At 40.4% G+C, this 140,893-nt stretch overlaps 10 protein-coding genes across 20 annotated transcripts in view; 4 read left to right on the top strand and 6 right to left on the bottom strand.

Moving 5' to 3' along the window:
- Window positions 1-1,355, top strand: part of LOC109628388 (APC membrane recruitment protein 2-like) — a 4,427-nt gene extending 3,072 nt beyond the window's left edge. Inside the window, exon 1 of the mRNA XM_069539617.1 lies at window positions 1-1,355. This exon is cut by the window's left edge and continues 3,072 nt beyond it. Coding sequence (XP_069395718.1) covers window positions 1-383 — 383 coding nt within the window. The 3' untranslated portion in view covers window positions 384-1,355.
- A 2,931-nt stretch (window positions 1,356-4,286) lies between these two features.
- phldb2a (pleckstrin homology-like domain, family B, member 2a) lies at window positions 4,287-19,238 on the bottom strand. Of its 2 annotated transcripts, XM_069539618.1 has the most exons (18): window positions 19,089-19,222; window positions 16,762-16,880; window positions 14,446-15,410; window positions 13,991-14,323; window positions 11,664-11,798; window positions 11,298-11,435; window positions 10,125-10,271; window positions 9,759-9,869; window positions 9,586-9,675; window positions 9,294-9,431; window positions 8,825-8,924; window positions 7,864-8,059; window positions 7,091-7,181; window positions 6,834-6,980; window positions 6,496-6,715; window positions 6,327-6,412; window positions 6,001-6,109; window positions 4,287-4,423 (listed from the first exon to the last, which is right to left on the bottom strand). In XM_069539618.1, exons 2-18 carry the CDS (start codon window positions 16,814-16,816, stop codon window positions 4,419-4,421), a joined length of 3,066 nt encoding a protein of 1,021 aa, XP_069395719.1. In that variant the 5' UTR covers window positions 16,817-16,880; window positions 19,089-19,222; the 3' UTR covers window positions 4,287-4,418. The 2 variants fall into 2 exon arrangements, with proteins under 2 accessions (XP_069395719.1, XP_019940852.1); XM_020085293.2 differs by lacking the exon at window positions 4,287-4,423 and having other exon boundaries at window positions 5,587-6,109; window positions 19,089-19,238.
- A 9,904-nt stretch (window positions 19,239-29,142) lies between these two features.
- Window positions 29,143-38,813, top strand: gabrr3a (gamma-aminobutyric acid type A receptor subunit rho3a). 3 transcript variants are annotated; one of them, XM_069510158.1, is made up of 10 exons: window positions 29,532-29,652; window positions 29,808-29,844; window positions 30,181-30,293; window positions 32,875-32,942; window positions 33,036-33,259; window positions 33,925-34,007; window positions 34,963-35,100; window positions 36,478-36,630; window positions 37,851-38,044; window positions 38,184-38,813. In XM_069510158.1, exons 3-10 carry the CDS (start codon window positions 30,197-30,199, stop codon window positions 38,484-38,486), a joined length of 1,260 nt encoding a protein of 419 aa, XP_069366259.1. In that variant the 5' UTR covers window positions 29,532-29,652; window positions 29,808-29,844; window positions 30,181-30,196; the 3' UTR covers window positions 38,487-38,813. The 3 variants fall into 3 exon arrangements, with proteins under 3 accessions (XP_019941308.1, XP_069366258.1, XP_069366259.1); XM_020085749.2 differs by lacking the exon at window positions 29,808-29,844 and having other exon boundaries at window positions 29,143-29,652; XM_069510157.1 differs by lacking the exons at window positions 29,808-29,844; window positions 34,963-35,100 and having other exon boundaries at window positions 29,143-29,652.
- Window positions 38,814-40,881: 2,068 nt separating this feature from the next.
- Window positions 40,882-57,775, top strand: LOC109628386 (adhesion G-protein coupled receptor G2). 4 transcript variants are annotated; one of them, XM_069539965.1, is made up of 31 exons: window positions 40,882-41,039; window positions 41,211-41,326; window positions 42,415-42,485; window positions 43,422-43,499; window positions 44,076-44,146; window positions 44,251-44,945; window positions 46,029-46,059; window positions 46,145-46,182; window positions 46,267-46,397; window positions 46,478-46,550; window positions 47,160-47,218; window positions 48,766-48,804; window positions 48,902-48,969; window positions 49,075-49,118; window positions 49,210-49,249; window positions 49,538-49,572; window positions 49,659-49,786; window positions 49,909-50,020; window positions 50,135-50,421; window positions 50,510-50,711; window positions 51,316-51,472; window positions 52,009-52,173; window positions 53,280-53,405; window positions 53,500-53,545; window positions 53,633-53,736; window positions 53,833-53,957; window positions 54,363-54,734; window positions 54,837-55,120; window positions 55,998-56,099; window positions 56,501-56,647; window positions 57,088-57,775. In XM_069539965.1, exons 2-31 carry the CDS (start codon window positions 41,235-41,237, stop codon window positions 57,189-57,191), a joined length of 4,026 nt encoding a protein of 1,341 aa, XP_069396066.1. In that variant the 5' UTR covers window positions 40,882-41,039; window positions 41,211-41,234; the 3' UTR covers window positions 57,192-57,775. The 4 variants fall into 4 exon arrangements, with proteins under 4 accessions (XP_069396066.1, XP_069396068.1, XP_069396067.1 ...); XM_069539966.1 differs by having other exon boundaries at window positions 40,902-41,150; window positions 41,227-41,326; XM_069539968.1 differs by having other exon boundaries at window positions 40,902-41,326; window positions 44,251-44,525; window positions 44,613-44,945.
- On the bottom strand, window positions 57,663-65,717 carry sms (spermine synthase). The gene is made up of 11 exons (XM_020085750.2): window positions 65,557-65,717; window positions 64,012-64,132; window positions 62,586-62,673; window positions 62,115-62,179; window positions 61,833-62,008; window positions 61,491-61,645; window positions 61,260-61,349; window positions 60,310-60,424; window positions 59,816-59,895; window positions 59,536-59,651; window positions 57,663-58,856 (listed from the first exon to the last, which is right to left on the bottom strand). Exons 1-11 carry the CDS (start codon window positions 65,600-65,602, stop codon window positions 58,826-58,828), a joined length of 1,083 nt encoding a protein of 360 aa, XP_019941309.1. The 5' UTR covers window positions 65,603-65,717; the 3' UTR covers window positions 57,663-58,825.
- Window positions 65,718-71,096: 5,379 nt separating this feature from the next.
- LOC109628531 (uncharacterized) lies at window positions 71,097-75,825 on the bottom strand. Its single transcript, XM_020085643.2, has 5 exons — window positions 75,575-75,825; window positions 74,368-74,626; window positions 73,194-73,227; window positions 72,928-73,099; window positions 71,097-72,836 (listed from the first exon to the last, which is right to left on the bottom strand). Exons 1-5 carry the CDS (start codon window positions 75,621-75,623, stop codon window positions 72,493-72,495), a joined length of 858 nt encoding a protein of 285 aa, XP_019941202.1. The 5' UTR covers window positions 75,624-75,825; the 3' UTR covers window positions 71,097-72,492.
- A 213-nt stretch (window positions 75,826-76,038) lies between these two features.
- Window positions 76,039-122,692, bottom strand: LOC109628722 (ryanodine receptor 1-like). Of its 4 annotated transcripts, XM_069539913.1 has the most exons (107): window positions 122,464-122,692; window positions 118,145-118,264; window positions 117,954-118,052; window positions 117,818-117,838; window positions 117,575-117,649; window positions 117,363-117,441; window positions 117,180-117,292; window positions 116,996-117,095; window positions 116,809-116,905; window positions 116,071-116,145; window positions 115,817-115,973; window positions 115,576-115,740; window positions 115,337-115,458; window positions 115,059-115,245; window positions 114,829-114,964; window positions 114,613-114,708; window positions 114,099-114,217; window positions 113,833-113,966; window positions 113,466-113,707; window positions 113,114-113,306; window positions 112,784-113,000; window positions 112,611-112,715; window positions 112,397-112,500; window positions 112,230-112,313; window positions 111,946-112,105; window positions 111,681-111,828; window positions 111,343-111,545; window positions 111,082-111,256; window positions 110,777-110,985; window positions 110,330-110,682; window positions 110,113-110,242; window positions 109,841-110,001; window positions 109,597-109,759; window positions 109,425-109,511; window positions 109,101-109,327; window positions 108,584-109,022; window positions 107,930-108,511; window positions 107,642-107,842; window positions 107,361-107,472; window positions 107,105-107,248; window positions 106,508-106,781; window positions 106,309-106,423; window positions 106,080-106,212; window positions 105,895-105,989; window positions 105,682-105,817; window positions 105,418-105,604; window positions 105,185-105,296; window positions 104,948-105,068; window positions 104,636-104,805; window positions 104,321-104,541; window positions 104,140-104,230; window positions 103,915-104,055; window positions 103,666-103,829; window positions 103,503-103,581; window positions 103,229-103,318; window positions 102,993-103,133; window positions 102,822-102,899; window positions 102,667-102,742; window positions 102,463-102,586; window positions 102,002-102,117; window positions 101,834-101,901; window positions 101,617-101,738; window positions 101,435-101,484; window positions 101,190-101,250; window positions 100,964-101,090; window positions 100,467-100,578; window positions 100,286-100,367; window positions 100,076-100,206; window positions 99,659-99,979; window positions 99,323-99,563; window positions 98,866-98,953; window positions 98,684-98,776; window positions 98,237-98,251; window positions 95,742-95,912; window positions 95,571-95,630; window positions 95,326-95,460; window positions 94,459-94,571; window positions 94,259-94,355; window positions 94,062-94,171; window positions 93,929-93,980; window positions 93,750-93,839; window positions 91,133-91,232; window positions 90,964-91,043; window positions 90,344-90,420; window positions 90,168-90,241; window positions 89,011-89,028; window positions 87,643-87,723; window positions 87,466-87,554; window positions 86,908-87,036; window positions 86,724-86,828; window positions 82,582-82,663; window positions 81,160-82,481; window positions 80,962-81,044; window positions 80,527-80,686; window positions 80,348-80,434; window positions 79,964-80,236; window positions 79,739-79,869; window positions 79,572-79,614; window positions 79,354-79,487; window positions 79,187-79,247; window positions 78,731-78,877; window positions 78,517-78,651; window positions 78,257-78,413; window positions 77,309-77,373; window positions 77,123-77,223; window positions 76,981-77,032; window positions 76,039-76,824 (listed from the first exon to the last, which is right to left on the bottom strand). In XM_069539913.1, exons 1-107 carry the CDS (start codon window positions 122,509-122,511, stop codon window positions 76,729-76,731), a joined length of 15,267 nt encoding a protein of 5,088 aa, XP_069396014.1. In that variant the 5' UTR covers window positions 122,512-122,692; the 3' UTR covers window positions 76,039-76,728. The 4 variants fall into 4 exon arrangements, with proteins under 4 accessions (XP_069396014.1, XP_069396015.1, XP_069396017.1 ...); XM_069539914.1 differs by lacking the exon at window positions 89,011-89,028; XM_069539916.1 differs by lacking the exon at window positions 89,011-89,028 and having other exon boundaries at window positions 93,768-93,839.
- A 1,099-nt stretch (window positions 122,693-123,791) lies between these two features.
- On the top strand, window positions 123,792-132,581 carry nfrkb (nuclear factor related to kappaB binding protein). Its single transcript, XM_020085841.2, has 26 exons — window positions 123,792-123,908; window positions 124,281-124,418; window positions 124,511-124,712; window positions 124,829-124,956; window positions 125,032-125,203; window positions 125,426-125,524; window positions 125,612-125,685; window positions 125,763-125,847; window positions 125,946-126,141; window positions 126,345-126,456; window positions 126,552-126,678; window positions 126,772-126,849; window positions 126,932-127,008; window positions 127,102-127,148; window positions 127,376-127,436; window positions 127,535-127,709; window positions 127,805-127,911; window positions 128,086-128,209; window positions 128,383-128,462; window positions 128,591-128,787; window positions 128,910-129,180; window positions 129,269-129,448; window positions 129,558-130,274; window positions 131,116-131,222; window positions 131,536-131,671; window positions 131,801-132,581. The coding sequence occupies exons 2-26, from the start codon at window positions 124,293-124,295 to the stop codon at window positions 131,939-131,941; spliced, it is 3,819 nt and encodes a 1,272-aa protein (XP_019941400.2). The 5' UTR covers window positions 123,792-123,908; window positions 124,281-124,292; the 3' UTR covers window positions 131,942-132,581.
- Window positions 130,913-137,568, bottom strand: tmem45b (transmembrane protein 45B). Of its 2 annotated transcripts, none has more exons than XM_020085843.2 (6): window positions 137,456-137,568; window positions 134,770-134,968; window positions 134,471-134,683; window positions 134,188-134,372; window positions 133,876-134,018; window positions 130,913-132,580 (listed from the first exon to the last, which is right to left on the bottom strand). In XM_020085843.2, the coding sequence occupies exons 2-6, from the start codon at window positions 134,957-134,959 to the stop codon at window positions 132,469-132,471; spliced, it is 843 nt and encodes a 280-aa protein (XP_019941402.2). In that variant the 5' UTR covers window positions 134,960-134,968; window positions 137,456-137,568; the 3' UTR covers window positions 130,913-132,468. The 2 variants fall into 2 exon arrangements, with proteins under 2 accessions (XP_019941402.2, XP_019941401.2); XM_020085842.2 differs by having other exon boundaries at window positions 137,334-137,458.
- A 185-nt stretch (window positions 137,569-137,753) lies between these two features.
- gng8 (guanine nucleotide binding protein (G protein), gamma 8) lies at window positions 137,754-140,202 on the bottom strand. The gene is made up of 3 exons (XM_020086074.2): window positions 139,696-140,202; window positions 138,592-138,705; window positions 137,754-138,245 (listed from the first exon to the last, which is right to left on the bottom strand). The coding sequence occupies exons 2-3, from the start codon at window positions 138,673-138,675 to the stop codon at window positions 138,117-138,119; spliced, it is 213 nt and encodes a 70-aa protein (XP_019941633.1). The 5' UTR covers window positions 138,676-138,705; window positions 139,696-140,202; the 3' UTR covers window positions 137,754-138,116.
- Window positions 140,203-140,893: the final 691 nt, after the last annotated feature.

Raw genomic sequence — 140,893 nt, 5'->3', positions numbered from 1 at the left:
CAGGCAAGCTACCTGTGCGGGACAGCCAACAGTTTGATGATGAAGCAAGCAGAGACCCACCTACTCCAGAATATGAGAGACCCCACTTCAACTCACATGATACAGCAAGGAGCAAAGATAAAATCAGTGATATTGAGGCGAATGTGCCAGCTTTTAAACACACCCTGGAGGAGAATCAGCATCCTCCCCAGCAAAAGGTCCTCATCAGTTTACAACGTGACTCGAAGATCCCTGTGAAGCATGGTGCACAGTCTCACACTGCCTCCCAAATCCCTCAAGCTAAAGAACCCCCTCGCTCCAAGATACCAACATCCAAAGTTCCTGTCCGCAGGGTTGGCAATAAACCTGCAGCTGCAGGAGGCAGCACCCACGCAAGAAAATAAACAATGGACTGAACCAACCAAGGATACCGATTAAGGCTTTGACTGCAAATTTTTTCCAATCAAACTACATGACCACCCTTTTTTTAATTTCATATTTCTATACTGTAATTCTTGGCTTGCCATCTCTTGGCGTCACAATACCATAAGCAACAATAACATAATCAAGGACGCTGACAGCACTCAAGCACAAAACATCTCCACATGGCGCTCAGGCAAATAGCCTGGCTCATTGGTGCTGAGCCAAATGGACATGCACTCAGGAAAGGTTCAGGGTCACACCTGGACACACAGCAGCATTGGCAAATAAGGAGAAGCAGGATTAAAGATCCTCTGGGAACAGTCACACATTCATAACATGGGCTAGTGCCTTTCTATGGGTGCTTTTCCTACAGACTCTCAGAATTGATCCAGTCTTTTCTACAGTACTTTTAACTTTTGTTACTCCCACTTTTTGTAGGAACTTTCAAATGTTTTTTGTCTTTTCTTTCCAGCAAGTCTCTTTGATAACAACCAGACCCTTTAGCTTTTATTTATGTCAGGGGAATAACAGCAGGAGCTCTATAAATAAATGCAGCGACCAAATTTACATTCCACACTTATCCCTGGATGTTATGTAGCAGAAAACGTGCCATTCATTTTTGCACAAGATGTTGAAATGTACAGTGCTTTTGTGTCAGCCGGCTCATATGTAACTTGGATTAGATCTCACTGTGAACTATGGGAGAGACTGTGGTTGGAGGGAGGAGAGGTGGATAACTCCTTCCAGTAAAACGGACAGGAGCCATTATGAATGGCACTGCTGAAAGAGACAGAGAGGATGCTGGGATGAGATCTCCAGCTCATACACTGACACATCCATATCCTTATCCACTTATACTATAAGATGAGAACAATATCTGTGTGTATAGTCTCATCTATGTTGTTCTGTTTCCTATTTAATCAATAAAACAATATGAGTACTTCGCAAGATGAGATCTGTTTAAGTTGTGAATGATATTCTGTATTTTATAATGTGCAAGTTTGCAGACAGATAAGAGATTGGGACAATTTATTGGTTCTGGTAGAAAGTTACATAACTATGTCGTCTAGAGAAAGGTTAAGGATCAGAAAGAATGCATATTAAAAAAAAAATGTTTATATTTCGCAGACAAATTCCCACAGAGGCTCAGCATCTTACTACAGCCTGGGCTCAGAGTGCCCTCATAGGAACATCACTGCAGCATCATTCGCACTCCAAGCTCACTGACCTGAATAGAGAGCACATGAATGTCAGCAGAGCACAGCCAATCAGCTGCGAGGGAAAACGCTTAACATGCATACCTTATTATCAGGAAAATGGTTAGGGAATGTGTGTCATTGCTATTCTTAGTGTGAAACGCACCCATTGGATGTGATGAATAATTCCCCTCGGACTGAGTGGATCGTTTGATTTGGACATTTAGAACGAGCTTGATATCACTGCAGTCCAGGATAAAATGTGAAACATAGAGACTATTGATTATGTTGCAAAAAGATAGAACAAGTAGAAGACATTTAAAAGCAACACTTAAAGCTACTAGAGTGGAGCTGAAGACCTCATATTGAGCATGAGAAGCTGGTCTCGGTCATGGGGTTAGAAGAATCTGGGAAGAAGTTAAGGACAAAAGGTGATTTTTTTTTCTTTTTACAAAAAAAAAAGCATTGCGGAGGTGACACAAAAAGACCTCTGTATACTTCAGGAAGCCAGAGGCTGTGAGCTGAGAAGAGAAGACCATAATTTACCCGAGAAAAACACGAGGATTTCACCACATCAGGTGCTGATAAAGCCCACAGAGGGCCAAACCATCTCCCTGAGAAAAGAACAGTTTAGCCCTGAGGCTCCGACAACAGCAACACATGGTTGCTTTTTGGTAACACCTGTGATTCAGGGTTAAAAAGCGGCCTTAAGAGCATGCAGATTTATAATCATGCCTGTAAGGGCAGAGATCAGGCTACTTATGGGGGCTCCAATTGTGTCACAGTGTGATAAATTACATTATGCTGTGGTTTCAGTAAACCATTGCTATAAATGATTCCTGCAGTTTTAAAAAGGGAAATGAAACAAGCACAATCTGTGAATGCTGCCTTTTGTCAACGTTCACATTCACATGATATTCCAGCGATGTGGCTTTCATGCTTGTAAGTGATAGTGACAACAGCCTTAAGTGAAGTTAAACCAAGGAACATGTGGAATTAAACTTCAGAGATATATTGCATAAGCAGTCTCAGTCTGTTTAGAGGTTGTTTGTGAGTTTCCCTGCAAACACTGTGGCTCTGTGTTGAAGACAAGGCCCCTCGCTCCAAAACATAGTTGCACATTATGGTTATCACAGCACCCATAATGCACTGAGGCCACCCCAGCTTTCTGTGATCTGTACGTGTTTATGTCTGCTTCAGCCTCTGGAGAGACGTGCCTCTTTAGAACCTAATTTAGCATGCTTCATTCTAGTGTTTCCATGCCAACCCCACTAGGTCAACCAATCAAAGGCTGCCAGTTTGTAGAGGAGGAGTTTTGGAGCATGAGTGCCCTAATGAGCACAAGCACGGTATACATGCTAATAAGACACCCAGTCATTAGTTCACACAGTTTTAATGTGAATTACTGAGTTGCAGCATTTTCATGTATTATTATTATGCGTTACTTTAATTTTGAGGCATTTTTTGCATGTTATTATATTTATATAAAATATTTTTCTGGTTAGATGATGAACCACCCTCCCCCTGAGCCACAGCCGCCTTAACTCCACCCTAACTGATAACTTAACAGTTCCAAGTCATTTTCCATGAGGAAACATTTCAACATCTCAATATGAAAAATTGTTGTTGCTGCATTTATCTCAGGCTACATTTCATATAGAACAGGTGACTTATTTCTCAGAGAATAATTCACAGATCTTGATGTGTGGGAAATTTGGTGCAGATCCAAATAAAAATCCAGTGATCTAGTGAATTTAAATTTGGTTTCTTACTGTTAGGCCTTGACGGTGGCAGTAATAATATTCTTATAATATAATATATAATAATATAATATTTTCAGAGAAACTGTTTATCAAATCTTTTTATCAGAAGATATGATAACAATTACAATTACAGAGAGATATGAGGGGTTAAAAAGAGATAATATGCTCAAAAAGCTCTAAAATGTGGAAAACTGGAGATTTACACCTCATGATTATTTTTGAATAAGGCCTCAGCCACAGTTGATAGCATCACATTCAAAGAAAATATTGTTTCGCGTTTCTGCGAGATTGCAGGTTGTGTTTAAATATACTGAGAGGAACTCCCAGTAAAGCTGGTATTGACTCTTATAAACTACATCAATAGGTTTCATGAAATAGTCAAGTTATACTGCATGACAGGGGCACTGTGTCGTCCAATGTAATAAGGCCATGGATCCCTGTGGTGACACAGTACAAGAACAGTGCAGAAATAATGGTGCACAATATCACTGTAACACCATATTCTGACATTCTGACATTTATAAAGCAGTTTTTTGGTGCTACAGTAAAAATTGAGCTCACTTATCCCTCAAAGTTTAAACCCATTAGGTTTTTACAGCTAAGTGAAATATAATGTTCACATTCAAAATACCAAACAAGTGACCATGACATCTCAGAGATACAATTCATAATCCAAATGATTTATTCATGACACAGGTTGAGTATAAAAACCAGTAGCACAGTGTCAAAAAATTGTTCATATACAAAATATAAAACATTAAATGTTCTAAAAAATTTAAAATTGAAATGTGAGTCATTGGCTTTGGTTTTAAGGCTTGTGTGTCATATGGCGGATGACAGTTTGGTGGTGCAATGTTTACCCGGGAGACACGCGTGTTCACAGAGACACTTCTGGCAGAGGCAGCGACTCATCTGCAACACAGTGGGCTCAGCAGCCTGACTTGCACTCTGCAGGACGGAGTAAACTGACACTTAGGCTGCACGAGAGGAGCAGTGAGCCCTGACGTCTGTGAACCAAAAGCTGGTCACTCTGGTGATCCGTCAGTTTCAGATTCAGTCACACTGTTGCAAATAACAACAAATATACAGGTCAAATGTGTGGATTCTATAGTAAAATTTGAAAAAATAAATTCAGTTTATTAATTGACCCAGGGTTTGCTTTCAAAAAGCAAATCTCACACTTGATTTACTGTACATGTGCTAATAAATGCACATATCTGATATATAAACATTAGAAAATATGGATGACTGAGGCTGTATTTTCTAAGTCAATTATTTAGGTGTGGACCAACCAGGCAGAGCATTACATCATCCCAGTGCAACCACTCTACATTGAGGACCTCTGCTGGTGGAAAAACATAGTGAATTAAATGTAAAACACATGCGGGTGATGCAGTACATTCAGCATCACTGCTGCGCAACATGGCCTCATTTTTTTAGACCATTCTGCTACACTGCAGACAGAGGGAGCTAGTTGCACGGTTTTAAATATGAAACAGTACCACTGTAATTTGGGAAAACACTCTACTGCAATGAGTAGAGCATTTGTGAGCATTTAATAATAAAATATAATTAAAAAACGTAAAAAAGTGCCAATAATAATCTCTCAAAGCTTGCTGGAATCAAAGTGATGCATAGACATATCTATATAGTCTTTAGGTATTGCTAATGGCAAACATTCAGCTCTGCTTTAAAGAGGCAGACAAGACCAGCTTATGTTTGCAGTCTGGCAGCAGCAATCAAAATGCTTGAGTTTAAAATATGAAATAATACCCACAGTAGCTACATTTGAATATTAGTCACAATATAGAAATAAAAAAATCAGAGTTAATATGAAAATGTGGATATTCCCGCTCTAATGTGACACCCAGACTAAAATTATGACTTTATTTTAATAAAATTACAACTTTATTCTCGAAATCTCAAGATTTGTTTCCCTTGAAGTGCCCCTGATACTCCATTGTATGATGTTAACACTGATTTTCGAAGAAATTAATTTCTGATTTAGATACAGAAATACTGAGAAGTTATTGGGTAATAGGGAATAGAAATAAAAGTAAGTTAAAGAAACAGAGTTGGACCTGCAACATGAACTTTGGTTTGAAAAAATATGGAATAAGTAAAATCGGAGAAGGCTACAGTTTCTCGAAAGCTTTTTTACAGACATGCATCTGTTACTGAGAAGCAGCATCAATGTGTAACACAGTTTGAAGGAGAAGCAGATGTTGAGTTCACGACCTTTTAAAAGTTTCCCTGATAAAGATTGGATTGGAAAAAAGAAAACGCTAAAGAGACATGCAGAGACTTTGTGACCAGACGGAGAAAGCTAGATAAAGATTTAGTGCTGCCTCAGCCACTCATGGAACATAAACAAATAAAAAAATTACTGCGTAGCTTAATTACGAAACCTGGTTAACAATTGCTTTCATTTGTTACATATGATTACATTATAAAGTGTGCATCTGAGCATGAGTCGTAAACAGAGGTTTGTCTTTGGTCCGTGTTTGCTGATACGTTGATGTGAGCAGAGACCTGGGCATCTTCTCATGTGACACAATGTTTGCCAAAGAAATTTAGAGGCCGCAGACCCTGATCTGTTGATATCGGTTACACCATGAAATGCATGTGTCCTTCAGCACCTGTAACAATAACATCCATCCAGATACGCATGGCCTCGGGGGACGGAGCCACCATGTAGTACACCCGATCGTGGGTCTTCACACTGAACGTCAGCGAGGGGTTGGGGCTCTTGGGTGTGGACGTGAATGTCATTTTGAGGAAAGAAATAAGTGAAATGATGAAGAATAAAGGGGAGAGGGATGAGGTGATGTGTGTGGGGGCGGGAGAAAAGCAGAAGACACGCAGACGTCAACGGTTTTCAAGGAAATTTGTGCATGTGTGGACGATGCCACATGTTAAAAAAAATCACAGACATGCACACACACATGCACATAAATTGACTTACCTTGTGTGCATTCTTTAAATGGTCGTAGTACACCTCTTCTATGGCTTGGAAGTAAATGACACCTTTCATCTTGGTCTCATGTTTGTCTGCAGCAGGGAATATAAACACAATTTAAATGGGATCAAAGGATCCAGGCCTAACCACGTGGTTGAAAGGAGGAGATGCTCACCTGCATAGTAGGTGAGTGTCCTGCGATTCTGGTCGAAGACAAACCAGCGTTTCTTCCAGGTCTTTATCTTGCCGCCCATTTTGACCAAGAAGCCTCGACAGGTTTTATCAGTGATGGCCAGATGGAAGCAGGCGTCTGGGTTATGTCCAGCTGCCTCGATGTGGCCGTGAAGATCAAAGTCGTCTTTCCGCACAGGGAGGTAGCGCGTCAACAGCCGGGACTGTGGGAACAAGCAGTAAAATTAGATAACACATGCAAACATTGTGCACTGCTCAGTTTTAAGAGTATTTACACGAAGCCAAGAGTAAAACTATCAGATCTGAATGTCTTCTGAATACCTGTGATCGTTGTTTCTCTCTGTACTTCACTTCTCTCTCCACAAGTTTCTGTCTCCTGCTCGTCTCCTCCTGCAGTCGCTTCTCCAGTTCCTCCCTCCTTCGTCGCTCCTCATCCAGAGCCTGCCTGCGCATCTCCATCTCACGCTCCTGCACATGCCACATAGGAATAAAACTATGTCCATATTTAAACAAACATACACATCTACATAAATAAATATATCTATATACAGGACGTTTTGGTTATTTTGAAACATTACCCGATGCTCGAGGAGTCTCAGCTTCTCAGACTGGGCCTCTCGCAGTAAACGCTCCATCTCCTCAATCTTGGCCATGTTGTTGGTACTCGCACTGACAGGAAATGGAAAATACAAATCATCAAGTGCAAAGAAGATTTCTGAAACGTAAAGTATATCATAAGTTAAAACAAATGAAAAGTGGGTGACAAAAACCATTGTGATAAACAAGCAAAAATAAAAATGAGACTATGTAAATAAACTCAACTGATACTAGAATGTGTCACTAGGTGGAGCGCAAACCACTCAACAGTGTGGCCCAACAGTTCCCTGCACTACATTTCACCAATCCAGGGTTTCCCTGCACCCTTCCACCAAGTTTTGTGGTAGTTTTTCTATAATCTCACTAACTAAGACGAACACAAACTAACCAAAAACATCACCTCCATGGCTGAGGAAAAAATAAAATGGATATAAAGATATTTCAGATCATTGTGTAAATTTGAAGGAAAAAAGCTGATGAGGTAAAACTTCTTAAACATGTGTTAGCATTTCCACCTTCATGAACCGCTTTCACAAAGGTAGTGACAGATTTTTCGTATGTGTATGTAACTGTCTCCTCTTTCTATTTGCTCCTCTGAACATCTCTCCTAAATGATCTCTTCAGCCTTTATTCTCTCTCTCCTTTAGACTGACTTCTTCTGTGATGGTAAAACTCCTCTACATCTGATTAACACATATCTGCTTTGTCCAAAGAAAATGTCCTCCGTACGTTACTGTGGTTCGTCGCCTCTAACCTGGAGATGTTGTCCGGGGAGCAGGCAGAGAAGCTGGTCTCTAAGCTGTCGGAGCTGTCCACGCTGACCGTATCTGAGGCCTGGCTGTGGTCAGGGTAAGAGAAGGAGTCCAGGAACACGTTGGGCTCACACATCATCCTGCTGCAAAAATCACTTCTCTTCTGTCTGTCTTCATTCATGTGTGCATGGCTGTTGCCTGCTGACAGAAGAAAATATCACTGCCACAAAGTGGAAATACCCTCAGCGTGCAAGATCTTATTAAATCACAGCAACAGAGCTGCAGTTCATTAACTAGTTGGCCAAGCGAGATGACGTCTCTTCATTATAATTTCATTATTATAATCAGTCTGCAGGAACTAGAGCAAGTAACAGTGATGCAACAAGCTGAATAAAGACAAAGACATTTCATTTGAATCAACATGATGTTAACAGAGCAGGTTAGAGAAAGACAGAATGTAGTTTCTCAATATTAACTGTTATTAGAATTGTTCCATTCAAATAAAAAAAGAAAAAAGAAATAAACTAAGGCACCCTTGATGTGAAAGACAAAAAAGCATTTTCTTCACCCCAATGAAGACCAGTGTGCTGCAACATATAGAATTTTTTTTACGTCCACCAAGGAAGTTATGTTTCCATGTCTGTTGGTTTGTTCATAAGAACATATTCTTCTCAAATATAGTATTTATCAAAATGATTTTTGTGGGTGATCACTTCTGATCACATTATTTACGATTATTTCATTCAGCTGCAACATGCTAGATGTCACTAAATTCTACACACTGAACCTTTAACACAAACATTTAGTCCTTGATGCTGTAGATTCAAACTAAACGCATCTTGTTCTGTGCCCCAGATTAATGCATCAGAAAAGTATTTCCTGTGATTCATGCATATAGCCTGAAGCATAAAGCTGTAAAGATTTGATTCAGACGAGATTCGACAGTCTGGTGCTCTGACTCACTCTTGGGAAGGCGGCGGGTAATCAGGTCGCGGGTGGAGAAAGTGAAGCCTGGAGCGATCACACTGCCGCAGCTGGAGCTCTGGGCCAGGGGCAGGTGAACCTGGAGGAGGAAACGGCAGCAGACATTACGATCTGAAGCAGGCTCTGCAAAAATCACACATCTGCAAACTTGTCTCATAGTACGTCATGTCATGAGCTGGATGGGTGTTTACTAAGACTAACTGAGGAGAGTTTGGGTGGATCATCCTCTGGGGACACAACCCAGCTTTAAAATCTGTAATATAATTCTTAGTGTAAGGCCTCAGACATAGTATTACAGTGTAGGCTTTAAATTAGACAAAAATACTAATAGTTTTTCAAATTGTTAAAAGATAAAATGCATTTAATCACACTTGAAACACTCAGTTCAAAACCTACAGAAACTAATCTTCCACGTCTGCTCACATTACTTTTGGAAAAAAGTAATAACCTTGGGAGGAAGTGTGCGTCCCAGTGATCTGCCATAAGGCGTGGGGAGCTGCTGGCTCCTCTTGTGAGGTAGGCTGTCACTCGGGTGGGAAGAGTTTCCATTGCTGCTTCTCCTCCTTTCCTTCAGAGACTGCAAGTGCTGCAGAAATCACAAAATAAAAACAACAGGGTTTCTCCTCAGAGACTTAAAAATGTGATAATCCTCTCTGTGAGGAACTTCATTTCAAGAGAAAGAGGAGAGGAGCTCTCTGCTGGTGGATTTATTAAGTATGGTAACTGTAACTGACTCCTACCTCTTTGATGGCTACCGGGACGTTAGTGAAGCTCTGCCCCTCAGACAACTCTGCATACTTTCCTTCCAAAGACACCAGTTTGTCTCTCTCCTGCAGACGTCGGGATATGGTCTTTAAATTATTATTATTATCATTGAATATTGATCGTTTCAGCAGGCAAAGACTTTTCTTACCTTCTGCAGCATGATGAGCAAATTGTTTTTCTCTCTCTGGAAGTTCTCTCTTTCTTGCTGAGCCTGTAAGGTGATCTGTGACGACTGTTTCTTCAGGGTCATGAGCCGCTCCTATGAGTAAAAAACCCATAGCAACACAGTAAAAAATAAAGCTACCCTCAAAAAGTACAGTATGCTATGCAGAGGTGTTTTATTTTGAGGCATCAGCAGCATGTCTCAGTAAATGATCATATTGTGACGTGAAAATTCAGCTCTGATGAGATTTTACTTTTCCAAAAACTACATTGTTTTTACACGGAATCATAAAGTCTTTACCATTTCTGCCCTCTCTCTACCCTGTGGTTTTACCCTCCATCGAAAATGTACCTTGCGTGTGACAGTAAGACGCTGACACTCAGCAATCTCTCGCAGCAGCTCTTGGCTCCGATTCTCTTTTTCCTCGTCTTGATTGATTTCACTCTCCAACTTCTGAAACTCCAGATCCTCCAAACTTTTTATCTGCTCCTTAGCTTCCTGAGAAAGCCACAGACACACACAAACACACGATACTTCAAATACAAAGTAAAAGTACATAATTAGATGAGCATATTCTGTTTAAAAATTACATGTTGCACTAACGGAAGATCCATTCATGTAAAATAGTGTTTTCAAGATTTAATGCTGATGAATGCAGGATTTAAACATTTGACCATCTGCTATCAGAGCGATGTTAACTAGATTATTTATTATGGACAATGTTACAGGTGTTAAAATTGTTAGACTTTTTAAAATGTGAGTGATGTGAGGTTTCAGGGGATTTCAGGTTTTCCAAATTGGAGTCAGATGTGCTAATATAATATATATTATTTTTTACACATGGTAATTATCTGGGCCCCTTCCTAAATGTGGGTCTGAGGGACACGAGGGCCGAAACAGAAGCTGTGAATGAGAAGAACGACATGTGAGACGAGAAGTAACGCGATCCAGGATTACAGAGAACAAGGTCAGGGAGGATAATAGATGTGCAAAAAGAAACAAATAAGAAAGAAGAAAAAAAAAACATTGCAGATGAGAAAAACTGAACAGAGATGTTTTTATATCTCTGTTTATTATGTTATATAAATCCTTTTAATACATTATACAACAACAATGTACATGGAAAAGCTTTTTTTTTTTTAAACAAAAAGTTATTGCTTAATATTATAGTATGTGAATGGTGTTAAATATGGATTGAAGGTCATGGTGCTGCAATCTACATTTTGAAATCTACATTCTTTGTTTATAGTGTTAAAATACAAGTTCAAATGCATGGTATTCATTTTAATTTGGCATGTTGAGGGGACAGGAATGGGGGCCGGAGGCTGGGGGGGTTGTGGTGCGCCTGTCCCACAGTTAGAAACCCTATACTTTCCTCGTGTTCACAGTAATCTCCTTACTCACCTCTGACCACAGTTTGCTGATGAACAAACTAGTGAAGGGGTGAGGAGTGTTCACTTCATCTAAACCTCGTCCCCAGACTTTACCCGTGACTTGTACTTTTGTACCATTTTACAGTCTTACCTGTGACTTCTGAGTGTGGCTCGTCTTCTCAACACTATGGATCTTTTCCTTCAGCTGGTCCAGAAGCTCTTTTTCCCTCTGAAGCTGACACATCTCCGACTCCTGCTCCCCTTCCAGCAGAGCACACTCCACCTCCATCTGCAGGAAACATCAGCGAAACGTCTGGATTCATTTCATTCTGAGCCTTTAGTGCATTTCTGATGACTGCCTCCATCAGTAACTCCACAGTGAATATAAGCTGCTCTTAAGCTTAACTTTTATTTACTTCAGTGATAAACTATCAATAAATCATTGGTTCATCTCACAATACATTTGAAAAAACACTTAACAGATGTTAGGTGTTTATGACTGCTCGGTGATGTTTACCTCTCGGACAGACTCCTCCATCTGGTTGTCCAGGTCCTTGATCTTCTGCTCCAGCTCCTCAATGTTGTTCAGAACCTGAATCCTCTCTTCCTCTATTTGCGTCACTTCCTGTTTCAGTTGCACACTCTCCAAGGCCTGCAGCGACATCAGGAATGCATATAAACGCTTGGCCCTTTAACAGGCTACACATTTTGCAATATAAGCAAACCTAGAAATGCAAAAATCCCTGTCGCAAAGTTGGCAGGAGCATCTTTTGGTGATTTTATGTTTAAAATGTATAGTTTTTATTGCAAGAAAAAAAATCTACTCTCTAAAATACTGTATGTTGTTAATTATTCGCCAGCTAGTAGGATCAGTTTTTCTTGAATGAGACAACAGCTGCTGCAGTTCCGTCTCATCAGAAGTTGGATCCCTGACAACAGGATTCTTTTCTACTTGCTGTAATGGAAATCTCTATCATAGCACTACAGTGACTGCCAGTCATGCCACAGCACTCCCACGTTTTGCTGCATCTTTCAGTGTTCCTCATTCATACTCATCCATTTGTATACCTAATACAGCCTGTGTATCAGGTAATAGTCCTTAAAAAAGCCAAGAGGATTTTTCAGAGGCTCATGTGGTCGGCAGGTCGAGGATTTACAGTTTCCCAGACGGGCTCTGAACTCTTTCTTCCTGTGCAAATGGCTCTGAGGAATGCAAGAGATGCATGGTGCATATCTGGAGCCTGTAAACCTCTGTCACAACTGCCACACTGCAGAAAGTGGGTCTTAACAACGATCTAATTTTCAAAAACTATAAGAGTGTTCGGCAATTCTATCTTTCACATAAAGACTTGTTAGAAACCTGTGTCGATACATTACATTTTCACAAGGTCTTGTATCATTTTACCTCAGAATAAAGCTCTAGACATCTGGAAAAACACATCTTTGCCCTGCATATACACTTTTACCCACACAGACACTCCCGCACACAGACATGCATGCGCACACACACGCACGCACACTAATTCTCCGTGGGATAAAGTCATTTCCTGCCCCCCCTCCTTTAAGAGTCTGGATGGTTGAGTGCTGAAACAAAACGAGGACTTCTTCATTAAAACCAGACGCACCATTAGGTTGTTACTGCTCTAGAGGGGGAAAAAAAGATAAAGGCACTAGGACTCAGACAGCGGAGGAGGCGTCCTGGTTGGAACCTCGACACAGTATTCAATACAGTTTTAGTATATTTATGTTTGTAAACGAAACATGTCCATTCATTTCTCTGGGGAAGAAAAGCTAAGGTCAATCCTTGTAACGTCAAAGCTGTGAGGAGGTCTTGTGAAACTGATTTCTCTGTTTGTGTGTCTGAACAATCCACATAAACAGGAAATATACTAATTGCAGACTGCACACACTTGACAGAGCATCAAAAGAACCTGGTGATTTCTAACAATCTACCACATTCAAGTTTTTGTGTGATGAAGAATACAGAGGAAGGCAAACCTCATGCCATAGACGTGCAGTCATTATGACTCAGAACATGCAACACATGTTTCCACTTTTCATCACAACAAAACCATTTTAAAAGACCAAATTCATTATTGTGCAAGGGAGGATTATTTTAAATTTCATCATTTGAATCACATTAAACCATTTAACCCTAAAATTTAATGGGAAAATGTTTGCACTAACTAAAAAATGCAACATTCTACACCCCTTCAACCTAATTTTGTTCCTATATAGTTACACATTCTAAAAACAATCTCCACTAGATTGTAAGATTGAGTTCGGTGGAGAGGAAGATTCAAATTAACCTGGACATGGAAAGAATTTACCCTGGCCAAAAGGTAAACAACAAGATGAACAAGCAATCAGCAGTCTGATAAACTGCATTCCAGAGCAGGGGTGTGACTCCTTAGTCTTCAACACATCCGGGTCCTCTCTTCATTTAATGTGATACTGACGGAGGAGTCGAGGAAATGAATTTTTAAAAGAACATGACGTGGACAGAGAGGAGATCTTTAAAAAGTTCAGACCATTGACTTAAAATAAAGATGAATGACATAACAGCCCCCCAGAAGTGATGCAAAATCATTTTGATCACCCCCTAGTGGATGGTTCAGGTGTATATCATGATTAACAGTTGAGACTGACTCAGGATTGGTTGAGTGTGTGTATTGACAGGATCTCCATCACCTCCATCATCAGTTTCACCTGCAGTTTCTGGCTCCAAATGAAGCACAAGATGGCGGCGCCCATGTCTGTGATGTTTTAGCTATATTTTTGAACAACAGGAGGTGTCTGGAATGCGTCGGCCATCTTTCTAGACGGGCAATGATGAGGACTTACTTTGACTCTATGGTTGGTGGAGGGTGAAGGGGCACTGCTGTTCAGACTGACGGCCGGTGAGTGGGATCTGGCCTCTTTGTAGCCGCTCTGCTGACGCTGGGTAACCTGCTGCTCATCAGAGAACTGGAAATCTCTGGTTTTGGCCCCAAAGCAGCTGTCGGGAGCCGTGCTGCCGGGAGAGTCCGAGAACACCGACTCCTCATCCGACACCTGCAGCTTCTCCAACTCCTTGTTGATCTTCTGCAGGTCAGACACAGCTGAACCTGCTGGCTCCCTCTCCACCTGACCCATATCAGTGCACAGGTTCAAAATGGTCTCTAGACGCTGGCATTCCTGCAGAGAAGAGATTCATTATTACATATTTAGCTTATTTTACTCTTAACTTTCACACAAGGTGGTAATAGACTGATAAAGTAAGATAAAAGTGTACAGACCATGGTCAAAAAGAAGCTTACCAATCTCTGCACTTTCTGCTCCCTGAGGCGCTCATCTCTCTGGTGCTGGTGATAATCTCTCAGCTCCTCTTTGCCATTCAAAGAGCTGATGCTGCCCACCCTCTGTCCTGGACCCAGCCCGCCCTTCCCAAAGGACAACCTCCTCTCTCCAAAGCTTAGATCTAAACCTGTGCCATCGATCTCTACACCCAGAGAGCTCAGAGAGGCTAGACTGGCCCTCCTGGGAGTGCTGGGCATGCTGGCTGGGACAGTCACATCTGGTGGCTGCTCCAGGGAGGAGAGACTGCGTCGAGCCCCAGCTGAGCCCACTCCTCTGTGGGAACCCACTGAGTGACGTGATGGAAGTGACAGAGCTGGGGGCTCCGCACTGTGAAGCCGTGGCAGAGAACGACTGTGCATCCCCAGGCTGTTGAGGGAGCCAGTGGAGTATTTTCTCTGCCGGGAGTCTCCTCCAGCCTTGCCCTGAGAATAGGGCCTGCGGCCCATGCGAGGGCTGGACGGCATACTGGCTGCTCCACTTTTGACCCTGGGAGAACGAAGAAGGGGCTCCCCATAAGAGGAGAGAAGAGAGCTTCCTTCTGTTGCATTAGAGAGGAGCAGGCTGTCTTGAGACTGGTGGCGAGGGTGGGAATGACGGATGAAGCCGTTAGAGCTAAGCTGGCGATCGCCCTGACGAGGTGATGGAGGCACACTGCTGCTGGTCATGTAGGAGAAGTTTCTAGAGGCAGACGGAGGGCGATCGGTATTACTGAGGATGGAAAGTGTCCTTGTGGATTGGGGTCCAACAGGTGAGGGTACACTAAGGTACTTGCGGCTGCACTCTGCTGCTCTCAGACTGGCCTCCAGAGCACTTTTCCTGCGCTGCAGGGTCTCCATCAGTTCCTGTAGCTCTGCCTTAGAACGAGAGCCCCTCAGCAACGTCCCACCCACAGAGCCATTACTGCTGTGTTCAATCTTCACACAGTCTGTAGAAATGAGAAAGTTTGACACAGCATGACATCCAGTCTGTTTTTGGACTATATAATACACCTAGGTTTAATGTAACTTCTCTAATAAGCAGCAGCTCAGCCAGGAGAAGTGCTAACACACTTGTGCTGAGTAAGGGGGGGAAACCAGGGAAGAATGTAGGCTCGTACAGTTCTGAGCCCAATACAAACACAGGCTCAATCAGCGGTTAGGCTTCTTCTAAAAATGGAAGAATACTCGTCGACCAAGACAGCCCAGAATGCATCATAGTCTCGACTGTGAGAGAAAGCCAGGGGACACCCATATATCTTGCCCCGAGTCATGGGTGGCTGAACACCTGAACAAATGTAAATACAGAGGTCATGTGATATTACAGAATGCACCTCCTTTGTCATTTAAACCTCTATCACTTATTTGGGTTTTATGAATTAATTCTAGGCCAGAGCTAAATATATAAAATTTACATTTTTGATTATAAACTTCAGATCTCAATTTCTGTTGATGAAAACAAAGGGATAAAGCTTGTGTCCTCCTTTGTCTACACACAAATACCTTTAGTGACTGTGTTCTTCATTTAAAGCTAAACTTCTCAGCATTCCAACATACAGAACAGAAACCTGTTTCAAGTGTCAAATTTGCAGACCTACAAGTCTTGAATGAAAGAACAGCTGAAGAAAGAGCTGTTCTGACTCCCAGGTTAGAGACAGTTATCCAGATGAACCTGCTTCACAGAGCACCTACTGTACGTAACTAATTCTGGCTTTCATAATGTGAGACAGCTAAAAGGATCTTGTTTACTGTCATTCAGTCGAACAAAGGTTCAGGATAGATTTGATTTAAAGCCAAAGGGACATGGAAACATATGCTAGATGTGGAATATCAAATGTTTTATTGCAGATTTTATCATGAGATTCACATTTTAAGTGAACAGTATCAAAAATGAATCTCAATATCAAAATTAGAATGGTACTCAATAGAGCACACTCCTCTATCACGGCCCAAGAATCCCTCAAATTTAATCAAGCACCCCGAACTTTCAGACAATGTAGATATCAGTTCCCTAAATGTGCCAGATTTTTGTCATTAAGATCCATAAATCATTTCCTGGGAAATCAGTGCACGTATTGAAAAGTGCCCAGTCTCACAATGTCTGACATTAAGAAATATTCCTGGATCTGCACCAAAGTTGAATGGGTTCTTCTCTGACCCATACCACATCCTTCAGTTTTGTGGAAATTTTTTGTGTGTAATCTTGCTCACAAACATACAAATCATCCAAAAACAAATGATCAGGGGTGATTACATAACTTCCATGACAGATGTAATAACACCAACAAAAACCTTTCTTACCCGAGCTGTAGCCCAGCGTGGCGACGGCGCTCCTCTGAGGGAGCATGCTGTTCATCACACTGACCTCCTCATTCACTCTGAAGAAGCAGGATTCAGCTGGGACCTGTGAGCTTAGTTCTCTGAGGAGGAGAAAGGGGAGAGAATCTGTTTAAATACTGTGTGTAAAAATCAGTTTTCCTCCTTACTACCCTGCACTAGTATTCCTGTAAACTCCTCTTCCAATCTAGAACTCAAAGTTGTGACGAGGACATTACAGGAAGTTGAATCCATGACTTGTGGTCCCTCGACTTATCCTTCCAACTCTCTGCACAACAATGCCTCAATTCAAGCAGATATTTCAGATGTGCATATTTAAGTGCAAATGAAAAAAAAAAAAGTTTCCAAAAAACTGAGTAGGAAAACAGATCCAGAGAAAGGTTTTTAATGTCTGGCTCAGTGTTACCAATAAAAACGGAGTCTGTAAAGCAGAACTCAAGCTCTTGGTCCAGAAATCCTGACCAGTCCTCCAAAGTATCCCTCAGAGACCCAGACTCACTGAGGCAGCAGCTACAGTTAGAGGCTGAGGACCTGAGATGTCGAGCACCTCATGTAAGAATCATCAGTGCTTTGACAATCATTAGTAAACAGTAAAATACCGAATTATTTTTGCAGGTTGCAGTTTTTTGCAGCTTCAGTTGCTTCCTTTCCACCGTCATTTTACATTAAATATGACTTGTGACTAAGGAAGCGGTTTTAAGAAAAAAGGTTTTAATTTTTAATTGATCAACACATCAGAAAGATAATAAATAAATAAAATGACTTATTATATATTAAATAGCTTTTCCCAGTGAAGATGTTGAGCGGCAAGCATAAGAAAAAGTCTCTCCTCTAAAAAAAGAGAGGAAGGCTAAAAGAAATAAATACATCAAATAAAACTCAATAAAAATACATCTTTGGGTCGCCACACCAGGGGATATAACAGAAAAATCACAAGGAGTGATGGTGTGATTAGTTCCAGTGATACAGTAGATGGATTTTAAAAGTCAGATGTTACAGTTTACTGAATCCAGAGAACACACACACACACACACACACACACACACACACACACACACAGACGGCTGATCCAAGATTTTCTGCTGCTGCTGTCTAGAGATAGAGAGGGCCTACAGGAAGTAAGGTATCCTTTTACATAGTCACACAATCAATCAGCATGAGTTCATTCTCCAGACCTGCTGAAAAAAAGGGTCGTGGGGGGGGGGGGGGGCCCCAGCTCATGTCAGGAGAACACAGTTTTTACTGCATCACCCAGACTACAGACCAGCAGGGACATGTAGATTATAAACACTCAGGGAGATGTAAACTGTTTGAGGAGTGGATGCTGATGATTGGGCTTTCATCTAATGTGTGGTAAGGCTGTGCAGATAAATATTTTTCACATTGCATAAGGCATAAGTGTATTTCCACGAAAAGAAAAAAATCTGAATCACAGATGTACTCACTGTATGAATCATTTGGTCTAGAAACTGCCAGCACATGGGGAAAAAGGCCTGTCCCAAGTTAAGACCCAGAGGTTAATAGTTAATGGTCTGTTTTTTAAAAGTGCTTTTCTAGTTCTGAGGACCACTCAAAGTGCTCTACAGTACCGTTTTGCCATTCACCCATTTATACGCATTCATACAGTGCATCTATGTGTGCACACACACTGCTGGCACAGCCGTCAGGGGAAATTTACAGTTCAGTATCTTGCCAAAGGACACTGGATGTGGGATGAGGCAGACCAGGATCGAACCACCGCCCTCCTGGTGGTTAGTGGACGATACACTCTTCCTCCTGAGCCACAGCGGCACGTGAGGTCACAATACATAAAAATACATAAAAACTAAGAAATGCTTCACTTATTTAAGTTTCTAAAATCGTCATACAACTTCCACAAGATTCAACAACTCGTACACATTCTCAACACACCAACATGAGCGGGGGGCTGTAATTAGCAGTCTGAAAGACTAGCTGATGACCACTGTTGGCTGTCATCCACTTTAGGGGCTGGGGATTCCAGAAATGTTAAGTCAGTGCAAATAAACACCATGTGTGAAAAATCCCCACACTTTAGTTTCTGAGAAAACCCACAATGACAGATCAATAATTCACTCACTTGTGCAACAAGTTGACAGATTTACAAAATTGCCTAACAATGTGAATCGCCTAAACTTTCCTGCTGTCGTTAACAGTTGTGGAAGTCACAAGAACTGAACACATGTGCATTATCCCAGAGCATCACTGTCTGGAACCAAGGAAATTCAGGAACAGAATGAATCAACTTCAGTGTTAAGATAAAAGTGACTCACCTTTGATTTAGTGTCTCGGTCACATAGTTGTTCCAGAGGTTTGTGGCATCTGTGTGTTGCTGAGGCTGAAGTCCGCTCCTCCTGCATGAAGAAACTGACTGCAGAGTAAAGTCTTCCCATGACAAAGGATCAGGCAGCGGGAGACCCCCACCCCGCCCCCCTTAGACCATCCTCCTCCTCCTCCCTTAGAGAGAGAGAGAGGCTGCTGCCCCTCTCTGGTCGAGTAGACAACTGCTGTTACGTAATGGAGCAAAAAGAGCAAAGAAATCAAAAAGGAAAGATGAAGGAGAAGCATTATCAGTGTGTGTTTGTTTGTGTGTGTGTGTGTGTGTGTGTGTGTGTGTGTGTGTGTGTGTAACTTACGGAGGGAGGACATTTTGGTCAGTTCTCACTTTCTGACCCACTTTTAAAAGGCTGTTTGAGAGTGTCCTTGCTAAGATATAAGCAGAAGGTTTGTTTTCCTGTGTTCCTCTGTGTTCCTCTGTGTGTGTGCGTGTAATCAATTCTAGCTCCAAAGATCTGTTTTCCCCCTGCAGTTGATTCTGACCTCTGACCTCACAGGGATCAATAGAGAAACATGTCATCATTATATCATATTCCAGCAACTTACTGCAAATCTGTGCCCAACATGTGACCCAGTCTTTACTTTCTAACTCATGTCAACAACTTTCTGGCTGACCTATGAATTTGTTCACAAAAAAAACTAAAACAAAGAAAAGGCTGGAGTAGGCTCTGGTGCTCCAAGTTGTAAAAATGTTGACTCTCAGATTGTTGTTTTAGCAGTATGTGGAGGCGGGAGGAGGCCCCATCCATCCCTGTGTTGGAAACTGATCCAACCTCACTCCCCCTCTTAACTGTGAAGAGTAAAAACCCCTCACAGTCAGAGACGTCCCACACACACTGCGACACGGAGCGAATCATTTCATCCAATCAGGATTGATCTTAAACTGACAATACCACATGTATCATGGTAGATCGTCAGTAAATAAAATGTAAAAGCTGAGGTGAGTTCATCGAGAAGAATCAATGAAAAGTTACTCTGGAAAAATCCCTTGATTTCCCAGAGAAGAAAACCTGAACCTCCATGCAAAAAAGCTGCGGTTACGTCATGGGGAGGGGGCTGTGGATTGCAGCCTGGACGGGATGATTACTTCCAGACACAGAGCAAGGGTCTTTATTATAAACACACACACACAAACACACACAGACACGCACACGCACACCTTTGCTTTTTACAATTTCAGAAAAGGAAAACGACACCTATAAATCTCAGGAGGGTCTTGTTTGAAAGCTGGGGCACTTTAAATTTACTGCCAACACAAAAATGTAATTGTCATAGAGCGCTGGAATGTTTCTCCACTTCCTGTCCAAAGACAGTAAAAAAAAAAAAAGGTACGATTTTAAAGTCACCACAGCCACATTCACAGCAAACTGCTGCGTGTGTGTGCATTTTTTAAAACTATAGACTGAAACCATGTGGCTCTGAACTGAGACTGTGGAAAAAAGTAGGGGAGAGGGGAGAACCACGGAGGAACATTTGGTGTCGGGTTGTGGGAGTGGGTGAATGATCTACTCTGGTAATCATCGGGAGGTCTGAGTCACAGCGTGAAAACTCTCAAGTGTCTCCCCCAATCACAAGGATAAGGATAAGCAGGCGAGTTTTGGTGTTAAATGAAGATTCTTTGTTTGTTTTCTTCAAACTGGACTTTGGCCTTGTTGACTCATCTTTCACTTCGTTCCCTTTTAATGAACCGACAGTGAACACCTCACCATGTTATCATCTGCTGTTTCTCACCTGCTCCTGCACCACCCCTGCTTCTGATCTCTCTTGCCCCGGTGACACAATTAAAAAAATATATCACCTTCAAGCACCTGAACCGCTGAACTGAACAATGTGTGTTTACTCTGAACAGTGCCTGTGACCACTAATGAGCCATTTTGTGAAGTTACCCCGCAGCTCACCACAACAAAGAAAACGTAATGAGCAGGATGTAGATCTTAATATGAATCTAAATGAGAAACGCATTTTAATTAGAAAATTGTCTAAAGTTTCAGTAAAAACCACAGAACAAGGTGTTTCTTCTTTGTTTTGCTGTTGCCGAGCCTGTAGTTATACGGCTGTGGTGTAATGTAGGCAGTCGTCCGCACATGTTTGGGCAAGGTCATATTTGTACGCAAACCTGTTGTGGTTTTCTCATCGGTTATTTAAGAAACAATAAAAATGTATGGCTCGTGTTTCCTGTGACGCTTTGGTAAAAAGCAATAGACTCTCCCATACAGGTGCATGCTGGTCTTATGTCTGCCTATATCATAAAAACCTGAGGTGTCTTTTCTGCCTATTATTTATCGCTTACAAAAATACATCTAGGAACAACAATAAAGAGAAGAAACTTGACTTTGTTAGTTTTTTATTCTAAAGGCGGGGAAACAATCATGTGCTTAGAGTCAAAGGTCCAGTCAGTGTGTAGCATTTAGGAGGCTCTATCACCTGAAACAAAGAATCGTTGTTGTCATGACTTTACAATCAGCCCTTTATGTGTTAAAGGGGTCATTGTTGCACCATCATGTTTCTACAGTAACCCAGAAGAGACTAAAAACAAACACTGGCTCTAGAAGTGTGAGGGTGAGATGAGGGGTTTTTGTTTTCGGCAATATTCAACGTCGCCACTAGTTGCCACTAAATTTTACACACTGAACCTTTAATGACAGCTTTTACAGCATATGACACAAGTACTAATCTTGAAGACGTGGCTACTCACATTTACTCCAAATGAATTTGACCAAATTAAACCTGTTTGTTATGTGTGTGGCTCTCTGTTGGATTTGGCTGTTTACTGTGTGTGATCCTGCTCTGGTTGTTGCTCATTTATGGCCAAATACTTTCATTACTGGCTGCGTAAGTTCATGCCTATAAAGGCCAGGCTCACCGCTTCCAAATCCATCCGTCTCCAGACTGCTGGACTGCAGCCCGTCATTTTCTTTCGCAGGTGGTCCTTCTGGTTTCTCTTCTCGTTCAATATTAATATCTGGAAGTAAAGCCACGGTAAAGTTCTCTGCTGTTTTTGGCAAATCGCCTGCCAGTTCATCCTGTACATCAAACTGCAGTTGGAGTCTGTTGCACTCAACGCCATTTTGTACGATTATGTATGAAGCTGTGGTGTTCAGAGCCTTATGAGGTCCACCATCAACAAGTCCTAGTCCTGCACCATTGCATCTATGTGAAGCAGTCCTGGTTTCCTCCATTGCTGTAAAAGTAACACACACATGCACGCGCAGACAAAAAATAATTATTTTGAAGTATTTTACAGAGAGTTAGCTTTGATTTCATTTATTTATTAATTTCTCAACACTGAAGCAAATTTGTGAGATTAGGTTGAGATTATCTTTGCCTCCATTAATTTTTAGGAGTTTCAGTGACATTCGGAAGAATGTTTGCCACCCTCAACTATTCCTCTTTGGATTTATAAATAGTCTATCCCTTAAAAAAATGTTTTTGCCGCAGCAACATAACCAATACAAATGTTCATGAGTCTTAGTTCAAAAGATACACAATTGTCTCTTAGATAACACCACGTCCTATCCTCCTGAATCAGCATAATTCTCACTAATGCGTGTTTTGATGCACATCTTGATCCAGACGCTGATCCAGACACTGTCTCAACATGTAAACACATTTTGTACCATCAAAAATGCTAACTGATTATAGAGCAGCTTTTGGCGGGTGATGGGGATATGTGCTCTATAAATGCTTTCTAATTCATGTTAACATAAAATAACAGCAGGCTTTGAACCGTGGGATTATGTCTCTCGGGTGCAACACATTCATGACACTTCTACGTGCGCTCCAAAGGTTTGAACACCTCACACACACAGTATCTCACATACCTCTTTGTCTTACACACTGAGGGAGGGCCACAATGATGGTGAACAACACAAAGGCTGCCGAAGCTGCAGTGCTCCACCACGATCTCTGCACTCTCTGCTCATCCACACCTGCAGAGTAAACAATGCACAGCTTCTATTTCACTTCCTGCATTGGTTTATTGAGATTACACCTCTCCAGAAACAGAACAATTTAATACTCACTTATTGGCGCGACAGTGATGTTTACTCTGGTCTGAACCACGTGTCTGCTATGCAGGCTGGAGAAGGTGCAGGTGTAAGTCCCGGAGTGATCCTCGCTGTCTGGTTTGTGCAGCAGAAGAGATCCGTCTCCCAGCAGGAGCAGTTCCTGGTCCAGGTCACCTTGGCCCTCCCACTGGTTCATGGTGATTCTGGTTCTGCTGTCATATCTCAAGATAACAGTGGGCTCGGTGAACACGGTGAAGGTCCAGGTGAGGGAGAAATTCTGGAGAGTGTGTGGAGCCACACATGGGATGGACAGAGCATGACCCTCTTCCTGGGTCATGTCCTCTGAAGGAGAGTTCACACACACACATTTACATTTCTTTTTGTCAGAAATTATCTTCTTTATTAAAACTTTATAACTCTACAATCTTAATGCACCTTGGTTTTTCCGAGACGCGGTCCACACCTGGGTCTTGTCCGCTGATGTGAACGTGCAGAAGTAGGTGTGGTTTGAGTGATCACCCAGAATCCTCAGGGTGCTCTCCACTGTGAACAGACCCTTGTGGTCAGTGGTTTTAAGGGTTGAATTTCCCAGAGCTCCCTGGGCATAGGCGGGGTCCGTGGCCCATGTCACCTGAGGGACGGGGTATATGTTATGAGAGGAGCAGGTGGCCACCTCATCAGTCATCTCCATCATCACTGACTGGATGAGGGCTGAGAGGAAAAAGACAACAGAGCATTTAATGAGAATATTAAAATCTGTGTGGCACTGACAACCAGAATGAAACTATTTAACTTGACGTGACTCTTGCATCTCATAAACGAGGAGCCAGAAGCAGTTCTGGTGAAGTGGGATTTGAACTTCTGTGATACCATATGTACCCTGTCATTTAATGTACTGTGAGCTCCATTCTGCTCCTTCTCTGTAGCAGTGCTGCCCTTTAGCACCCCCGCTCGTTCAAATCTCCCGCAGATGGAGCTTTTCTGCTGCACTAATGCCCCGGCCCGCTGGCTACACTGTAGGGGTTAGTAGGGCAGAGAGCTAGCATGAGCTAAGCTAGCGTATCCAGAGGCTTCTTCTCAGCACATGATTGATGAAATAAGATTTCTAAATTTAAAAACTGGACATTTAGACTTTGCAGCAGAGACGTTTCTGTGCGTAGCATTTTTATGTTGGAGGTTTTGGCGTCTGTCTCCTCTAGGGATTTGTTAGACATTCTGCCAAAATACAAATCTCATATTTAATGAATCAGTGGCCTTCTTGTGGAGATTGTTTATCCCCTCCTCATGCCAGAGCATTTCTGTAATCAACAAAATGTCCTTCCTGTCCTTAAAAATACACGCAGGTTGTATGGAAGCCCACCAGTGAATGAAAACACATAAATCACATGAGATTAAAAAGTCATGATTAGGAGTTAGTGAGTAATCTTATTACTTAGTCATCATATGACATCAAAACATTATAATTATGAGAAAATAAATACATTGTCATGAATATGAGATAATAAGTCATAATTATGAGATATTTAAAATATGAGGTATCTAATGATTTCAACTGTTTTATCTCCTAATCAATTTTGAATCCCATATTTATGATTTTTGAATCCCATTCTTATGGAATTAATCTTAATCTGATCATTTTGTTTTATCTTGAAATGGGTTTCCATACAGTTGCGATACAATGACATGAAAAACAACAAAGTGGAATGACTGCTTCAGTGCCTCTCTGTTTCACCAGCATAACCTTCAGAGAATTTGAAGGTAGTTAGGTGTACCTACTAAACTGGAAACAGAACATATAACAAATACATTTCTATATTACATGACAAATAACCATTAACAGTTTAGGTGTTAGCTGTTTGCTTTTCAAATTCTTTGCTATTAAAACACAAACAAAAGCCAGTCTCTCCGGGCAGGAGTGGAAAAAAAGAGTGCCACTTGTTCCACCCTGTAGTTACAACCTTGACGATAATTTATGAATGGAGACACTTCTACTACTCACAACTTCATCATAGCAGAATTAACCAATTTTAGACCAAAGAAGAAAGCTTAAAACAAAATGAGTGAAATACACAACATTTCTGATATACTGAAGGTAATACTGTAACATTTTACTGACCTTTGACCTCCAGGTTGATAAAGATCTCCTGGTTGCCCTTCCGTGTGCTCGTGTAACATTTGTACCTGCCCCTGTCTTGAACTTTGACCCTCCTGAGCAGCAGGGAGGCATTGCCATGAGGGATGTGCGAGTTGAACAAGCAGGTCCTTCCGCTGAAGTGTTTGTTCTGGAGTCCAAACTGGTCCTTGTTGTAGTAGTAGCTGTGCACAGGGATTTGCTGCTTGTACCAGTGGATCACCACGGTGCTGGTGGGTTGGAAGCTGCAGGGCAGGATGCAGTCGTCTTGGATGATACAGGTGACGTTGGTATCTGGTATAACTTTGAAATGGAAGAGCAATCATCAAGATAAATACATCCAGTTTCATTTCTTTTCTAACTTTGCAGCCACATCAGTGCTGTCTTCTTCAGGCTTGATTAAACTTTAATAGTACCAACAAAACTTTAATATGACTCTAATAAAAATGCAAAATTTGATTAACAAGTTCAACAGATTTCATTGCCTCTTAAACATCGGAGCTGTTTGTTTAGCTAAAATAAAGTTGCTGTTGTCAGACTTCACCCCTGATGGTGGCTGAATATTTTCTCCAGATGTGCTCAGCTTTCACAGCTGAGGACGCAACGCAGCTGTGTTTGCTCCTCGTGTGGAAAAATGAAGGCAAACTAATGTTGTTTGTGACAGCTCTCATTTTTTAATGCTGTGTCATCCTTCAAAACACACGACTGCTCAATGAAACTTGGCATCATATGAACTACTGTTAAATCATTTTCAAATGAAATGGGGAAGATTAAGTGAATTTCCTTGTTGCTCAGTGGATGAATGAAACTTAAAAAGTGGAAGTGACAAAGAGCAGCTATTTTTTCTTATCTACTGTTTTCCTCGTTTTGCCTTCTCCTTACAAGCATGCGTAAGCAAATAGATTATCATCAGTATATTGATAGTTCCACAGTTTCTACCATAAAAATACTGTCTTTTAACATATTCTCAAGGTACTTTAGGTAGTTTACCAAAACTAAGATGGCGTTCGGAGAGTGCCCCCTAAAGAAACCACATTTAAATTCACTATGTCCGGCTTTTTATTTTGATCTGCACCACATTGCACACACTTATCAATATCAGTCCCTTAAACGTGGCTTGTTTTTACCAAGATCCAAGAATTCAAAATCAATGAAAATGTTCAAAAACACAACATTAAAGAAAGTGAAAAAGAATTCTTGGATCTGCATCTTCCCTGAAACAAACTGCATCCTTCCACTAAATTTCATGGTAATCTGTTTTTGCATAATCCTGCTAACAAACAAACAGACAAAGAAACTTTCAGATGATAACAAAACCTTAGCAGACGTAATGAGCTCTCTTTAAGCTGCATTTTCAACGAGACAAAACTTCAATCACTCTCAGGTCTTTGCAAATAATTCCTTGTAATATAATAATATCCCCCATGTTGGTATTCAGGTGTTGAGAAGACTAATCATCATGTGAACTCATATCACAGCACAGACAATTTACTATATCAGATCATCCTACTATTAGAGGATAACTCAATAGTAATCTGTCATCTTGAGTCAGAACAAGCTGCTCATCGATAAACACGAGGAGAAGAGGTCATGTTACGATACCTTTTGAGTCTGTCAATAACAATTTCTCCAAGAAAATCAGAAGCACAGTCATGAGTCCCTGAGAGTCTGCCATGTCAGACGGCCTCTGCTCTGAGGTGTTGCTCCTGCAACAGATTTGGCACGCATGTGTGTGAAAGCACACGGCTGTGCAGTGAGCTGTGTCTGTGCGATTCCACTTTACATCCTTCCTAACACTAATGAAACACTGACTAATTAACCAGGCGGGTGAACGTTTAACCACACTGCTTCTGTGTGCTGCATCACTCACACTCACACACACACTGAACTAACACTGTGCATTTGTTTAAATATTCATAATAAGTAGACATATTGACTGATTTTATCTTGAAAGGACAAGCTCAAACCACTCACACCCACATAATGTCAAATAAAACAAATAAAAACCAGATCTAAAATTATAGGAGACAACAACTCTTTTAAATCTCTCTTAAAGACACATTTTCTATACGAGTGCTTTCTCTGGACTTGGAGTCTAAATTCTCTTTTACCTTTTTTAAACTTCTCAGCCTGTTACTGTACAACGTTTTTTTAAAAATCCTGGCTCTGATTCTACTGACCAGTTTAAGCATTTTTAGTTGAACTATTTTTGTTTAATCATGTTTTATTTTACTTAGTTTTTTTACTCTTTGCTCATCTTATTTTACCCTCATACATCTACTATAATTTAGTCTAATGTTGTGTGATCTTCAAACTGCTTTTAATTGTTTATTGCTCCCAAAGGGTAAGCCCTATATAGGATGGATGGTTGGATGGGTGGATGGATGGAGAGATAAATGAAGAGATAAATGGAGAAATAAATGATGGATCATTATAATCATTGTTATTGTTATTACTATTTGTCAGAAAATTAGGCCTTTGTCTCTTCCTAATGCACTAAAGTGATAATCCTGTATACCCTTAAGAGTTATTCTATTATCTGCACTTTTTCTGAATAATCTGCTTTTATCAAATTCTACAAGCATTTATTTAAGTTCAAAATTGTAATGCTTTGTCAGAAACAACACAACAATGAAACGCCCTCTTTCACAGATGTTTACTTTTTTATAGAAAAAACGGATGATGGGATATTACTGATTTAGAGCACAAATAAAATAGATAAATAAAAGCTTCATAATTAGTTGCAAGCAATATGGAATGCAAATCATCTGTCTGTGATAATGCTCTTATTTTTTCTAAATTTTGGCAAAAACAGAAGATGCCCTCTACATGACCTGTAGAGGGCACAGATGAGATGTCCCTGGTGCATGTGAATAGCTGCCTGCTGTCCAGCAGCTGTGGGGTCACATGTACGAGTGAAACAAGGTCCACGTGCATGATTCTTTAAGATGCCATTGCTCATGTCTGCCCTCAATCAACTTAAATCCCAGATTAAGGGGATGGTGCGACTGGAGAAGAGTCATTCTGCTCATGCTCTGATGTTACTATTGATACTGATCAAGTTTCCTCTTGCGTGTGGGAGGTTTTCAATCTTTCCTTGATGAAATACAGTCTCATTGAATACATTTGTTTTAATAAACTTTTGTATTTCCATGTCATTTCTTTATTTCAAAGTTGCAACAGGCTTGAATTACTCATGTCTAATGGGCACTATCGTGCATAGACCACAAGCACAAAACATCATCTGTACTAAAATGCATTATGTTGTATATGTAGAGTGCTTGATAGTGATGCCGTAGCAAAGCAGTTAAAAAGTATTCATTTCTAAATATTAAGAAAAAACAAAGAGTCTTTTAACCAGGATCTAAAATGGGCTGAAAAACATAAGGGTTTTGAAGGTTAAACCAAAGAAAGGTGCAGTTCTGTGACTTCATGTTGTGAATAATGTTGTTAGGGATTGGACCATAGGTACATTTGCAAAAACCCTAACCCCATGCTCCTGTGTTCTTATATTTGATGAGTGTAAACCAGTTCAAATCCTCAGTTAGGAGTCATATCTTCTGCTATGAATGACATCTGCTCAGGGGCCACAAGTGCAACGTTTGCAGATGTGGCCCAGACATAGGCTTGCATCTGTTTCCTCTGGATGGGATCATTCGCATCCTCCCACCACTGCAGTGTGCAACTCTATGGAAAATCCTGTACAAAGTAGGCTACAGGCTTTTTATTTTTATCTGGCCAGAATGATGATGAAACTGCTGGTCGTATTACCCCCCGCCCCCTCTCCCCGCCCCTCTGCCGCCGCCAGTTTGTAGGTTACTGAAAGATTTCACCAACCACAGATAAGAAGATTAGAGAGGAATTAATGGTATTCCTTTGTCATTATAGGAATAAATTGATATTTGGTTTTAAATCAGGGGGTGGGGGAGTCGGAGGAACATGTTGTGTCAGGAGACATAAGCAGAGGGATGGCACAGTGACAAGCAAACTTAGCCAGGGGGATGCCTGTGCACCGGAGCTAAGTGCTGGATCATGTTACAGGAGATGAGAGAGCAGGATAACGCACAAGTAGCTGGGGGTGTGCGTGGCGGAATGAGTGCTGCTGGGACATGGACGGACAAGTAGGGGACGGGGGCAGCTGTGGCATTCCCTGGGTGAGACGCTGACGCAGTGGGAGGAACGTGCGGGTTCCTCTCGTCTTTCCAGCCCCAGCTTAACCATGAGAGTGGCCCTCCTGGCCTTCAGACTGATGTGGTTGGCCTGGTTGTGGCCCATCACCCAGCTCCACGGCAGCCACTTCCCGAACAAGAGGAGACACAAGGATGTGTATGTCGGAGAGAACACCAAACAGAAGCATGGAGGGTGAGGACAAGTGGGACTTGTTGCTTTGTTCAGTTGATTTTTGCTGTTAGAAATTGTCCTTTTGATGTCTGGCATCCATTTTATTTTTGTGATGATATTCAACTGAATGCACGTATGGTTGTGTAATATGGTTTTCGTTTTTTGTTTGACGTCAGAGATTCGAGGTAGGAGCAGGTCATAGGATCTTTTGAGGTGAGAGATAAAGAAGATATAACTCGGTGATGTAATGTTGATGTTGCTTAATGAAAACAAAAAGAGTTAGATCATCAATAAAGCTTGCGATAAAGATGCAATTCATGAGACAGATACAAGACAGACCCGTCGGTATCTTAAAATCTGTTGATTCACCGACAGTAAAAGAACTCTCATTAGACTGAGGTCTCTGGATTTAATCATCGTGCTAAAAGTCCAATTAACCATCACTAACACCCTGGACCAGATGTCAGCTCTGTTTCCAGTATGCATTAGAAAGAGAAAGCTGGAGACGGAGATTTTAATGCAAGCTGTTATCTGTTCTTTGCTCGTCAGGCGGGTGGATCTTAAGATGAAAAAGCTGGACAGCACCAAGTCTCTGCTTATTAAATCTGAGCAGCTGCTTCGGATTGAAGACCATGACTTTGCGATGCGGCCGGGCTTTGGAGGTAAGACACGCAGATATCCATCTTTTTTAAAAATCGATTTAGTTTCCCTCTTCATATTTAATTTTTTCTTGTTATTTTTAATAACCATGCACCTTCCTGGCAACTCAGTGAGGTCAATGTAGGTTACTGTGCTGTCTTTGGTAATAGGCCTCCAAAAAAAAAAAAACAGTGACCTAGATTGTCTGCAGTGTGAGACAATGACTGCAGACAGTAGTACAGATAAAATAATCTCAACTGTGAACCTAATTCTGCAGAGGGAAAAAAGAAAAGCCTGGCATTAGAGGACATTTAACAAACTGTTGTCAGAGCTTTTTTGGCACAAATCTACAAATTTGTAGGTTTAAGCTTGGTATAGATGACCACATTTTTAAAAACAGAGCAAATACAAAAGCTATTGCACAAAGTTTTGGAGTGCTGCTCAGTGACTTGTTGTCTGCTTCCTGAGTGGTTGTGTCACATCCAATTTTTTTGAAATTCAGTAAAAGGGTAGACCAAGGACCAAGGAAGAAGCCATTAACTCATTGGCCAGATCCAGGAGTAGTTTAGGTTGAGAATAAATCATGGCTCATCAATCAGGCATATTTAGGGGAACCAAATCTTTGAGTGTGTGCAGCTTGAATGAATGTAAGGCATGCTGGGCCTTGACAGAGGTATGTGCGCTATTGAGTTTCATTATAGTTTAATTTATGAACAATAAAGTTCTTGTGTACCGCTATGTTATTAATAATTAATGTTATTAATCCTTTACTTTGTGAATACTGTTTCACTCTCTTGTCAAATTGACATTATGATTTGAATAATGGATTTTATACCTTTGACATTTTGCATCACTGCATTTGCTTCTTGTTGCGTGACTTTTACGCCCAAATGAAAAAAATGATGAGGACTTTTGGTCCGGGACCCTAGCTGCCGTATATAATCCCTCCCACCTCACTAACCTATTCTAATCGTAGACTGATGGTTTTGAGAGCTTACCTTCATTAGATAATGGCAGTGGATTGTTTTTAGTTCACATACATTTACAGTAGTGGACAATGACATAGAAAGCATTCAATATGTTCCTGGATAAATGGGGGCATTGCTTCTTCTGCAACAATGAAGTTACAACACTGCGTTGTTTCATATTCTGAGGGAAAAACGTTATCTCCTGTTTTTTAAACAGACACACACATGCAGGACTCCTGCATGTGTGTGTCTGTCTCAGTTGGTCTTCACACAAACTGACAATCACATTTATTTAGTTATTAATAGATGGCTTTAAAAGACAACAATAATAAGTGACAAAATATTTTGCACGCAGGTTGTGGTGCAGGTTGAACCTTTTTGTTGAAAGGCCTCAGTGAAGGGCTGATGCTTCAGTTTCAGACAACAAAACCACAAATGGCAAGAGAACCACTGATTTAGATCCTGGCTCACATGCTCACAAAACTCACATGACCAAAAAAGTCAATTGACAGGATGGTTGGCATCAGTGTTTGTCTTGGTGCCTTTGAGGTGTGTTTCATAGAACCTAAATTCATAAATGAATTAGTGCTTTTTAAATCTGTAAGATGTTAACTACATAACTTAAGGGATATTATATCCATGGAAGTCACTGTACTGCACCCGTTATTCCAAAAGGCCAGATTTCATAAATAGTACAAACCTGCTTTGGATATCTTGTTTGTCTACAAATGTCTAGTTTTGAAAAGATCATATGTTTACATTTTTCCAAAATTGTAGCAGTGCCCTTAAGTTAGCTGTCTATAAATTAAATGTATGTAGTCTCATAAGGTGATATAGTTATTAGGGTGATGTACTTAGTATTTAGTGTAGTTGATAATACTGTTTCAGTACTTCTAATGTGGAAGTCCTGAGAGAAAATTCTGGCTATCCATTTTCTAAGTCTGACCTACGTTACATTCTCCTCTGTGTTAATGACTTAAGAACAAATGATAAAAAAACTCTAATCATTTTCGATGCAGGTGGGATATATAGGTTTTTAAAAGTGGAAACAGATTTAGCTTGGTTATTTTCTTAATCTGAGAAAACTATTTGGAAAGTTTTGGAAGATGAAACAAATTAATTACTCACATAGAAAAAACACAAATGCTCTCAAGGCTGTTTAGACACGGGGAAAGGTGCACCTGAACCTCTAGTGGATAAAATGAGTATAACAACAACAAATATTAAAAACTAAAAATTATCACTGCAAAGACTTTTTTCACTTGTTCTTGAGACATAAAGAAAACAATGGATCAAATAGTTTCCTTTGTCTCTTGCCTCTCAAGGATTTTCTAGCATCTTGTGTTTCCTGTGTGAGTAGGAGACTTGACAGTGCTGTGTATCTATCACTTCTGAGTAAATCTCTTTTAAAGTATTTATTTTGATCACAATTCTGAGCTGAGTCGTGTTTACGAAGCTGAATGATGTCAGGGTCATCGCTCTTATCCAACCTTTAGTCTCTGTCACCTGTACGCTGTGGTCCATGTCATGTAACTCAGTGGTGGGATTTGTACACATATAATCTCTGGTAGATTCTCAGAGGATGTGATTTAACTTCTGCTTAAAGCTGATCCATTAAACGTTTGACCCTCTGCAGGTTCAGCTATTCCAGTCGGCATCGACGTCCAGGTAGAGAGCATTGATAGCATATCGGAAGTAAACATGGTACGTGCTTCTAGTATTTGCTGAAATACAATACCTAAATTTCACTGTTGGGCTTGATCAACTGTTTTTGTTTTTATTTTACTTTATTTCTAGGACTTTACTATGACTTTGTACTTGAGGCATTATTGGCAGGACGATCGACTGGCTTTTCCTTCCAGCAGCAACAAGAGTCGTACCTTTGACGCACGTCTTGTGAAGAAAATTTGGGTTCCTGATGTTTTCTTTGTTCACTCTAAACGCTCGTTCATCCATGATACAACCATGGAGAATATCATGCTGAGGGTTTTTCCTGATGGCAACATCCTCTACAGTGTCAGGTGAGAAAAAACCTTTTTATTCATTGCTCATAAAGAGATTAGGTTAAAGTAGGAACAGTTAAAGTCAGACTATTTGATCTGGATGAATAGCTGCTACTGTTGCTACTATTACAAAACAAGTCTCCTATTCTCAAGTTGATGCCAGAAAGGTGCAATACAAACATCAGACAGAAGTGGATGGAACAACATTATTGTTGCATTCAGCTACATCACTTCTACTATCAAAGGTTATGTGGTCCTGCTTTAAGCTTAAACGTCATTATAAATGTAATTCAGTGAGTATAATAATTCAAAAATCATTTAAGATTTTAAAGGTTTAAAAGGGACATCAGTCAGGAAATAAATCTCCCAGCCAGGTTGAGCAATTAGAGCCTGAAAGCAATATGAAGAGCTTTAAGACCACAGTCACAATATCCATTTCAACCACAGATGTATGACGTCATCCCTTACAGCACTCTATGACCACAGGCCCTGTCACAAAGGCAATCACTAAATGAACTGATCAGCTCACTTACAAATTGGTCCAGTTTAATACCACATTTCACACACAAGTTGACTGGTTAAGGTTATTCTATGCATCTAAACTCTGAAAGTCATCCATCAGTGTGAATATAACATTTTCTATGATTATGTTGGGGTTTCTTTAACCCTGAGCTATGTTTCAGGATCACTGTGACGGCACTTTGCTCAATGGACTTCAGTAGTTTCCCCCTGGACACACAGAATTGCTCTCTGGAGCTGGAGAGCTGTGAGTATCAAACTGCAGCAGGGGCACTGCTGCTCATAACATATTCAGTGCTATGCCTGCAGAAATACAATGTTACAATTACTGCATTAAATATAAACAAAAGTCTACTGCAAATAATTGGCTTGCTTGATGTATTTTACTGATAGTAAACAACTTAAATAGAATTTAAAGGTGTTAACTAAAGAAATCTTTTAGCCTGTTAAATAATTAAACAAAACAAAATTTTTGATTCCCTTAACCTGAATTAAGTCATGCACAGAATAAGGAATATTTCGACAAGCAGAATTAAGACGTGGAGTATTCTGATTTTAGTCGCATTATGTAAACATAATCTAATTATATCGTCCTAATACACTTTACAACTCAACCTGCATGTCTTTGTACTGTGGGAGGAAGACAGAGAAACCTGAGAAAACCCACACAGACGAGACCTTCTTGCTGTGAGGTGACAGCACTAGCCACTGCACTTCCCTCATGTAAACATCATCATCAAGTTAATGTCTTGTATTGCTGTCCATGTAAACATAATCATTGCATATTACAGCTCAGGGTGGATTACTATACTCCATAACCACACAGTAACCCTCACTGTCTTCTTATTACATGGAATAAAGAGTCATAATCCTCAATCAGGTCAATCTCTGTGCATTAAATATACGTCTGTCTCACTGATGCAGAATTACAAGGGATTATTGAAGATGCTCATGACTGACGATAGAGTCGGGATTTCTTTATAGCATTTGTGGGGGTTCTTTTATCTGTCTGCTTCTTTCTCTTCATCTCTCTGTCTCTCTCTCTCATTATTAACTGGATAAAGCATGGATCCTGATCTCAGAGGAGAGTCAGTAGTGTCCCGTTTCCACTCACTCTCTCCTCTCCTCTGAGAAAAACATCCACTCTTCTAAGATAGGCAACATGTGAAGGTGACACCCCCTCCTTCTCTCCTCTCTTGAAGATGCTTACAATGAGAATGATCTCATGCTCTACTGGAAGAACGGGAACGATTCATTAAGGACTGATGAGATTGTGCTCTCTCAGTTTTTTATTGAAGACTTCCAGCCTTCCTTTGGACTTGCCTTCTACAGCAGTACTGGTATGTGAGGTTGGAGCCACGGGGGCCCTCTGAGCTGTGCGTGGCTTTTGCGTACAACCAAAGGGCTCCTGTTTTTTATCTTATCACACACGCCAGACAATAAAACACTAGCGTTCATCCACATACAATCTGAATGGCTCTATACTCTGTTAAGAAGTCGGGTTAGGATTAGGATGTAGGTCTAAACATCCTGTCCTTTCACTTCACTGCCATTTTGGGAAATAAGCTTATTTACTTTCTTGATGAGAGTTGAGAGAAAAAAATAATACAATGTTCATGACACTCTCATCAATTAGATGATCTTTATAAACAGATTCTGCAAATAGTTCTGCAGAATCTATTGGCGAGGTATAAGGTTTTATAGTCTGACCAATCATGTTTGAGCTGGCTTTGGTTGCAAAAGAGACAGAACACATTGACTGGAATACATCGGCTATCTGCTTTTTACTTAATGGAGAATCTTTTGACTGGTGCTAAGAAAAGGATAGTATACAGTGTACAGCTAACAGAAGACTGAGTCTTGGCCCAGGTATCTACACCAGAAGCAACAAAATATTGGCCGTCTCACCCAGAGGCCAATTTGTTCTCAGACGATAGTTGACAAGCTCCGAGATGGGAAAGTTGAAGCTGGGGGAAAAAACTTTCCTGGGTTTGTTTGAAGACTAGTTCCCCGTGTTCTACTCATAATGCTAAGCTAAGTTCATCCACTGCACCTGGTCAAGACATATTTAACAAATAACACCCCTGTAAAAAATGTAATTAGCTATTGCACTGAATAAAACAACTCATTGTGTTAACATGTAGCCTACTGGTATTTGGATTTGTTGCTTTCTGGCAGAGCCAAGCTAGCTGTTGTTATGCTAAGCTAAGCTTTGCAGTGGTAGGCAGTGTAACTCTTGGCAAGAAAGCAAATATGCAGCGTTCCCAAAATGTTGAACTTTTCCTTTAAATACTTTGTAGAAGACTGAAGCATTGATTCACTAAAGTGTAATGGCATGTTGACATCTTCTATTTCAAATTTCATACATAAGAAAGTCATCATGTGCCTTTCTTTTTGCATTATTAAAACGTAATATGTCAGATTTAGTTTCAGGGTTATATGACTGATGGCAAAACCCAGCCTGCCACTGCCACTGTCATTATCAGTGTGACAGACAGAAAGGGGCCAGGGAGATTTTCTTCTCAGTGTGAAATAATCTTGAGTGGACCAGTTACATAACTACAGTTCTACGCCAGAAAGCCATTTCTTTTACATCTAAGTAAAAGTAGTTAGTTTGTTGCTGCAGGTCCACCTTGTACTTGATTTATACTTTTGTTCTTGTCATTAAACCCTGCTGCTCCCCACTGCCAGTTTTTGTGTATTTATCTCTTTCTCAGGTTGGTACAATCGGCTCTACATAAACTTCATTCTCAGGAGGCATATCTTCTTCTTCATGCTTCAAACGTACTTTCCCACCATGCTGATGGTGATGCTGTCCTGGGTGTCCTTCTGGATAGACAGGAGGGCAGTACCTGCTCGTGTCTCTCTGGGTACTGAGATCTCGCGTCAACACAGACATCAACACATTAATTGAACATGGAGCCTCTTACGAAAGACACAAACTTCATAATATACGCAGTTGATGAAGAAAATAGGCCCCGTTCAGACACGTCCTGAGACATCCATCACAAGCGGACAGTGTTAAGTTCATCTGTTCACAACTGGCATGTCCTGAATGTGTATTCAGTGAACACTTGTGATTGGAACTAACTTCGAAAGATCTGCAAATTAACATGTACGCCATTTCTGTTTGCGAGGACCAAATCATGTTGTTTTTAGCCAGTCTGACTTTTGACGTTTGTGTCAATGCGATCAAGAGAGAAAGGGATCAAGGGGAGTCACGGCGGGCTGAATGAAGGAATGTGCAGTAAGCAGCTGTACTAAGTAAGATTTTACCCATTGGGTATCATTATGTGGCGATCAGTGTTGATATGAGGTGGTGGCAATAAACACATCAACATTTAAACACTGAGAAGAGTTAAAAAATACATTTGCTTCATTTCGAAACTGCAGCGGGTATTTAAGAAACAAGCGCAGGGTCATCTTGGTCGATTTGCTCTGTCTTGTATGCGTTATTTTGGTTTCTTCTTCTTCTCCTTGCTGCCATGCATTAAATCTTTGCTAGTGTAAATGATATACAAGTTTATTTACATATAGGGTGGGGAGGTGAGATCCAATCACGAGACCCATCTGGGGCTGTATTTTAATGCCAGGTGTGAATGCACGTACTAAGAGCTGTCTACTTGTGACCAGATCACTCAGGACAGATGTTAATACCAGGCCTGAACAGGGTCATATTCACCATAACAACATTTTTAGTTTTATTTAAGAGGATGGTCCAACATTTGAAGAAGTGCGCTTTCTACAGATATCAACATTCCCACCTAACCTTTGGCAAAAGAGAAAAAAAAGCATATTTTCCAAAATATCAAACTATTCCTTTAACATTTTTGGTGCTAAGGTTCATTAAAATGATTTTGAAGGTAGGATGAAAGCCAGCAAAGTAATATTTTGGTCACTTTACAGTAATTGTGGATAATGTTTTGCTGTTTTGGAGTGAAAGTCATACACAAAAGAATTATCACCACAAAAATATTAACTGGAATTAATTTGGTTATGATGTTTACTGTATTTAGTGATGTTTTCATGACTTGACCAACTGTTCACCAGAACCCTATTGAGCGGAGATGTTTCTGATGTTTGGTTCCAGGCATCACCACGGTTCTGACCATGTCCACCATCATCACTGGTGTCTCAGCCTCTATGCCACAGGTGTCTTACGTCAAAGCCGTGGACATCTACTTGTGGGCAAGCTTCCTGTTCGTCTTCCTGTCTGTCATTGAGTACGCTGCTGTCAACTATTTCACCACAGTCGAGGAAATGAAGAAGCTCAGAGGGGCAAAGGTCATTCACATTTAGTTTACTTGCGGCCTCTAATGGCTTCTTTTATAACATGTGACTTTTGTCTTACAGAAAATAATTCCCTATCTAGAGCTTTCTGTCCTCAAAGCCTAACACCCCTCTCCTCCCTCTGTCGCTGCAGATCCCCTCCTCTTTCAACGCTACACAGGCTATGGCGTTTGACGGCTGTTTCCATGACAACGACATTGACCTGACTCCTTTCTCGGAGGTTCCTAGCACGCCGAACACGGAGAGGAACACCCAGTCACGAAACTCCACCGTCTCTGCACCCACAGAGGGGACCAGGCTACGCCGCAAGCACCCTTTAATACAAAATCTCAGCTTCATCATGAGCAACAGCTACATGATAGACTCTTACTCCAGAGTCATATTTCCCCTGGCTTACCTGCTCTTCAACATCATTTACTGGAGTTTATATGCATAGAGCATAAACTATGCTGAATAAACACTACTTTTCTTCACCATTAAATCACCAACAGGCTGCAATAAACTAATATATACAATAACTTGTTCTGCTGTGGGATACGACCTCTTGCATGAAGTCTTCAGTTGTAAATTGAGGTCGGCTGTTGCTTTATTTTTGCTGATGTTTCTGTGTATTTTTAGCATGCCTGTTTTATATGAGATAAAGTTTTAATCAAACAAATGTATTTACATTTATAGTGATTTGTTCTATTGTGGGATTAGACACAAAATATCAAACTGTATATTTACAGTACAATTTCTTGAATAATATACCAATACTCTCAAAGATGTGTCAAGCTTGATTTTTTTTTTTTTATCTATGACAGGAGACGCATTTAAGTATAAGAAATAAAACCACTTTTAGGGCTTTTTGTGCATGTTGGTTTAAAGCTGAGGATTTAAAGTTCATCACTGCCCTTGTAAACAGAAACTTAAGAAAATATTTTGGCATTATACAACACTCGCAACGCTACAGCAGACAAAACATAAATGCAGCATGACTTAAACTATGACCCTACAAACAATGAAGCTAAAGACACACACACACACACTGCAATATAAAATACACAACTACAATAATAATGATACATAGATATATATCATGTGACTCAGGATGTAATCTTTCATGTGCTGGTTGTGGTGAGGGGCTTGTATTTCTACATTACGCCTTGATTAATTGATATTGGTATTTCTTATTCTATAGATGCTTCAGTCAGAAAATAGTGACTGTGTTTTAATATCCCAATCAGATTTGTCATTACAATTTTAATTTATACAATACATGAATTGACAATGTTTTGTATAACAGACATGAATGGATGAGGATTGGAAAGTAGGAGAAAACATGGAGAGAGGGGATTACATACCGTGACGTCACTTATACTCAGTTGTATAACGTTTGTGCAGTGGCACATGAGGCCAGCAGGATGTCAGAGTCATCAGCGGTGTTATGCTGATAATGCTACAGTGCAAATAATCCCCACAATGTGGTGCCAGAGCTCCACTAACAGGAATAAAGGGTCATGTATTTATTTGGGTCATAATGACACCACTAACAATGTCTGCGAACATGTGGCTCATTTTAGATCCATAAAAACACTGACGTACAGGATGTGACTAGACAACATGCACAAGGATCATTAAAGGTCCAGTGTGTAGGATTTGGAGGAAATTTTATAAAACATTCATCACTATGAAAAAGAAATTCAGCCTGGCAGCAACATTTCAAAAGTAACCCAAAGACCTGGCAACCCTGACAGTAGGTCCGTTTCCACAGAACACACCAAATTGTACCTCCGTATTTCTACAGCAGCCCAGAATGGACAAACCAAACACAGGCTTTAAAGCGGCCTTTTGCATTGTAGCTTCTCTTGTAGGAGTGTGGTGAGGTGGGGTATTCATTTAGTTGTAATGCACAACTTTACCACTAAATGTCCCTAAATCCAACAAACTGGTCTTTTTAACAGATAAAGACTGTCGACCTCCCACATCTAATTTACAACAGATAAGAGAGGCCACTCAGACGCTGTTGGTCTTTAAAGAAAATATTTTGATCTGCTCTTCTGTCATTTGTCTCCGAACGCTCTGAATTAAATAGTAAAACATTCAAATCAACGTCTCTTGGTATCTCTGCCCTCTGGACTCCCCCTGGTGTACAGACAGAGAACAGCAGCGTTGGATACTCTTGATTTTCAAATCAAAAGGAAACTGAAATCATCAAATGTATTTGTATTTAGAAGATATAAGATAAACTGCAATTATAAAGATTTAAAATGTACAAATTACTATTTTAATGTTCATAAATTAGGTTTAATGATTTACAGATGGAAAAAATCTGCTTTAGTTCATAAAAAACAAAGCTTTCAAGGATGACACTCTGTATTCCTTTCCTCCATCCACCAGCATTTTCTTTTTATCCATTTTTGACCTCTGGCGGAAGGCTATGGATTTATATTCGGATACAAATCTATTTTCCAATTATCTCAATATTGTCTTTAATCATCATCTTCTTATTGTGCCATAAACAACTGCGATCTTCCATTTGCAATGCACTCGCTGTTCAGGGTGCAGCTGTGTTTAATCTGGTCATATACAAGTTTGAGCACCACAACAATGACAGATAAATGAGGCGGTGAGCGATGGAACAAGCTCCTCCCCATTCACAGTCCTGAAAAGCCGGTGCAGAACCCTACCTAGACACAATGCTTTGCTTCTTCTGACGTAACAGTGAATGTGTCAATGCCAGGACTCTTTTTTTAACCCTGCAGAGTTACCCAGGGAACTCTTGTTTACAGTCATTTCAATCAGTGACAACACTCACCAGGTTAGGACACACCCTGAGGCGTAACTTTACTGCCAAACAAAAAAGAAATCTCAAAATACCTCGTCCACAGGGACAATAGTAGTGTGTGCTCATCAGTAGACAGTAGAGGACAGTACACCTTCCTGATCTGGTACTTATCTAAATAACTTCCTGTACAGAGGCTGGAACTTTGATAGAGACTTGCTGAAGGTAAAGTGGATTTAGGCGACGAGTGACTTGTCAGGCTGGCACTTCAAAAGCAAATGTCAGCTGTATATCCGGCTTGAACGCACACAGCAGCCAGCCAGGTTCAATAACCAGGTCTGTGTCTATTGACAGAAGAAATTATCTCATTTTTGTTGGTCTTACTTTGTTTTCAAGTTTGGATTTTACCCAGGAGATGTTATGCTACATGGAAATGAAGAAAAAGTCATGAAAGTTCCTGGGATTTACTCTGGTGGATCTTCATGCTGGAAAACATTTGCCGCCTCTGTCAGGTAAAGCTGTGAACAGTGTGTGTGTGTGTGTGTGTGTGTGTTTGTGTGTGTGTGTGTGTGTGTATGTGTATGTCACTTTTTTGTCTTCATTCGGGAAGTAGTTGAATTCAGAATAATTCACCAAGATAGATTATTTAAATACAGAAATAAGTCTTAATTCCATTGAACATTATATTTACCCTTTAACCTAGTTTCAAATCACATTTAGATTTTTTCTTACCGCAAGATTACACAAAAACAATAGAACAGATTTCCACCAAACTTGGCAGAAGGACGTGCTGTGGGTCAGAGAAGAACCCATTAAATGTTGGTGTGTTGGGGGTTTATACAGGATTTTTTTTCTTTAACATTGCAAGATTTTTTAATCTTTAATTTCTTCAGGTCACATTTAAAACTTTTGAATGTTTTTGTCTTATCTTGTTCTTTGACTCTTTTATTATTGATAATATGTTGAGGAACAGAGAAGAGGATGCACCTGCTACAATGTGGTGGTACAGTGATGCTCAGACTTATAGAGAACTTTACCATCAAGGCTAAATGATATGTAATGTAAAAATGGATACATTTGTTTGATTTCACATTTTGAAGAGCTTGTTTAGTTTTTGAGTTATTATTTTATTAAATGGAGTGTTTGATTTTTTACATAAAAATAAATCTGAGCTGATGGAAACTCAGCCTGTATTATTTCTATTGGCAGTTCGCCACAGTTGAGATAAAGGTTATTTGTTTTCTTTTACCTAAAGGTGTGTCTGGACAGGAATGCATTCAAGTGTTTAATTTGGTGTTACGTACGTCTTCAGGGCCATACGAGATAAGGTTAATGGCCACAATGACGTGAAAAGAAAACTTACAGACGTATATAATCACGGATGTACAGCGTTTATTAGCATGGGCGTGATAAGGCGAAGGTGTTCCTCAAGTTTTTCATATGACTCATTGTGACGCTTTTCTTTGACTGTCATGAAACAATAGGTGTGGAAATCACAACATGTCACTACAATGAAGCTTAAACTGTACATTTTCATTGTGGGCCAGGAAAAAAAAATTTGAAAAATGTTTTAATGTATTATAATTGCTACTTGCTACAGAATGAAGAATCCTGGTTCACGTGTCAGGCACCTACACTGGTTGCAGATACTACTGGTTGTCCTACTTACAGGTAAGGACTGACATCAGTTAGGTTTAAAAAAAAAAGGTCTGCAGACAATGGAGCATTGACATTCATCAAGAACTCAATTGTTTAACTGTAACTGTGTGACACAGGTGATATGCTCATCAAACACACACACACACAAATATTTACATTTCATTCTAATTTGTTGTAGTAACCTGTTATTCTAGTTCGATTGTTATCTCTTTCCTAATCAGAGAAAACTTCACAAAGCCTCTTCCTTCAACAAAGTGGAAAATATGATGAAAGTGTGTTTCAACAACTTTGCGCAACTGTCACATAATGTCTACCTGAGCCTCTCAACCATGTTAGGCAACTTACATTTGAACTTTCAAGTTACAAAATGGAACAAATGGAAATGGTCCTATATTCTGGGACTATTTATTTATCTATTTAATGTATAAATTGATTTGTATTTTTGTCTATTTTTCATTGTTGTCCATCCATCCTGTTCTTTTGACCACAATATCTTAAGAACAACTTGAGGGAATTTTTCGATTGGAATTTGACTGTCAAAGGTCCTCATGTTCTTGTGAATGTGATATATCAGGGACAAACCTTCACCTTTGCTCAAAGATGACCTGATTAACAGTGGATGGTCACTTCAGTGGTCAACTTCACTGGATGGTGGATGTATACAACCGTAGAACAGTAGTTCTAGTATTATCTCAGTAATTAATAATTACAATAATGATGTACATGTCTTTAAAATCTCCCACAAATCAACAGTACATACAGATCCGTCACAGGATTTCGAAATTTGAATGTGTTGAATCTGATACATAAAACATTGTGTGGATGTCCAGTGTCTTCCATCTGTGGGTCACATTCATCACCATGAAACTGAAGTCATGTCACTGAAGTTTGAATAGAATCTGTCATGTGTTTCTATGCAGACTGATGATACTCCTTTTCTCCCATCAGGTGACACTTCCTGTAATTCCACCTCCACTGCTCCATTTTCTCCTCTGACCCTCTCTACAGCAGCTACACCGACCTACGGTAAATTTACTGAAGCTGTCACTGCCCCTCACTTCTACTCCAGTTCAAACATCTGGCGTCAGAAAAGGCCAATCGTCTAATTCAACCTCTGACAAACTACTACTGTTCGTCAAAATTTCTGATCACTGCTGGTCACACTGCACACATGGTGCACTGTCACTTTTTATATTTTAGACATTAGTAGTTTCATGCTATAGTTTTAGAACAATAAATGAGAGTTGCAAATTTTTACATCAGATACTGACATATGGCCGATTCATTCTTTCATTCAGTGAAAAGGTTAACTCCTTGTTCTGTGTAAAAACCATGAAGCTAATGTGAGGTTTGAAAAAACCTGACACTGCCCTATGAGATCAACTTTAGTCATGAAGACTATAACTTGGTCTATGTAACAAATGTGTGTTCTGTGGGTTTTGGGTGTGGATGATGTTTGGGCTAAGTGGTGACAATTTATTCTAAAAATGTTGTGTTGGCTGTTAAATTCTTGGATTCAAGAATATCCAATGCTGCATTGACTTTGATAATTTTTTAATTATGTCTCCCCAAACTATGTTCTGTCCTTGCTTATTATGACAGCATACTATACTCTTGACGTCACTGTGGATGTCAGTGGACAGAAGAAGGAGGAATCAGAAATCCAGACCTGGGTATGTTGGGGAACTGGTTTTTGACAAGTTGCTTATTAAAGTTTTATGATGTCTATATGTATCCTATGATCAAATGTAATGAACATCATGTTCTTTTTCTACAGCTTGACCAAGTGTTCACAAACAACCTGGAGAGCTGCGTGTCTCTAAGCCACACAGCAACAACAACTGTCTCTACGCGAACTACATCTACAAGCACGTCAAATGAGACGACACCCACAACGACAGAAGCAACATCACAAAACAACACAACGACAACCGCCTCTACACAAACTACATCTAAGAGCACGTCAAATGAGACAACACCCACAACGACAGCAGCAGCATCACAAAACAACACAACGACAACTGTCTCTACACAAACTACATCTACAAGCAGGTCAAATGAGACGACACCCACAATGACAGCAGCAGCATCACAAAACAACACAACAACTGCCTCTACACAAACTACATCTACAAGCAGGTCAAATGAGACGGCACACACAACGACAGCAGTAACATCACAAAACTACACAACAGCTGCCCCTACACAAACTACATCTAAGAGCACGTCAAATGAGGCGACACCCACGACAACAGAAGCAACATCACAAAGCTACACTGTAACAACTGCTACAGCTTCAAACACGCTCAAGAGCACCAACAAAGCTACAACAACTCAATCCACCACAGCAGATCCAACGCTGAGCAGCAACCTGACAACTTCTTCAACCATCATCACACGGAAGCCAAATCCATCGAATAAAAACAAGGAGCGGGTAGCTCGTCAAATCAGTAACCGCCTGACAGCAGCCAGGTATCACAACACTGATTTCTTTAAGGAAAACAAACCATTTCATGAATAAATGAATGAATTATTTAATACATAAATTACTTTGAATCATTAATTAATTAATTAATTAATTATTTTGTCCATAAATTTGTCTCGCCAGAGAGAGCTCTGGCTCAAAATGTTTCATGTTTTCATGAAAGATGCTGAAAAATGTTGGATCATTATGAGACCGTGGCAGGACAAATTAAATGGCAGGCTGCCACAGCCGCAGGAAACACTGATTATAAATGGAGCTAACACTACAAAACCTGTTTGCACATGGTGGAGAATCTAATTGTGCTGCTGTTGATCAGGAAGTAGACAAGCACTAGAAACAATGCATGTTCAAAACATCTGAAATGAGCTCCTAAGGTCAAAACTTGGCTTAAAGGTACAGTGTGCAAAATGTAGTGATATCTAGTGCATGTTGCATGTTGCAGCTGAATTTCCTCACCCTCCCCTTCCAAACATGACTAAGAACCTGTGTTGAACTTCAGTTCAAACTCAAAAGTTGTTTAGTTTGTCCAGTCTGGACTACTGTAAAGAACATGGCGGCCTCTGTAGAGAGGACCCCCTTAATGCAAATATTTAAGTATTTAAATATAAAGGGCCTTTTCTACAGTAAAGAAAACTACAATTCATACAATTTAGATGAAACAAACTAGTGAGAACATCATGAGGATTATTCTACATTCAATTTCTGCCAATAGTTTCCTTTCACCTAAATCTTACACACTGACCTTTAAGATGAAGCAGACACTGTGTGTTAACCTGAACTGTGCCCACAAAATGGTGACACATGTACCTAATTCCCTCAAGTTAAACCTTGAGATGCAGGATTCTTTGATTTATATATGTCATAAAATTATTGACATGTTTATCTGTGACAGGCAGAAATGTATCAGCAGCAGAAGTAGAGACAGTTAAACTAGACAGATTAGATCAAGTAAGGCTGTAGCAACCAAACCTACGAATTTCATTTCCAAGAGAAAACTCATTAAAAACTTCTTCACTGCAGACTTAACTCAAACTTGCTCTTCATTAATATTGCCTCAATTTATGTTTCAGAAGGCTCAGAAGATCAACTGGTCTTTTTCAAGTAAGTTAACTTTCAAATGTACATGTAGTTCATAGTGTGTGAAGAGAACCATCATGTTAATGAAGATTAATTTCTGTTTTCTCAGGGAAGTGAGGTTTCATGCAGCAAAAAGACAGCAATAAAGTAAGTGACACAACACACTGTTTTCAATTGAGCAAAGTGAGTGCAAACACTGTATTTGTTGCTAACACTGACCTTATACCTCAGAAACACAAAGTGTATTGTGACGCTGCGGCTGAGCCAGGCCGTGTCTCCATGCTGTATCCTCAGTACTCTCTGTGCGGCCAGTAGAAGGTCCCCTGATGTCCGGGTAGTAGGAAAAATAGCAGATAGAATCAGTGAGGAACCAAATAATCTTCAGTTACACAATTACCAACCTAAAAAGTAAATGCAACTAACCCTCTGTTTCATTGAACAGGTTTGATACCAAATAGCTGCAACCCACTGGAGAAAAACCGGTGCATTTACAATGGTCCAGGCAGTGCATCGTGGTAAGACTTTAAAGTATTCATAAAGTTTGTGTTTTCATTACGTCTAAACTTATTCAAAAAAGACAAGAAACACTAGAGTACAATGACGCTTGGATATATTTTCTTTATTAGTGTTTTTCTTTCAAGCAGTATTCATACATTAATCTTAAGGTTAATTTACACTACTGCCAGTGCATTTTTTAAAAATGTTATGAGGTTTTTGGGGGCTATCATAGACTGTGTATAAAAGGCAGACAACATGTTTCCACAACACGAAGATACGAGCACTGCCAGAGTCAAAGCTAGACCAATCGCGAGTCAGTCTCAGCTGTCAATCATGATGTTTCACCATCAAAACCAGACTTCACAGACAATGAGCACATCAAATCAGTGTGAAAATGACAGACACCATCATTCCAAAATATTTGCTACATGTTTTGATTTGCTACATATCCCATCAGCTGACATGCAGGAGGAAGGATTTATGACCTGTACTGTAGCCAGCCACTAGATGGCAATCGAGACACTTTGGCTTCACTTTTGGGGAGCTGCCATGGTGTCCATCTTTCTTTACAGTCTATGGGTCTAACAGGCACACTTCACATGAACTATGGTTTCATCTCTCACCAGTGAGGAGTCCGGTGCTGCATATGTGGAAGATCAAGGCAACTTAACTAACTGTCAACCAAGTGAGTAAAGGAAGTGTTCAACCACCTCCTGAATTCAAAATGTACCAAATTTGGATTTTTGTCAATGATCTACACACAATAACACATTTTAACTTTTCTTCAACTAATCAATAATTACTAATTTTGTTTTTTCCTTTGTGGCCCACTCTAAAATAATGAACACATACATCACATTAACCAACTGCTTCTCTTTGATGACGCGTCTGTTGTCAGATGATGATGATGATGCTCAGTGCTGGTTTTAGCTAATAACAACTTTTTGAAAAAAGTCCTCACGTTTGTATGAAATCCTGGATTTTGCACAGACAGTGATTCCTCCCGCATAAAAAGAGCACTCTCCCAAACAAAATGTCCTGGTGGGTTGAATGTGTTATATCAGCTCCTCCACACAATCTCACACGACTTTGTTCACAAAAAGCAGCAACAAGGCTCCTTCACAAACCTCGACGAACTTACCTGTAAAACTCTGCTTCTTGTGAAAGCTGCTTGTTGCCCGAACAAACTCGACCAGCCAGCCTCGAGGCTTTGAAATGACCGGTTTGTATTTTACTTGAACATTAAATACTCGCGTCCACTTGTTGTAGGAGGCGCAGCACCGTCCGGACAGGTTCTTCACACTCTATGGTTCTTCCGTCAGCCATGATAGTAACAGCTGCCCGTGGGTTTCCTTCTCCCTGTGCGGGGCCTGACAGGCATCGTAGACCGTAAAGGTAGTAGTCATGACTGCCAGTTCAGCTCCACCGCCTCCTGGTGGCTGGCATCAGTACAGATCACGAATACCGGCTCCTCCATGTTAGTAGATAGGACATGGACCAAACAAAGAAAAAACAAAATTCAAAGTAAACATCAAATTAAATTTTCCTCAAGATTGTTTGTGTCATTTTAAAGGGATAGTTCACCCAAAAATGATAGTTCACTCATAATCTATTCACCGCTATGCTGATGGAGGGGTGGGTCAAGTGTTAACATTTGGAGTTTAAGGGCTAAGCAGCAGCCAAATCCAAACAACTGAAGTATTTGGGGATTGATTTTTCAAATTAAAAAAAGAAAAGAACAGAAAAAAACATAAAGTGCCTCCATAGTGCTCTAGTGGTGTTATCGAAGTGTCCCAACTAGAAAAAAACATGTTTTTAGCCTAAATGTCCACGGTTTTCCTCAGCCTGGAGCCATGTTCACGTTCATGCGCAATCGCGAGTATCAGGATAAACAGACTATTTTAAGCCCTCAAAGAAACAGTGCAACATTTTGGGAAATACACTTTGTCACATTCTTGGTGGAAGTTGGAGGAGGAGCTTGATACCACATATGTCTACATGGTCAATATGAAGCTACAGCTAAGTCAGATTGGAAACTGGGAGATGTTGTGACACAATCTCCAACCGAAAGTGTTTGTGTCTCTTGAATCAAATTTAAAATCATGTTTGAAAAAAAGAAATCAATAACATTGGTTAAATACTGATGATGAACTTAAAATCAATGTTTTGCTGTTGTGCTGTTCACACTGACTCAGTAAACTAATATGATTTTTACTTCATTTTCTGAAAAAGAGAAGAACTGCAGCTGCTCTACGTATTGCAGCAAAATTGGTTAGTGTTTTATCAGCAAACTAAACTACCAGATTATTATCAAGATCTATTTTATCTGAAAGCTTTTTAGAAGTTACCTTTTCTTCTTTGTTTTTAGATGCATACTACACTTTTCAAATATCAATACAGAGTCCAGAGGTGGACTTTCCATATGTCTTGTCTAAGGTAAGTTTCCCTGACACACACAGAGCATACATACATGCATGAGTTTAGGTTTCAGTATTTGACTTTAATTTCTATTTTGCATCAAAATGTGATATTTTTTTACAGGTTTCTAACATAAAGGAAGCACCAATCTGTTCTCCAGCTACAGAGTAAGTTTTCCCATTCTTCAAGCCTATACAAAACAAACTATATAACAATAAATTGAAAATAATTCCCAATATTTATAATGTTCCTTTGCAGGTTTCAATGTCCTTTTTCCACCTTTCTATTGGAATACAAGGTAATCAGCCAGCAACACATCATCATTCTGAGTTTTATGATTATTATTAGAGTGTTTATAATTGAGTGTTTGCAAAACCATAGACTGTAAATAAAGATGGATGACACATATCCACTTCCTCCTACTATGTAAAATTAAGCTAGAATATCCTGATACTGTATTTTGTCCATATAAATACAACTTGAGACACTATGGTCGCACGTTTTGCTTAAGCACACAAAACAAATCATAATCTATATAAAGTATATATAAACACTTGAGATGGCTAAAATGGATATTTCTACACAGGATGTGAATGTGTTCTGTGAAAGCACAGGAGCAATGTGAGTACTCATTAAAAAACACAACACAACATATTTTAACTGTGACTGAAAATCTGTGCCCCTCTGACTTTTTCTTTTTATTCCAGTCTTCAAAGCTGCAAAGTGATCGTAAACTTAGCTTACGAGGTTCCTATCTGCAACGTGTCGGCAGCGGTGACGAATCTGTTTCAGTTCAATGAAAAAATCAGTTTTAATGGACTGGTGACTCAAGCAGGTGTGTATATTATAAAATCATAGGGCAACAAGTCCATTCAAAATCACTTCATACAGTCAAGAAAAAAATCTGATGTATCATGTAAAAGTCCTAATTTATGTGTTATCTGACATGTCTTGCAGCAATATGTGGGAATTCAAATGCTAGTGACAATCCACAGTTCACATGGGAGAAGAGTAACCTGACGCCTCATATGTTTTGTACGACAGCAGAAGAGCCTCTCACCTTCTCCTGGTTTGTACGATTTCTATACCATCTGGATTTTGTAGATCAAAATGTCACAGATGATTCTAAACTTTTACAAATATTTCCAATGTAAGATTTCAATTTGTCCTTTTTTCTTGATAGTCAAGATGGGAAAAATGTGGTTGTAGAGCTGGACAACCAGTGTGTTCACATGCCGTCCACGACAGTCGGCCCAAACGTGACGACCGTGCAACCAAACACCACCACGACTGTGAACGGAACCTCATCCCCACTGAACACGACAGCTGAACCCCTCAACACCACCACCATCGCTGCTAATGTCACAGTGACAACAACACTCAATGCAACCACCACCGCTGCTAATGTCACAGTGACAACAACACTCAATGCAACCACAACCCCAGCAAATGTAACCACAACTGAGTCAGGTTTGTTATCACCTCAGCACTGTGAACCACTTTCAACATGTAAGTTTCCATTATCAACAGTATCCGGTCTGTATTTTATAACCTGCAGCTGAAAGCCAAGCAGACGCGCTGCTGGAGATGACCAGAGACGTGTCCAGGCTGAACTCCAGCCAGGTGGATCAGCTTGTGTCTCAGCTGGAGGATCTTTTGTCAGGGCCGACCATCAGCCTGGCTCTGGGAAACACATCCGTCCACATTGTCAGCAATCTGCTGGGTGCTTCTGCTGAGACGCTGGCGGACTCCTCCAGGAGGTGCATTTATTAACATTCTCCGACACATTTTACATTGCTGTAGAAATGAGATGACGTGACTGTGATTCCCAACCATTGACACATTTGTGGCAGACCACGGAGCCTCTAAAGTGCCAACAGGTGATTCTTTTTTAATCTTGTGAGCCCAAGATAATAACTTGTTCCCACACAAAAATATCTTGAGCACACAAGACTGATAACTTTTACCCACAAGATAATTAACCTTAAGTTAAATTGCCAACATGGTCTATATAATTTATGGAAAATAAACAACAAGATATTTATCATGAACAAACAAATTATAATCTTTTCCCATCCGTCAGCCCAGCTAAGGGGAACAGAGTAGCTGTAAGTGGAGATGAATTGTTCTCCACATTCCATTACTGTCTCCTCACAACATTAACATACTTCTACCATAGAAATACCTCATCAAAAACTGCAGGAGTTTGCGGCTTTATTCACCAGATCACTTTTTCCTCATAGTGTGGCCTGTAGCAGGTCTGTGGCCCCGGGGGTTGGAGACCACCAGTGTAACTGAACTGGCTCACTGAATAGTAGGTTAATTGCTGCTGTGGACAATAACATTTCATCTCTGTTCCATCAGGATTATAGGGATCATTGACACAGTGGGGTTGAAGCTGGTCCTCAACGATCAGGCTGAGTCGCTCTTGGCCTCGGCAGTGGCTTTGTCTGTGAAACCAGCAGATGGCAGCAACTTTGAGGAAACGTTTTTTTCCATCTCAGACCCCACTAATGTACTGGTATGGCACCATTAACATTTCACTTTATAATATACAATCTGAATGTGGTGATTTATTACTCTTACATCACCAGCAGAATACACAGACTTACTGAGATTTTTAAATGGAATAAAGTCCTGGTTATGTTTTTTTAAATAAAATAGTGTGTTGTCTATTACCCTGGTAGTTTCATAGTGCTGTTAATGATTAGAAATTGTTCTCCAATATAAAGTGTACATACTTAATACATACTTAAGTACGTGTTCCCTAAAACTCATGTAAATCATTGAGATTTCACCCACATTCAGTATTTTATACACATGTGGAAAGGTTGTTTCTGCCTGCAAACGTTCACAAGGTGATCTAGGTCAGAAATTCTGACTGCCAACCTATACTTCTTTTAATCTCAAACATGATTTCTAATGTGTTGTCTATGAGTACCTTCCTGGATTACACTTGTTTTGGTGCCCGTAATTGCCCCAAATAAAAAGTGGTGAAAAAACATCCATGGTGATAAAAATCTGTTTGTTTAACCTGTGTTTCTCTGTGTTTTGCAGGTCCGTGGGGATCCCAGGCCAAAGAGGAGCGTGAGAGCGGACTCCTCCATCCCTCAGGGCTCCATCAGGCTGCCCCCCACCCTCACACAGGACCTGACCACAGAGCAACAGCAGCTGGCCTCTCGACTGCAGTTCAATTTCTACCAGAAGAGCACAGTGTTCCAGGTCTATATGGTCAACCAATGTTCCATTTACACATAGGTGTTGATTATCAATGGCTGAGGAGAAACAGGAAGCTGAGACTTTTGGGTTTTGATTCCTACAGATATTTATTACTCTTATCACCTTTGTTTTGCATGTGTCCCTGCTGGTGACAGCCATTGGCTTGAGGCATTATGTTTGTCTTTGAACACCATATCTCAGGAATGCCTCAGGGGATTTTCCTCAAATTTGGTAAAAAAATAATGTTGTATTAGATTCATAGATCACCTGATTAGATTTTGATGGTCACTTCAAGGTCGCTGTGACCTCACAAAACACATGCTTGGTATCGTGAAGGCAATATCACAAGAAATACTTGAGGGAATTTCAAATTTGGTACAAATGTTCACTTGGAATCAAGTATGAACTGATTAGATTTGGGTGGTCAAATATCAAAGTCACTTTCGTCTCAGATCTTTTTGGCCTCTTAAAGGTCCAGTGTGTAAGATTTAGGTGAAAAGGAACTATTGGCAGAAATCTTATGTAGAATAATCCACATGATGTTTTCACTTGTTCGTTTCATCTAAACTGTTTGAATTGTAGTTTTCTTTATTCTAGAAAATGCCCTTTATATTTAAATACTTTATATTAACATCGAGGAGACCTTCTCTATGGAGGCTGCCATGTTTTTTACATTAGTCCAGACTGGACAAACCAAACACCTTTTGAGTTTTTATGACAATTAAAGGCTACCACAGGTTCTTTTTCATGTTTGAAGGAAAGGGTGAGGTGAGGGGGTGTTCAGTTGCAACATGCAATTTCAACACTAGATATCACAGAATTCTACACACTGTACCAAACTCAAGTCTGCCTTTTGTAAAATTCTTTAAATTTTAACTAGTTGTAAGATTAACTGATTAGATTTCAGTGGTCAAAGGTCACGGTGACCTCATATGAGTCTGGAAAATGAATGTCAGCTGAAACTGCATTGGTTAATGGAAACACACAACCACTGAGTTCTTTCAGGTTTAGTGCTTTAAACTGAAGTGGTGCATTTACTTTTGAATTTCACATTAAAACAATTGTCTGTACAGAGTGTTAATTTGTGTTGTCTTTAAACGGCCTCACAGGACAAATCTTTGGGTGAACAACGCAAACTAAACAGTGGCATCCTGGGAGCGAGTGTGGCCAACCTGTCAATCACAGGACTGAAGGACGATGTTGTGATTCGCTTGAGGAACAAAGAACCAATTCCTGTGAGTCTGTTTTCAAACACTGTCCCTCCCAACATCAGGTCCAATTAGAGGCTGTAAACTGAGAAAAGCTCTTGTGCCTTTTCCCAAACTACAGAAGGATTTCAAGGCCATGTGTGTTTTCTGGGATTTTACATTTAATAGTAAGTTTCTCTAATATTTTTTAACAATTAGAAAAGGATGTGAATATAAACAAATTAAAATGAAAATCTCTTTTTTTCACCCAACAGATGGGTCAGGTGGTTGGAACCCTGACAACTGCTCTGTCCTGAACAGCACAGACAACATGACAACTTGTGGCTGCAACCATTTAACCAGTTTTGCAATCCTGCTGGTGAGAAGATGATCCTTTTTCATTTATTCTCATGCATCTTTTTGTTTGCTAATAAAACTTAAACCCTACTGTAACTTCTCTGTGTTTTTCAAACAGGACCTCTCAAGACAACCTGTAACCGATGCTCTCCAGGCCACCATCCTCACCTTCATCACATACATCGGTTGCGGAATCTCTGCCATCTTCTTGTCTATCACCCTCCTTACCTACTTGGCGTTTGGGTGTGTATTAAGAGCCAAAACATAGATAACACACATCCACTTTGATAATTGCTGTTGAAGCAATTGGCTTGTATGCCTCTGCGCCGACAACAGACAGTGGCTGAAGGCATTTGTTTATGGCTTGTCCGTCTGTGCCATTCTCGTGAACATGATTTCTCAATGATTTCAGAAACCTTTTCAAATTTGGTAAAAATACTGTGTTGGACTTGAACTGATTAGTTTTGGGAGGTTAAAGGTCAAAGGTCAAGGTCACTGTGGCCTCACAAGTCATATTACCTTAAAGTTGTACTATTTTTTAAAAACTAATTTATGGTTTAAAGTGAAAGAATGTGCTACTTCACAAATAGTCGAGATATTTATGATAAATGCATATTTCAAATTGTCTTCACCATTTAATCCCTGTAGGAAATTGCGTAAGGACATTCCATCCAAAATCCTGATCCAGCTGTGTCTGGCTCTGCTGCTGCTGAACCTCGTCTTCCTGGTTGATGCTTGGCTGGCGCTCTACCCAGACGCCTTGGGCCTCTGCATCTCCACTGCCTGGTTCCTTCACTACTTCCTGCTGGTTTCCTTCACCTGGATGGGACTTGAGGCTGTCCACATGTACCTGGCCCTCGTCAAGGTCTTCAACAACTACGTATCACACTACATGCTGAGGTTCTCGTTTGCCGGCTGGGGTATCCCAATGATCGTGGTCATCATCGTCATTGCTATTGACAAAGATAACTATGGCCTTGTCTCCTATGGAAAGTTTTCTGATGGCACTACTGATGGCTTGTGAGTTTTTCGAAACTAAGTGAAAAATACTCAACAAACATGTCAAATTAAAACAGCAAAAACATATCAAACCCCATGACTCTCTCTTGTCTTCCCCCACAGCTGCTGGCTGAAAAACGACATCGCCTTCTATGTCGCCGTGGTGGCTTATTTCTGCGTCATTTTCCTCTTCAATGCTATCATGTTTGTTGTGGTGTTGGTGCAGCTGTGTCGCATAAAGAGGCAGAACCCACACAACGCACAGCACCGCACCACGCTGCAGGATGTGCGCAGTGTACTGGGGATAACCATCCTCCTGGGCCTCACTTGGGGCTTCGCCTTTTTCGCCTGGGGGCCCGTGAACCTGGCGTTCATGTACCTCTTTGCCATCTTCAACTCCTTGCAAGGTGAGGGTTCACACCACAGTTGATCCAATAAAACCTGAATTTGTAATCATGGGGCCTCCACAGCAACAAGAGGAACATTTTAGTTTTTTATACTTTTTAGGATCAATGTACCAAAGCACCAATTTTCTCTGTGAACCATTGCTATCTACCCAAATGAGTTGCATGGAGATGAGCTATTATACTCCATCTCTAATTCATACATCATCACTTGCACCAAACCTGCAGGATCTACTCTGACACTTTCTCTCTGCCTGGAGTCCAGCTCTGAACTCAACAAACACCTTTTTCTGAGTGTGTGTTTTGCCTTTGAGGCTTTTAAAGTCAATCTTACAACAGTCGTTTAAACCCTTCGCAAAAACTCTTTTCTTATCGACCACTCAAAGCTTTACACAGATTAACACTCACCAATTCATACCCACATTCATTCAGGGCCTTTAAAGTGCTTTTACTATCACACACAATTCAAACACTACCAGCAGTTGTCGTGGGAAATTGAGGGTTCAGTTTCTTGCCCAGAGACTCTTTATAATGCTGACTGGAGGAGCCAGGAATCAAACATTCAAACTCCTGGTTAATGATCAACAATCTTTTCTTTAGTAAGGCTTTAGTCTTATAGCACTCTCCTTGTGAATTGTATAAATAGAGCAGTATCTAGTAACAATGGACATTATGCACACTGGCAGTTTTCAGTTAAACCTAAATAAATATCCAACAGACCCCTAAAGGAAAAGACAAAGACTCAAACAGACTTTGCATGTCGCATACAGGGGGAGCAGGAAAATTCTAGCTCTCAAGTATTGTTTCATTTGACATGACATTATGCTCCACATTGTAAAAGGTTTGCTGTGGCCTTTAAAAAATGCTTCTGTTTTTGCAGGTTTCTTTATATTTGTGTTGCACTGCGCAGTGAAGGAAAACGTGAGGAGGCAGTGGAGGATCTACCTGTGCTGCGGCAAAATGAGACTGGCAGAGAACTCAGGTTAGAGTGACATTTCACAAATCCACCATTCTGGCTGTAATCTAACCTTTACGTTTTCAGTGCTCATGTACGATGTCTGATTCCTGATGCCGTCATATATCAACATCTGCTCTTTCAAAGTCAAGGCCATTAGATGCATGCTTGCAGGGAGAAATGAAACACTGAACTCTGAATGATGTCACATTTCATCTCAAATCAAAATCTAATCAATTTGTATTTGTATTGCTCATATTCACAAATCAATTAATCTGTACATACTCTGTCATTAACCATTGACATCGGTGAGGAGAAACTCCCAAACCAACACTAAAACCTCAGGGAGAGACACAAAAGGAAGATCCTGCGTCACAGAGCAACAACATAACAATATTTACAACATCTTGTGAAATTTCTCTTCCCAGAATGGAGTCGTACTGCAACACAGAAGAATACAAAGAAGTCGTCAGTTACCAGACTGACGTCCCTTAACTCGTCTCAGTCGTCCCAGTCCAACAACTCATCCAGCTCCTCCTCTTTTCTCGCCACTTCAGAGCAGACTCGTGGCATCGGTAAGTGAGGACAGTCGATGATTTTACGTCAGAGCTGTTTGACTACGACAGGTTTAGTCATTAAAACACTCAGTGTGCTTTGGTTGGTTTTCACAGCAGGACTTTACTCCACCATATTATATGTCTAAATAAGTTTTGTCTATTGCTGTAGCTTATTAAATATTTCTACTGTAACAATGATTTGACATGTGTTTGGCCCAAAGTGCAGTATGAGAGCTCACTAGTTTATAATTTTAAACAAGATACCAAACATCACAATTAATACATTATTGTGTATGAAAATGTGGATATCAGTAAAAGTTAAATGTTGCTTTTCCAACATATTTTGTGTTGACACCTTTTATTTTTTCTGTCAAACAGCTCCTCATTGGGGATATAGTTACTATTTAGTTAGACATGTTGTATTTAATAGAGGTAACGACAGCAGTGCTGTGTTACAGGTAGCCCATTGGAAGACAGAGCAATCACAGCGGATGAAGAGCCCGGCATGGACGTGGTCCTCAATGAGATCAACAGACAGTACAGAACCCAAAATGCCTCCTGATCCACAAAGGACTGAACACACCATCTAAGAATGCCTCTTATTTTGAAGGACATGTATATAATGTCAATTAAGCAGAGTGATTTATGTATTTTATGACAAAATGTAAATAATGCATTATGGTTATTGGTTTTTATACATTTTTCATACAATAGCCTTTATTCCTTTGTACAGTGATGTTATCAGTATAGAATATTCAGATGGTACAAGGCCAGAACACATGTTGGATTAAATGATTGAATAGTCCAAAAAACTAAATATCTCAGATTTGATGCATCTGCATTTCTAATACTATAGAGAAAAGGTAATATGAAGTATTTATAAGGATAGGGTGTTGAATCTTTCATCCATCCATCATCCGTACTACTTTTCCTTTTGAGGGCTGTGAAAGGACTGTTGGGCCTTGGTGGAGGTATGAACTCTACACAGTGTTATTCTAGTTATTCATTTCTTTAAAAAACCAAGGCAAGGCACTTTTCCCCCCAAAACATTTTAATTGTAAATGGTCACAAAAATGTCTCATCTCAAGTAGGACAGAAAAGCATTTGGTGAAATCATATATAATAAATAAATGTAACTGAGTCCCACAGGGTTGCTCACGTGTAGATTCGCTGTGTACTGTATATGCAAGCTACATTCACTGTCCTTCACATGCACGTTATACAGTCTTAAAAAAAACTTTAAATATATCAGGAGAAACCAAGGTGCTAATAAAACATGACATAAAAACAGCACAAGCACAAAGGTGGCATTAAAGTGGTGGAAATGTTTCCCTTTTAAAACACATTTGGACTTCAACACTACAGTCATCACTGGGCGTGATCACATCACCTTGAATCAACCTGAAAGAATCAAATCACATTAGAGTGGCAGTAACAAAACTAGAGCTTAAAAGCGACTCCCTTGAGCTGCGCTTAGTCTATAGATTGGCCTATCACACAATTTGAGCTCATAACTCAAGAAAAAAAAAATCTAAAGAAAATAAGAGAACTCACACTTGTTTGTGAGGTGAGTTACACCACGTTATCAGTGTATCAATCAGTGTTTAAACATCTAACAGTTTTTTTTCAGCGTACATGCAAATGGACATTCCAAATCAAATAACACAAATGAAATACAACTCGTGAGTTGTAGTAAACAATGGTGAAAGACAACCAAAAAGGAAGGAGAAGGAAGAACAGGGTAAAATGGTGTTGATAGATAGGGGATAATAAAACTGTCATTGTGCCCTTTGAGATGTGTTCAGACTGAGTGTTTTGCGGCCAATTACAGTCCAGGTGTGGTTACAGCTGCACCGATGTTAAAGTAACAGGCTGCCCTTAGCGATGAATTTCAGATTTAGGATCAGTTTGTCCAACCTTGGACACAATCTGTGTCTCAAAAACAGATTTGTGGGTAAGAGGTTGAAGTTATTTGTAAGTATAAACTACTCAGACTTATAACCATCACAGGAACTCCAGGAATTTTTGTTTTGCTTCTCCGGATCCAGTCTTAAATCTTTTAAAGTTCACAAAACGACACACTTCTCTCGGCTTTGAGATGTGTGTAATTTACATGTTAAATTCAGTCTGAGCACAACCTGAAGGTGACAGCAGAGAGAGAGGAGTACAGCATTCACACTCCAGAAATCCAGAGCTTTACTTTTTCCATATGGTGTAGAAAACCCATCTGACACAGTAGATTAAGGATCATACTAAACACAATGACAACAAAAAAGTGCAATATTCCTGTTCCAGAATGAATATATGAACAAGTGTTTCGTAAAGTTGAGTTTCTGTAGTTTTGTAAAAACTAACTGGGACAAAAAAAACCTGAAGGGTTCAGGCTATTTAAAAAAAAAGCTGTTTGTGAGAACATGGTTATCAATAAGGGCCAAATCTACAAGAATAATATAAATATCACACTATCATGACTGTAAAATATTATTTAAATATATTTGTAAATTGTATCTATTCAATAACTCACCTGCAACCATCTATTTAAATCTAATAGTTCCAGGAGTCTCGGACAGTGACTCATATATTTTGAGAACCGTTCATCTTATAGGCTTCACACTTATCGTTACCCAGGATTTGGGTTAGCAGTGGCTGAGACTCATCAACATATGTGATGCTGTTGGTCACGAAAACAACATGACACATCATGACAACAGCAACAACTGATAGTTTGGGGCTCTGCACTGAGACGAGCTTCACAGAGACCAAATCCCCCAACCAATCTTTATTTGCTGCAGGTAATTTGAACAGTTTCGGAAAAAAAGCTGCAAGGCCAAGTATCAAAATCACCCCAAACAGACACTGCACTAATTAAAACAATATCTAAAACAATAGAACTAATGAAAGGATACAGCTCCAAGTATGAGGGCACACACACCACCTCTTTGGAGAAGTCCACGGGACACGAGAGCTTCCCCAGCTGTTCCTCATACAGACTCAGTGCCTCTGACATGTTTGCGCTGTTGCCCTGATGATGAGAATACAAATACATACATATATACCATAACTGAAAGTGGTGTTCCAATATTCAGTCATAAGAAAAATGGAAAGAATCTTTTCCCTTTGTTGATTTTCAGAAAATATCCCTGTTTGATAATTCAAGACTAAATGTTATATTAAACACTGACTTACCTGTGTGAAATATTTTCCAGTCGGGTGCAGGACTTTTATTGACAGATCTAAGATGAGACGCAGGAACTCCCATGTTGAGTCTACAAACAAATCCAGTTGAGACAGTTTCAGACAGCTTCAGACATTTCTCTGCATTTTGTAATAAATTATTACATAATGCAGTAGTTATCACAATTTTTTTTTTTTACAGAAATGTTATAATATGGACCATTATGTAATAAAGGGTTAAAATCAATCTGGCTGTTAGAGTACAGCAGCCGTAAACCTTTTTGAGGGGATCTGACATCGAGAACAACTGTTAAGAATTCAGGTTTGCCATGCTTGTAAAAACTCATCTAAGAAGATTCCCGGTGAACGAAGCACCACAGACGAACATTTTTGGAGTGACATTTCTAAAAACATGCTTCCACCTTGTCATTAAGTGATATTAGATGAAGAGTTATGGGGAAAAATATAAACAACGTGCACATATTAAATATGTAAAATACAGAGACCTTCTTCCGGCTCCGTGGATATCGGGACTGCAGTAAGGTCATTTATTACGTAATCAAACATCTGTCCTTCCTGGACATACTTCTTCAGCACAGGGACACAGTCCTCAACCAGTATCTGTAATGTACAAGACAAGGAGAGTCCACTTATTAAAACTCCTTTCATTTGGAAAACATGGTCAATCCCTAACTGTGCACACTTGCTCGATCAATTTGCATTTATCTTGCTCTTGTCTTAAATTTAAATTTCTTTCAATTAGTTGAGACGCAATTTCCAGAGTCATGAAACTTGCTCCCTTTTAACAGGGGTAAATCACCATGGTTACTAATGCTGACTCTACTCTGGAGCAGGACACTATAGAAGACCAGGTCAACAGCTCCACCTCTGACCAATCAGATCACTGGAAATACTGAGTCGTCATTCCTACCGGCTCCAGACACAGACAAAAGGGTTAATGATAGTGACGAATAATAAAGAGCAGTGGATATTACTTTGGTAGTTTACAATATTCTTTCATTCCCAGTTATGATGTTTATGATTATGTTTTACACTCTCATGAGAAGACTTGGTGTTGATGATGATTGGAAATAAAAACAATGTCTTGTTATCTTTGATGAGGAAAAGAATCCACAGCATCAATTAAATCTAATTCACTTCTATCTGCTTTGGCAAAACAGAAACAGTCTCACATTAGTTTTATCTTACTCATTCAATACTGAAGATATACATACAAAATAATTATTTATAGCCTTAGCCTTACTGTTTATATCTGGGAATAACTTCCAGTGTTTGCAAAGCTTCTTATTTTAAAACAAGATATTCATCAGGTTTAACCTTGTTGCAAATGCAGCTCTGAGCATAACAGCTGTCTTCAGGTAACAAAGGCAGTTACTAACCAGCTTCATGTTCCAATTACCCAGGATTACCCAGTGAATATTTATGCAGCACTCACTTGGTAACAGTCTCCCTTCAGGTTGTCCAGGATATTGCCGCAGGTTTTTCTCATGTGCACCTTGCACCCGTCGATCACCTTCTGGTCAATGTGCACACTTAGTTAAGAACCAATCAGGTGCATTGTTGTAGTTGTTGGTAAAAAGGCTGCAAGGTAAAAACTACACTGCCTGAGTCACTCCACAGGAATTTCATAAGACAGTTTCAGTATTAAAGAACCCATAAAGGATATCTCCACCATGGTGATCATCTTTGGCTTCTGTTTGACCACCTCGGCGAGGATGCCTCCATCGCCTCCTCCTAATATCAGCACCTCTTTTCCAGCATAGTTCTCTTTTCCGTTACCTATGATGGCTTGGGTGTAGGCCAGGTCGCTCTCTGCCAGATCTGCAGGGTAAATGATTCATTTACACACACACATTCATACAGTACATCCAGCATACAACCGGTATAATCAAGAACATTAATCTTGAATAATTATAAGTGTACTCTATTCTGTTGGTGGGACCAAACTGAGTATTTTCTGTCTCAAAATGACTAATGAGCCATGTACCGTGGGACTGTATGCACTTACTAACATCTCCGTTGAGTATTAGGATATTTCCAAACTGCTTTGAGTGCAATATTCTTATGTTTTGGTATGCAGAGTCTTCCTCGTACAACACCCGGTCAAAGTCATACTCAATCAGTCTGCCATCAGTTGTTGGCCAGTATCGGTCAACTTCTCCCCCTCGTACGAGAGCTGGGAGCCTGAGGGGGTTAATGGTGAACAATACAGTTAATCAATATCACTGCAACATGCAAGCTGCATGAAATACAGCCATCAACTTTCCACAACACTGGCAAAGCTACAAACCTTTTAATCCTTGTAATATTGCCTTTTAGGAGATCCTTTAGCTTCTTTTCCAGTGCATTTAAAAGCTGTAAGACAAACAGTTGAGTCTTAGACACCATAATAAGCTTGAGTGAAGAAACATTTTCATCAACTAAAGAGATATGAAATAAGAAACACTCCAATGGCAAAACACACTGACAGTGAAGAAAGCAGCAGCTATTTCATTTATTGTTCACTGTGTATATACTTGGGATTCCAACCTAATTGGTGGCACAACCAGAGGATGACTAGATGTGCAGTTTGTGGGAAAGAGTGTTTGGACCGTGAAGGCAAGTCGACAACATGTGCAGGCAGGAATGCTGCACTGTGTCCTTTAACAGAAAGAATACTTCTACACTGTTACTCTCAACACATGCTTTTTACATTTATTAGCATGAAGAAGGCTTTTAGGTAAAAGTTAACGTATCATATGTTATTTTATGAATCACCTACATTGTCTAGTTGTGCAATGTTGTCCTCTTGGTAACACTGCAGATCAATGGTGACCAACCCATGGGAGTGCACACGCAGAACAACAAGCCTGAGAAATTCAAAGATAAAGAAAAGCAAAAAAAGTTAGTTTAGTACATTTATTTTGACAAAATGTACAATTCACCCCAGAATCGACCATTTCAAAAACTCACTCCCTGCCTTAAAAAAAATCTCTGTTTAAGGTTTGCTGTTTGAATATTTGAAAGTTTTCAAAGTTCAATACATCCTCCACCTCGCTCCTTATGCTCTGTATGGATGTACCAAACATCGCTTCTCTGTCACACGATTCAACTTCAATTTCGCTGAATGGAACATACTGAGCATGTTGACAAACAGCATACTGCACCAAGACCACAACCACCCAGCCAGGTCTCCACTAAGGAGCTAGAAGCATCAATGAGTCCAAAATGCACAAAATATACCTCCGCACACATACCTCTATGCTGAGATTTTACTTTATTTTAATGCAAATCATCGGCAGTATGCACTACACCTGCTGGTAGGAAATACAACTTTTGGGAATTTTACTTTTAAAGAACTGTAATGCATACAAATGGAAGCCCTACATGTAAAATACAAAAAAGGGGTGGAACACATGGAATATAGAAAAACATTTTAATTTAATAAGCACCTTGTACTGTAATTATCCCGTCTTTGTCTGGATTTGCAAAACAAGGAGTGACAGGCCAACGTAAAAGAAACAGAGAGCTTAAGCCACTTAAAATGATGAGAATTATCGGTGTGGCAACTGTGCCCGGTGTCACAGCACATCTAAAGATCCTGTCTTTAGACATCTAAGAGCAGGCAAAGGTTTTCCTTTTATGAGTTTTATCACAAGCAGCCCAGAACATTTTACTTATTCATAAAATGCCCACATAATAGGGCTCATATGGGTAAAATTACATGCATGCTTAAACATAACGAGAGCTCCACCCAACATCCTGAGGTGAACTATCCTGTTGTGCATCATTCCAATGAGTTCTCACACTCTTCCTCTGCCATCACCTGACAGTTTAATGGACTGGATACATTCTGATTATCAGCAGTGTTAATGTCCAACCCTGAAGTCTTAGTTCTATCATTCACCCCACTACTACTAAAGCAACAAAAACACTTCTAAGAGCACTATTCTAACAAGGAAAAGGGAACCCTAAAGATTTTAAGTGATTTAAAATTGATTGATTTCAAAATGGTAGGCTAATTAATGAAAACACTAGTGTGGCCTCATACAGCAGAATTCAAATGGAATGTGCATTTTTATTCAAAATGATAAACTAATATTATGGATAAACTACACTAAGTGGGAAATCCCTAAATCAGTGCTGTACCACCAAATAAAACACAAAGTGTATAAAAATTGTGGGACACATAGAGCAGTTGGTCTTACCTGCCATGTTTGCCTACAAAAGTAGCAAGATATCCATGTCCATTTGTGTCATGGACAGTCTCTGTCATTTCCTGCTCCTGAAGTATGGACAGTAGGTCAGGAACTGTCGACGCAGGGTCAACTGGGAAGCACAGAGAACGCAACAATGAGAAAATAATCTACACTTATAAATGATCTGCATCAGTGAAGAAATACAAAATGTAGTTGAATATTGGTGTTGAGTAGCAATAAAATAAAATAGTCACCAACTATATAGAACTTGAATTAACAATATAAACATTCTCTTTGTTTGAACAATTTGAACATAGATGCACACATTTTCTGCATCGATTCTTCTGTTAAATTTCCGCAGCAAAAATCTGCATCAATGTGTACACACATGTCTGTGAAAGAATATAAAATAAAACTCCAACTCACTCTGTTCATTACTATGCACCACATAACCCTTCCTTCAGTGCGTTAGTGCATGACTTCCAACTACAATATGTGAGTGGAAGATAAGAAGATAAAACTTTATTGTGCTCTCTCTTTTTTTTTTGTAAATCTTGCTCTGCAGTTTTCATTATTGGTACCTCATTAATTAAACAATAATTTTTTATATCGAGTGGAATAGATTCTGTTCATTTCGTTTCCTTACTTCCAATCTTGTTTCTGTAAATGTTGGATAATCAAGTTTATTTTTAAATACTATGCACTACTGCTTTCCGAACAACAATGTAGCACTCTTGGTATAAATATTTAATGACACCATATGCTCTATAAGTAAGTTTACATTTGTACTCAGGATGAGTATTTCCATCGTTGGCAGCTTTACACTCCATTTAGGAGGGAAACGTTATGTTATTTTAGACTCTACTATATTAATGTAACAGATATATTTACATAATGTTTTTCAGATTCCTATTAAACACATGATCAATTTTAAACAGCCCAACACGATATGAAGCTGTGTCACTATATTAACACACCGTGTAGATAACAGATACGTCTTTGATTATTAACACAAAATAGATCAGAGCTCAAACAGTATGCTGTGTTAGCACACAGTCGCTTCTTTAGTTGAGGGTGATTGTCTGAACAGGCACATCGTGTTTTAGACACATGCAGGTTCATGCTGAGGCTCTGCAGCATCACGAGCGATGAACGTGCGAAATAAAAACTACAAAAATGGCCGATCATGCGCCACTACCGATAGCTCTGGACCCAATGCAGGATCGGATGCACTTTATTCACATTGTTCGGCGGAGAAGTATCGAACCGCTGCAGAACAACGACTCTGTGTAGACCAGAAAACAACAGAACACACACCTCCGAGTCAACATCACGCATTTCTATAAACAACCACCTGCTTCACATTACAGCGGCTCTAAAGACTGAATGTGTACATGTCTGTATCGGCCATGTTTCATCCAAACTAATGCGCTACTGCTGTGAAGGGCAATGACAGGCGAGCGAGTTCGTTGGCATTAGCTAGCTAGCATGCAGCCCCACTGCAGTGACTGTGACCGGGCTCCCGCGTTTTGCCGCGCGTCGCGCTCCTCCTACCTGCCGTGGAGAGGTTGAGGTCGAGGGTGTAATGTCGCAGTGCCATGTCTGACTGCAGCCGTCATCCATGCCTGGAACAGGCAGGCAGCGGATATTTATTAGCGGAGACAGAGGGAGGTTCCTGCCGCTACCAGCGCTGATATCACTGCTGCTGGCAGAGCAGGCGGGGCTACAAGCAGCCACCGCAGAGAGGAGAGACTGAAGCGAGAGAGTACCCCTCCAGGTTTACAGAGAGTAGCTCTCCAGGTTTACAGAGAGTAGCTCTCCAGGTTTACAGAGAGTAGCTCTCCAGGTTTACAGATACTGACCCTCCAGGTTTACAGAGAGTAGCTCTCCAGGTTTACAGAGAGTAGCTCTCCAGGTTTACAGATACTGACCCTCCAGGTTTACAGAGAGTAGCCCTCCAGGTTTACAGATACTGACCCTCCAGGTTTACAGAGAGTAGCCCTCCAGGTTTACAGAGAATAGCCCTCCAGGTTTACAGAGAGTAGCGCTCCAGGTTTACAGATACTGACCCTCCAGGTTTACAGAGAGTAGCTCTCCAGGTTTACAGAGAGTAGCCCTCCAGGTTTACAGATACTGACCCTCCAGGTTTACAGAGAGTAGCTCTCCAGGTTTACAGAGAGTAGCTCTCCAGGTTTACAGATACTGACCCTCCAGGTTTACAGAGAGTAGCCCTCCAGGTTTACAGATACTGACCCTCCAGGTTTACAGAGAGTAGCTCTCCAGGTTTACAGAGAGTAGCCCTCCAGTTTTACAGATACTGACCCTCCAGTTTTACAGAGAGTAGCCCTCCAGGTTTACAGAGAGAAGAGTAGCTCTCCAGGTTTACAGATACTAACCCTACAGGTTTACAGATACTAACCCTTCAGGTTTACAGATACTGACCCTACAGGTTTACAGAGAGTAGCTCTCCAGGTTTACAGATACTAACCCTACAGGTTTACAGATACTAACCCTACAGGTTTACAGATACTAACCCTACAGGTTTATGACCCTCCAGGTTTACAGAGTGTGACCCTCCTGTTAATAAATTATTAACTCAAAAATATTTAAATGGCTGCATCAGATAAGCTGGAGGGAAACAATCCCTGTGAAGTGACTGCAGCCCTTTTCTTAATGGAAACCCCCAAATGGAAATTCTCTCTAATACAATAATTAGAAATTGACCACGGTTGTTGATGCTGTTACATTGACTTCTTTCTTCCTTTTTGATGTGTCTGCTATTCAGTGTGAGGACCTTCTGTTGAACATGACTCACACATACATGTTTGAATCTCTATTTAAATATTTATGATTTATATTGTTCATTCACTCAAAGGTCTTATTACAAAAAGTTAGGAGTGTGTTCTTATAGAGTACACGCCCGAAAGCCCATGTGTCAATGCAGTGTACACATGCTAACCAAGCAGATGTGTATGCAAAAAAATATATGCTATGTAAAATATACAATCAAATGTTTTGTCCTGCAGGACAAAACATTTGTCCTGCAGGAGTTTGTTCATTTACTGTAGGTTCATACACAACAATCGACTGAAGCACCTGACACCTGGAGTAGGTATGTGATTCACTTTGATGCACCATGTCTTCACTACAGATGGTCCGACTATAAAAACCTTGTGTATGGAGAACTTGATATCATATTCCTGTGGTTATGGAGACGGGTGACTGCATGGACAACATCTTTGATTCTTCAACGTGTTGTGATAATGATGTCAGAAAACCAACCATCCTAAGTGTTCATACGTTCCTCTTCTTGCCTTCAAATTCATTTCTGCTGCACACATCACAATATTTCCAAAGTTGACATGAGAGGGGTCATCAACCAGAAACAGCTGGATCTGGCCAACCAGGTGTTCAGATAACTTCACCTTATGCCTCATACTGAATCAAGACACTGATGAATTGGTTTTTTCACTGTAATAACAATTGTAAAGGTTCATAAAGTAAAAGGTAAACATTAATTCTATCATTTGTTTCTTCATTGTCATTGTACACAGACAGCAATGTTTAAAAAAATATTTGATTATTAATATTATTGTATGATTAAGACTATCAATAAACAGAGCAATAGCTTCATAAACATTGTGCGGATTAAAAAATACATTCATTTCTATAATTAACAATAACATCGTGGATCAAGGTAAAGTTGAACTCAACTGCCACAAGTTTGCAGAAAAAGCAAAGGGAGTTTAGGAGACAACAATTAAAAGTTGGTCTGTCCACTAGTACTTACAATAGCAAGTGTTTCATATACTTGCTTGGTGCAGCAGTCTGTGAAATCTATATGAGAAAAGTCTAAAGCCTGGGTGAAGCAAAGTGCAACAGTAATGATAGGGATCTAAGGTCTGTAAAACATCAAGCCTGTTATTTCACCTGAGGGAAAGGGCAGTAACATCTGCACAAGGGTGAGTGACCGGTGAGAGGCAGCAGGAATTTACGATCCAGAGAGGTAACAGTTCCTTAAACGTCCTGTCATGTTGCTGTTTTTAGCTTCATAATTAGTATCCAATACTAGCTAATGGGTAGCAATGTTTTTTACAGCCAGCAATGACTGGTTTAACAGAGCTGAAGAGAGAAGAAACCGTAGCAACTGAGACCGTGTAGCCAACAACGAGGAAAATGGCAAAAAAGACCTAGAAAGTGTCCAGGAAAAGTTGTGATGCCCCGGATTACCCAGGAGGCCTGATTCAAGCTTTCTTAAGTAGTGAAGTAGTGTGTTTGAAACTTGGCTTGAATTTGAACGCTGGCCTCTCATTGGTTAACGCCCAACATACTCGGAAGTTCCCTGTGATGGGGCTTTGATGTCACCCAGGTAATAAGACCCTCTCAACTCCTCGCTGCTGTCCCCCAGTGCTCCACTGTCACTGCAGGAGCCTGCTGCCCAGACTCCTCTCTGCTGAAAGGGAGCTTTTCACTCCAACACTTGCATCCAAACCAAGACCGCGAGTCTTTAACTCATGGGTTAAGTAAACAGATTGTTTGTATTCCCCAAATACTTCTCTGATCTGAGGGAGTTAGCTGCACGGCATCAGCTGATCTCTCACACTGCATGCAGAAGGACGAAAGGTTTTGTCAAGGAGATAACGGATTACACGTTTTCTCTCCTACTGAGTCGGCCCCCCTGTTTTCCCACTGCCCTGCAGGAAAACCAAGCAGCTCACCGTGACCGTCCGAGGAGCGAGACAAACGGCACCACCAGTGTTCAACCAAGGACCGTGCGGAGACCACGCCAGATGGATCTCCACACTAACGCTGCAGGTATGAAGCAGCTAAAGAGGCTTGTGTCTGGGCAGAGACTTCGTTATTATAGTGTGCATTTAGAATCGGTGCTGCTTGTAAACTGTATTATTGTTGTGAAGTTGATGAGCACTTCTCCACCATTGAGTTTCTCCACAGTGATTAGGATTGCTCTCTTCACTCACCCACATCTACACTCACCCCTTCGTGCACGGAGAGAGCGCCAGCTCACTTTGCCACAAAGCCGTACACGAACATGGCGTTGGGGACACGTGTAAGACCACCTTCGCCATTATTTCGCGCTCTCTTGGCTTGAATCCCGTGATACAGCCCTCCATCTTGAGCCAGTGTGTGACATCATCACCCATTTGACATTGTCTGCCATGTTTTCTTCCTCCTTACTCACTCCCTCTGCCTACACACACGGCTTATGCTACAGGCCTCAGGATGAGTTACCTGTTTGGTACAGGAAAGTACAGACAAGAGCCGTCAGTTGTGTTCATTCAGCAGGCAGTCCTCTGTTTCTTTTTAATAACAGGCTTTTACATTTCTTTTCACAATATTAAACATAATATCCACCAATACACCACTTCACAAATTAACAGACATATTACTGTCGGCCTCTGTATATCATTACCTGTAATGACGAAACTACAAATCACTGTAAACAATGTGCACTCAAACTAGGGATGGAACGGTATATAAACCGTCCGAACCGTTCGGTTCGACCGTCTCGGTTCAATTCGCGTGTGTTGCGTTCGGTTTATGCGCTGCTCCTTTTTCTCATAGGCGAAGCGTATACACTCCAGAACAGAAGGTGGCGGTACTGCGCCTAAAGCCAACCACCAGTAGTAAACAACAAGAAGAAGCGAAGCAGCGTCGCCGGGTGTAGCAGGTAGAAATGGAGTCTTGGGTCAGTTGTTGTGGAGAATAGTTTGGGTATGGTGAGTGGGAAAGAGCCAGAGTTAGAAGATGCGCCAGCAGCACTTTCTAGGTCTGCTGTGTGGGACCACTGTGCATTTAGAGTGACCTACGACGACGGCGGTAAGAAAGTTGTCGACAAAAGTGCGACGGTGTGCAAGCATTGTGCAACACGTGTAGTTTATGCTAACAGCAACACGACCAACATGTCAGCTCACCTGCGGAGACATCGTCCCAGTGAGACAATTGGCAGCGCAAGGAGGAGAGGGAGAGAGTCGTCAGGACAACTTCTGCTCCCCTCAGCTTTTAAACAGCCATACGGTGACGAGTCAGATAGGGCGAAATCATAGACTGTATATAAAGAGGGCGAAATGCACAACTAAAGGAGTGGGATATTTCATAGCCAAAGATATGCAGCCTTATTCCGTAGTGGAGGGTGCGGGATTCAGTTCTATGATTAAAGCACTGGAGCCACGATATAAAATCCCCTCCCGCAAACACTTCAGCAACACGGTGATTCCCGCACTTTATGAAGAGACCCGACAAGGAATTGTTACGGAGTTGTCTGACTCAGCCTCTGTAGCGCTAACCAGTGATGGATGGACCTCCAGGGCTACTGGAAGTTTCCTGACTGTGACTGCTCCGTTCTACAGACACGCCCCCTTTATGAGAGCCATACTGTCAGAAGCACTGACAGAAGCACTGACAGAAGCACTGACAGAAGCACTGACAGAATGGAAGTTGCCGAGTGGCAGCAGCACAATCCCTGTTACTACAGACAGTGCCAAAAGTATGGTGAATGCAGTCAATGATAGATATGACGGTGATGCCCGGTAATTATTGATACCCATTGATCATTTTATGATTATCAATAATATTTTTTAATTATCAGTTAATAACTGTTCCTTCCAGAGCACAACAACACCTAAGCAAAGAGCCGCATTGAGAGGTGGTGGCTCCATTTAGATAACAACAGTACAACTGACCATGTTGGTTCTGATCGTGTCTGTTGCTTGTGGACCACAGAGAAAAACTGAGGGTGTTGAATGAACACAGGCTAGATTAGCTGCACTTAATAAGCAGAATACTGTGGTTCTCTGTTCACACATAAAGCCGTTTCCCCCTGTAAATGAGTTGTTCCACATTTTCAGGGAGTAATTCAGATTGCACTCACAACCTTATCTTCCTAAGGTCACCGCAGGAAACAATCTTGGTCATGAAGAACTGATTTTATACTTTTTTCTAATATTTATTTTGAGACACAACAGCTCTTTTAAAAACAGGGTTTAGCGTATACGGGAGAGAGAGAGAGAGAGTAGGAAAGACATGCATCAAAGTCTTAGGGTCAGGAATGTCAAGTATGAAGAAATCAAGTAAAAGACGTTTCCACTTGTTGACTTTATTCATATAAGTGTAGTGGACATCACAACATCCATCTGCCTTTAACAAAACATGACATAAGCACAGCTGGATAGTTGAAAGACTCACTACATGCACACAAGTAGATGAATAGGTTAATCCAGTCAGAGGCTAAATAAAATATCAGATGCAGATCTGTTCTAATCTACTTAAGGCTGTGGAATAAAACATTATGAGTATCATGCTGCAAATTAGTTTCATTCATTGTTTTTATCCATTTGAAACACAGACAGCTTATTATGAATTCTAATCACATTCACAATCACTGACAGTGTTGATAGTGTACAACAAGTGGTGAGAGCAATATCCACAAAAAGATTGTTTCAATAATGATCACAGTGTGCGTATCACAGGTAAGGTCCAGCTGTTAATAATACAGAATTAAAGTGAACACATAACTTTTTACCAAAACGCACAAATGGACAAATTGAATGTCCAATTTACATATGTCAACTATTGAATGTTAAACCTTCAGTTAAAACATGGGGGGGGATGTTAGGTACTGAAGTAAAACAACACCACAAGGTCTTGTTGGAGTAACAGAGTAATGTGTTGAAAGGATAATGAGGTAACATTCCATGGTTTGTAAAACTCACAGGAGCAGGATTCTCCGGAAAGGCAACACAACAGAAATGATCACGATTCAACCAGAAATGTGTGCATGCAAGACTGTGATTGTCCAACACAGCAACACATTGGATGACATTGTGTTGCAGCAAAAACTGAAACTGGTTTGACCCAATTGATTTGAACGTCAAGTCAATTCAAAATGAATTAAATACAAATTAAACAAAATAATATGCAATAATTTGACAATGACAATGTAAAAGGGTCCCGCCTAGAGAAGAACCCACTTGAATGCAGATCCACTCTGCATTACTGGGTTTGAGAGAGAGAAACTGTTGTTTGGCTCATAACTTCAAAGTTTTTGTTCACATGTCAGGCTCATTATGTTTGCAGTTCACTTCTTGCTCTGCAGCAACGTGCAGAAACCTGCACAAAGACAGCTGGGGGACATAGTGGGGTATTTACCAGCTAAATGTTTCTCTGAAGGCAGTGGAGACAAAAAACAGAGCAAAGAGAGTAAATATTGGATTTACATTGGCCCATAGGACACAGACACAACTCCATATGAGTAATAATATTACTCCTCCTAACTGCTAAATGTATCAATACTGCAGGTAACACCAGCTTGTCAATAGCTTCTGTAATAAACCTTAAAAGGATATAAGTCTCCTAAAAAGCTTCATGTATTGAAACTGCTCTTATGATTCCATCAATCTGAGAGGTCATGATGCAATACAACGTACGCATCATTAAAACCGTTCATAGTCCTAGCCTACAAGCGGCACATCATTAGAAAGTAAACCCACCACAATCAAAAGCATCAAAATCAGAGTCTGCCACTTCAAAGTCAAAGCTGTTATAGTGAGGGGAGTCGAGTGCCGGGCTGCTGGTGTGGTACGTTCCTGCTGGTCCCAAACCAGAGAAATCTGCGCTGACTGGCAGGTCAGGAGCTTTGGCTTCCAGATTAGAGGGTGAGCATGCCCCGAGGTAACCCATAGCAGAAGAAGCAGCAGCCCCTCCCATCAGCAGATAAACCGCTCTCACTGCCTCCGTGTTACTAATGGTGCCGTGACGCAGGCATCTCATGGAATGTGGACTTCCTTTGTCATACTTCTTACGGGGAGAATTCCTGCCTGTTGGATAGTGTGGTTTTAGCAAAGAACAAAGAAGTTATACATATGGAAAATTGTATTATGTACAAACAAGCATGCATCCTAAACTGACCTTTCTCCCTCGGGGAAGCACAGGTCATGGGTCCTGGGGAGGTTGACCTTCTGTCACTTACAGGTGGAGATGGTTGATCTTTGTCCAGGATCTGCTCAGGCACCAGGTCGTGCAGAGAAATATGCGGTGGAACCTGATGTCTCTTACAGGGGCTGAGAGGTGATGAAAGACTCTTTGAAAGACATGAAAGACATTCTCTCAGATGATGAACCTTTACAACATGGCAACCAGGCACATTTTCCAAAACGATGATATGAATGTCTTACCTTTTTCACCTTTTTCAGCACATTCACCCATTGACTAGAAAAAGTGATGAAAGTCATTCTGTTATTACCTCCATGCAAAAATGTACATACATCAATCAAATCAAGTGAACTGCAGTGAAGTAACTGGTTCAAGAACGGAATGTACAGAAGCCTGTTACACAATATTGCTGCCAGTCATGAGCCGATACACAAGAGACCCAAATGCAGTCAGGTTGAAATAAGAATCCAGGGCAGGGTTGTGTTTTTCTGGTGATATATGAAATTTAGGTGGTGGAAAATGGATTGAATGTGTAATATGAGCAAAAATAAAGAAAAAGTTCAACATTTTGGAAACTTCACATTAAATCTTCCTTGCTGAGAGTTGATACCACACTCTCCCTCTTCTCTGTCCATTATATATGAAGCCACAGCTATGCAGTCAGCTCAGCATAAAGAAACATGGATCACTAAAGGACGATAATTAACATGTGATGTATATTCCAAACAATACCAGAAGAATAAAATGTCATCATGTGCCTGAACTTCATTTTCTTTCTGGGACTAGTTACTCCCTGAAATTTGCTGTTTTTACAGTGGCTAGCTGTTTGTTTTGTTTTATGCTAAGCTAAACTAAACAGCTGGAGACTGTAGCTCCATATTTTTTCTGTTCGGGTGTTCTCGCTTTAGAACAAACATCCAGGAAAAGATCTGAACGTCTAATTCCTTATCCTCCTTTAAATCGCTTTTAAAAACATGTTTTTATAAATGCACTTTAACTGGGCTTATAGTTCGATCTTATTTATATTATAAGTACCTATATAGCTCATATCTTATACAATCATGTTACTGTAACTAGAAACATTTTGATTGTTTTATTTTATCTATTAATTTCTATTAATTTTTTTAATTACTTTTATCATTTTGTCCTCTAAAGCACTATCTAACTTAGTTTTGAAAGGTGGTATATAACCAAACTAATATTATTGTTATTATAAAGACAAACGTGAGCATGGTATCATCTTACTCTTGGAACTAAAGGTGAAAAAGTATATTCCCAAAACAAATTGGAACTATATGCCCCAAAGTAAGTGGTGGTAATCTTGTCATATTGCATCATAAAACTTAACTCCAATATCTGGACAGAGTATTGATCTACAAAGTAAAGGAATTGGGGGAATTACAGTGACAACCAGACCTGCACTCTGCAGGTGTGTCAGTCAGCAGCAGCAGGTACTTGTTCTGGGGGAGGATCAGAGCGAAGCAGCAATCCCTGCATCCGCCCGATGGTAATTTAGGCAGGTCGAGGATCTCCTTTCCTTCCACAATCGCCTCACAACTGCTCTGCAGCAGCACGAGCTGGTCAGGAGGAGACGACACATCATGGCAAACAAGAAGACTGCCCTCAGCTGTGAGCAGCAGAAACCTCTTTTTCCACTGCTTAAAAATGAATCCACCTGGATAAGAGAAGCAGTGGTGGACATAACAGGAAACAGCACTGAGTATTAAATGAGTATCTGTAGGAGAAATGTTGCTATGATAAATAATTCTAATCCTAACAACAAAACAGTTCACAGCCAGTACTGGGCGTGGTCACAGTGATCTTGACAGCAGTGTGAGCACTGTACAGCTGGATTAAAGCATGAACACTGTCATTCTGTCGTCCCCACAGATTAGAGCCCGTCACATGGTTGGAGGATCAAGAGGCTGTGGAAATAGGACTCGACCAATCACACGATGCTGATCAGCGTGCACATGGTTTTAGCAAAATTACACACACACACACACACACACACACACACACACACACACACACACACACACACACACACACACACACACACACACACATTGGGTTCAAATCATTCTATTTGCATACAGGAAAAAAACACATGGACACCCTTGATAAAAGATCGAAGCAGAATTATAATATTAAGATCTGATGTAAAGAGACAGAAGAAGAGAAGCCGAGGCTGAGTCTGGTCCACTCTGTGTATTTTTAGCCACAGTTTGAGCTGATGTTTTTATCTGGGTTTCCTATGCAGCTGAAACCACAGAGTGCCAACCCATTTGTTATGGTTAATATTTATTTGTGAAGAAAATAAATAGCCTTATAATAGATTATTTATAGAATGATCAAAATTTTAATTGTATGGTCTCAAGACCATCACTAACTATATTAACTATATAATATAATCTAATGTGTGTATTTCTGGAGCAGACTTCTAAAGAGTCTATCAGGGAAACTAGATCAGTATTCATAAAGGCTTGATAGTGAACACACACAGAATGAGAACTATGAAACTATCCCGTAGCTGGATAAAAGAGACGCAATCGTGTGTACTCACAAAATGTCACCACAGCTACAATGTCGCTCTCTGAGCCAAGTATGAGAAACTACTCACCGTACATCCTGAGCGTCCCACGATGGATCCCAGAGATGTTCATGTTCATGTTAGCAGACGATGAAACCCAGTGTGACAGGCTCACAGAGAAATGTTCCGGGACAGGATGGGTGAAAATCACAAGGCTCAATGTGAGTTTTAATGCCCGGCGTTAATCCTCGTACAGCGATTCTTCCCCACAGGGCCACAGTCCAGCTTGGTATCAAAATGGATTGTGATGGGATGTTACACCAACTGCTCTAGTGTGTGTGCGTGTGTATGAGTGTGTGTGCGCACTGAGCTCCTGCGTAAAATGGCTCAAGAACATGATTCAGCTGTATTTCTAAACATTAATTCAGTTTTAAATACACAGAATTAAAAGTGCTTTTAAAATCAAATGCTTTCTCTTTAGAGCAGACATCAGGATATATATTTCGATAATTTATCTTTCGCTTCCAAAGTCCAGTCATGAAAAGACAATTAGGTCATGAGAATGAAGTTTATTCTTAAACAGAATTGAATTGTAATCACAGGCTTTGTTGTCATGAGGTTGTCATGAAAAACAATAAATAAAATAATTTAAAATCAAAGATACAAGCTACAGACTCTGAAGGAAGCAAAATGTTTTATACTAAAGTGAAAGTGACACATAATCGCAGAGTAAATACATGATGACTTTGAATAAAACTATTGTTTATGTATAAAGACAAAGCTAACTTCCTCACTGTGCACTTTTTGTGCTGATTAATGCAGTTGACTCAGCACATTCCCTTAATTAAATCATATAATAAACTGAAGCAAACATATGGAAATTGGATAAAGAGGCAACATTTGTATGTAAAGTGATATAAAGTATGATTGAATACCTGAACTAGTGTAAAATGATTACACTTAAAAAAGGTGAATTCTAGCATGAATTTCCTTTGCATATAAAGCTTCTTTCTCCACTGGCACTTTAACAATTCAAGGAAACTGCAATTTTTATCAATCTGCTAAAGATGATATTTTCGCACTGGCAGTTGCTCTGCTTGTTTCTCGTGATGTTCAGGCTGCCACTCGTTCACATTTTGTTTAGCATTTTTCGTGACACAATCCATTTGTTGTGTGTTTTGTCAGGAATGACGAACACGAGCAGCACGTCAGCTCAGTAGTTGTATGTGTGGAGTACTTGTTGATTAGGAGAGTTGATCCTCATATTGTTTTCTGAAACAGTCTCCAGCTGGGAAGAAGTCCCAGCAACGCTCCTGGTACATCTTCCACACGTACGACTCCTGAAACACAGGATTTAACAACAAGATAGAATGGAGGAGACAAATCCGTCGGAATCTGGGTAATAACATGAATACTTAATAATAAATAACAAAAATTATTTAATAAATAGAAAATATAAAGGCAATAGAAACATAATAATAGCGTTTCTGACTGACCTGTCCAGTGTGCTCTGTCTCATCTTTGTTGATAAGATACATTAAGAAGAACCTGGAAAGGACATGTTCATATTTTCTCATTTTCACAAATACACTCTTATACTGAACATGTGCACAGTGTAACACAGAGGACGATACTCACATGTAATTGGCCAGGTTGTGTTCATCCAAAGTGTGAGTCTCGAAACCATGCGGCGTCGTGTCGAAGTAGTCACTTCCAATGCCACATATGAAGCATTTTGTCTGCACATACAAGTGATAAGAGATAAAGCTGCCATGTTGTGCATATGTGAAGAAAAAGAGTTGAATTTAAGTGTTTGTCTTTTACCTCCATGTCTTCCTTGACCTGCTCTTGTTGGTCTCTCAGTTCTCCAAAGGCATCAATGATCAGACCTATTTGTATTTGGACATTGACATTGTCATTAGAGGTGCTTTTTAATTTCCATTCTTCCAACAGTTTCAAGTCTTTCCTTTATCCTCAATCCAAAAACAATCGCCCGCAAAACCCTGAGAAGGAATTTCATTCTTTTTGTCAGGAAGAGCTTGTTGTAATATTCACTTTGTCCACAGGAGCATGAGTGGCGCCATTACCCCAGTTCAAACAGGACTAAAAGCCAAACTCCTGCAAATAGGTGAAGGATAAATGATGTAACATCACTGTCATGTCTGTCTTTTGGCTGGAAATGTATTTTAATCAGCAAAAGGTTTTAGGATGTCAGGTGAGGTAGTATAAAGATTAAGTCTTTACACTGTGCAGGCTGCATTGGATGAGTCTGTCAAACACATCCAGTTTCAAATCCTGTTTCATTATCATTTTTTTCTTTTGAGTTGGTTAAATTCTTAACCCTCTATTTTCATTTGATAAGTTGCTCTACATCTCTGGCAGATATAAAAAAAACTGAAGAACATTAAAATGAAGACATGACAGTAAAGCTAACCCTGTTACATAATTCACAGTATATGTACTCTGTATTTAGAGTACAGGGGAGAAATTAAAAATTAACTGGAAGAAAACAAGGTTGCTTTTAGTGCTGTGCAGACTGGGTTTATGGTGCACTATGTTCTCCTGTGGACAAAATTAATATTACAACAAAAAACATAACCTGTTACTCTGTGTATTGGTGTATTTATAAATAAATTTAGCCTAGAAAAATAAACTTTTCCCAAATAAAACACAAAAAAATGATTCTTTTTAAAAAAAAATTCCCATGTGCCTTTCAGGGCCTCCAAGACACGACATAGTGCAAAGTGTTTTCCAGGCTGACGCCGTCTTTACCCTGAATAATAGCCAGCAGAATGACGATGACGAAGAAGAAGAAAGTTATATCAAAGACCACTCGATACAGCTCGTATTCATCTCCAGCCGGATCCTCAATCTCATCCCCGATGCCTCCTCCAGCACGCACACCCACGTACATGTGGAACAAGTAACACTGTAGAGTGAAGCAAATACACATCATTTAGGAAGTGGTGCAGATGTAGCAAAAGGAACATTTCTGATTTTATTTTACATCAGAGAGATTAAAAGTGACGTACAGTCATCATGTCATCGCATTTCATATCTGGTTCATCCTCATCCTCGCTCTTGTTGTAAAACTTGCGGAAGAAATTGAAAGCGACAACGGTGTAGAGGTACACCACCACAGCCAACAAGCCCACAGTCATCATGAGCTGGGAAAAAATAGGGTAGCACAGTTAGTACATTCTCACAGAGACTAAATGAATTCTACTGAATTTCCTCTGCACTTGCCTGTTTGCCATTGTGTGTGACTGAGGACAGGATCGTGCGTAGAGTTTTCACACCCATGGCGATATCCAGCAGGTGACAGGCAAAGAAGAAGTTGTTGTAATGTCCAAGCAAGGACATCACCAGGTACCAACAGAGGTACAGGAAAGTCTGAGAGATAACAAGGAGGGTTAAAAAACAACCCATAGTTGCCAAACATTCAACACTGGGATGTGTATTTCTTTTGTATATTACTTTCACAGATAATTCAATGTGATTTAACATTCGAGACCATGAAGCAGTTTGATAATCCTATAAAAAAATCTATAATTTCCTGTTATATTGATTTATGGATTTCAACTTTTATTCTAAAGTAAATATCTTTTATAAAAGTAATTTATTGTACTATGGCATTCACACTTGGTTTAGTTTATGGTGTATGGTATGGTGTATTATAGAATCAAGCATAGGTTTGCTTACACCGTCTGTGAACACAACACCAAATTTCCAGATCTGGTACTTGATGTCGATGGAGGTCCCCCTACAAAATCAAAATATTAATTGGTATCCATTTTAAATTCCGAGTTTAACTTTTAAAGAGCAATTTCTAATGTGCCTTGTTGCATCTTATCGTTCCTGTACCGTACCATGCAAACACAGAGTTGTCCGGTTCTTCCTGCTTCTTCTCGTGTTGCTGACTCACATCCAGGGAGGCTAAATCAACACCGAGCAGTTCAGCGATTCTTTCTCTGCCGTAAATGTCTCCGTACTTATCCAGAACCTGGACACAGATATTATATTAAACACTGTTAACAGCTGCTCTACAGCTGCCATTTTAAAACAAACAGAACCAAAAACAACTCACCTTTCGTTTGACAAATTTGTCCCAATAGTTGTTTGGGAAAGAGCTGTGGAAAAAGGGACACGATGTATGAATGAAAATAAGGAAGAAAACCTGTTGGTACTGGATGTAAATGAAGTATTGGCATTATTATGAAGCATCTGTCTGGAGTGACTCATGTTCCCACATACGGTGTATTGAGGACCAGACGGTCCCACTGGCCCTTGATGTCATCGTCCTCAGGCTGCTCGGTGATGTAAAGTCCATCAAACTCAAGCTTTCTTGCGAGTTCTTTCTCTCTTTTAAAGATCACAAGTGGAATCTAACAAAACAAATTCAAATGCTGTTAAACCAAAGTATGAAACATTTGCCTCATAAGTTTTGAATATCGACACGTTTTTTTTTTCTCATCATACCTTGAGGCAGTTGTAGCCGATGATGCAGATGAAAGAGATGACCGTGTGCAGGAGGGCGAGGAAGGCCAAGGTGGGCTGCATGTAGCCCGTGCTCTCCTCTAAATAGAAATAAATCGGCACGTCTTCCTCATCCTCGTCTCCTCCTTCATTCATTCCAGATCCCTCAGCTTCTTCCCCTGAACCTTCAAACAAGCCAGAGCCCTCGAACATCCCACTGCCCTCCGACAGTCCAGATCCCTCCATTTCCTCGCCCTCAGGTGGGATTTCAGACACCTGGACAGAACAGAACAGTGCAGACAAAAGGCAGCTCACACTTAATCTATACGTACATATGGCTTGCATAAAGGACAACATAATCTCTCAAATGTAACGTGATCTTTTTACCTTGTAGAACAGCAGAATGAAGTTCAGCGCAAATGCAAGGAACAAAGCCAAAAAACGCAGGTTGTAAAAGTTTCTGGAGAGGTAGTTCTACAAAGGAGAGAGTCGCATGAGTCAATTACTGAGTTAGTAAGTGCGACATGAGTGACATTGAATTTATGTGAGCAAAGCAGCTGTGTCACCATGAATTTATTTCTTTGGGTTTCCAGCTCAGCCCAGATCTGAAAGCCTCCTTCCCGTTTCAGCTTCTTTTCTTTTTTCTTTGCAGATTTCTTCGGTTCTTCTGGCTGCTCTTTCTCTTTGCTCTGGGACTCTTTCTCTGCTTTCTCTCCAGATTCAACACTGAAAATCAAACAGTAGGTTTTATTTATCAGGGGGGCCACTGCTGCAGCTGATCGTACATTGTTCACTGGTAATAATGTTGATAGTGCAGTATTATGGCAGTTAGCTCAACAAATTGCTGCATAACAAAAAATCCAAGGCATGAACAAAATCCTGGGAACGTCACATCATCCAACATTGTTTGCGTAAAATACAGTTTATACTCATCTTGGCTCAAATACCAATCTGTTATGTGGAGTGTATATTAATAGATGAAAAATCAACTTGTTTCTTACTCTGCCTTTTCAGGCTCTGGGGGAGAATCCTCTACAGGAACAGGTTCGGGCGGTTTCTGGCTCACATCAGTCTCTTCTGGAGCCTATAAACAAACAACATTTCAGGCTCTCCTTTTTTCCTTCCCTGGAGGAATAACTGCCATGAGGATTATTGACTAACTGTTCCATTGTGTTTTATTTAACATGCAAATAACTCACTATTTTCCTCTTTGTTATGGGAGTTCCTTCGGGAGTCGGAGGTTCGACAGGTGCCTCTACACCCATGTCACCGAGTCCACCTGGAGCATCAATACCTGGTATCCTCCCCCCCTCTTTTTCCTGGGTGTCCTCCTCCTCCTCCTCCCCACTGCCAGTCTCCCCAGTGTCCGTCACCCCTCCAGTCTCTTGTTCCTCCCCTGTCCTCGGCTCCCCTGGTCCGTCCCCGTGCACATCGTCCTGCGTGGGGTCTGGCATGCTGGCTAAAATCTCCGTCACTGTGATATTTTTCGCCCCCTCCACTAAGCCACCACCGAACAAAGTTTGCCAGATGATCATAAAGAAGCCTTTGCACACATTGTAAATGAAGTGGAGAATGCTCATCAGGATGGTCCAGAAGAAAGTGGACAGAGCCACCACGATCTCTTTGATGGTCATTTTCCTCACTCTGCGATATTGTCTGCGAAGGTTACGGAAGGTGAAAATGCTGAAGAAGCTCAACATGCTATTTATAAAGTCTGCGAAGGCCGAGCTCGATTCAGGCTGTCCTTCCTCTCCGTTACTGTCCTCATCACCTCCTCCGCTCGCGCCCCCTCCTTGTCCTGCCTCACCTCCAGCTTCATCTACTTCGTCATCCTCCTCTCCCTTCTCCTCTTCCTCCTGCTCTGAAATCTGAGAAGCTATATTCATCTCAAAGATGGTGTCCTCACAGAAGTTGACAAACATTTCCATTTTCTCGGATTCACCTCCCTCATTAACCACATCAAAGATAAACTGTCGTTTGGACTCTCTGACTTGGGGCATCTCCCACTGCTTGCGGTTCACTTCACTGATTTCAAAGTAGATGCGCTCAATCTTTCTGCTGGCGCCCATTATTTCAATACGGCCCAGGAAGGGGCGGAAGTAGTTCAGCACACTCTCTGCCTGCCCGAGGAAGTTCTGTAGCCTGGTGTCATGGGGGACGTGCTCAGACAGGTTGGTGAGCAGCACAGCGATGTTGAAGCCTATATCTTTGGCGGGTTCCTGGAAGCGACTGGCAAACTCCTCGTAGTTGATCATGTCGTTCTCATCAGCCTCTGAGCAGGACAGAAGAAACTGGATCTCAGAGGGGGCGTACTGTTTCTGACTGTCCATGGCTTTCTGGAAGTCCTTCTTGGAGATCAGTCCTCGCGGGTCCGTAACGTAATCACGGAAAGCGTCAGAAGCCACGATGTCTTTCAGTTTGAGGAACATGTCAAAGAACTTGAGGATCATCTCAACGTTACTGGAGGACTCCACCAACATGTCCACCATCTGCCGGGCGATCGTACCATTGACCACGTTTCCTGAATAACACAGAGTAAAACTCAAACGGAGATTTGAATAGGACAAGATGGGATGAAATGAAAACTGCTGAGCACTAGACAACAAACAAAAGCTTTTTACCCTCCAACAGTGAGAGCAACATAACAACCATGTCTTTCTGCAGATCAAGAAGCTCCTTCAGCAAACCAATCTGGCTCGAGTCCTGTGACCAGAAGAAGATGCACAATCTTACAGTAATAACAATAGATATTATGTCCTTTTAAAAGATTAGGGTTTCACATGGATTTATAGAGATGCAATAGTCATTGGTGAAGTAAAAGCACAAATGTAAAGTTTCAAAAGTTATCACACAAAATTATTATAACACATCGTAACTCAAATATTTGTTATAAAAAGAGGGTATTGCGAAAATAAGTTAATTAACCAAACCCTTATTCTGAGAGAATTTGTCAATTTAAATGCAGGTTTAACACATCAGTTATTCCAATTTGAAAATTCCTCAAATAATCTTGAGAATAGGATTTACATCAGATAGCTAAGATTTAAGAATTTAGCATTTACCAACCCATCAGTAAAGGTTACATCTGCACACTGTTGTCAAGGTCTGTGCAACGATTATCTTCTCTGTGTATGGTTTGTGTTTGGACATGTAGCCTCCTTCTAAATATGCTGTGGATAGCTATGATATATAAATATATATATCATATTTATGATATACTGTGTGTGTATATATATATATATATATATATATATATATATATATATATATATATATACATACATATATACATACACATTTAATGGTCTGTATTTGTATAGCGCTCTAGTCTTGATGACCACTCATAGCGCTTTACAGTATATGAAATAATATATATATATATGTATATAAAGTTAGTGGCACTTACATATTGCACTATATACATATATATGTTGTTTAGATAGCGTTATAGACAAAGCAATACAAAAGCAACAAAGCAACGCACCACAAGTTCATAGCATACTCTTTCAGGTTAATAATTAGTGAATGACAAAGGCAACAGAATCATGAGCCCTGTTAAATGTGGAAGTCACATTAAAATGTATGTTCCAACACCAAAAGATCTCATATTAAAGTGTATACTCCAGAAGCGGAGGTTAAAGGTCAGCCCCCCTCTCAGGATATTTTGTAGTCACCTGCTTCTCTTGTTATTAATTCTATTATTCAGTAAATAATTATGTGAATAATAATTCCTCCAGTTGATTTCATCATTTTGAAATAATCGAAAAATAATATCAGGGAGAAACACACATTTCAATATGTTTTTAAAAAGGTTATGGTTTAAAGGTTTGTGGTTTTCATGGCCTGAGAGGTCTCAAAAGGTTTTGATTAGATATGAGAAGTCTTTCTTACTGTGTGAGCTGACTCTGACTCTCCTCAGTTCACTGGTACATTCAGTCTATTGTGAGTCGGAGCTGTCACATTCAGTTCAGTTCAAAAGAAGCCTACAAGCAGTGCACATGCGGCCAGTAGCTCAGCAGCCTATTTATTTATTCATGGATTGTCAGATTCTGATTGTTTCTTTGGCTTTTAATACTCTCTTAATGAAGAGGTAATGATGGTGACACTAATAAATGGTTCAATCACTTTCAAATTCAAAGGCTTGCTCTTAAATGCTCTGAAAACCTCTTATTCAGTGTTTCAGTTTCATTTAATGCCCTCTGCTGGACAAGTACTTGAGAGCTTTCAAATGGGGTCAATTCTCATTTCATACTTAAAAGCAGGTGGATATAAAACGACCTGATAAGGGAAACCCACATGAATAAAGTCCATACTAGTAAACACAATATCACATCAATAGATAAATAAAATGGATACATACTTTACCCTGCATTGACCATGTGGAAGACAGTTTCAATAATGAATAAATGATTCAGTGGTTACACAATTAAAAGCATTATTACATTTTCAACTCTTCAATATGACATATGTATTTTTTTTATTTCACAGTAAAAAGTGTAAAATAACACAGTGGCTAGTTTGAATTCTTGTGACCTCATTAAATTTTTTACATACAGTGTTTAAATGTCCCGTTTTCACTGGTGTAATTCAAATATGATTACTGTAAAACATAACAGCCAATACTTGAGAATATCAGGTCAAAAAGGGAAAGTAATTTTGTGTTAAGTGCGTCGTATGTTAGTGTGTGCGGTGCTGAGGACTTACAGACGAGTGTATGGCTCTGACTTTTAACTTGAATTAGATTAAAGGGTTACTCATGCAAACACTTTACTAACGATAAAGTGGTGCTATTAGCCTCAGTCATCCACAGAGGATGACTGCTTAGTGTAGAGCGAAAAAGTCATGTGATTTCTTTCAAAGTATTCGGACCTTTCATTTGTAGCATTGAAGCTGCACCGTGTCTGAAATCAATGTGGTTCCACATGTTCAGTCAGGTTGGTTTGTTGGATAGCTCATTAAACTCTCAATGCATTTTAGATTTTCACATTTAATCACATATTTTTCAATTCAGAAAAAGTCATTGGTGTAGATCAGAGCGGATAAAGTCATCTGCAACATGTTTCATTAAAAGACACGTTAAAGGTCTTTTTTTACACCAGACGTTTTGACTTGTCGCAGAAGTAAAAGCACGTCTGTTAATGATAACATTAATGATGGTTCTGTTCAGTTCAAGTGACCCGCTAACACATGACAGTGGACACATGTACATGGACACCAATATTCTGATATTAACCAGATTATAGTCTGAGTAAGAGGCTGTGATTGCCTTCACACGAATAAAGGCATATGCAGAATAAGCAATAATTTAATAAAGAGACGTGGAGTAGTCCGACCTTAGTCACATCATATAGACATGTGAAGGTCTTAATTGTGTTATGACATCCTGTCGGAGTGTTCACAGAATTCTACGGCAGTAACCAACTGCTTGATGTAAACAAGTTAAAGTGTAAACAAGCAGTTGGAGATAATATTGACATGAGTCCTAATCAGACTATCCTCTATAGCATATTAAAAGAAAATTTCGATTAGCAACTCATCTCAACAAATAATGTCTTATCCAGAATAAGGTCAATAGTTGAAATAAAGCTGTCCATGTAAGTGTGGTCGATGTGACAGTGAGCCGTCATGCACAGCACCAGGACCCTGAAACTGAAGCAGCGAAATGGGACTGGACCATTATTGATTTTATCTTTTACACTGGTGAAATTCCAACTGCGACATGTCAGATGTTCTTCTGTGATGGAGACGATCGTTCAGCATTCATGTGAATGTGAGGAACCACTTTGAAACAGTCAGTACAAACAAACGGTGGAAATATTCCCAGAAATCCAAAGTGACTTTAGTCTCTCAATGTATTATTCAGGCGTTCTATATGCAGTGTATACCGGCTGCCTAACGAATAAGAGTTTGCAGGCATGTTCACTATTAGGGTTGTGACAACACAGCTTTTACTCATGCACGTGTTGTATGGTTTATACTGTTATGTGTATATGTTCCCAGGAGAGATAAGGTCCACTAAGAACAACAGAATGATATTTATTCCCGAAAGGCAATGATGGAATTAAAATATAACATTGTAATATAAATATGTTGTTCATCAAATGTTACTCATGATAAATGCTGTGAGCTAAAGTGAAACAAAGGATGAGCAGCAGTAGGCTCTAAACAACACTTCTCATAGTTACCATCAATTTCTGTTATTGTCTCTGAATATTGAATACTTCCTGACGGAATTACAAGTTGTGTAACGGATTTACTCCGTCAAACTTCACTCATTTTGGTTTTCACCCCTGTCCGTTTGTTTGTGAGCAAGATTATTCAATAACTACAGGACAGATGACCACAAAACTTAAAGGAAGGAAGCAGTATGGGCCAGGGAAGAGCCTATTACATTTTGGTGCTGACCTGGATCAGGGTGAGGATCAAGAAATGTTCTATTACTTTCTTTCACATTGAGCATTTTGGGAAATTTTCACTGATTATCCAGGAAATTATTCATGGAACTTGATGAAAAACATCCGGCATCCTTAGGGGACAAAGTGCAATTTGTTGCAGGTCCAAATCAAAATCTAGATCTAGCGAATTAAGATGTGGTTTCATAAGGGGAGTGTTTGGAGCACGGTGGAGGTATGTGCTCTACTGAGTAACGCTCTAGTTATACAAGTGTTGATTTGAGGTCGGGGAACTCAGGCCACATTTTGTGTTTCCTTTCATTTACATGTCTGCAGCAAATTGTGTTATAAATTGATTGCTTTGTGCGTACCTGTGCCAGCTTCATCATCATGTGGGCAAAGACATGGAGGAACCCGACAATAGCATCCCACAGCCTGCTGTGGGCCAGGGACTGCTGGTTGCCAGTGCATGGGCCCTGAAGAGAGAAACTGTGTGTTACTTACACACACAAAGAAAATAAACAAGTGTGAGTGCCTGATTAGTTTATATTTTACCTGAATATATTCAGTTAGACTATTAAAAATCTGTTTCGCAACAGTCATAGCTTTGGAGAAATTCTTTTTGCCTGGTTCATCGATGACGTCCTTTCCAGAGTAATACCAGTAGAAATCACTGATAGACTCCTGGGTTGGAAAAACACAAATAAATTGTTATTTGGCATATAAATAAATCCTGTCTTAATGAATTTGAAATACTTAATACAAAATATTCAGTCATATGACTTCATAGATTTTCTGCTAAAAGCCTTTGGGAACAAAAAAAAGGTCTGAAAATGCATGACAAAGTTATACAGCAAAGTTGGAAATGGATTCTCAATCAACTATAAAATCTAGTTCTCCCCAAAATGGCCTCTCAAACTTTTATTTACCGCCACCAAGGTAATGATTTCACTCTTTCAGTAGGATTACACAAACATAACTTAACAGATTTCCAAGAAACGGATGGAAGGATGTGGGGAAAAAACAGAACAGGAATTTTTAATGACTTTATATAACATTGAGAAATGGGGCCCTTAATTTCCCTCCTAAGGCAAAATGACTTTGAAGCAGCACCTGGAGTCGGAGGAGGTAATCTACGGTGCAGATGATAACGTTGATGGTGGTGGTGCTGCCCGTCTGTGTCCGCAAATAGTTCTGAAAATCTGCAGGAAAACAGAGATCATTTTGACGAGCAATGTTTGACAGTGTGTAAATTGCTTTACTCTCATTTGAAATATGAGTGGTTCTCACCGTTATTGTGACCTTCACAAAGCAACTGCAAGAAACGGAAGAGGTCACAAGTGAACTCATCATCTGCCATCACTTTCTCATCTAAAAAAAGAAATCAAATGAACAGAAGTTTTAAATTACATCCTAAAAGCAGTTTGAGATCAGAATAAATACAAAGGTAAAAAAATAAGTCTTACTGGTAAGTACTTAAACAACTTACCATCATCTCTCAATGGATTTTTATTGACATTTTCAATAACCACCTGTGACTGAGCGTTGCTTTGTTTTTATTTTACAATATTCGAGAATGAGTCACACCAAATTGTATGAATAATATTAAAAGAATAAATACAAATGGCTGTGGTCTGACAATGGTGTAACATACAATCAAATGTCAAACAACATAAAGGAGGCATCGGCATCACGTGCATATATTAATGTACAAACAAGCTGCAGTGAAAAGCTAACAAAGTATTGGACAAACACATGAACTCAGCAGACGTTGAAAAAAAACAATGTTACAAAGAGAAGATTAATGTTAAAACATGGCAGTACTTGCTGTTATCATGCCATACATAAAATCAGAGCACCATTTAAAAATATCCAAATTCATCTTATTGGCTGTATATCCCATTATATACAATAATACTCAAGTTCACTACTGGCTGTAATGAATACACACACACACACACACACACACACCATAATGAATCGTGCAGCACACATTAACTCTGCTCTACTTCCAGCAAAGTTAAAGGTACAGTGTGTAGAATTTTGTGATATCTAGTGTTGAAATTTCATGCTGCAGCTGAACACCCCTCACCTCACCCTCTCCTTCCAAACATGTAAAAGAACCTGTGGTAGCTTCAGTTGTCATAAAAACTCAAAAAGGTGTTTAGTTTGTCCAGTCTGAGTCTGAACTAATGTAAAAAACATGGCGACCTCCGTAGAGAGGGTCCCCTCGATGTAAATAGATCCCTTTCACCTAAATCTTACACACTGGACCTTTAAATGTCAGAGAGGTCGGGGCATCGTCCATCAGAATCGTATTTTTCTCTCTTCTTTTGAGACTTGGTGCATGTGAGTATGTTTGTATCCAGAATTCAAGATCAAAATTATAAACATTTTGTCACTGAAACTGTGCAAGACGTTTAAAAAAAAATATTTCTATACAGTTTTTCATGAGCAGAAAAGACCTGATTCTATTCATTGCCTTTTTAGATGAGTATGAAATGTGAGGTATGAACATGACAGATGGACAGAGGCATCCAATCCTCTCTTTGTAGACTTTTAGTGTTAGAAACAAAGAAGTGATGGAGCAAGAGTGACAGGGGAGAGAAAGAGTCATCAGAAGGAACAGAGACGCAGATGGACAGAAACATGATTTACCCCGATCTAGGTTCAACTCTGAGGACCATGAAAGAAGGGACAAGGGAGAGGTGGCAGTGATCGTGAGGAAGGGAGAGAGGATCAGTGTGTTGACAACAGTAGAGGACTAAGAGATGAGGAGGGGGAGATTAACAACATTCCATGGCAAATTCATTCAGGTAGAATTTCAAACGAACCTCCAGAATTAGATGACAAGAGTTGGCAAAACAGTGGCTGAAGCCCAATCAACAAGTCAAACTACTGAACATACTGTAGAGATAAATCCTTACATCTAATTCCTTTCCAGTCATCCAAGTGTTAATAATATTTCTTGTTAGGAAACTAATCAAATCTGTACAGTAAATGCCACAGATGGAAAACATTTAGAGGAGGATGAATTAGAATAGATGATCAGAATGTATCTATTTATTAATTCATGTTTAATTTGGACTGATTAATTTGTTTTCCATGTTAATGTCAATGAGACAAACACCTTATTCACAGTAACTAACAAACACATCACGTAACTGGTCATCACCTGGATCTGGATTTTTCTATTTAGGAAAGTGGTCAAAGTTTTCTACTCCAAATTTTTCGAAAATCTAAAAATCTCGTGCTTTTTTTGGCAAACATTGTCTCCATCTACATGCATAGAAATAACCTACATGGGATTTTTGTGATATATACAGTATAGAACTCAAATCAAAGAGAAAACACTCTGACCTCTAGCAGATAAAAACACATTTATTTGATGTGCACAGTTGTCACCAAATGCTGTTCTGTTAGGTGAAAATAGAATTATGAATTATAATCATAACATCTGTTTAAATTCTTTTGGTCACCAGAATAGATGAGAAATGTCTGTAATATGATATTGAGCAGTTGCCATTATTTGTTAATTATTATTATTATTATTATTTTACAGCAGTAGAATGAAAAATTATATAATTTCCTCTTTCAGCCCAAATGTGAGCTGTCTTAATTTGTATCCCATCGCTGGTGATTGTGTATGTTATTGTATTTAATAACTTAATTAAAGACGGGTGAGCTACACAAGGTGACCTGATTCCGATAATCTATTACATGATGATACTAAGCAATGACTATATTGTGATGTTTTCTCTGTTGTACTATATAGGAGGCTCTATTAGATGAGAAAAAAAAGTATGGAGACTTACTTGTGCCCTCTTCGGAAACCATGCCCAGCCCCTCTGCCTTGTTCTGCCTCTCGAAGGCATTTAGGTCCAGGACACTGCAAAGAACATAAACCCATTTCAAAAGTACAATTTACACTCTTTAAATATTGCTTTGCTATTCATCGGATAAAAATTATACTCATTGATTGTTAACTGACCAGCATGTCTGCATCAAAGCTTGGACGCTCAAAAAGAAGCCCACATCCTTCTTATCCCTCAGGTACTCCAGCATTTTCTGAAAAAAACCAAGAGGGTACACACATATAAAGTGCCACTTTAAAGGTAACTTCAGATTCAAGATTCTTCAAGCACGACCTATGGGGCCAATGCTGATTTAAGTAGGTACAAATTTCCAATACAGATACATCAGCTAATATACATATGAAATACAAATTGGCAATGATTCCTAAAATATCCTTATTAAACCCTTATGTCAAATAAATGACATTGAGGGTAACTTTTTCACAGTTTAACCAAAATTATAAACTATAAATAAAAAGAAAATCTGAAAAAAATACAACCAAATATTTGGAACATGAATAGAGAAAATAAATATATTTTAACACATATATTATATTTTAGTGTAAAGTGTAAAAATCTTTTCAGCATTGTTTATTGTGTAAAATCATTTTTCATATCTTTGCATATCAGAAACATAAATGCAGATACTGATATGCCAGTGAAAAGCTCATAGCGGCCAGTTTTTATTGCCAAACCAATAAATCTGTTAAATTCTAAAAATGACATAATCTAAAAGGCTTGTTTTCAAAACACATACTCGTTGAACCTCACTGTTTCCACCGTTTAGGATGGAGATACCCAGCTTCAGTGTTGTAGACACCATTGGGCCTGTCTCACCTACGAAAACAAAAAAAAAAAAACTTGTTGAGATTAAACAGAACCACACTTGACAAAAGATGTGGAGTGTTGAGAACAGGCTAGACCACCTTTGCAGGCACTGATCATCTGCAGAACCATCTCTGCAGCACCACGATTATGAAGTCTGGACTGCTGGTACAGGAGCCTTTGTTTCTCCATTTCTTTTTCCTGCGGTCACACAAACTTAATGAGCATTTGATACAATTTATTTACATTTCACAGAGAGAATTTGAAAAGATAGAATGGACTCCTGGTCATGATTAGCTGTATATTAGCTGTTTCAATGTAAAAAAAAGAAAGAAAGAAAGAAAGATGTTTACTCAAAAAGTCCTTTCTATCAATTCATGTTCTCAATTCACATTCACTCTCCTCTCACTCCTTTCTAATCTCCTGTCTGATCAACTTACCATTTTCTTCTAAAATGTGTTATCACAGTAGCATCATGTATAACACTAATAAAAAATCTGTTAACTGGTTCTGTGAATTACATTTTAATATAATCGATCTCACATCATGCTTTTAGCCACTGTTGTAATATCAAAACATTCTGGAACTAGTTCCTATGTACAGTAATTTTGACTTTTTAACAAGCAATTGCATTATGGGCTGTTACTGTCCAATTAAAACACCAACTTTATTAGTCATGGAGTTTCTATACTACTTCCTCACGTTTGCTGACTGGAGCAAGCGTTAGACTACAGGAAATTGCCCCACTGGCATAACATTTCAACCATGTAGCTTTCCAAAGTGTCTTTATTGCAGTAGCCCTGCAAATAAGATACTTTGGACAAAGCCCTCTGTATCAGAGATATTTCTTTGGCATTTCATAGCAGTGTGTCTTTGTTTTGCTTAAATGGTTTGAAATATTAATGCAAATTACAAAAACAGCCTTTAACTTCCTATTGATAATGCACAATTCTTTATTACCTCTGCCAAGAATGTTATGTTTGTTTGTTTCTCTTTTAGTTTGCAAAATTATGCAAAAACTCGAAAACAGATTACCACCATATTTTGTGGAAAGGTGCTTTATGGGTCTGGAAAGTTTCCGATCTGGATAAGGAATCAGATCCAGGATTATTTTTTTCTCTTTCTTTTTCAAAGTGAGATGGGGCATCAATCTAGTGAACTCAAATGTTTTTTCATAAGAACCTTATGTATAGAACCTTGGCGGAGGTTTGGGTTCTCTGAGTGTCATTCTAGTTCATAATATTGAACCAACTGGGAATGAAAAGTGTTGTACACAAAGAACAAGGCTGTCAAATGTATATCTCTGAATTCAGAAGACAAACTGACACTTCTCTGTTCAGCCACATCACAAATCAACTTGTAGTATCCCACATTGTGACCCCCAAAAAAACCCACCCCCACCCGCAACGTCCCGCCCCACACCCAACCCCCCTCCCACCCACCCTCGTATGCCTGGCCGTGCTCTACCCCCTATGTGTTGTGCAGTTGGACCTCAAAACTTACACTGCGATCACTGACTTTCTATTGAAACCTGTTTATGATGCATATGAACAGATTATGTGTATTTTTTTTTTAAATGTTGCATGTTCTACACTGGCTTTCACTGTAGTCTGTCAGTATGCTATGTGAGTGGGGGAGGGGAACATTGATCAGTAGCATTCAGTTAATAACGACTGGTGTTATGAAGGTGAGAGAGATTACATGGAACAATGGTGAAAGAGACAGAGAGAAGGACAAAAGGGACATCTATATAAACTGGGAGGAAAGACACCACTAGTCAGTGAGTTTGTGTTAAAGCACATTTAGATCTCAATTTCAAAAACCTTTGATAACACCTCCAATATCAGCTCCAGGCTTTTGTTTAGCATGTCTGAAGCCCCAGTTTGATGTACGGCCTCACACACTTTGAAGGCATTTATGGATTTGTAAATGTATTTTTAGTCGGTTTAAGCGAAAATACATGTTGACGAAGCACAGAAATTGTTTGTGGTCCAACAAACATGTGGTTCAGCTCCAGCTGCTTCAAACTGTGAAGTCAGCAACGTGAGTATCAATGAGAACAGTGTCTGAGACTTGACACAAGGAATGTAGTCAAGGTCTGCACAGTGCCAGGGGGTGTTGCCTTCTATGAGTCTATGAGCTGTGCATGGTGACACTAGATATGTGTGCTGTGTGGTGAGCTTCATGGTGTAACAGGAAACCACCGAGCAGTTTTTTTTACACAATGCTAGACCTTGATCTTAAGTGGTTTTCAGTGTCCATCAAGCTGAATTTTGAATTGAATTTTGATTTTATTAGTGTCATGAATATTATTCATTATTATTATTATATATGTTAATTTTACATTAATTTAATTTCATCTAATAAGACCCAATCCAGATTCATGGCACAAAAACATGTAATCACAACCAACTGGTATTTTAAGACAGTCAATGTTGCACTGGAATAAACAGAGTGCTTGTCAAATTTTTGTCTGAAGTGGAATTTGAAAAATGAAGGAGTCATTAAAGTAAAAACACATCAGAATTGGATCTTTAAGTTACTGAATACAACATACAAACAGAAGATACAGAGCACGGATAGAGAAGACACAAGACAAGACAAAGAAGGAGAGAGAGATGTGGGTGTGAAATAATGTTCCGATGATGAGGTCACTCAATGCGTCGAGAGCTACCGCTCCTCTGTGTTCCTCGTTCCCAGCCCCTCGCCGCCCATTACCAGTTCTGACTGTCGCACCTCAAAGGACATCTCATCCTCAGCATTTTCCATAATTTCCTCTCCTTCTTCTTCCTCACCAATATGGCAACTCTGAAAACAAAAAATAAGAAACATGAGTGTTTCAGAGTGCGTTGTGCACATATAAAAACTTGTAGCCAAAACGCTTTGCAATGACTCACCTTTGCCATAATATCTGCATAAGCCATATACAGGTGATCTGTATCAAGTTTACTGAAATGGGGACAAAAGAGGACAATTAGTACATTTTGAAGCTCAGTGTCATTTTACAGTATGTGCAAGGTTCTATCGAACCTCTTTTCTGTTAGAGCGGTACGACTGAAATGCAAAATGAGCTGGTGAAGAGGATCCGGCTTCGTTTCTCTCTCCTCCTCTTCATCTCCTTCCTCTTGCTCCATTGCTTTCTGGGATGCACAGTGAGAGGAAGGGTGAGTGATGAAAAAATACAAACAATTATATTCTAGACGAAACTAGTGTGAGACGCCACTCACAGATAAGTCATCTATCATCCTGTCTTCAAATGAGTAACCTTCAGTGTGAAGCCAGTTGCGTTTATATCCCTCAAGGAACATATTTGAAGCTCTGTGCCTGAGATGCAAAATATACAAATTAAAGTAATTCATGCGCCGTAGTTATCATCTGAACATCCTATAAGTTACATGTCAGTACTGATACAGTTTTTTTTTTTTACCTGGGGATGTTGTATAGTGGTGTCATCCTAAAGCAAGCGACCACAGCCCTGCGTCTCTGCTTGGACAACAGTTTGTGCCACACCATCTTCTTGGATTTAAACGGGTGCTCGGTCTATAACGAAGGAGGGGACAGGGCAAATGTTCGGCTGTATATTAGAACATTTTAGAAGGAAATGTCTCTACACATATGGTCTACACAGCATAGCAATTATAACATGCACCACAACATATGTTATACAGTCAAACAACAACAAATGAAAAGATTAAGATACATTTTTTTCCAGACTCATATGAGGTCATGACCTTTGAACACTGAAATCTTATTGGATAATCTTTGTGTCTAAATAACTGATCAAAACCTTTTCCTTTTGATATTTATGTTAAAGAGGCCAAAAACATGTTTTTGTGAGGCCACCGTGACCTTGACCTTTGACCTGGACCGCCAAAATCTACTCAATTAATCTGTCAGGCCACGTGAACATTTGAGTCAAATTGAAAAGATTTAAGATAACACGACCACATGTTGTAATGGAATTCCATATGAATGTGACTGATGTATAACGATCACAAGAACATGAGGGCACCATCAAACACCAAAATCTAATGAGTTTATCCTTGAGACTATGGTTAAGCTAATGTCCCACAAGGAGTTCTAGAGATACTGTGTTCACATGAATGGAAAGACGGACAGACAACCTGAAAACACAAAAAACCATAGAAATCTGCAATCCCCCACATACATACTCTCCTTCTAACAAAAAAATATTGTTTTGCTGTTTTCAAATACTTGCAACAGTAGAATAAACTTATTCAAGTAACATGGATGGAGTTTGATACAGTTAGTGTGGCTGACAATATCCACTCACCACTTCCAGGTGGTAGAGGACAGCAGAAACCTCCTGAACTCTCTTCACAACTTTCACGGGAGCATCGGCATCTTCAGCCTTCCCGGCCATTTCCTTGTACAGAGCCATCTGCCAGCGCATGGATGGGTTGTCCACCTTGCCAAAGCACAGACATACAGATCTTTCTGAAATGTATCGTGACTATTATCTCAAATATGTGTCCTTGGAAAGAAAACACAGTTGGATTAACAGTCCAGGAATTTTACCTTCCCCTGAAGATGAAGATTGTTCTGCAGGAACTCTCTCACTTCTTCATCAGTGTCTCTCTGTCAAGTAAAAAGGTTTATCATTGTTTTCCTAAGGCACTAATGGTTCAGGAAGTAAAACCATCATGTCTACAGTATTGTGCATGAACCTAAACTCAGAATAAAAACTACCAAAGAGTATCGGATCTTGGCCAGGTTGATAAGCTCCTGATCGGCGGGGGAGCACATGTTGAGGCCTATGGGGAGCATCTTTTTCAAAGCCGCAACAATAAGTGATGTCTGCACAGAGTAACGATCCCCACGTTTTTTCTTTTTGGTGCGTTCGGTGTCGGAGCCTCCTCCCTAAGAAAAAAGACAATACACCAAAAAGCATTCACAGTATCTAATAAAATGTCAGGAGTTCAACACACTGCTTTGTATCCAATACATCACAGCTCGGATTCAATGCCAGGCAATTCATATCAATTTCATGGATATAAGCCCACTTCATTTTTTTCCCCTATAATGCTGAAAAGAAACTGATTACATATATATATATGTATATATATATACATATATATATATATGTGTGAGTGTGTGTGTGTGTGTTTGTGCTATTGCACATCATACCAAGTAAAGGTAAAATAAGTGTGTTAAAACTACTACAAACTCTTTCTTCACGTTGAATTACCCATCTACATTCATAACATATTCTTCTCTTTACCTGATACTCACGCCATTATATTTGTACTGCTAGTATTTGAATGTCCAACAATTCTCCAGATATAAACCTGATTGTTCCTCTGAGCTCAGACTGGTAAGTAGAGGGTACAGTGAAAATGTGGGGGCAAAGTGGGGATGTAGCTGGCTTTGGGGAAAGGAAAGCTGAGAGGAGTGGGTCTTATAGGAAAGTAAATCATTGAAATTGAATTCACAAAAACATGCAAAAAAGAAAATGTTAATCTATTTTCTTCAAGTGACAACCCATTCAGCATTCCACAGATAGGATAAGTGGCTAAAACATTTTTTATTACAGTAGCAGTAGTACCTTGTGAAACATTAAAATATTAAGAGATTTCAAAGAAAAAAACTCATGAAGTTAGAGTTAGACTTATTAGTAGCAGGCTGTTAAAACAAACTGTCTATGGGACACATCCCTGTGCTCGCCTCCTGAACTCCTGCTCTGTCCTGTAATGTAGGCTTGATAAGAGCCATAGTGCAGATCACAGAATTACACAAAAATAGCTGCAGAAAAGTCTAATGTGAAAAGATACTGGACAAATTGAGAAAGTGAAAAGTAAATCTCTATTGGGGACTTGGAGATAGTAGTAATGATTGATAATGATACTATTCAATACCTCTTATCATTGCTAGAAGCATCTTCTATGGCCCACTGACATTTACCAAATCCAGAACCGGATATTTTTGTTTTGTATGTAGTGGCTGTTGCCTGTCGTCCTCCCGCTCAGGGTTAAATAAAAAACCCTATCATTGCCAGATGTAGTAACACATCAGCCACTGCTCCTGCTTCAGTTCAGCGCTAGATGCAAGTGTGTTATGGAAGAGGCAACAGGGTGCAAAGCATTGTGGGGAAATTATTTTAGATCGTAAGTGTGAATTAATGCAATGGTTAAGTTCATGGTATCATTTGAGCCCGTTCTTAACTGGGAACCCGACAAAATGCTTCAGAAATCTGCCTCAGTGACATTAAACATCAAGTCACGTGTTAGTCTGGAGTGAAAAGGAAACTAAACCATGAGGTGCCATGGCATTTCCAGGGAGGAGAGAAGAAAGAGCACAGAGAAGACTAACATCATCCCCTAGTGGCAAAAAGCTGCATTACAAAAGCTATAGTTCAACCATCCTTCAATGAAAAGAAACAAAAGACATACGAGAAGACTCCAATTCAACTATGATCAGAAAAAAGAGCAAACTCAGTGAAAGGATGATGGCACTGTGCTCTCACTGCCACCTTGGGCTCGGTGTAAAGCCCAGTGCCATGAGCCCAACTCTACAGCTGAGTACTTTCATCAAGCGCCTCCAGACTCCCCCCGTCACACACTGGCAGGACTGGGCATGCCCCACAGGTGGGGGCTGCCCTTTTGTCCGGTGATCTTCTATGAGAATAGTGTGTCTATCTTAGTGCATATATGTACATTACAGTGAGTAAAATATGTGGACATAAATCAGTAGCCTTGTATGAAGCGTGTTTTCCAATTTAAGACAACTGTGCAAGCGCAGAGGCAAATGTGTTGGAGTACAGCTACTAGTAGAGACTGTGAAACTGGATCTAAACTCCATGTGTCACTCCTTTGAAGACATTTCTGGCTCGGATTTTCATTGTCTATTTATATAAATATCTGTGTATTTATAGCAATGACAAATTCTGAGTTTTGTTCCATTCGTAACAGACTGCAAAGTATTCATGACCAAGCAGGAACAGCTGCATGTACAGAAAAAGCATTTGTCACTGGCACTGATTTATTGGCCAGTGACTTGTTCTATGGGTCATGTTTCTGTGATATGAATGGAATGTGCATGTATGTGTGTGTGTGCTCAAGTGTGTAAGTATACTATGTGAGTATGTGGATCGGATGTGCCAGTGTGCTGGAGAGGTTGATGAAAAGCTCCCCCAAAGTGAGGTGCCATGCGGTCAGCACAGCGGTCGTGCAGGAACAAAGTCTAACCTCTGAGTCCCCGCCCTGGAAACCCAGCCGCAACCCAAAAGAAGACAGGGGACAACCAAAGAGAGAATGAAGTTAACACAGCTGCTGTCCTTCTCAAAATGAAACCTCCAAAAGTTAGGGTAGGCTTTGCTTTGTAAGTCAAATGAACAAATATATCACAAAAAACAGAACAAATACCTGTACCTGTTATAGATGGTGCAAAAGCTCTGTCTTAGATTGATTTGCTGGATTATAGATCAGTGATACAAAATGTAGAATGTCCTAAAACTTTTCTGGGAATAATATTTCATAAACAGCCATGTAGCAAAATGGTAAAATCATAATAAAAAAATGAAGGCACAAAGAAAGGAACACGTACAGATGGTTTATAATATGCCTGCAATACAATCCTAAGGGTTATTATCAGCTGTCACCCTGCAGCACTGGATCTGTCTATTAGTAACTCACCTTGGTCATTTTGCTCTTGCTGTCAGCAGTGAGGAATGACATGTTATTGATCTCATTCATCACCACAAAGTTCTGTTCTTCTCTCTTGAAGTTCTACAGTAGAAAGACAAATGCAAAACATCTAGAAAACAATGTGAGCGGCTGCAAACGGCTGTGCTCAGATACCAAATGAACATACTCACGTGAGATTTGGACCAAAAAATAAAGACTTCTCCAACCATTCGGAAGAGCTCTTCTGCATCCGGGTCAGGGCATGTCAGCCATCTTGCCCTGTAGCAGAGCATATCAGGTTAAGGCTCTTAAAAGTCAATAAAAACAATAAATGAAAATGTAAGTGCTCTATGGCCCTGTTCAGGCCTGGTATTAACATCTGTCCTGAGAGATCCAATCACAAGTGGTTGTTATGTAAGCGTGTTCACACCTAAAATGTAGATGTATCCTGAATGTGTCTCCTGTGACCACTTGTGATTGGATCACACTTCCCTGCTCTTTATGCAAATCCTCGTAACTGTCATCTGTGTTTTGTGAAGAATAAATTATTTCGATTTTACCTAGTTTGAGTTAACAAATGGGCCTGACGACAACATTTGTGTGTCGGTGTATATTATTATTATATTGGTGTTTGTAACTTTATTGTACCTGTTGTTGTCCACATAGCGAATTAGTAGAGGGTAGAGTGCATACAAGTCTCTGCAGAGGACAGCAAACTCATCCCGTATCGTTCCATCTTCTTCATCTCCCTCTGATTTGCCCTCCATCCTCAGATGGTCCTCTTCAGCCACCACCTTCGATGTGCGTTTCTTCAGCTTCTCCATTGTTGGGATGAAATGGGACTTGAGCATCTCTGGCTTTGCCCTGCTGACAATGGGCTGTGAAAACACTAGAAGAGAAAACAAAATGGTGTAATCTCATTGGTACAAAAACTCACTGAGGATTATGCAGTGACACATTGGTAGAGTTAAAATCAGAGCTCACCAGCCAACCTCTTCATCCAGGAGGCCTCATCAATACCCAAGTTGTTGACTACAATTTTCATGATGCTGCCCAGCAGCTGATTGAGGTGTTCTGACGTGACCTCGGTGCAGAGCTGGCCCTCCATCTCAGGGAAATTTTCGAATCCTCTCTCCCACCAGCGAGGCAGGTAGTTACACAGCATGGGCAAAGTAATTTCAATCACGTGAGGCATCTCAGTGTACCGAGCCCCCGACTCTGCCAGGTCTCCGATCTCCTTCAACAGAGAATCCAGCTCGGGAATGTCTGGACAGAGTTCCTGGACCTCATTGGGAAGGCCCAAGACTTTGGCATTCATGAGAGAACAGCGAAAGAAAGAAAATTCAGAGACTTTGTTTGACAAAAAAAAATAAAAATCTGAGGAAACAGCATTGGACTCACTGGCTCTTTCCCTCGGCGTCTTTGTGGTGTAGACAGAGAAAGCATTGAATTCATTCAGATGGGGTTCTATGTAGGCGACTGGCATAGCTGCTGCAAGGTGAGCCAGACACTCTCCAAGAGCTGGCCTCTGCCTGTAAATGTAAGGAACAAGTGAAAAAAACAGCTCTCCATTTACTTCACACAACCTAATATATGCAGATGTGGAGTCACCTCTCAACATGTGGATTCTTGACAGTCCCTAAGGAGTAGATGCTACACATGATGCGATAGCACGACATCTGTAGATCATCCACTGTGTGCAAGTAACAGAGACAGGTACAGCATTGTCAAGATGAATGAATAAATAAGCACAATGTGAAATCATAAATACGGCAGGCGTGAAAGCACATACACATGACATCATCTCCAAACTGGTGCTGAGCGATGTGGTCGAACAGGGAGGTGAGCACTGGCAGCAGGGCAATGGTGGTGTAGTTTATGTTCTGAGACACGCCTTTGACTTGCTTTAAAGAAGAGAAACAGCACAGTGTCATGGACTCTGGATATTTGAGGTTTAATATTTATTAAATCATTTGCAAGTCAGGGCGAGCAATATATTCATTGACTCAATCAAGGAGGTGATGTTTACGCTCTGGTCCATTTGTTTATTTGTTGGTTTACTTATACAAAAAGGCAGATCTGGATAATTTTTACCTTTTATTTGCAATTCTTTGACCAGTTTCCCATGGAATAATTAATGGATCTTAATTTTTAAAAATCAGGCACATTTAGGGAAATTATATTTATGAAAATGTGCAATTTAATGTTGCCTGATTCAATTTAAAGGGACTGTTAGGCCTTGGCGGACGTATACGCAGTACTGTTGCTTTTATTGTGTTCCTCTCTTACCTGATTCCCTTTGGAAACTTTGCCCAGTTTGAGATTCTCTACCATCTTCTCTATATCATCTGCAGCGCTCTCAAAGAATGACCGCAGCCCTGCTTTCACGATCTCAGGCCCTGACTTCATTACTGTCCTGATTAGGTAAAAAATAAAGATTAGTAGGAAAAACAAAACAAAACAAATTCCTCCTCATGGGGTAATGAGTACTGTGAGAAAATGAAAAATGCCAAACCTTGCGTCTAGTGACCGCGCCAGAATGTGAAGACAGTTAACGATTGCTGAAGCATCGGTTCCTGAAAGAACACATACAGTTTGGATGTTATGACTACTTTTATAGAACTCCACACAAAACAAGAAGAACTATACTTGCTCCAACCTGGAAGACTGAAAATACATTATTACACGATGTAGCCACATTTGAGAAGCACAGAAAGAGCATCAGATTCAAAGATTGAAATTGAGAGGCTGACATCTTACCAAAGAGAGAAACTCTGTGTCTCACCAGAGCGGACATTTTACAGAAGATACTATGAGGAGAAGGAAAGGAAGAGGAAGGAAAGGCAATGCAAGAAAAAGGAAATGTTCATAAAAAGAGTAAAGTGATAAGTGAAAAGAAAACATAACATTCCTATGTGTTATTTCGATATGAGATCGGTCACCTTGCAATCATCTCCTTCTCTTTATTGGAGGAATGGCCACCACTGCCCAGGACTTTCGCAGGTGTTGACAAGAAGTAGAGGCAGTGGTTTTTGAAATACTGGTTGATTAGAGGCATCAAAATCTGAGGGAGAGATTTAATAGGGACAGTAAGCTTTAAGCTTATACAGCAAAGAGTCCAAGTGTCATCTGTCCACTGGCTCAAAACAAAAGTTTCACCTTGGCAAAGAATTTGATTTCCTGCTCGTGAGGAGACTTTTCCACCCGTCCACTGCTCACGACAGCCTCTGCAAAAACACATAGGCATATATGATATGATTGCAATAACACAGGCAACACTATAAGGTAACATTACAGTATCTGTTCATCGTCATTGCACCACAGTACCAAGATGAGCAATGAACTCCTGGGCAATTTCCATCCATTTCAACAGCTTCTGCAGGAAACCATAAGCAAATCTCTTCTCGATGGATGAGATGTCAGACTCCATGTCTTTCAGGCCCCTAAAGTGAAACAGAGGTTAACTCTATAAAAACTTGGTTTATCTTTAAACACAAAGAACTCTTTAGAAACTCAGGTTGTTTTCTTTATGGAATTTATGTAATCGGTTCAGGACGTTTACGTTTTTGAGTTATTCTTATGGGCTCTTATGTTTACGTGTTTTGCTTTCATTATCCTATGTTACCTTCCTAGTGTGTCTCTGACTCAGTTAATTTATCTTTTGTTATGATGTTGTCTCATTTTTGTTTTGAGGCCGTTTTCCTCTTCGTTGGTTATTTCCTGTCTTAAAATAATCTTTAATATTAAATACAATTCCCAATTCAAAAAGTGTTCCATTGCATTGTTACCTAGTGACAGCATATCCATTAAGCTGCAGGAACTTGAGCAGTTCATGAGCCTTCTCTCTGTCTCGTGCCTTTTCTTTTGCCGTCAGAGTATCGTATGGCACCAGCAGAGGATGTGTTCCACCTCCTTCATAAACAGACACACAATCAAAACTGATAAACAAGACAGTCTCATTTTCCACATGTGTAACTTCCCTCTTATCTTACCTTTGGACTGCAGCTCCATCTTTTTCTTTCGCCCCCAAGTGTTATGGTAATTTTCTGCCAGTTGCTCCGCCATAGACTGTGAACAGATATGGACTGTGAATACTGATCGAATTCAAAGATCAGAGGACATACGGTTCAAACACTTCCTTCCATACCTGCAGATCCCTTGAAAGAGCCATGTGTGAGATGTCAATGGGCTGTGGACTGTAGCCATGGCTTGGGTCATAGGTTGCCTAGAACAGAGTGAGGTATCGTTATGAAGTGTAGAATAAATACCACGACTGCGAAGACATCAGTATTTGCACAATCATCCAATTGCTCTCTACCTGAGCCGTTTGTGAGATTTTCCGTGAGGCTACTTTCTTCTTGTCTGATTCCTCTTCCTCTCTCGCTTTATCTATGTTCCACTCCCACGCCAACATGGCTTTGATTGACTCTTTGATCGGCCAACGGTAGATCTCTTTGTCCTGTCAGAAGAGAACCATGCAGAGTGATGAGAAGCAGAGAAAAGATGAAGTAAAGGTTCTGAATAATTCAATGTAGAGTGTGACTGGAAACCTACCTTCTCTGAGAAGGTTTTGTACGGCCTGAGCATCGGATGAGTTTTTGCATTTTCATCCAACACTTCACCATAGGACCAGTTATTCTGGATCTGAAACATAATGCATATACAATATGTATTACAACTGTTATTTGTGCTTACATATATTAGGACTTCCTTCACAGTGAGTCTGTATCTATTTGTTTTCCAGTAAAGCTGTTCTGTTCATGTTGCTCCTGGATAGGAATTGAAACTAGTGTGAGTGAGTTCAGTAAATGTTAAACAAAAGTTTTACCTTTTCAAAGGCCCATTTATCATGTGTATATTCAGCAAATTTGTTGATGAAGGGATCCAGTCTCTCAGGGATGATGGTACTGTGGTCGGAGGAAAGACCATTTGTAATTATTTTAAAAAGATACTTTATGTACTGAATAGCAGAGTGACGATAAAACTCTCACTTTGTCGTCTCCACTGGTTTCGGATCAAAGTTTCCCTCTGCATCTACTGACGCCTTTTTCTCTGTTTTGGAGGAGTAACTGGCATCGACATAGTCAGGAGGAATGGCTCCAGCAATGGCGCAGATGCATGGCATAGAAATTTTGAAAATCTCTGCATCAAATTTCTGGAATCGCAAAACAAGGTATTACAATACATGCATGCGTACACCATCAATCGTATGGAACTAAAGAATACTGCAGGAGCTCCACCTTGTGTGCCAACGATTCAAAGATTCCCCAAAACAGTTTGCGGGTAAGATGCAGCTCCTCTTCTGACGCCACCCCAAAGTTGGCCCAACCATTAGGGAGGCAGTAATATTTCCAACAACGCTCATAGTGATTGGTTAAAAGCTGCAGGATGCAAACAGTGAAAGAAAATTAAAACCAGAAGAACATTTAAGCTCAAAGGGAAATAAGTTTCAATAGTCCTCATACCTTCAGTGGCATTTTGGCGTACTCGTTAAGAATGGGCACATCAAACACCAGCCGTCTGAGCAGGTGCTGAAGCATGGAGGGACGTAGATGTCTGAAAGTAAGATTTAAAAAAAAGCACAATTCCACAATGAAGCTGGTGATTTTGAATAATATGTAAAGTTTGCCATGAGCTCAAACTCACTTGCACAAAGCCATTAGGCACTCTTCAATGATGTCTCTTTGGGCCTTTGTAAAAGCTCGTCCTCGAGACAACCGGTAGATTGTGTGCAACATGGAGTCGATCATTATGGCACGGTGGTCGCTGCCAGCAAATAGCGGGGCACACTTGGTAATGAGTGGCAACACAGCAGAGCACAGGTAGCGGTTCAAAGCGAGGGCCATCTCTGTGGTGCTGAAAGCAACCTGTGAATTAAGTCCAACAGTACGGTCATATTTCTGCTCCTCACGTCGCCTCCAGGATCATATATCTGCATGTTTGTAAATAGTTTAGGCTCACCGTGTCCAGAGAGGCAGCAGCCCTCATGTCAGGCAGAAATCCTACCTCCAGCACGTGGAGCAAGAAATCCTGGTTGTCAATACCATACACTCTGTCCAGGAACAGCACCATGGGAGCCTTGTGATCTGGCACAAAACTAGCGGACATCTTTGGCTCTATGATGCTGTTGTCTGAGTGCGACCGACGTAAAAAAAAAGAAGTTATTAACAACATGTGAAGTTGGGTTAAATTGATCTGATGCTATAACAAGCTTTCAGCAAATGGCTGTATAATATGTATGGCACACAAATGGTTATTCTCCCAAGTGTTTACCTTTTCCTAAAGCAGGAATCTGAACAGGAAGGCTGATGACTCCCACCAGATCCTCAAGAGGGACAAGAGACCTCAGAATGGCCCTGATCCTCAGAGCCTCACCCTTACCAGCCTGGATCAACTGTAGAGAAAAAAGATCAGCTTTTCAATAAAGACATTTTCAATAAGATTTCCAATTTTTGTATTTGTTCTTTCTCTGTAAGTCATAGAAGCCACATTGGTCACTAAATAGCTTACATGCATCTCTGGAGCGCAGCGTCCCAGCAAGTCAATCAGAGCAGAGTAGAATGACATGATGGCATTTCCCAGGTGCACCCGGTTCTCCTCATGCTGCTCCTCTCCCCCAAACCTACACGAAAATAAACATAGTTGCTCTAAATCTTTCTGCTTTAGCAACACTAGAGGAGACAATAAACTCACTGATGCTTCATTATAAACAATCAGGGAAAAAAACAACTAGGAGCTCTTACATTGGAAAGCGTCTGTCTTTCTTTACACTAGGTCCATCTCTTGCAGGGTCCTCTGATATCTTGATGGCCTCCTCTATCGCAGCCAGAAGGCCATTGCCACCCTCCCCTCTCAGGGCCGGACCAAAGCACTCAGGTCTGCGGATGAGGAGACGTACCACCACGTTGGCATTCTCTTCTACGCTCTCTCCTACAGGAGGAAAAAGAAAAACACTTATATAAGCAAGGGAGAAAAACAGAAACAATATGGGCGTTAGAATTACATACCGTTGACAAATACAGCAAAACGAAGAAAGTCCAGGTATTTCTCTCCACCACAAGGATTCCAACCAATGTCAGGGTAGCCTTTGGACAGCAGCATCGGGCAGCTCTGCAATCCACATCCAGCTAAATACTTGACCACCTGGAAATAAAACGGTTTACTCAAGTGATGAACAATTTTGCACAATGCTTGTTTAATACATATTGATTTCATTTTACCATTTCCAGGTCCTGCTCCTGGAGAGCCAATGCAAGCTCATTGTTGTCGATGCAAGACGCTGCAGCCACATCCAAGGGGGTGGAGCCCCGCATTCCTAAAAAAAAGTACATGTTGTAGAGCTTCATCACAAATAAAGGATAGAATAAGAGCAAGAATAATGCTGTAACTCAACAAAAACAATCACCAAGGCCGATGCCACTGTTCTGCAGAAGGTAGCTGAGGTGGTCAAACATAGAGCGCTGATTTTGACGACTGATGCGACAGAAATAGCAAAGGAAACGGCAGCAGTTTGTCACGACTCGGGGGAATCTGATCTCCTGTTGGAAGAAAAGAAAAAGCCAAGGTCTTATCACCTTCTTTAGTCTGTTCCCTGGTGGTGATAAGAAGAAAAGTCTGGTGACACAAAAATATACCTTTGAATCCCCACCACCCAGTACATTAACCATGACCTCCATTACGGTTTCATGCATGCCCAGAGCTCGCATCAAGTTGGGGTGCTGATAGAAAACTTTGTTACTCATGATGTTCCTGAGGGAAAGAAAAAATAAGTTACTGTACAGCTCCAATGACAGGCATTTGAAAGGATTCACAATAAATAAAGCTTATATCCACCCAATGCTTTGAATCATGAGCCTCTCTTCCTCTGGACCCATCTGGACAATAAGCAGTGAGCGGATCTGTCCCAGGCACTCCAGCAGGTCCATGGTGTCCTGAATTGACACCGCATTGATGGTGTAGGCCTTGGGGAGGGCCCGCATGAGCTCGCCCAGCCCATCATACTGCCTGTGAAGGAGGCTGAACATCATGCGCACAAGCTCAGGGTTCTGGATGAATGATTCCTGGGCCCAGTGGATCATAGTATGGGAAATCAGCTCCTGCAGTGTGCCTAATAAACATATAACAAAGGGGGTAAGCAGTGATGCAAAAGACACTTCATACTGTAGTTATTGTGAGTCTCTATTTAAAAATATACTAGTTAACAAAGCAATTGGCATATTTCTATTTCTGTACTTCGTCAACAAGGGGCAAACAAAGCTGTTGCTATATGACCAAAAAATACTAATATGAAAAAAAAGTGATTTGTTTAATTATGGATTTCAGTGCATGTCACTTTGAAAAGCAAAGAAAAGTCAAAACTGATGCTTTTAGGTTTTTTAAAAAAAGTCAATTATTGGTCCACAAAAGATTTTTATTGCCGTTGAGACTCACTTGGTTTTTTATCTTCCTGTGGCTCCGGCTCCAGCTCCACCTTCTTCTCACGAAATTTTTTCACCTTTACCAACAAACTGAACAGTCGTCCGCGGAGAGAATTATCCACTTCCTCCTCTTGCCCTTCTTCTTCGATATGAACACCTGAGAGTGAAGTTTTATATAAGGTCTTGGAACATATGTCTACACCTGCCATTCGCAGTGTTAACTTTAAATCCTGATGTAAGTAGACTTGAATATATAGATGGAAACTAACCACAGTGGACCAGCAGAAAATTGTGAAAAACCAGCAGGGATTCTCGGACCTCATCAGGAACGGGACACTCTTCATCATCAGCGCAGTTTTTGAAGTTCATGAGCATGTTGACCTTCATAAATAGGACAAAACGTATAAGCAAATGTGCTCATTTACTTAATACTCCAAAAATGGCTAAACTTAACCATGAAAAAAATGTGGTGGTATTAACACTGTCAAACACAATTTAACAATCATCAAATGTACTACTTCTCTCTTTTTATGCATTTGTCTGAGTATACCTGCTCCTGTGGTGGGGACCGAAATTCTCGGGTCTTGCGGGCGGTCTCGGCCGCGCTCATGGTGAAGGCCAGCATCAGTTCATTGTAGCGCTGCCTCTGGTTGGACTGTATCTGACTGACGAACTGGTCAGAAAAGGCAGTGATGGCCTCCACTCTGTGACGTAGCTCACAGTCACAGAAATACTGCAGCAGAGTGCACATCTGAAGGACAAAAGCAACATGAATTGTTAATACTGTGAGGTAGGTACTTACTGTTTAAATAATTATTCTAAAAAAGAGCATACGAACCTGTAATTTGACAGACTCTGGAAGCTTCATCTGGAAAAGTCCTTGCTCCAGATGTTCTTCTTTAGCTTCCCCTTCTTTAGTCTCTGCAGGTTTCATCTCTTTCTCCGTTTCCTCTGCACCTTTTTCACCATTTGTTTGCTCGGTCTTGTTCCCCGTGTCATCACGTGGCATGATTGATCCTGCCTCCTCTAATTCTTCCTCTTCTTCGATCTCTTCCTCCTCCTCATCCTCACCCAAGCCGTCATCCTCATATTCCTCTTCTTCTTCCTCCGCAGCTTCCTGCTCTGCTTCCTTCTCGACTCCGAGTTTCGGAGGAGCTTTTTGTTCCTTCTCTTCCTTGGACTTGGCGGTCTCATCTGCAGGCTCCTCGGCTTTCTTGCTACTGAAGACCGTGGGCTCAATCATCTTCAGGATGTGTGTGACGTCTTCATCATCGAACACACCCATGATGAGGAGAGTACTGATGAGCTTCAGGATCGGGACAAAGTGAAACTCGACACTACCCCCCACAGGATCCCTCATGGCTTGACCACCGTCTTGCACAGCCTCAGTCAGCATGTTTAAGGCTTTGGTCTTTAACACCTGGAAATAGAAGCAACTTAGAATTATTAGTGTCTCTGGAGCACCTTAAATACGTAACCTGTTCCAGCTCACCTGTAAGGGGATGACTGGACTCAGTGTGTAGATGTCTTGATCTGTTCCCACAAACCCAATAGAAGAGAAGTGGAGTTTGGGACGTAGACATGTCGTGAGGCCGACCCCAGGTAAAGCGTGAGATTTGTCTGAGTACAGAGTAATACTGCGTGTTTCATTCGTCATTGGAACAATGAATTCCTTGTTGGTTCCCAGTCGGTTCCTCTTGGCAGACTCCAGGTGCATGCTGATGAGCAGGTCGTAGAAGCCGCTCCTCATTGGTCCGGGTAGGTAGGTGTTCTCTATGGCGTAGAAGAGCTGGGATTCATCCACGTGGCTGCACAGAGCGTGAGCCACACGGTTGTTTCCCAGAGCACACACTGAGCCGTACAGCTTCAGAGTATGATAGTGGAACTTCAGCAGGTCCATACGTTCAGACAGCTCCAGGATGTCGATACACCTGGAAAGTGTTAAGAGGTTATTTTTGCCTAAAAAAAAAAAAACTCTGTCATTCCTAGCAATGTTTATTAGCTGTAACCTGTTCTCCTCTGGGATGTGGAGGGCCATCATGGTAAGCGGCTCCTTACACTGCACCACCCAGCCCAATCTTTCAGTAATACGGCCTGTCTCCGGTTCCAGGAAGTTGTTGGGCATGCGGCTCCAGATGACCGGGGTTAACATTTGGACATCCAATCTAGGAGGACACTGGGGGACAGCATTCTTGCGCTCACTCCGGAACATGGCGGCAGAGATTGGCATAATGTTCTGACAAGACGGAAGATGGTGATGTATTACAGACAATTTCAGAGCAAACGGAAAAATACTGTTATAGTCTTGATTGTGAAGATCACAGTAGACCGACCTTCAGCTTGCCCAGTTCAAACTGAATCATATTCTGACTGGAAGGAAGCACAAAGACAGCTGGGAACAGCTTTGTGTTGGGCTCAACCTGCAGTAGGTGAACATAGCATGTTAGCATTAAATGACAGATCCTTTAAAGGACATTATGAATATGAGATGGAAGCTTTTCTGACCTGGTAAAATGTGTTTATCTCTTTTCCATTAGCAGTGAAAGTCATGAGTCCTGTGTCCAGATCAATAAGACAGCCAATCACAAAATCCTCCTGACTGACTCGGGTCTGCTGGGAGCTGCTGAACTCCCCTCCACAAACCATGTAGCAGTTACTGCGTTTTATACTGATGAAAACAGACAAAACTAATTACCAGATGCCAATTTTAATTAAAACATTTTTTTATCTGTCGACAGGAGGAACATACCTGTCGTGAATGTTGCCTTTATCATCCCCTACAGTGACTGTTACATTTCTCACTTTGCTGATGTCAAAATGAAGGTCGTACTGGTGATAGTCAGGTGTGATCCAACCCACCCACACACCACTGGGCTCCTGTCCCGCAAACACTCGCACAGAATAGTAATACTAGTGAAAGAAAAAGGAGGTGGTTGGTTATAAACATTAGAAATTAGAATTATAACAGTGCTGACAGACAAGTTCAATGTGAAAAAGAACATATTTAAGTTATAGACATACTGTCGTAGTGTTGAGGATAATGTCAACATCGTCCCTGTCATCTGGCACCACATCTTCCACTAAGCGGGGCATGGTGGGAACAACAGGTGGTGGTGTTATTAGCGCAGCCTTCTTAGCCTTGAAGAGGAATCTGCAAATAACAGCAGCAGTTGGTCACAATAAATCAAAAAGTAGGCAGTGTCCAAACTGTAGCAAATCAAGCTGCATGATTCAGTACCCCTTCTTCTTGCTTTTCTCAGTTGAGGCATCCTTCTCATTCTCTCCATTTTTGGGGATCTCTTTGGGCACAGACGTTTCTTTCTTCTCCTCCTCTTGCTCTTTGCGAGTGGCAGACTTCTTGAGTATTTCAAAATCAGAGTCCGGGTCCACTTCAACCACCTCGTCCTCAGGGATGGTCATTGCACGGGTAAGGAGGGTGGTGCCTGCTGGGACTTTGAAGGTCTCGTGAAACTCAACTGGCATACTGAGCCTGAAGAACAGCAGGTCTGTGTTGGCGTTCTGAGATCCGAATGTCTTATGGGTCGCTTTGAGACAAGGGGCCGATTCCACTGTCCCATCAACACGGGACACCTAAATACAAAGAGGGGAGGTGGTGATCGAGAAGATTATAAGAAAATAATGACTTTTATATTCCATCAAAACACTGACAACTGATGCACAATACCTCAATGTGAGGATGCTCAGTAGGCACAATATTAAACTGGGGAAGGCTCTTGCTGAACCACATGGTGATGTCTCTTTTCATGTTGATGGCAAAGGGTTCAAACCCCTCCTGCAGGCCACAGATGGTAAAGTATCGAAGACTGCTGACGTTCTGGCCCAAGTTGATCCTTCCAACCTGGGAAAGGCCCAGACTGCACACGGGTATAAAGCCTGGGAGATGTTTAATACATACATGACAGTACATCAAAAACACAGACCCATGTGTATTCATATCCAGTGTTTGCTATCATCTCTCACTGTACTTACCTTCCCCTATCTCAATATCCTTGAAGGCCATCTCTGAGCCTGAGTCACTGATCAACATTTCCCCATTGAGTGTGAACATGATATTCATCTCTGTCAGGTCAATCATACAACCCACCACATCACCGGATTGCCACTGACGACCAAATGACTCATTTCCCACATGCCAACGTTGAGCCTGTTAGACAAAAAAATGATTTTAGAGTGTGGTATCACAGGGGCTTTGAAATCGTTCACAAGCATTTAACTCAGTGTTGCTCAGACCTTGAAACCATTGAAGACGTATGCCAACTCATCTGCACCGAGTTCAGTGTCTGCACGAACACTGGGTCTTGCCCAGCCCACTCTCATCTCCCCGACTGTCACAGCCTCAAACTCAAAGTACCACTTTCCCTGAGTGACAGCGTAAGATTTCTCTGCTCTGAACACTCTGATCTTATCTCCACGGGTGCTGCCTGGTCCAAAGCCTACATGAACAGGAACACAACAGAATTTATAAGAAAAAACTTTTACAGGCTTGTATTTCTAATCATAAAGCTTATAGGACCAGATAAAAAAATATATTCATGTTACTCTGCTTCTAGACAACAGTGTAAACTTACTGCTCTCCTGGTCAGGTGGTTCTATATTGTAGCCATATCCAATGAGAGTGCGAACAGCTGCACAAACTGTGTCTCTGTTTGTCTTCTTAGTCTTTTCATCCAGTAGGTTGTAAGGAACCAAGCGCGGATTGCGCTTGTTCATTATATCCTGCAAAACAAAATATCACAAGGGAAATTGGAATAAAATATGAAAAAAAAAAACATTCATCCATAAATATATCTACACATATTTAATATTACTATTGTTATTATCATAGGGTGGTACCTGGACAATGCTGTACGTCCAGCCCTGGCGAACTCGGTCTCTTGCCCACACGTTGTGTCCATTTTCTGCCAGTCTCTCCACAAGAGTGTTTTGATTGGGGGTCAGTTTGACATAACTGAGGTCCAGAGGGGCCGGCTTATATCCACTACTCTGCATGTAACTGATGAAAAATGCTTTATGATCAGAAATGGTTGTGGAGAGTGTTTATGAAGTCATCAACAGTATAAATGATAAAATAGAGGCAATGTCACAAAATGAATCGAAATACATGCACTGCATCTCACGTTTTTGGGAGCTTGTTCCTTTTCAGATTCTCCTCTGCTTTCTCATCACCCATCCCGACATGGCAGCCTAGTGCCAGCAGAGTCCTTTAATTTGAATCACACATGTCATTAGAAACACAGACAGACAAAAGCACAGTGCTGTTAATCAAGTGAAGTCACTGACTTACTTCAGTGTCTCTCCTGACATGGCTAAATTGTAGTTCTTCTCTGGTTCGGGCAGACTCTGGAAATCCACCAGGCAGGGATGGAGCTTCTTGTTGTCATCACGAAACTTGATTTTGAAAAAAAGAAATTGCATATGTTTTAATATATTTTAAGAACCTTGTTTGTATGCACAACAAAATGTTCTATGGTAAAAATGACCAACATTCAAAAACTCACTGGTCCATAGGTCCATCCTTGTTCAATGCGAGTAACAGCCCATAACTCGTGGCTATTTTCTGCAAGCTTCTCTCGAATGCGTTCCAAATGAGGAGGTAACACAATCTGAAAGGATAATAAATTCAGCGCAGTGGAACAGATGAAAATGAAACGGAGATGGAATAGGGTTTTACCTGTATAGTGTCCACAGGGCAAGGAGTAAAAGCTGTGTGTGAGAGGGACTGAGTTGGACCTAGCAGGTTGCGGATGCCATCAAAATCATGCTTATACTCCTTGATGGGCTCGATCCGCAAACGGTCCCTGGGCAGCACTGCCTCATAGCAAGGAGCGTAGCCTGGAGGTGGTAGGAACTTGAAATCCCCATGACGTCCTCCGAGAAGAAATCGCAACCTTGAAGTGAGAGTGGAAAATTGGCATTGGTCCCATGTCACATCTGCACTGTGCTTATGAAACAAAGGAATACATTTGTAGTACACATTTATTCATAATTAACAATGTCCTACGTTACGCCTGCAGAGAAGCTGACAGCTGGGAAAAACAGGCCGTCCAGGTTGAAGTTCTCAAACATTCCCTGAACAGGATGCCCGTTGATACGAAAGGAAATGCTCGGCACGCTCAGATCCAAACAGCAGCTAACCACGTCCTCTGCTGCCAGGATGTGCTGGTTGGGTGTGGCAACATGACGCGGAACACGTCCTATGGACCCATGGAGGAAGTGGTTAGGTTATGTTGTTATTTCAATAATTATTTGTTTTCTAGAGTTTTAATCAACCATCATACATTTCAAGTTAATTGTCAAAATCTGAGCCGGGGTGGAGCTGTACAAAAGTCTACTATCCCATTAGTTTACTTTACCTGACCAGAGGTTAAGTCCGTCAAAACTGTAGGAGTAGAGGTCGTCCCCGACACCGTTACCACCCCAGCCTTCACCTCCACCAGGGTAAGGACTATAGCCCTCCGTCAGAGCCCAGCCTACACGCAGGTGATAAGGCTGAGCTGTGAGGAATGGCTCCACGTGGTCCACCATCACCTCAAAATACCACTTCTTATACTGAGTGGATCCTTCACACGTTCCAAGGAAAATGTTGGGTCTCATGCTGAGAGGTTTACAACACAAAGAGGTGACTCAGAGCAGCAGCTTTAAAAACAGGACAGATGACAGACAACAGAGCAAAACATATTTTGAGTCTGTCCTTAAATGTGCTCATAAAAACTCACTCACCTGGTTACATAATTGATAATGTTGGTTTGAAGTAGTAGGTCACGACCTGGAAGTAGATTCTCTGTGATGAGATTCTGATTTGACCTTACAGCCACCCCATTACACACACACAGAGAACAGAGCACATCCAACACCTGGGAAAACAAAGTAGACAGAAATCCATGACACTGTTCTTGTACTGCCTTGTACCCTTAACATTTCATATATTTTAAAGAACAAGTGAACTGCAATAAACTCCTAATCTTTGGGCGTTATATATTCCTGACCTTGTGATTGCGTCCGTGTTTATCCAGCAGAGAGATGATCGATTTGATGTGATTCTCCTGGATTATGTTCAACACCTCTGGACTCTCAATCAGAACACAATACAACACCTCCAGGATTCCTGTCATGAAAATGTGACAGTAACAGATTAACAGATTATACCAATAGATACATGAGCCTTTCACATTTTACATATATCACATTTTAATATTACGCTATCAGAACACATTTTTTTACATTGTATGGTAGAAAAGCACAATACAATTCAGTACACCCTTTGAAAAAATAAGAGAGTATATAAATTAAGTTGTTTTAACTAAACATTACAAGCGTAATTTACGTAGCTGGTGTTTGTTACAGATATATTACACATAGATATAGATCACTTTGTGTATGCTGTCTGTAACCAAATGACAGGACAAATCCCCAGTTTATACTGCTAAGTAACACAAAAGCTTTCAACACAGTTGCCGGCTACATTATACATTTAAATGAGCTTCTGTTTGACTTGGTTACCTGAAGATGCCTCCAAACGATCGAGTTTACTGACCAACCAGTCGAGGTTATCACAGAACAAAGCACAGTTTGCACGATTCCCTCTGATCAAAGACGCTTCATGAAAGAAGAAAAGCAGGAGCAATTGTTAAAGCATCATTTTCACTAACACAAAAAGACACAAATCTAAAATCACTGTGAATGCATAGAACAAACAAATATATGGATATACTATACCTAGCAGTTCATACAGTAAATTTACTATCTCCTTCCATGACTCTGCAGCTTCCTCCCCTGCATACTCTGAGAAGTGGGCTGCTGTGTTGTAGACATTGAGCCGATCAACACAGTCCAGAACATGAGTAATCATCCCCTGTTCAAAACAATAGGTAACTAATGAAGAACTGTAATACATTATTGAATTAAAACAAATCAACCAAACTAAACATTCCTGTGTGAAGACCGACCTCTTCCTGGAAGAGGTTCTGTCTGTTCTTGAGGGAGCGAAGCTTGAACTGTTTGTCCTCATGCTCCAGCTCCTCCTCGGGGGGTCTGAAGTAGAAAATGAGGTCCTGCAGGGAGAGCACCACAGTGTCCATAGGCAGAGATGGGGGATTGGAAGATTTGTTTTTCCCACTGAGAGCATCTAGACCTCTGAGGACATGATAAGAACATGATGAGGATATGCAAAAAAACCAAAAACATGGCTATTAGCATTGATTTGAATAAAATATAACTAAAGTACTTGATGAACTGGTTGAAGAGGCCCGTTGTGCTGTGAATCATTCTGGCTGCTTGAGACTCTTCAGTCTGAGATCTAGCCACTGTGAGCGCATCATCCATGTGACCTTCTTTATGGAGTATTGCCTACGAATTGAATATAGGTGCTCTGAAAACCCAGGTTTACATTCTTGAACTAGATTCTGAATAGTTTAAGGTGAGTTTATATGTTGCTGACTGTCTTGATAAAAAGTTCTGCTTTACCTTTCTTTTTAGAGGACCTAGACGGGCAGATTTAGCATCAACAGCGGCGTACGTAAGCCAGAGGCCTGATGACACGTGCTGTACGAAGCACATGGACTCTCCATACTTAATCTCGGGAATGCCCATTCCTTCCACATCTCGCTTCTGGGTCACTTCGATTTTTTCCTGTAGTTTGGAATAAATGTGTAAGTCTCAAACACTTGACAGAGATCTGGCAAAGTCAGCTTTGTATTACAATGACCTTTGAAATTCTGAAGCAGAAGGCTGACATCTTGGAAACGGCCTTCTCTGGGTCCACCAGCAGCAGTCCTTTCTCTTCATCCAGACAGAGGTACCTGCCTGTTGTTATGTGACGGATCCGAAAAGACTGACCCCATTTAATGTGACCTCCGCTCCAACTATCGACAGAGTGAATGAGCATCAGTATGCTGTAAATTCCCTGGAAGTGAATGATTGAAAAACACATGTTGTTAAATGAGCGGAATCAAGACACACCCGATACGTAGTGGCTCCAGTCTCCATAAGGATCTGGCATGGCTGCATACAGCCCCTCCTTCATAATGAGCAACTCTGAAAGAAAAAAAAACCATGTCAATCTATGACATTGAATAAGCATCAGGATATTACATTTTGACAAATTCCTAAGTATTTTGAATTTTTCCCCCTTTTCCTGGAAACCAGTGTTTCAGATTGTGTCAATAAAATATAAGAATTTAAATGTTTCTGTTATTCCGTAATCATGAATTGCAAGCTGAAAATTATCTGATGGTTGATTCAAGGAGCCTGTGGCATATCTGCTGAAAAACATGCAAGCAGAAAAAATAATGAGTAAACATTATATGATATGGATTAGGGGCTAATTGGCCAAAAGCAAAAATACACAAATATGTATCAAAAGAAGATTGATGGTTCTTCAGTGACCTGTAATATGGTGAGAAGTGTTACATCTTAAATTAAAAATTGATCAGTTAAAAACAACGTAGAGGTCATTCAAAACAAATTTGTTTATTTCCAATATTCAGAGATTCACTTTTAAAACATGAGTAATTCTAAACGGACACCGGGGATCTTGAGGAAAATCCTCCATTCACTTTGGTTCAGTGAGTGGGACTGCACATGAAAACTCTCTACATGAAAGCCACTTAACTCTGGTTGCTTGGTAAAAAAACAGACAGTGTTTCTTTATAACGTTAACCTAAATCTATTTATGACATCTTCTGCAGCTAAACTCACCTGCGCTGGTCGTCCCCTTGGTCAGCTCCAGGGATTGCCAAGCACTCATCCATGTGACCATGGAACAGCCGGAGCACATAACCTCCAGTCAGAAAACCTGGAGGGCGAGAGTCATATCCATGAGTGAGAGTTGACAGGTCCAAGAAGAAAAGAGATTTTATTTTTTAGAAACAGCAAAGTTACTGACCTTCAGCAAGCTCACATCCAGACATCACAGGCGTCATGGTCCACAGCGTTTGCATGAAGGAAGCATCGACCATCAAGTCACCACTGGCATAGGAAAGATGCTGAAAGGAGTGCATGTGGTAATACTGGTGAGAATTGTAGCCAACAAATTGTCAGTTACAGTAAGTAAGTAAAACTGTGGTTACCAGGTATCGCTCTGATGAAACACTGACAAGAATGAGGTCATCTCCCACCCTGACCTTCTCGCCTTCAGACCTCTGCTTCGAGGCTGGATGGATGGTCCACCAGCAGGCCTCCCCTGTGACAGAAAAACTATTTAGGATACAGAGCTTGTGTGCAACAAAATGACCAGTAAAGTCCATATCCACCTGTGGAGTCCTCCTGCAAGCCCACATCAAAAGCCAGTTTGTCAGTCAGTGAACGCGAAGTAGTCAAACAGCTCAAGTACTGCAGGATGGAGAGTTGGTATCAGACATACATTCAGATTAGAGAGTAATCAACTGCTACTGCGAGCTGCTGCTTAGTGGAAAAGACAAAATGGAGCAGCAGAAGCCAAATATTTGCTTGTAAATGTGCTCACCATGCTGGAGTGTGTGTGTTTAAGGAGGATGGCGTGTCCATACAGTAGTGTTCTGTGACCCCCTCCTTGTGATGACTGTGTGAAGAGGTAGAGGCAAAGTTTGTTAAATGAAGTGAAGATAAAAAGAGATTATCATATTCAAAGTTGTCGCTTGAAACCCCCTCAAGGTGATAACTTATATCATCTTGAGGCAATATCGAAATAACAATAGGGCCATTCTACAGATGGAGTGAGCAAACATACCCATTTGTCCAAATCGACAGCCTGTGGTTGGCAGGTGTGAGAGAGAGGAGGATCATGGGACATCAGGTCAGAAAAGAAACAAAGTTAGTTTCAGTTGATGAATGAACACAGTCTCTTTTCAGTGTTGGGGCTTTACCTCATCCACAGAAGAGTTAGATAGCATCTCCTGCAAAGCCCGCACGGACAGGGACTGCTCCAAAATGAAGCAGCAGATAGCGAGGTCTGGAGGGACATTCTGAAACGCAGCACGAGCAGCAAAATGGTGAGTAGCATGGATTGATAAAATAAATTCTCAATTAATTGAAATAAAAAGCCTCCCTCCACTACCTGAGCGTTCGAGGTGGTCTCAAGGAAACAGAGACGATTCCCAAAGCCTTCACATGACAGACACAGCTTGATCTGTTCCTTAAGAATAGATGCAGTGCACTGCAGCACCACTTGATCGTCCTACAAACACAAAACAGGTGGAAAGTGAAGGAGGACTGCAAGAGGAACTGATATACAATCAAGGCCTCCATGTAAACAATTATTTTGAACTGTACAATTTCTAATGTGATTAAAATAAAAAAGTAAAGACATTATATTTTGATTACATGCATTTTTCTTCGAAACCATTTGCCTACATTGCCCAATGCAACTTGACTGTTGAGTGTAAATAAAGATGAACATAACAGCCCCCATAGGAGAGCCACAGCATCTTGATTGCCCCCTGGTGGGTGTCTGCAATTCAGATCATAAACACAGCCTCATCCATGTTAGTGGATGGTACATTGACCAGATTAAAAGGCCAAAGTACATGTGAAATAAAACATGATGTATGTCATGTATAGTAGCTCTTATCACACTGATGCATGTTCAAGTGTTCATGTTTCTGGTAAGTTTGGTTTTAACCAGGCTGAGACATCATAATTGACAGCCGACTAGTGATTGGTCGAGCCTGTGAATTGTTAGCCTGAAGCAGAGATGATGAGTAGGTCATTCAAAGCTGACTCCACTCAGCTCCATCTGCAAAAGGCCTCTGAAACCTTTAATATATGCTGTTCTGTAGAACTCTGCATGACCTGTAACACTTCATAAAATCTGAGGTCCGCTTTAATGCACTCTGCAGTTCTTACGCCGTGTTATGTCTGTTACATTTATTGAGTTAGCATCGTGAACTGACAATTCATGGCTCTGATAGCTCAAAGTCGTCTCCGAAAATACAGATAGCATAGATGTCTGACTATATCTCACCACATAAATTTGTGTTTTTGGCAATTAACCTTTCAATCAAAGGCAACACACAACGATCAACATAAATAACAAAAGAAATTGGGATAAAGCATGAACAAAATAACTTGCAAAAACAGCTGTTGCCCTGAACACCTTTTCCTGACCTTCACAAGTATTTTTTCTGTAACTGCATTTCACTGGGCCTGTCACTATCCAGCTCTAATCCCCCCGCCTCTGTGGCTCCCAGACACCAGCCACTCCCCCACAGATCTCTATTTCAGGCCACTGCACCTGCTGTTCACACATCCCTTTCTGGAGAGCAACAGATATTTAAGGTTTGACGGCCAGGAAACATAGTTGCCCACACTGCCGATTCAATAATGCGATTAGTCAGCTCACTAGGGAGAGGAATATTCAAAATTACAATTTGGCTCAGCTCGACCCTTCGTGCTCAGCTGTTGGTGTTTTCATCTGGAAATACTTCTGGTTCAGTCACAGCCTTAATCAAGGTACATGTAACGAGGCTAAAATGTCTGTTTAGGAAAAAACAGCTGGAAATAGTTGTCAGTCTCACTTGGGTTCAACTTTGTAATTAGCTGTAGTTTGTGCTTTATGATAGCTGTCTCTGAAGTCAACTGAAAACTGATTCTATAGTATACAGACTGCTGCTTTTGAAAATAAAACAAATGTATTCTGTTTGGTAAATAATGAGAACATAAAAAAAGGCTGTAAATTTGTTATTTCTTGATTTATAAAAGTATGTGGGGAGGGTGTTATGTGTTTTGTTTCTTTTATTCTTGTTGTGTGTCTTTGTTTGTTTGATTGTCACGAGACACAGTGTGGCAAATTTTAAACAATAAAGTATTGAATCTTGAATCGTGTACAAGATTTAAGTGGAAACACTGATATAACAGGTTGTTGTCAAGTGAACATCAATGGGAAAATTAAGTCAAGATTAGAATACAAACTCATGCAAAGGTGAGGAAATCACAACAACTCCAGACAAAAGTTTTGTTAAACTGAAAACTCTGTCTCAGCACTAGATAAGGCGTGGTGGTCTGTGTTTTCAGGATAAAGGCACAGTACAGTGAAGCAGATCTTCTTCTATAACCCCTGTGTTTTCCAGCTTGTGAGATGCAGTGTGTTAAAAGGGAGTTTGTACAGTTCCCTCTCGATCAGGTCATAAGAGATGGTCTATAAATACATGACTTCATAATTATAATAAAACTTTTTTTCCTGTACAGTAGACAAATAATCAAAAAGTCAGACCTAAGACTGAAGCATCTGAAAATCCTGGCACATAAAAGATACGTCACCCAAATATAAAAGACAATTTGACAAACTGACAATCCCACAATAGCATATGACAGAGGTGAGTATTAAGTTTCTGTCACTCTCTCCAACACAGACTGACTGAAACACAGATGTCATCATGATAACATGAGGCTAGCAGCTACATGTCTAAGACAACATTCCACCAGACTGGACAAGAGTACTGCAAAAACAACCTGACAAAGTGAGCATGACCACGATATCTGCAAATATATATATTTATATATGTATATACTTTCATATAGGTGCATATCTGCAGAACATTAACGCTGATACTGATAAGTGTGTGAAAGGCTCAAATTGGCCAACTGATGAATCGGTCAGGCTCTAGCTTTGAATCCAACATCCAATGATAGACTGTCAGGAATACGTCAGCAGTGATGGTCTTACGGGGACAGAAGAAAGTAGGTGCTGAAATGGGCCAAGGTTTGAACCTGCTAATCTTCAAGCAGTAAATATAGAAGTCAGCGGAGTTCAGGGTGAACAGTGACAAAGTGAGAGAAACTTAATGACGCACTGTTGACATATTTTCAGTTCAGTGGTGGGTTTCAAGCCACAAGACAATGCCATCTCAAAACGTGCTTTCACACTTCTGTAGCTGCTGGATTAAATATGCAAGAGAAAAAAAAAATTGAATAATTTGTGTTTATAGGACTCATCCAAAATATAAAGTGAATATTTGTGTGTGTATTGCAAAAACACTGCATTCACAGGATGTGCAGCTTATACTCAAGTGGGTGTAAGGAACTAAGCTTTAAATGAAACTCGAGTCTAGCTTTACCAGGATTTACAGAAACTCAAGTGACATTGTGTGGAACAACTATTATAGTTGAGTATCAGTACTGACTGCTTGCAATGCCACAATGTCCTTCTGCAGGCTTTGGCACAGAGGTTTAACAAGGTTATCTGATAGCTCAGCAGTGACTAATGCAGGAAAAATAAACTTATTTCATCGTAATATTTCACAACATGAAATGTGTGTTCGACTATACCAATATTAAAAAACTCCCAAATGTGTAAAAACATTTCTAAGCAAAACATTTTTTTATTTAAAAAACACAGGTTAACTGAAACTAAAATTTGAGCGGCTGTATAGATTTACCAGATGCGTCTGGCCGTCCGTATAAAATGCTGATGATGGGAAACATGTTCACTGACAGTGTGTGCACAGGAGATCAGTTACGGTTTACAAGTAGTAATATGCAATAATCTAAAAATGGAGCTCCATCTCTCCCATCATTTTATTATTTCCAATAATTACGATTAAAACAATTTTAAATTTCAGAAGCTCTGACCTGTCAAATGTATTTTTTTAAAGATAAAGATGTCAATGGGTAAGTAGTCCTTGAGATAAAGAATTTCTCTTGGTCAAATAAATAAAAACAATAGCACACTACCCAGAAAACTTAAATTGTTCCTTTTTTAATTTTCTCAAAAAGCAAACACTAAAAGGACTTTGTGTTTTCTTCAGTTTTTGATGAAGCTTTATGACCATATAAGCTTTTTTCTGTTGTAGATCTTCAACCCCCAAGCTAAAAAAACATCCATGCTGCCAAAAAAACACTGGGCGTGGTATAAGGACATCCAGGATTTTCACACCTGCATTATATATTGTTTCCTATGAAGCCATTGCATTCTTAATTTCTGTTTCATTCACAGGTGCAATGTTCTACGTTACATATTGCTGATGTCACTACAAACTGCAGAAAATGCAACATCCACTTACCAAACTAAAAAAGATTCTGTCCTAATTGTTATCAATGTAACGACTGTGGTGTCAGTGTCAAAAATACTTGATGAAAATACTTAATAGCTGATTGGTTCCTAATCTGTTTTATCTACATGTGTTAACTGTCACCTGGCACCACCAGCTTCTTTTTCTCTGGGACACAACAGTGACATATCAAGTAACAGATGGGATATAAATAGAAAACAATGCCAACAAAGCAAGCCACCTGTGCTTGTCAATCTGGGCTCCAAGTAAGAAAGTAAGTAACACAGAAAGCGTTTGTCCACTGTGTGTTATGAAGTGACACCTTAACACACAAAAGTGGTATTATTAGACTGAACAAGTTCTTAACAGTTTGACAAGCATCACTTACTGTACGCAGGAACTGAATCTCTTCCTCTCCATCTGCACCTTCTGCCATCCTCCCGAGGCATCAAAAGCAAAATCTTGAGAGAAATGGGAAAATGTTTCAGTTCTGTAACTCCTGGTGCCCGTACGCCCTCCGCATAAGGCAAGACAATGTTGGTGAAGGTTTGTGAAGAGCAGTGCTGGTGCTGTGCCCCTCTCAGGCTGTGTTGCAAGGCAGAGGGTTTGACTGTTCGTTCCTGTTCATGACAGCATAAAGAGGTGGAGCAAGCTGACAAAGCTGACCCAGTGACTCAAATGTCCCTATAGTTATGGGTCTCTACACGACTGTCTTGCACTGTGTTGTTAAAATGATTGCACAAAAGTAAGATTTTACATTTCAGAAAACTATTATCGCATCATTACAATTCAAATACAATTTTAAAAAATCACTTTAAATTGAACTGGCATGCATCATTAGCAGGCTTTTTGTTTTCATTAAATGTATTTGTGATTGAATCTATATAGTGGGATGTTGTTTTTGATTGTTTTATTAGAAATGAGTTCTTACACAGATGGGATAAAGTAAACTAATGTTGCTTGTAGGTTGTGTTGCTATTAATACAAAATCTGCAGGACATGAAAACATGAATTGTTAAATGCTAAACACTAATTTAATCAATATATTGTTATACAGTTTTAGTTTACAATTTATTCTATTCAGCTAATTATATTTATCAATAATACTCAGATTATTCAGCTTTTTATATTATAAAATATTATTCTCTTTAATATCTTATCTGTTTTGTGAATGTCATAGCAATAAAGCTTGTATTGAGTATTTGAAAAAAGCTAATGTTGATGACTATTATTATTATTATTATTAATATTATATTTTGTAATGAACTTTCTCAATGTAAAATGCTTGGAACTTGTTTACTTCATCATTCTTCTTTAGACTAGTAAACAACATTAATCATATGGGTTGTAATTAGCCAAAGTTTACCTTCAAAGTTGAATCACCCACTGGGCAGAGGTATTAATGCCCGGGGGCCCCAGGTCCTCAGGGGCCCATGGAGCTTCAGGTTTGCTCCACATCCTCTGGGGGAACAGAAACTAAAAGAAGAAAGAAGTTGAAAACAACTTGAGGAAACACATTGAGATAAGCTAAATTAAACCCATTAGCAACTTTAGCTAAGGTTAGCTAGCTACCAGCAGTCGACCATTGATCGGGGAGCGACTGTGTTAAGTTACACTTGTGGCAGAATTTGTGAATGAAAACTGAATGAGACAAAATGTGAAGATTTGGTTAAAATCTTTAGACTTCTACAAATATATTTACCATGTGTTCGTTGACTTCCTGTGGAGGGCAGCAGCACGCGCGAGTGGAGCGGTGTCCAACCAGTAGAAGAAGAAAATGGTCCGTCGGTCAAACACTTCCCTCTTCGTTTCCGAAACAGCAAACACTGTCAGGTAAGAGCTGCTACATGTTTTTAACCCATGTTAGCTCGGTCACAACACTGAAACCTGCTTAAACATATTATTATATATCACGTTTTTTGCGTTGAAAATTCAAAGAGGAATGCAAACGCTTTAACGGGCTCTCTTGCTAACATAGCTTTTAGCTTAGCTCGCTAAGTGGCTAATGTTTTGACATTGGTGAATCCTCACTAATATTGCTTGGATTCGATATGTGTTGCTTGACGATCTGACTATTTCAAAGCTTTAACCCCGACAGTGTTTGCAAGTTGAATGACCGGAAGCAAACGCATCAGCTGGAGCTATCTGCAGATTGAAACGAGAATGTGTTTGACTTTGTAGTCGTGTGTTCTTCTGTGCGGACAGACTTGCAGAAGAATGGATGCCCTCACACACATGCTGACAAACGCTATTGATCCAAAAGAAGAAAACGATGGACAGATCACAGAGGAATGCATGCTGGGAAACTGCAGGGTCAACCTTCCAGAGGATCTGCTGGAGGACGTGAGTCGCCTGCTCCTCTCTGTAGTGGTTGGCTGTGTGCAGGTTAATATACGATGCATTAACATTTGCTTGTTTCCATATGTTTTCCCCAGCCTGACATCTTCTTCTCTGTGATGAGCGAGAGCACCTGGACTAACGCACTGACAGATTCCCAGAGGCAGCACCTTCGTCAGTTTTTACCACAGTTTCCTGACAACAATGCTGCGGAGCAGGACAGCACCATCAGTGATCTGTTCAACAACAGAGATTTCAACTTTGGTAACCCCCTTCATCTTGCACAAAAACTATTCAGAGGTACTTCCTATTTACCCTTATGTTCACTCACCAAAACCCAAAATATTTATAAAGCTGGATGAATTAATAAAATTCAGTCAATAAAACACTCTGTGATCATGATTATTTCATTCCAGATGGTTACTTCAATCCCGAGGTGGTCAAGTACAGACAGTTGTGTGCCAAGTCTCAGAGAAAGCGACAGTTGTACTCCCGCCAGCAGTATTATCACAGACTGTTGAAGCAAATCCTCGTCTCCAGAAAGGTATTTTTACTAGAAGTTTTAAGTACAAAGCACATGCCCTCATGCAGTAGGTATTTCAATGTCCTTTTGTTGTAGGAGCTGCTGGAGTTTGCGGTTCATAATGGTTTGGACTTTCCACCAAAAAGAAAGTTGCCGACCAAGAGTCATGCTGAAATGCGGGAACCAAGGGTGAGGAGACGATTGAGCCGCATATTGAAGGAGGTCAAAACTGAGTGTGGAGACAGCAATGCTTCATCTGATGATGACGGTCAGTCTGTTCTCTCATTATTATCAAAATACCTTTTTATTTCTAAAGTGCTTCCATGAAATTAGAGTTCACAAGTTGATTTAGGTGTTAGGCACAAGCAATTGTAAAATATGCAAAATAAAAAAAGGACTAAAACATTAGTAGGAAACAGTACAAGCGCCAAAAAGCAGATTCATTTGAAACAGATCTTATTGAGTCTTTTGTTTATCTTTATGCTTGTAGACATATCGTCATGGACTGCAGCACCACAATCCCCTTCCTCTCCAACTGTTTCACTCAGAGTCTTTCCCAGCCTCTCTACCCAAGACATGAAGAGTACTGGTCAGTAAAATCTGCAATATCCATATGATGTTGCCCTTACTTTATGTATGAATGAATGATGCTAAAAGAAATGTTATTTCTAAACAGAGAAAATAGAACTGGGTGAGCAAGACTTGAAAGTCATGCTGCAAAATCATCGAGAGAAGAGGAAGCGACAGCCTGTAAGTGATTTAAAAAATCCATATAATTTAGTCTTAACTTGTACATTCGATGTGACACTAATTATTGTATTATACAGGACCATCCGGACTTGATGACCTCTGATATCCACCTTGGAGATGTACTTTCAAGAGCAAATATTGGTCGGAAGGGGACTAATATGTGTGAGTAAACTAATATTAAAAAAGAGAAAACCTAAATCAAAGTATCACTTCATGACTCACAGTTTAAAATGTGTATTTCTGCATTTCTTATCTTCCAGTACACTTTGATCTGTCTCTACCTAAGAAGAAAATGAGAGATGAAAGAAAAAAGAAGAAAATGAGGACAATAAAAGTGGAATCTGAGGATCCCTTTGAAAGTCTTGCACCTACAGACACACCGTCAGCTCCACAAGGGAACATCATCAACTCCTTGCCCGACACACCGTCTACTCCACTGCAACACATCAAGGAAGAGTGAGTCTTGTACCACACTGTTGTCAAGAACATTTAAGCTGTTTTAGACTCAGAGAATGTCTGGACCTCTAACTCTGTGATTTAGGTTCTCGCAAACAGCGCCTCCGGATAATCTCCAGAGATTCTTCAGAGTTCAGTGCATGTCTGAATTAGTCTTCTGCTATATTAGATATAACTAATGTAAAGAACCGTTATTATTTCAGAATTGTGGAGGAGTGTCAGAGCAGCCCGGTCGCAGTTGAGGAAATAGCTGTCAGCTTTTTCAGCTTGTTGGAGAACATCTTAAGGACAGAGACTCTTGCCAGTACTTTAATGGTATGCACTCATCACAGAGTCTCCCGTAATGATCATATTTCTAATTGATCACAGTTTTGACTACAAACTGTAACATGTATGTTTTGATTTCTCAGTTGGAGGAGAAAGTTCAGATGTGGCAGTCCTCTCCAGCCAGCTCCCTCAACGTGTGGTTTTCATCTGCTTCCTGTTGGTCTGACTTGGTTCTTCAAGCTCTGCAGTTTCTTGCAGGGGAGACTAAAGGTCAGTAGCATTGGTCACTCACACAGAACTAGTCCGACTTTATTTTTCACCCCATGTTACTCACTCACTCACACTCTTACTTCAATCCATCAGATGGCATGATCGCGCTCCCCAGTGGCTTTGCTCCATTTGTGGAGTTTTCTGATGATTCTCAGCAGTGGAGGTGGATTGGTAAGAAGTTCCTGATTGATGAAGGTCGTGTTGTTTGGGGATGATTCTGATTATTGAGATTAATGTCCATGATCTATTTCAGGCCCTACTCATGATACAGAGAAGGATCTCAGTGCACTCTTCCAGTTGTGGATGGACTCTAAAGATTTAGTTGTCAAGGTAGCATAGTTACTACAAGTTCTGTCTTATCACTCACTTTATAGATTGTACTGAGTTGGTGTATTTGTATCTAACTCTTTTTGTTTTCCACAGACAGAAAGTGAAGACATGATGGAGATGACTTCACCCACACAAAGAGGGTAAGATTCTGTCATTCACCAATTATAATAACAGTTAATAGGTAGAGAATTAGAATGGCAGCAATCTAAAAATAAAACAGATATTAGGCTGTACTTTAAATGTGCAATACAAAGATCAAAGTTGTGATTGGCAGGACATGCTATTTTTTTACTTCATTTAACATTGAAGTGTTTTGAGTTTTAATATCAGTGCTGTTAGTTAACAGTTTCATGTCTTTAACCATCAGTTCGACTGATTATGTGGTGCGGCCCAGCACTGGAGATGAAAGACAAGTGTTTCAAGTCCAGGTTTGTTCTTTCCTCTGGAATAACAGTTTCATACCGTTTGGTCTCTTTTACCAGGACACGAACTCTTTACAACAACACACTGTTTTTGTGTTTATTAGGAGCAGCAGCGATACAACCAGCCACATAAAGCCTTCACCTTTAGGATGCATGGCTTTGAATCTGTGGTGGGGCCTGTTAAAGGAGTGTTCGATAAAGAGATGTCTCTCAACAAAGCCAGGGAGCACACGCTGCTCCGCTCTGACCGACCGCCATACGTCACCATTCTCTCTCTGGGTTAGACCGGCGGTTTCACTCAGACTACACAAATCAGTTTTTGCAAAAGGAAAGCAATTACATACTTCTTTTTCCCTCTTCCTCTATTTCCATAGTGCGGGATGCGGCAGCCAGGTTACCCAATGGAGAAGGAACAAGGGCAGAGATCTGTGAACTGTTGAAAGACTCACAGTTTCTTGCTCCAGATGTCACTAGTGCTCAGGTATGATTGATTTGCTTTCAGCTTTGTCAGGCTGTGTTACTACTACTACGGTTTCAGGTGTTGGCATAGATGAGGATTATCACTGATTGCTGAGCTTCTTTTACATTTGTTACCTTCAAGTTGTGGCCTAATAGTGAAATTTCCTGTGAGTGATGATCTTTGTTTTCCACAAAGGTGAACACAGTTGTCAGTGGAGCCCTGGATAGACTTCATTATGAAAAAGATCCTTGTGTGAAATACGACATCGGCCGCAAACTGTGGATTTACCTGCACCGTCATCGCAGTCAAGAGGAGTTTGGTAAGCAACAACTGTAGTTTGTGAGTGGAAGCAAGTCTGAAGAGAAGATGTAAACTATTTCTTACTATCACCTTTTAGCTCTGCTAGACCCACACATTTTTACATTTTTCAAAACGTTAAAGATCAAACCGAATCGAAAAAGTGCTGATTCTTTTTTTCTTTCTTCCCCCCAGAGCGGATCCACCAAGCTCAAGCTGCAGCTGCAAAAGCGAGAAAAGCTCTACAGCAGAAGCCTAAACCAGCATCCAAGCCTGTTAGTCCACTGCACTTTACTGCAGAAAAACAACTAGTTGCATTTCGCAGATCAGATACATATACATTTTCTGAGGAAAGCACATTTTAGTTGCTGATTGTGAATCTCATTGCCCATTTATGTTTTAGAAGTCTGGAAGTAAAGACGGAGGCAGTAAAACCCCTGGATGTTGGGAGGCGGGACAGGATATGGGCTCCAATCCCATGTCACCAACACCAACTACACCCACCCCAAACACACCTGGAACCCCGAAGTCACCCTTACCCTGCGTGGCCACCACGCCGACAAAAACTGTAGTCCCAGAGACAATAAAAACCAGCCCAGGGTCAGACACAAGATATTTTTGTTCTTATTTATATTGTACAATAAATAAAGTAAATTCATGTTTCATCTAAGCTATTTGAGACTGAATCTTGTGATTTCCTGCTCTCCTTCTCGCTGTCCCAGTGTTCTCCTAGTGTCCCCACCTTCGTTGCCTCAGCTGGGAACCATCTTACCCACCACTAAGGCTGGCCCACCTGTGTCCCAGCCGGTCACGTCCCAACACGCTGCTCGGATTGTGAGTCATCTGGCGGCGGGCTCCCTTCCTCAGGTGCGGGTAGTTTCTACTCAGGCAAGTTTGAGCTCATCAGCAGGAAGTCAGAAGGCCACACTGGTCCATCAGACCCCCCATCAGATCAGGATGCCGCTGTCAGTGGCAGCCAAGGGTATTTCGCAGGTAACGAGAATAACTAAATTAAGTATAAGATGAATATCTGTGTTTGTTTTGTACATTGAAAATGTATAATAAATTATCTTTTCAATAGACTGTGGTGTCTGTGCCTCTGAGGACTCAGTCTGTGAGTAGTCCAGTCCACGTGCCAACCACCCTGTCAGTGTCAGCAGTAACTGTCGCCAAACCTCCGACTGGATCACCTGGAAGCCCGGCCAACAACCCTGCTTCCCCTGCTGTGCTGCAAGGAGTTGCCAGCTCCAACATCAAACAGGTGAAGCATTTTTTTTTTTTGATGGGATATTTGATCAGTTAGGTCGACTACCAGTTTATCTCAAAGTACAAGAAGGCTGAAGTTTTGCCTTTTGCTTGTTTTTTCGCAGGTGTCTATCACAGGACAGCTGGGAATGAAGACACCAGGAGGAGCAGGAATTCCAATAACTGCTACAAACTTGCGTATTCAGGGTAAAGATGTGCTACGTCTTCCACCGTCCTCCATCACTACAGACGCCAAAGGCCAGACGGTGCTGCGGATAACCCCAGACATGATGGCGACTCTCGCCAAATCACCAGTTGCAACCGTCAAACTCACCCCTGACTTCCTGGGCACCGCCACCAGCAAGAGCATATCAGCCACTCTGCATGTGACGCCGCCCCACCCTTCCTCTGCCTCCAGCACTGTGTCCTGCACAGGGGAAGTACAGACCACTAAAGCGAGCCACATCACCTCCACCTTGTTGAAGGCAGCAGGAGACACAGCCATACGTCTGATGCCGACACTGGCTGTCACGGCCGACCAAAAAACGAGGACCTTCTCCACCGTGACCTCCCCTGACAAGAGTGGCACCACCATTCGGATAATGCCAGGGCTTGGTGTTATCCCTCAGAAACAGGGTCAGACCATCACAATGACGACCACTACTGGCAGTAAACCAATCACTGTGTCCACTTGTGCTAATGTGGTGACCATGGCTGCCAGCGTTGTAGCTGGTGCGAAGGGGATCACAGTGGCTCCTGGAGCCTCTTGTTCACCTCTGACGTTAGGAACAGCTACGGCCACTGTGCGGCAGGTCCCTGCTACAGTGGTTACTACACAAACGGTAAGAGAATCATTTACTTCCTCTACAGATCCTTTCAGATGAGATATGTTATTCAATCCTGTAATTATGGCTATTGTACAGCAAAAAGTCATCTAAAAGAACCACACTCTTTTGCTATATTTGAAAGTGTTTAGTCAGTGAGCTTAACATTAAAAAAGAGTTCCTGGCTGTTTGAAAAATAAAATGATTGAAATGCAAATACTTATTTAGGCTAATGGCGTGTACACACATTTTTTTCAGTACCTTCACCTTTTTAACATGAAAACCTTTAGGATATAACAGTTTGTGTTTTATTTGTATTATTTTCTTCATTGATCTACGTTGTTTTATCATGTTTCCAGTTCTGTGTCACATTCACTCTCCATGTTGCTTTCCTTCCTACATCTGTGGTGTGTAGAACAACAAAATATCAACTTAAAGATCATTAGACTAATGTACAAAGCAGTCAGTGAGTAAACTGCACACATACACATATTTTGGAGTACTTTCAGAAAAGATAAGATGATGAGGACTTCTCTATTCTACAAACTAGTTAGTGACATATGACACTGCTTGACTACATGTGGTGCAGACTGAGTGTAGTGTACAATGTAGTTAAAGTGCACTCTGCTGGACAAACTGTGTGATGACACCATCTCTTACCAAAAGCATATTTTTTTGCATTATTTACTGTGAAAAAAAGTTTTTATACATATGTTTTTATAACATACACACCAGCAGTAGACCAACATTGACAAGCTTGTGTATCATCGGGCTTTAAGCTGACCAATAAACGCTCAGTATTCAAGTACAGCATCTGAAAGCCTCATGACTCAGGAACAATCCTTTTCTTTAACCATAGGGGAAGTTACCTACACGAATCACTGTGCCGATCTCTGTCCTGAACCAACCACTGAAGAGCAAGAGCGTAGTGACCACACCGATTGTAAAAGGAAGCCTGAACGCAAAGTAAGTCTCATAGTCCTCTGTTATTTATTTTATTTACTCATGTTAAGACCTTCTCCTGATGGAATGAATAAGAATTTTACAAGTTAAGTTTGTGTTATTTTGAGATTTCCACTTTTATTTAATTAGAATTTTCTGTGAGATTCAATGCTTTGATTGTCAAGATGACAGCTACGTTTCATGGGAATCAGTTTCAGAGCCTCTAACATAAATGCATGTAATTTATGCATCCTCTGTTTTTCCGGACAGAATTTCTCTACAGCTTCTAAGTTGGGCTGGTACACTGACATTTTTTTCATTTCAATTCTCTGAGCAGCCTCAGCAGCCTGGGCAGGAACATCATCCTCACCACGATGCCTGCTGGCACAAAGCTGATTGCAGGAAACAAACCAGTCAGCTTTGTCACAGCACAACAGTTCCAACAGCTTCAGCAGCAAGGACAGGCCACACAGGTTAGTTTAAATGTGGATATACAAGGCCATATATTACAAGGCATAATGACTATTACCTATAAGGAAATGCTAAATGGCTTCTTAAACAAACATGGAGCCACCTGGAGTGAACTATCTTTCTTCCTTTAGGTTCGCATCCAGACGGTTCAGGCACAGCAGCTCCAGCAGCACATGGCCACGGGCTCTCCCAAATCAGTTTCCACTGTCGTGGTCACAACAGCACCGACACCCAAATGTGCACCTGATCCCCCACCTGCTCCTCAACAGTGATCCTACCTGAATCGTATGTCCAGTCCATCACGCACATGCCTGTATTTGGTGATTTGACATGACTGTTCTACTTAATAACCTTGTTACAGTATGTCATAAGCCTTTTTTTGGGACAATCTCTAAAAAGGCTGGCAAAAACCTTTCTTTTCTGTAATTGCTATGGGCTTGTGTTCAGACTGAAGTTGTCATTATTCGTCTCCTGAATTATTATTATTCTCCACTTCTCTTTATAATTGTATGCATCTTCGCTTCCTTGTGTTTGTCATTTCATTAAATGTGTGATGAAGTACAATATATGTGTGAAGTGAGTTGGGCTCATATTTTCTTATTTGACTGTTAATACATCATTAGTTCTCTTACCAGTTGTTGAATAAACCATAATAACAGATAGATTTGTTTGTTTTTTCATAAAAAAAAAATTTAAACAAAAAAAATCTAAATTACACTGTGCAAACAGCAGCTTGAGATACACACAGACCATAAACATAGAAAAGGAAATAAAAATTGAAAGAACCAAAACACAGCCATCACTCTTCATCAGACTCTTCAAGCAAAGCTTTCTGGCAACTTGTCTCTGAGGATGTGTTTCTCATTCCAATTTCTATGTCTTGTGCCCTTCCTGAGAATCTCTTTACTGTGCTGTTGGAACAAGAGAGGAAAACTTTAGGAAACACATAAACAACAAAGAACAACTGTCTTTCTGCTGCTGTCCTCTCTAACTCAACTTAACTTCCAAAAAGTCGTCTTACAAAGTATCTCGCAGAGAAAGAGAAATATTTGAGAGGTCCAGTATTGACCAGTACTATTGCTGCAGAGCAGGTTTTCATTTGATATGTGCATCTCACAGTGTATGCATGAAGGCACACAATCATGTAAATGTATGATGGTCATGTTATACATGTCAAGACTAACAAGTAAAGGTTGCATGCAGGTTTCAGAACAACACATATCCTTAAGGCAGATTAAACGTTTTAAAATTAATTCAACGTGTCGAGTGCGGCGTGTTTTCTGATGAGACTTTTTGATCTAAAAAATACATGTCAATCATAAAACACTTCAAAAGGTTCAGAGATCAGAATAAATGAGTGTTCAGACTGGAATGGAATGGAAATGTGTTTTTAGCCTAAACCAAAGGTTCCTAAATGTTTTGGGAACTAGATAGTATATTGATTTATTTTAATAAAACAATCAAAACTATAAAATGGGCTAGTGGGCTATTCTCTAGTTGCCATATAAACATCTCTTTTGAATGACTCCCAGCCATCGTGTCACTCTGATAAGTGAAGGGACTTTGAGATGAACCAGTTCTGCCCAGAATATTTGTGACAATCCCTCATTTCCCCTGCACATAAAATAAAATCATTTTACAGTTGAGGCTAATTAGAGTTAATTTTGTGTAATTTACTTGATTCCAAATGTCTTTTAATTAATTTCCCTCTGTATAAACCTATAGCTATGGCAATACGTATGTGGAGGTTCTCAGTCATCCTGGTCATGGTATATCCAAGTGCTAAGAAACAGGTCTACTGGACTTGGTTGAGTTTCTTGTAGACGTTTCACGTCTCATCCAAGAGGCTTCTTCAGTTCTCACTGACTGCTGGGAGGCCCAGGTATTTAACTTGTAGGGTCTTTAGGAGTCGTTGAGGTAACCCGAGACGCTGGACCCACCCTGCTGCTAGTTTCGTTGAGAGTCGTCGACCCACCCGTCCCCTCTGAGTCATGTGTCCTAAGGTGTGAATTGTAGCGAAACTTCCTGAGGATGGAAGTCACGACTATATTGTATGCAGTTTGTACATAAAAGTGAAGAAGCCTCTTGGATGAGAGTCATCAAGAAACTCAACCAAGTCCAGTTGACCTGTTTTTTTGCATTTGGCTCTGGCACATTCTATAACTGACAGTTCCACAGGTAATGTAATGTATGTATGGATACTTACCAACAAACCACACACACTGTGCAGGTGACCAAAACAAGGGCGACAGCTAAATGCCAGCAGAAGCACATTGTGATAAACATGATGTTGTCGTGCAAGGTCAAGTCCCACTCAACTCCGTTTAAAGGATAAAGAACAAATCCAATCTGAAACAACAAACAGTGTTGATAAAGAGCCTTCTGCATGGGATGCTACAAAAAACAGTGTTTGAATGTGTGACACGTGTCAAATCAGTTCAAAAATATTCTGCAAATGTACACTATCATGTTTGTGGACACATTCACAAATCACATTTTACACATTTCTGTAAATCACCTGGAAGAACCATGAGCCCTGCAGGATGAACAGACACCCCCTGAGCAACTCCAAAATAAAGTTGTCTCTCATGAACACCTCCAACATGGTACTAGCTGATCCACCAAACACAGCCACGAGCAGCAGGGAGTGGATGTGGCTGTCCAGAGGGGGACGACTGTGCACATGGTAATAGAACAGAAACCCTGGAAGATACGGGGAGAGTCAGACACAGAAAACAACACAAATACACATCCGAGAGGTTCATTGGTGATCTGAAGGAAAATGTTAAAACTCAGGTTACCTTCTACAAAAAGAGCCATGGAGAGAGCAAGGCGGTCAACGCCAAGTGGCGCCTGTTTGGATTTGGTGCTAGTGACCAATGCTATCCCTGAGATCCCAAAGAATAGATACATGGTGCTGTGCTGCCAGTTCATCAGCTTCACCCACGACTTGTTGTCTGTGTTTAACAGGTGGGCGTGTGGCCCATCCACCACAAACTGTTCCACCATAATACCTGTGACGGCAACATCAGACAAATGAGTCAAGGGCAGATTTGGAGGGTTTACACATGCAGACTGATTGAGGAGGAAAAAAACTGACCCACAAATGAAGCAAATATTTTGAATCCTCCCTCGATGTAGTCCATTTTTTTAAATAAAGGTGACATGTTCTGTCTTCCGTTGGGCTGACTCTTCCTCCAGTTTTGTTGGAGAGTGTGTTTCACTGTCAGCCAAAAGCCATAAAACAGGAAAAACGTGCCGGGAATGGCATGTCCTCCAAAGTTGGCCATTGTTTCACCCTGCAAACATAAGAAATACACCAGAGCAATCAATAACGTACATTTGAGAGAATCTCAATGTTTTATTTTTGACCAAACACTTTTATTCCCGTGAATGTGACAGGAGTCAACTTTGAGGTGAAAGTGCAGGCTGATTATTTTATGGTGTTTAGAGCCATGTAATGATTACAAGAGGTCAAGTGACAGCTAAGAGAAAGGACAAGGGGAAACAAATGGCAGCTGGGAATAGAATGGCTGTGCCACTCACATATCACAAAGTGGCTGGCAACAGATGCTCAATAACCGAGCAAAATATACCATCATGCATTGCACTCGCAGTGGAGAGACAAGAGGAGAGAGGGCAGCGGGAATAACCACCTGTCATACAAATGTAAATATGAGCAGAGCGACGCATCACAGAACAAACTGAGGCAAACAAGTTTATTTCAATGTGCTTTTCACCCTAATGTATTGATGCTAATGAAGTCTGCACACTGTCAGCTCCTCCAAAACAAAGGAGCTGATCATCAGTTTCAGGAAAAGAAAGAGGAACCTGCTCCCCTACACGTCAGTGGAGACACAGTGAGAGTGACTAGCTTCAAAGTCCTGGGCACACATATCTCCCAGGTCCTCACGTGAACAGATAACACTATCTCTGGTGAAGAAGGCATAAAACAAAAAAAACTCTACTTTCTATGGACACTGAGGAGAGCCAAACTGTCCAAAGAACTGCTCGTGTCCTTCTATCACTGCACTGTGGAGAGCATACTCACCTTCAGCATCCTGGTATGCCAGCTGTTCTGTGGCTGACAAGAGTGCTCCAGAGAGTCATCAAATCAGCACAGACACAACCAGCTACCTTCACTCCAGGACATTTACAGAGCCTGCTGCCTATGACGAGCCACAAACATTTGGTCTAGTGGACTTAGGGCAACATACTGTTCACAGAACTACACACTTCCTCACATAAATTGGTGGTTTTCATTTATATCCATCTCTGTTTTTTGCAAAAGTTTGTTATACAGCCGTGCAATGAAGACATTCTATTCTATAATAAAGTAGGGTCCAGTGAATGAGTGGGTGATTCATTGACAGCAGACATTTTGACATAAAAAAGTGGGTATAGATCGCTGAGGTATTCATGAGATGTCTGTAAATTGCTTGAATGTATTACCTATATGTACCAGGTATGATCCCATTATATCACACAACTTGTTCAGGATGAGTATTCTGTACTTTTGTCAAATGTATAAACTTAAATAGTTATGTTGCCAGATGAAAATATCACTTCAAGTTCAGTTCAGTGAGGTAAGTGGGCCCTCGCATTCAGATGATAGCAGCTCATTTGTCTTGCAAAACTGAGAGTCAGAGCCTGTGACCATCACGTCCCTTGTGTCCAAACAGACTGAGCAGACTGGCTAATAATCATTAGCAAAGTCAGTGTGCATCAATGGTCATGAAATAAACGTGTCTGTCCTCTCTGCTCACAGTTGTTAGAACATCTCAAAGATAGTTGGTGAAAAAGGAACTGTCACTCTGCACAACTACAAATAGGATTTACTTCAGTTTCAAAACCAACACAGTGAAAGTGGACCTTATCAGAGCACACTCAGGGGTGGGGTCCCAACTGAAGTTTCATTCAAATTATACCAGTAATTTACACTTAGCTTTGTTTTTTAACCTTAAGTATTTGAATAAAGAAACTTGTGTGGAGATATTAATATTACTTATGATTGGAGCAGTAGAACTTCCCTGATCAATGAATCATCACTTATAAATACAGCCCGAAGCAGAAAATATTAAAAACCATGTGCAAATTTCCCCATCGTGGGACTAGTAAAGGATTATCTTATTTTACTTTTCTATTCAAATTAAATTGTTTGGCTTGTAACTTACTCCTTGTATTTCATATATATTGAATATCTTATAATTGCAGCCCTACATTTTTTAATGAGCTCCTATGGGAATAAAGCGTCAAGTGCCAAGACTGCACTAAAGCATGCTGTTTTATCTCAGATGTAGAAACGCTGGTTTCAGTCATTCAAGTGTTAGTGATTCAAAAATTGAAAGTTATGCAATATGACACTGAGACATTTATATACATGGATACATGGACGTAGTATAGTAACTTAAGTTTGAGGTTTTATTTCTGTTCCGGTTTGTGGCTGATTGAGTTGCGAATCTGACCAACAAGAGGAAGAGTTAACTTCCTCCTCTCGCCTTCAGTGACAGTGGGTGAGAGTCTCAGGTGTATTTTAGAATCTGCCCGCTTGGTCAAACAAGTTTTTCTTGACTACCCCTGTTGATGTCAGTACCTTTATATCACACACTGCATCTACATGTAGGCAAATCAACTGATACTAAATACCCAGTAAAAAAGACTGACCTTCCACAAATGTAATTTCCACATTTGAACCACAATCTTTACAATATCCTCTCCACAGATACTACATGTGAACCGATCCTTCGTTCCCTCAGTTACAGTGTAGTTAAAAAAAAGGTACGTACCTAATCAAACTCCCAAATGCTCTGGAGATCAGGTGAAATCCGTGAGTGTGTGCAGCTGTCACAGTGTGAACCATGCACACCTGTTTCCCGCACCTCAAACCTGTATTGACATCACAAGATGGCCCCACCCATAATTTACATTGGTTTCTGAAACCAAGGGGACGTCCATGCTTGGTAACGGCATCCAGGGAGAAAAACAATGTTGTTTATTCAGGGACAAATTAAAACATGGAAACGTGGAAAGTATATGTATTGCTTATGTAAACAACACATCTGTAATTTATTTTGCCTACTGATTGTGATATCTGAAAACGAGATAATATAAAACATTAATACCGAGATATGACCAAATATTTATTTATTACTATCGTGAATTGTTTAATTTTAGATTACGTTTAGAAACTATTTGGTGAAAACCTGGTTAATATCTAATCTGTGTGCACAAGGAGAGGCAGCAGCACATGCCTGTGTGGGAATGAACTTTGCTCCCATTTTATTGTCATCATAAAGTCAGTAAAGTCAGTCACCAAAGAACGACTTTAAATACAAAACTGTTAGTTTTTAAATCAAATTTTTTTTTTCTTTTCATCATTAAATTTGACACTGAATTCATTGAAAGGAACCTTCATTATTAGTTTTGTTTGTCTTGTGAATACGAGGGTTATAGTATTACACAGAATAATTTCTTCTCTCTAAACGGGTTCTCAGAGGAAGGCACTGGTGTCACCAGGGGGTCCTCTTTGGCGTGGGCTTCACAGTAGGCCATCAGATCAGCTGCTGCTTTGGATACCTGCAGAGAAAGAGTTTGTATTAAAATGTGTAGGTGTATCAAAGAGGAGAGGATAGAAAAACTGACTTAAAGCACATCTGTTGTCCTTAGTTTGACATCTTTACTCTCGAAACATTTTAAATTAAAGGTGCTAATTCAACAATTGTGCTTGTATTGTTGGAATGTGTATGTTTGCTCTTACATAAGTGATCTGTAAAATATGTACTGCTTTTGAGAAGGTACAAGTATATGCATGAGAGTGAGAGTTTACTCCATATTAAAACACAAGATATTCATCAATCTGAAGTGATCTGTTAAATATTTAGATAATTTCATGGCTGTGGACCTCAGTCACTCACTGACTCACCATCATCCTCTCTATGTTCACCTCCAGTTTCAGCTGCTCTACAGTCTTTCGAGCATCTGCAATCTTGGCCATGTTGTTAGACATCCTGCCTCTTCCCACGAGAGTCAGCCAAGCCTGCGGCAAAATGTCAAACGTTAAGTTATCAGATAAGAAAAAATACAAACAAGATTACACAGTGTGTGTCACAGTACTGAAGGTATCTCTGTCACGGAGGTTATGTTTTCATTGCCGATTGTGTGTTTGTTACCTATTTTACTAAAACGTGATAGAAAGACGTGGTATGGGCCAAGAAAAAAAACATTCAAATTTGGGCCAGACAAATGGGCAGATACAGGATTTCTTTGACTTTCTTCGGGATAAAAAGATCAAGCACATACTTTTTTCCCTGTTTCCGCAAATAATTCTTTAGTCTTTTACTTTCTTTAAAATTAAATTTTTTTTACATTTTCACCAATTTCCCAGGGAGTAATTGATGGATTTATGGAACTGGGATCAATGAGCCTGTGCAATTTAGTTCAGTTTGATTGAATTAAAGGGAACTTTTGGCTCTGGCTGGAGGTATGTGCTTTACTGAGTGCTGTTCTATAGAGTCTGTTTCAATTTGCTTGTTAATTCTGCTCCCTGGGTCTCAGCTGCAAGTGGCACAGGGAGGGTCTCAAAGGAGTTCGGCAGGGGAGGGGAGGCAGCACAGCCCGCCCCATGGGGGGTTATCCGCTTGCTGAGAATGTAAATACATTTAACATTGACTTGTGGCTCTTGCACAGTATGTTTGTCATAAATTGCAGAAGTAGAGCTGCTATTATTGCTTTATTTCCCCACAGTTATATTGTTGTAGATGCTGGAGAAGACTGAGATGACTCCTTAATCCACGTAGAGAGCAGTGAATGAACAGCATCATTCATCAATAACCAAAGATGCACATTTTTTATCATTTAGTTCTATCAATAAAAATACAAGAGTTCATACCTATGAAATATACTGCCACTATCATCACTCATGCAGATGGGCATTATCTGATTTAAGTGGTTTCCATGGATCTGCACAAAGAACTTTTACAGTTTCCCAAGATTTATCTTAACCGATCAAATTCACAATATCACTTACCACAAGACGGACGGCAACAGTTTGGGCTCCTGGAAAGAAAAGTCAGCACGTCTCCAAATAGGCTCCTGCACACTAACTTACAGTAACAAATGAGAAGAGATTAATGGCAGAGATGAGGAGTGAGGCTTCAGGAGGTTCCCTCCTTCAAATAATTAGCTGTGGTTCTGCCCCCAGGATGGGCTCAGTGTGGCAGTTAAAGGCAACATGTGGTGTGACCTTCATCTCTTGAGCCTCCATCACTCGCTTACCTGAGATTATAGAAGAGCTTGTGATCGAAGATTACATGTTAAACGTATATTTCTCTTAAAGGAGCAAAATAAATGTACAGCATTGATTTTTTCCCCCCTGGCAGCTATAACTACTTAGAAAGGCAGCAGACTATTAAGAAGAAGCTCTCAAGAGAATAAGGGAGGTTGTTCTTCATGACTACTGTTTGGAAACAAGCCTTAGACAAAAGGACTAATTTCATTTTAAGAGGATAAAATAATGCATTAGCTGCATTTAATAAAATCTTATGACTGTGTTTATTCTGCTCCACATCTGAATGTTAGAACCCAATTAAGTGTAATTAAAATGCTTGTACTAAAACAGCAGAAACACCTGTGGTTGATTCTCAAACAATGTTAGATTGAGTATTTTGTGCATAATTAACCAAAATAGCATGCAATGATCCACAATTCTCAGGTAACATGACAGAGTCTTTTAATGGGTGTGTGCAATATAAACAATGAGTTTTATCAACCTCAAACGACAAATACTTTGAGAATCCTTCCTACAACACGTACACAAGGACACAAGGAGTTTACAAGGTAAGCGACTGAGTTTTTGTCAGGGGTTACAGTTTCTGCAAACAACAGAATTATTTATCCCATGCACAAGGCTGCCAGTCTTTCCTGCAGGGCTGATAGTTATTTCACACAGCAGCAGGGGGCAAAGTGGCAGCGTTATGGAGTTAAATGTCAAGTGCCTCATTAACATTTGTTTCCCTGTAGTTACTGGTCTCTCCCTGTGAAAGAAACTGATACGAGTGGAAAGAGTTGCTGCTTTACTGAACCAACCTGTCACAGAGGGCCCAAAAATACAGAAGCTCTGCGTACTTGTAGCTCGCACAGATTCTGTTGTCCTTCTACAGCTACTTTCAGACTGAAATCAGGATACTTTCCTGAAATATTTCGAAGGGGCTGGATGTGAGGCCACA

The sequence above is a fragment of the Paralichthys olivaceus genome, chromosome 15 (genome assembly GCF_024713975.1).
Source record: "Paralichthys olivaceus isolate ysfri-2021 chromosome 15, ASM2471397v2, whole genome shotgun sequence".
NCBI lineage: Eukaryota > Metazoa > Chordata > Actinopteri > Pleuronectiformes > Paralichthyidae > Paralichthys > Paralichthys olivaceus.
The sequence above is the reverse complement of the archived record's forward strand: the minus strand, read 5'-3'. Positions and strand labels throughout refer to the sequence as shown.

Bases quoted from the DNA above. Each gene is read 5' to 3' on its own strand.
- nfrkb (XM_020085841.2), top strand. From the start codon at position 124,293: ATGGATGCCCTCACACACATGCTGACAAACGCTATTGATCCAAAAGAA. The intron at 127,437-127,534 runs GTTTGTTCTTTC...TGTGTTTATTAG, and splicing joins GACAAGTGTTTCAAGTCCAG to GAGCAGCAGCGATACAACCA. The intron at 127,912-128,085 runs GTATGATTGATT...TTTTCCACAAAG, and splicing joins CAGATGTCACTAGTGCTCAG to GTGAACACAGTTGTCAGTGG.
- gabrr3a (XM_020085749.2), top strand. From the start codon at position 29,510: ATGAGAGTGGCCCTCCTGGCCTTCAGACTGATGTGGTTGGCCTGGTTG. The intron at 29,653-30,180 runs GTGAGGACAAGT...TTTGCTCGTCAG, and splicing joins ACCAAACAGAAGCATGGAGG to GCGGGTGGATCTTAAGATGA. The intron at 34,008-34,962 runs GTGAGTATCAAA...CCTCTCTTGAAG, and splicing joins CTCTCTGGAGCTGGAGAGCT to ATGCTTACAATGAGAATGAT.
- phldb2a (XM_020085293.2), bottom strand. From the start codon at position 16,816: ATGAACAGCATGCTCCCTCAGAGGAGCGCCGTCGCCACGCTGGGCTAC. The intron at 14,324-14,445 runs GTAAGCTTCTTT...TCTTCTCTGCAG, and splicing joins AGCAGAAAGTGCAGAGATTG to GAATGCCAGCGTCTAGAGAC. The intron at 6,110-6,326 runs GTAAGTCAATTT...TCCACACCCAAG, and splicing joins ATTTAAAGAATGCACACAAG to AGCCCCAACCCCTCGCTGAC.
- LOC109628386 (XM_069539965.1), top strand. From the start codon at position 41,235: ATGCTACATGGAAATGAAGAAAAAGTCATGAAAGTTCCTGGGATTTAC. The intron at 41,327-42,414 runs GTAAAGCTGTGA...TACTTGCTACAG, and splicing joins ACATTTGCCGCCTCTGTCAG to AATGAAGAATCCTGGTTCAC. The intron at 50,712-51,315 runs GTGCATTTATTA...CTGTTCCATCAG, and splicing joins CTGGCGGACTCCTCCAGGAG to GATTATAGGGATCATTGACA.
- sms (XM_020085750.2), bottom strand. From the start codon at position 65,602: ATGGCACTGCGACATTACACCCTCGACCTCAACCTCTCCACGGCAG. The intron at 62,009-62,114 runs GTTTGTAGCTTT...TAACCCCCTCAG, and splicing joins AATATTACAAGGATTAAAAG to GCTCCCAGCTCTCGTACGAG. The intron at 61,350-61,490 runs ATATCCTTTATG...CTAAGTGTGCAC, and splicing joins AGATGATCACCATGGTGGAG to ATTGACCAGAAGGTGATCGA.
- LOC109628531 (XM_020085643.2), bottom strand. From the start codon at position 75,623: ATGAACATGAACATCTCTGGGATCCATCGTGGGACGCTCAGGATGTAC. The intron at 74,627-75,574 runs GTGAGTAGTTTC...TCTCTTATCCAG, and splicing joins TGGGACGCTCAGGATGTACG to GTGGATTCATTTTTAAGCAG. The intron at 73,228-74,367 runs GTCTGGTTGTCA...CACTTTTTCTAG, and splicing joins GACACACCTGCAGAGTGCAG to TCAATGGGTGAATGTGCTGA.
- tmem45b (XM_020085842.2), bottom strand. From the start codon at position 137,357: ATGTGGAAATTACATTTGTGGAAG. The intron at 134,684-134,769 runs GTCAGTTTTTTT...TTGCCGTCACAG, and splicing joins AATATTTGCTTCATTTGTGG to GTATTATGGTGGAACAGTTT. The intron at 134,019-134,187 runs GTGATTTACAGA...TTGTTGTTTCAG, and splicing joins AGGGCTCATGGTTCTTCCAG to ATTGGATTTGTTCTTTATCC.
- gng8 (XM_020086074.2), bottom strand. From the start codon at position 138,675: ATGTCTAACAACATGGCCAAGATTGCAGATGCTCGAAAGACTGTAGAG. The intron at 138,246-138,591 runs GTGAGTCAGTGA...CTTTCTCTGCAG, and splicing joins TGAACATAGAGAGGATGATG to GTATCCAAAGCAGCAGCTGA.
- LOC109628722 (XM_069539913.1), bottom strand. From the start codon at position 122,511: ATGGCAGAAGGTGCAGATGGAGAGGAAGAGATTCAGTTCCTGCGTACA. The intron at 105,069-105,184 runs GTAAGCTATTTA...TTTTCTCTACAG, and splicing joins GCTGCGCTCCAGAGATGCAT to TTGATCCAGGCTGGTAAGGG. The intron at 101,091-101,189 runs GTTTGGCATTTT...TTACCTAATCAG, and splicing joins GCGCGGTCACTAGACGCAAG to GACAGTAATGAAGTCAGGGC.